The 144,179-nt window shown below is 43.1% G+C and overlaps 1 long non-coding RNA gene across 1 annotated transcript; it reads right to left on the bottom strand.

Annotated features, from left to right (window-relative positions):
- Positions 1-59,190: 59,190 nt before the first annotated feature.
- On the bottom strand, positions 59,191-143,948 carry LOC142071985 (uncharacterized). The gene is made up of 3 exons (XR_012668268.1): positions 143,737-143,948; positions 67,887-68,004; positions 59,191-59,843 (listed from the first exon to the last, which is right to left on the bottom strand). It is a non-coding gene; the product is annotated as an uncharacterized LOC142071985 (long non-coding RNA).
- Between the last annotated feature and the right edge of the window lie 231 nt (positions 143,949-144,179).

The following is a 144,179-nucleotide window of genomic DNA, read 5'->3' as shown; positions in this document are numbered from 1 at the left end:
GTACGCGTCTCTCACGAACAGAAGTTGGTCCAGTAAAAGATATGACCTCGCCCACCTTGTCTCTCTGATATCCTGAGATCAACATGGCTACAACAACACTGTGTACAATAATGAGGGGGAAATTGTGGTGTGGCCAGTTTCTGAGGGTTGAGATCCAGGAGAGATTGGTCAAGCATCAGGGAGTTGTTGGTGTAAGTGAGATTAAAATAGAACAAGGAAGGAGATAGGAGAGTTCCTGACCCTAAGAACAAGGTGTATGTGTAACAGAGAAAACAAACTGGTTAGAATTATAGGAGTCAGTGATAGAAAGGGAGACGGAGGAGAGAATGCCAAGGAGGCAGTCAGCACATCTGGTGAAATCCCTTGGGAAAATGAAACCAGACACAGGAAGTCAAAGAACTGAGTGAGGAAGGATGGGAGCACTAAACCACAAGGAATGCAAGAATTATTATGACGTCTCTTAATGAGCAGAATGCACTTATTCTTTTCTTACAGATGCCATTACAGGGGATGAATAATGAAGGACTTTAGCTGATGCAGGAACAGTATCCATCAGTGTCTCCAAACCCCTTTCGGCCTGATATATGTTCAGCTGTAGCCCACTCCCTCATACTCCATGGGCTTTCAAGCATCCTAATCCATATCTAAACCAGATAAAGAAAATATCTTCTGGCTTTGGATATGATCTAGAATCAGTACCACAGAGGCAGGTTTGGATATGAGGATTCAAAACCAATACACATACATATTCAAAACCGGGCTCTGTTTCACACACACACACACACACACACACCCATATATATATTAAAAGCACATTATTAAGGTTTCAAGTCAAGCACTCAAAAGTTAGGAAATGCCACAATGAAGGTTGCCTGTGAAACCATTCCAAGAGCACATCCAGTAGCTCCTTTTCCATGTAAGCATATGCCCTTTTTTGTCTTTCAGGGCTCTACTGACAAATACTGTGTGCTTTGCATCAGTGCTGCTCCCAGGCCTCCTTCTGAGACATCAAAGAGTAACTCTAGCAGCTCTGCACTGTTGTACTTTAGGACTGGAGTCTCGCTTATGATTTTCTTTATTCTTTCAAATGCCTGTTCTTGGGTCCCTGGCCCATCTCTGTCTGTTAACTGTTCACAGGCTTCTGCTAGGTATGTGCAGAATCTGGCCATCCCTATAAATCCCTGGGTTCCCTTCACATCTTTGCTCTAGGAATTTCTTTAATGGCTCTCACTTTCTCAGGGACAGTTTCCACCATCTGTCAAGTACTGCCCGCATGGGCAGATTTTCATACAAATAGCAAAAGGCACATCCCTGACAAATGCCGCCACCAGTTTCAAGTCCCTGCTCCAATGCATGTGGATACTAGATCGTCCCAAAGTGAAGCTTGCCAGAATTTTTTAGTATGGGCAAAACAACTTAATTTTCCCTGGCCTTATTCTTGAAAACTGCTGAACTGTTTGAAATTTTCCAAAAGCGAATTCAACCTGAGGCCGACACATGGCATGGAAAATTTCAGCTCAGACAGTTAAAGCATAGCAAAGTTATGAGCAGCTGGAAGCAGGATCTTATAATGGGAAGTATCTGGCTACCTTAATAGTAGGGGTGGCTACCCACCCTGTCTATAATGTATGTTTATGAGGGTATAGTAGTTCAAATTTGAGTTTCTGCTTCAGGCCCATCTCTGAAATCAATGGATAGTTAACCCCCAAAGTCTGACATTTTCACTGGGTCACTCATAAAACTATGCACTTTTCAGTTTGAGCCCATAATAGCCATATGATCTTTTCCCTCACAGGGAAGCTCTGCTTGATCTTGAAGAAGTCCCTTCTGATCCCAGATATTTTGTGTTAGAGTGAAAAGCACAGATATCCTGATGAGACTATCTCCATTATAGGCTAGAGGAATGTCTTTCTTCCATTTTCACGCTTTCCTATGTCAGTGGTTGCTATTTGTAATCTAGTGAATGGGTTTGCCTTTGTTTTTGTGGGTTTATATAAACATTTATGGGGCTGATGTTTGAAATGAACTCCCCGCCTTAATGAAAAAACAACTTTCTGCCTAAACCAGTCCCATCAATACCATTCCAAGAATTCCCCCATTTCCCCCCACCCCCTCCCCACAATTGTCCTCAACTCTCTGGATGAGAAATATATTGCTACAAAGGTGCTCATCGAAGGTGCTCCAGAGGAGGGATAGCTCAGTGGTTTGAGCATTGGCCTGCTAAACCCAGGATTGTGAGTTCAATCCTTGAGGGGGCCATTTAGGGATCTAGGGCAAACACTGGGCATTGGTCCTGCTTTGAGCAGGGGGTTGGACTAGATGACCTCCTGAGGTCCCTTCTTACACTGATAGTCGATGACAATACCTTTGCAAACTGGGTTTTCCTGCACAACCCAGTGCTTTACACTTTGACTCCAGCGCGGTAGATCTAAAGATTTACTACCAATCTGACAGAAAGCCGATATGCTACCATTTCTTTTTAGCCACCTTTCCAAACAATATAGCGCACGATGTAATCCACACCTGTTTGCCCTGCTTAGTTAAAAAGATTTGCAAAATGCAGAGACACATCTTTGCAAGCTATTGAATGAGGCAACAATGATGTATTGAGTTCACAGCAGTGAAGAGAACTCTATTGGAGTCAATACCCTGTGGCAAGTGGTTCAGAGAAGGGAGAATGAAAAGAGAGAGGATTTGAGAGCCAGATTAACCCATAATCATTGCAAAACTTTCTGTAATGGAAAACCCAGCTGCTGCTTTTCATGGTTCTATTCTATCTGACTTGTTCAGGCTGGCATTAAACAATATAAGATTAAGCACTTGTCAGGCGAACTAATGAGTTTTTGATTGATTTCTGTCTTCTGCAATGCTACCAGCATTTTTGACAGGTATGATTTATAGGGCATTCTTTGAATCTGTTCATGAGAGGAGCTGTTTATTTTGGTTGATGGACAGGGTTTCTAATGTTCCCAGGGGAGTGTGCAGATGGCAGGAAGGACAGTAATATTTGAGACCATCTCTCAGTGTCCAGCATATGTCTCTTATAAATTTGTAATCAAGATCTCAAGAAACTAATGTGGGCAGGCTGCCTCTGAAATTGTTTTTGCGACCTTTGGCCAATGTAATGCTTCCTGAAAAATGTATGTCTCCTACTTCTCCTGTTTAGTAAATGGAGCTTGTATAGGGCAATCAAGAAACTATACTTTTTGTTTTAACTGATGTGCCATGCATGCATGCGCGCACACCCACACCCAACCTCCCCCCCACCACACACACAGAATTTTATTTGTTTACAGATCTATTCCCTTCGGCTTTAGGAAGTTTTCTGTACATTTTATGTCCATGGATATTTAGTGAGCAAGTAGACTCGGAAAAGGAACCAGGAACGTTTGGAAACTTAATGGAATCTCCAAGGGAACATGCGACATCTAAATAACTGCCCCACTGAATAATTGTTTTTCTTGTCTGTGTTTGCTATTATCCTCAGTTGTGTCTTGTTTCTAATTAGATTGCATGATCTTCGGGGTAATGGGACTATGGTTTAGATCTAAAGCAGGTGCAAATCAGCAGAGCTCCACTGAAGGCAGAGAAGCCAGGTCAATTTAGTGGATTTGGCCGTATATATTTTATATTTTCTATGGACTGCCTAGAATACTTAGAGGGATATAAAATATATAGGATAATCATAAGAATACTACAAGTATGAATATTACCTGCAAAGTTAATACAAAGGATGGACAGATACATATAACTGAGTATTCTAATGGTTAAAACAGAGGACTGGGAATCAGAACGCTTGGATTCTATTTCCAGCTCGGCATCTTCTCATTGAAAGATCTTCAATAAATCACATAAAGCCATCATTTTCAAACTTGGGTTCCTAATGTTAGGCACCCAGATAGAAAACCCGATTGTCACAGATGCTGAGCACTCACATTGATTTGGATGTCTAACTTTAGGCATCCAAATTTGAAGATGTTGGACTACCCTGATACTTACGTCATGCCCGTTTTACTAGATTTAATGAGTAGGGTTCTGGTTTTGTTTTTTTGTAATATTTATTTGTTTAAACAAATCTCAGAGTCGTGGGTAAGACAAGAACGTGGCCATATAGATAGGTGCAATATATGGAATTATCCAGCATATGATTTTAAAGGCTTCTCCTTGAAAGAGATGGTGAATAGTGGTCCAAACACAGAAGCAGGTTCTATGAACTCCTAAGGCCTAAGTCTTTAAGGCCAAACAAATCTGTTAGTCTTTAAGGTGCCACCAGAATCGTCATTGTTTTTGTGGATACAGACTAACACGGCTACCCCCTGCTTCAGGTACTGACACACTTTGTGGCCATGGTCATAGCCTTTAACCTTCCTGCCTTAGTTTCCCTATCTAAAAATGGAGACATTAATACCTAACCACTTCAGGAAGTAGTAGTAAGGACCAAATTCTGCCCTTAAACATACACACATATTGCCATTGAAAATATGCACCAAATATACAGCATGGGGCCATAAGATTAGAAGCAGGATAGAAGCATATTCCTTGCTGGTGTAAACCAATGGAATTACCAATAGAGATGAGAACTTGCCCCTTGCTGCTAATGGTGGTAAGGCTGGAAATGGTGGTAAGGCTCTTGTCAAGGTTCCTCCCCCACTCTGAACTCTAGGGTACAGATGTGGGGACCTGCAAGAAAAACCTCCTAAGCTTATCTTTACCAGCTTAGGAGGTTTTTTTACCAGCTTATCTATTTGAGCATGAGCTTTCGTGAGCTACAGCTCACTTCATCGGATGCATACCGTGGAAACTGCAGCAGACTTTATATACACACAGAGAATATGAAACAATACCTCCTCCCACACCACTGTCCTGCTGGTAATAGCTTATCTAAAGTGATCATCAGGTTGGGCCATTTCCAGCACAAATCCAGGTTTTCTCACCCTCCACCCCCCGACACAAATTCACTCTCCTGCTGGTGATAGCCCATCCAAAGTGACAACTCTTTACACAATGTGCATGATAATCAAGTTGGGCCATTTCCTGCACAAATCCAGGTTCTCTCACCCCCTCACCCCCCTCCCAAAAACCACACACACAAACTCACTATCCTGCTGGTAATAGCTCATCCAAAGTGACCACTCTCCCTACAATGTGCATGATAATCAAGGTAGGCCATTTCCAGCACAAATCCAGGTTTTCTCACACGCCCCCCACCCCCATACACACACAAACTCACTCTCCTGCTGGTAATAGCTCATCCAAACTGACCACTCTCCAAGTTTAAATCCAAGTTAAACCGGAACTGGTTTAAAATCCATGAAAGTCAGTATGTACTGCTTTCCTCTGGGTGTCTTTTTCGGAAAAGGACCCAGAATATCCACAGCTACTCGCTGAAATAGAACTTCAATGATGGGGAGTGGCTGGAGAGGGGCTTTGACCTGGTCCTGGGGTTTTCCCACTCTTTGGCACACCTCACAAGACTGGACATAGGTAGAAACATCCTTGCCCATTCCCTCCCAGTGGAATGACCCCCCCCCCCCCCCCAAACGGTCTTTGGTCCTGTTCACCCCAGCATGGCCACTAGGGTGATTGTGGACTAAGCTCAAGAGCTTGGCCCGGTATTTAGTTGGAACTACCAACTGTCTCTGAGGATGCCAGTCTTCCTGGTGTCCCCCAGAAAGAGTTTCCTTGTATAAAAGTCCTCTTTCTACAACAAACCTGGATCGATTAGAAGAGCTGAGAGGCGGTGGGTTGCTCCGTGCCGCCGTCCAAGCTCTCTGGAGGCTTTCATCTGCTTCCTGTTTGGTCTGGAACTGTTCCCTTGATGCTGGAGACATCAGTTCCTCATTGGATTGGGGACCTAGGCTTGGTCCCTCGGGAAGCGATATAGGGGATGGAGCTGTTTCTGTTGACTGTGAACCGCTCTCCACTGGTGCACTATGTTGGGATTCAGGCTCCGGCTGAGCCTCTTGTGTAGGGTTATCGGCTGCTGCCAGTTCAGGGTCGGTGGGGCCCTCTGGTGTTGAGGTTGCAAGTACCGGATTCAGTGCTGACACGGGGTCTGGTGTTGGTTGTTCGGCTGGTTCCGGTTCTGGGACTGGTTCCGTCTGGGTCTCTGGGACTGGATCCACTACTGCTGTTGCAGACATTGGCCTGGGGTCCGGGTCCATCACCTCTGACCGGGTCCTGATAGAAGTTTCCGGAACAGAGCTAGGCCTCACGGCTTGTTTAGCCTGGCTGTGGGTGACCGTTCCCACCCTCTTGGCCTGCTTCACATGATTGGCCAAGTCTTCCCCCAACAGCATGGGGATAGGATAATCATCATAGACTGCAAAAGTCCACATTCCTGACCAGCCCTTGTACTGGACAGGCAACTTCGCTGTAGGCAAATTGAAAGAGTTGGACTTGAAGGGTTGAATCGTCACTTGGATCTCTGGGTTGATTAAATTGGGATTCACTAAGGAAGCATGGATAGCTGACACTTGTGCTCCGGTGTCCCTCCACGCGGTGACCTTCTTCCCGCCCACACTCACAGTTTCCCTCCGCTCCAAGGGTATCTGGGAGGTATCTGGGCCTGTGGACCTCTGGTGTGATTCCAATGCAATGAACTGTAATCTGTTGGGGTTCTTGGGGCAGTTGGCCTTTACATGCCCCAGCTCGTTACATTTAAAACATCGTCCAGCTGACGGGTCACTGGGGCGAGGAGGGTTGCTGGAGAACGGGGTGGTGGGACGATAAGGGGTCTGGAGGGTTCTTTAGGAGGTAGGTGGGGCTTTGGGCGGCCCCCGGTAATAGGGTGTGGTCTGGGGTGGTCCCTTCTGGTCTCCGCTCCAACTGCGACCAGTTTTCTTCTTCTCTGCCACCTCCACCCATCTGGCTCCAATCTCTCCTGCCTCGATTACAGTTTTGGGTTTCCCGTCTAGGATGTATCTTTCTATTTCCTCAGGAACACCCTCTAAGAATTGTTCCATTTGCATTAGGAAGGGCAAATTTTCTGGAGATTCAACACTTGCTCCTGATATCCAGGCATCCCAATGTTTCACAATGTGGTAGGCATGTCGGGTAAATGACATGTCTGGTTTCCACCTTAGGGCTCTGAACCTCCGATGAGACTGCTCGGGTGTTATCCCCATTCTGACTCTCTCCTTGGATTTAAACAGTTCATACTTGTTCATGTGTTCTTTAGGGATTTCAGCTGCCACCTCAGCTAAGGGTCCACTGAGCTGCGGCCTCAGCTCTACCATGTATTGGTCAGTAGAGATGTTGTACCCAAGGCAGGCCCTTTCGAAGTTTTCTAAGAAGGCCTCAGTATCATCACCTGCCTTGTAGGTGGGGAACTTTCTGGGCTGGGAAGTGGTACCTGGAGAAGGATTGATAGGGTTTGTTGGTATATTCTGCCGGGCCTTTATCCTCTCCACCTCCTCCACATGCTTCCTCTCTTTTTCCTTCTCCTCCTCCACATGCTTCCTTGCCTCCATTTCCCTCTTGTGGGCAGCCTCCTGTACCTCCTTCTCCAGCCGCATGAGTTCTATCTGTCTTTCATGTTCCCTTTGTTTTTCCTCAGCCTGAAATTTGGCTAATTCCAGCTGTAGTCGAGCTGCGGATTTGGTCATTCTAACCTCTCTGTTTTTAACTAACTTTACACCCGAGGTTTAGAAATAAACAAACAAAACTTGGCTGTAAAATTTTGCTGTGCTGGAATAGAATACCTATTCTCTGATAGTGATTGTCAGCCTACAGAAAAAGACAATTCCCTTGTCTCTGCTCTGGGCCCAAATTAAAGCAAAAAACCTCCAACTACTTGGAAACCTGCTTACCCAGCCCAAAGAAAAAGCAAATGGGTAGAACACACACACCCTATTTACTTTTAGGAAGAAAAGAAAAAAAAACTCTGGGTTGGAAGACTGTGAATTTCCCTGCAGGAGTTAAGTACCCTGCCTCCAGGCAAAGAAAACCTGCAATTCACAAAGATAATCCCCTTTTGTCTCTGCTTGGCCACAAAGCAGAGAAAAAACAAGCTGCTTTCAGGACTTCCTTTCCAAAGGAAAAAAAAATTCCTTTTTAAAATCTGTATTTCTAGTTCAAAAAATCTCAACTGGATCTCAAAATGATTTCAGGTTAATCCCACCACTATGCCACCATGTCAAGGTTCCTCCCCCACTCTGAACTCTAGGGTACAGATGTGGGGACCTGCATGAAAAACCTCCTAAGCTTATCTTTACCAGCTTAGGTCAAAACTTCCCCAAGGTACAAAATATTCCACCCTTTGTCCTTGGACTGGCCGCTACCACCACCAAACTAATACTGGTTACTGGTGAAGAGCTGTTTGGACGCGTCTTTCCCCCCAAAATACTTCCCAAAACCTTGCACCCCACTTCCTGGACAAGGTTTGGTAAAAAGCCTCACCAATTTGCCTAGGTGACTACAGACCCAGACCCTTGGATCTTAAGAACAATGAACAATCCTCCCAACACTTCCACCCCCCCTTTCCTGGGAAATGTTGGATAAAAAGCCTCACCAATTTGCATAGGTGACCACAGACCCAAACCCTTGGATCTGAGAACAATGAAAAAGCATTCAGTTTCTTACAAGAAGACTTTTAATAAAAATAAAAGTAAATAGAAATGAAGAAATCCCCCCTGTAAAATCAGGATGGTAGATATCTTACAGGGTAATTAGATTCAAAAACATAGAGAACCCCTCTAGGCAAAACCTTAAGTTACAAAAAAGATACACAGACAGAAATAGTTATTCTATTCAGCACAATTCTTTTCTCAGCCATTTAAAGAAATCATAATCTAACACATACCTAGCTAGATTACTTACTAAAAGTTCTAAGACTCCATTCCTGGTCTATCCCCAACAAAGACAGACTATAGACAGACACACAGACCCTTTGTTTCTCTCCCTGCTCCCAGCTTTTGAAAGTATCTTGTCTCCTCATTGGTCATTTTGGTCAGGTGCCAGCGAGGTTACCTTTAGCTTCTTAACCCTTTACAGGTGAGAGGAGCTTTCCCCTGGCCAGGAGGGATTTCAAAGGGGTTTACCCTTCCCTTTATATTTATGACAGCTCTTGACTGCAGAGAGTCCAGAGGATCCTCGGGCACTGGTTCCTTTTACTGTACCATCATCACCTTTGCTGGCTTATGCTGTAGTCACCATTCTTCATACTAAAGGGGACAGAATGCAAGTCACTGCAAATCTCTTCATTGCTTCTGCCCATTCATCCTTTGTATGACATGAGGGTCTCCTCTTTTTCTGTCACTTGTTGTCTCTACAGCCCTGACTGGCCCAGAGAGTGATGGCATGACACTGTATGGAATCCAGCGGACACTTTAGGATATTATGAATACTAATATTGTAAAATAGCAATGTGTTGTGCCAGATATGCCGTGTAAGGTATCTGCGGAAATGTTATAATTTGCTAAGTATGATAATCTTGTTTATATGTTTGTATCACCTTGTATTATGAGTTATAGATATGTATGGTATGTCTGTAGTTCAAAACGTGTGCTGTGATCTGGGTGACATCCCCAGACAGTTTGGCATCTGCACTGCCCAGCCTGCTTAATGGCCCATCAAGGGACATCAGCTGTACAACTGACCCATTAAGAGAAGGCAAGGGATACACCTTATGACACAGCAAGGCATGCAGGGACATGCCTATGGACAGAACTAAGGCTTCCAGGTCATGTGCTGGGCAGCTTGGGTTTGGAACAAAGAAAATACAAAATACTGCGTGGCAAAAGACTATAAAAGGCAGCTGCATCTTCTCCATTTTCTCTTCATTCCTGCTTTTTACGTCTGGAGTAACCTTTCTACAAATGAAGCTCTGAACAAAGCACTGAATGACCCATCCAAACTGTGGATGTGTTCTAAAGGGACTTTCAAGGCAGCAAACTCACCAATACTGCTAGGAACCTGATATATGGACTTTGAAGTCTTTGTATGTATGTGACTGTTTTACCATTTGACATCTCTATTCTTGTACTTTGTTTAAATAAACCTTTAGTTTTAGCCACTAAAGGACTGGCTGGCAGCATGGTATTTGGGGTAAGATCCAAACCTATACTGACCTGGTGATGTGGCTGACCCCTTTGGGGTCAGAAGAACATTTTGTCGATGTGAACAGAGTTTTTTCAATAACTTCTCACTGTACTGGACCTGTGTGCTGACTAGGAGCCAGAGAACTGGAATGCAATAAAGGAGGCCTTGTGATTTCTTTTCTTTCTTCTTGATAACCAGTGTGGCGGACCAGAAGCACAGTTTGTGACTGGTTGGGGAGCTTAACTTCAGTGATACTCACCAGTCTTTGGAGTATCTGCTCTCCCTTTTGCAGCCTGCCCTGACCTTGGCATTTCCAGTGGGGACTGCCTTAGGCACACCAGGTCACAGATGGATCCAGAGCTAGGAGTGCCTCCTCAATGCCAGGGCAAATGGTTCTGTCAAGATCAGTAGACAAGAAAGCATAGGGGGCGGGGCAAGGAAATCCAAGCCAGCCTGATTTGTTGACTCTGGGCCATAAATTGCCATTCCCAGTGTAAAGTAGACATGCAGGTAGTTTTGGTTTTACAGATCCAGAGTTCAGGGGCACAGGGGCATGGAGGCTTTGTATAAATTGTCCAGGCTTTTGACCTACCTCTGTTTTCAAAGGGAGGGTCTTCTTAAGATGCACTGCTTTGGGAAAGAATTCTAGCTCAGTCACCATTCCTTCCCTGCTCACCCCTGTTCCCAGGAGGAAATTATTTTTACCGCCCTTTACCAGGTGCTAATTACTTCCTCCACTCTGCTTCCCTCTAGCTCTGCTTGCTGGAGAATTGGAGAATGACACTCCACACCCTCCTACTCACAACAAGATGTATGAGCCACATGGAGTTTGCTTTTCCCCACACCTGGAACAATAACCCAGCAGGTTGCACATGTTGTGGGGTGTTTTTACACTGCTTACACCCTGGCATGGCTGTGTTGCATTTCAAGGCATACAAACAAAGAAGTTAAATAAACCATTAAAAACTCTTGCAGGAAGATTACAACACAACACTACTTTATTTCATAGAATTGAAAAGACTAAAACACAAGAACCACAAAACAGAGAGAGACAAAGCAGGCTGCTCCCTAAAACAGAGCAGCACAACTCACCACACTTACTCTAGGCTGGTTCTCTTCCGAACTGACTGCTCAAGGCCCAGGTCAGACTATTTCCTATAGCACCCCCAACCTTCAAGCAGGACCTGGAACCCCCTGTGTTTCATTGTGTGTCATTTTAACCCAGTTTTCAACAAGCCACAGACTGCATTAGGCTGGGTGATAATCTGCTCCTAAATCAGTGAACTGTAGTTAGTTTCTAACATGCATATTCAAAGTTCCTGATGACATTCACAGTTAGTTCAGAAGCCAGAATGACAGCTCAGCTTGTCCTACAGTTTCACTGACTCTGGCAGTCAAGGAATCTCCCCCTCCCACATGAGGAGTGAGCACAGCACATGCTCCATATCTCATTAGTGTTTTGCTTGTATTTGATCCATTAAGAACAAAAGCTATTTAGCCCCTGCGGGTTAAGAGGACAGACACATTTGGGTGAAACTGCGCAGTTGTCACCTATGACTGTGTGACCCAGGACCTTAGGTGGCAGCTGACTTGTGTGGACTTTTGTGGTACTGTATGCCAAAAGCTAAATGGGGGGTGGGGGGAGGGAAAGAGCTCCTGAGGAAGGAATAACAAGTCTGAAGGGATATTGTGGGTAGCCCAAGCTTTGCTATCAATTCAAACCCACTAATCACACCCACTAACTGAAATTAATCACCTGCTCTATGACCATGGGCAGGTCTCATCGCCTATCTGTGCTTCGGTTTCCCCATCTATGAAATGGGGATAATGATACAGACCTTCTTTTGCAAAGTACTTTGAGCTCTGTGGATAAATGATGCTATACAGGCCTGGTTCCAAATTCAGTGGGCATCTTGCCAATGATTTTAATGGGCTTTGGAATAGCCCCCATACAAGCTAAATATTACTATTCTGTAATAATGCTCATTATACATGTAGCACCCTTTGAGAGCAAATCATTTGGAAACCAATCCTCATTTGTGCCTCATAACGGCAGGTGTTACAGCCTGGGATACCAAGGCAGAGAGAGCATAAAGACGAGGTGTGAAATCCTGGTCATTGACTGGCAAAACTGTCATTGACTTCAGCTGGGCTAGGCTTTCACCCTAGGTTAACAAGCACTGGCTTCCATTTTTCTGTGGCTGAAATCTGCATAAGCCAATAACTTTGGGTGCCATTCTGCGAGCAGAGTTTTGGCTAGATAGAGGAGTAAGTACCTGATTATGTTTGAACATCAAATATTTAGACATCCAAGTATTGTAATCTGGGGAACAACCAAGAACTGTGGGTGCAAAAAACAAAAACAAACCCCAAAACCTACCTAATTGTTCTTGGCACAAAAATTAGGACCCTATTAACGAAGGGCTAAAAAAGTGTCCCTAGGCTGTTTGGGCCAGTATCACATAGCTAGTTTGTGACAGGGGAGAATAGAACCCTGACCTCTATGAGTCTCATGTTTTAACCACAAGACATGCTCCTCTCTCATTTGATTAATTCAGTAAAGTGTCACTACAGTCTATGCTCCCACCTTCCAATTTAAATTCTCTGCATTGCAATCTATTAAAACAATTACTTTTTTACCGGGATGAAATCTTTATTAGATTTTCAGTCTATCAGAGAAAGATCTAACACGAGCCAATGGCTGGAAGTAGAAGCTAGACAAATTCAGGCTGGAAGTAAGGTGTAAATTTTTAACAGAGAACTTAATTAACCACTGGAAAAAATTACGAAGGATTGTGGAGGATTCTTCATCACTGACATCAAGCTTGGATGCTTTTCTGAACGATTTGATCTAGGAATTAATTGGGGGAAGTTCTATGGCTGGTGTTATACAGGCGGTCAGACTAGATGATCATAGAATCATAGAATATTAGGGTTGGAAGAGACCTCAGGAGGTTATGTAGTCCAATCCTTTGCTCAAAGCAGGACAAACACCAACTAAATCATCCCAGTCAGCGCTTTGTCAAGCCGGGCCTTAAAAATCTCTCCTAAAAACCTCCCCATCACAATGGTCTCTTCTGGCCTTGGAATCTATGTTATTGGTTCTCAGGACATTGCTGAGTGCAACACAAACTGCCTTTCCGTGTCCTTCAAAAAACCACTTCAGAGAAAAGTTTGATAGGGTTTACCAGCTGCTCCACTAGCCGCCTGCGTACCAACTTCTGAGGCATTCAGAATATAATTTAGGTGCTGTGCATAGTTTTATCAGAAATTTAATCAACTCTCCTCTGTTAAATATTTATCCAATTACATGAGTAACAAGCAAAATATGAATTAATCCCTTTTAACATAACATAATATAGCACATAGCAGAAGGGAATTTTATCATTAAAGATATAATGAGATCACGAACACCTCCAAAGGGGCGAGTTAATCAAATAAGACCATAACATGACAAGCAGCCTGTCAGATGAAATTCTATTTGCTCCAGCACGTGAGTAGCATTTGAATTAATAATTGAACTGCGTAGCTATTCCACCAATCTTGTTAGAGGATGTCACATTTCACTACATTGATGAAGCAGGAGGAAAAGTAAAATGTATTAAGGGGAATTCCGAGCTCTGAAATTGACAATGGATGTAATTACAGGATTTACTGATGAGAGTTACAAAGGAGGGCCCTTCACCCCACACTTTACCTTCTCTTCCCCGTAAAAAGGCAAAAAAAAAAAAAAGCAAAAAAAGACAATGTCTTTTTGAAAAATATGGAAACATACCATAGCATATGGCAGAGGAAAATTAAGCTGTGCATTTTTGTAGCGAAGGAAGAACGTAAGACCGGATCCTCAGCTGGTGTAAATTGTCATAGCTCCATTGCCTTCAACTGAGCTATAATGATTTACACAGACTGAGGATCTGCCCCACAGAATATAATCTTTTCCCATTATGGTTTATCTGCTGTGCTGTAATGACTGCAAAACACTTGACAATAGTCAAACAGTGGGTGTACTGTGTCTGCCGCATATTACACTAATCATAATCATGCTGCTGTTACCTTGTGCTTCTCCTGTCTATTTTTCATACCCATCTGTTGTCCCTCCTACTTAGACTGTAAGCAAGGACTTTACAGTGCAGCTCCAAAACCAATACAGTGGGGTGCCAAGCCCTGCTTGGGTCCTCTAGACGATACTGTAATACAAACATATAAATGATAATAAACAGAAATCATAGTGTGGTCTTCACTTATCTCTAATAATAATAGTGTTTTCTCACTCCAAGACGTCAAAATGCTTTAAATGGAACGGTGGGTAAGTACAATTAGATGGAGAGAGGTCAAGAGATTATCTCAAGGTTACACATGATTCACTGGGCAATCCCAAGTCTTCTGACCATGAAGAGAAAGGGAAGGGCAGGTTCTTGTATGGCTAGTATTATCCTCAGGTGAAATTCATCCACTATAGAGCCCATCCAAATCCTTCTGTTCTACCTGATCTGCATTTAAGAAACAAAAAATGTTTGTGAGGTTTAGGGCCTCCTGTACGATGGTAAATTTCACCACACCTTAATATTGCTATCAGGAGAACTACATTTTGCCTTTGCAGGGGGAAGGACTCAAGACGGTGATAGGTCTTTTCCTTTTCTCACTTGCATGATTGGATATTGGTCATGATTCTTGGATGGAGACTAGCTAGAATGTGAAGAACAGCAGCAAATCATTAGACATACAGAGAAAAATAGTCAGTTAAGCCGACTTCAGAGCAGATCCTTCTGGAAAAGCTACTGGGAGGTTTCATTTTGCTCACCTGGCATTGCTCTGGCTAGTTCTCAGCTGCAATGACATGCAGAATGTGTCCATAGTCTCATCACAGTATAGGGAGAGTCCCAGGTTAACTTGATTTGTCTGACTGACCACCAGGTCGTGCTCATTTGCAATCATCAATTGTGACAGACATGGCTATTTCCTTCAATATCCTTAAAAAAAAAAAAAACAACCTTGTTGAATTAAGTTGAAGTATCTTTGGAGTGCATTTTACTGACTGCAAAGGTTATGTATTGTTGTGGGCTGGGGATGTATGTGATCTCCCGATGGGGGAGATGTGATGTGAACCCTGGAAAGTGTTATGGACTTCAAAGTACCACACTGAACAATGTGCCAGGAAAGAACGGACTTTGGGGACAGATACCATCAAGTGGTTGGTTTGTGGAATTTCTAGGGAGAGGTGAACGCAAATTCCGCACCTCTATTTATGCAAAACCCCAGCCTTTTGAAGCTACACCCTAAAGAGAAGACGCTACTTACTGATCAATCATCTTTGTCTGATGATTACCTGTTCCTGGAGTTTCAAGATCAAAAGAAAGACTGACCTATTCATGGGAGTGCCAGTTCTGAGCTAGATTATTATGAATTTGTGACTACAGGAAAACTCCTCGGGTGGGGTTTCAAGGACTGACTCTGACCAGAGTCTTTGTGGGAGTTGTGGGGGATGATCTCTAGTAAGTTTATTGATATGCATGTAAAGGCTTTCATTTTTAATATGATTTCTCTGTAATGCTTTCACCTTAAGAGTAAAAGTACTTCCGTAGAAAGAGCTGTGTGGTAACTTAGAACTGCTTTCAATTACAGCTGTTCCTACCCTTTGGAGAAAAAACAAAGTGCAGACACTGGCCTTTTTAGGAGGAAGTGAGGAACTTTGCAGTTCAGGAGACATGGGTCTCCATCCAATAGATGTGACAGCTGAGGAGTCGGAAGCCAACAGTGGGTGCATTAGGTGGACTATGAGGGGGAAATACAGGTGTGCTGTCTTGAACGGTGACACACATGACAGTGGAAAATATTAGCGTGCTACCTCTATATTCTGAACCTCATTTACCCCAAACCTCTGTTTATCTGAATCATGATCATGTCCCCCAGCATCTATAAATTACACTGAAAATTCCCTGGATATACTGTTTGATTCCCGTGTCTGAGTGGGCCTCTCAAACCCCCATAGGGGGAAGTGATGGGGCACATGACTTACCTGGTCTGTGGTCTTTAATATTCAAAAGGTCAACGGCCAGGGTCCAAGGCTCTTCTTTGGTCCTCTCCTGTCCTTCTACCAGGACAGTCTCCCACTGCCTGCTGTAGTGCAACCAAACTTTTCCCAGTGGGAACCTCCACAGCCTTTCAGCTGGGAGATCATCCCTCACTACCGCTGCTCTCCTGCCTGTTCTCCTCTCTGGGCCTTTGAAACAAGAAGTCAACTGCCTCTGCTGTTCTCTGGCCTTCAGCCCTCTCCTGCGCTTTGGCCCCCTGGTTCTCTGGCTTGGGACTATTAGCTAGAAGACCCCTCTTGCGGCTTTCCTACCTCCCTCCTTCCCCCCAGGAACCACCTACACTCTCCTGGCTACAGCTCCCCGCCTGCTGATTTCTCACTCCCTTTCAGCTCTCACCTGCCCTTTTCCTGATTGACTTTTTCAGGGACCTCTCCCGTTTAGGGCCCGGGTGCCCTCTTTTAAACCTAGTTGGGGTCAGCTGATGAGTCACAGATACACTGGCCTCTTCCTTCTTAAAGGGACAGTGCACTCTTTCACAGAGCCATAGTCCTCCCCAGGAGCTGGATGCCTGTACTCTCTCCAGTCTCTCCTTTTACATCCTCCTCCAAGACCTGATACATCTTGCAGGGGAGGCAGGGCAAAATGTTCCAGCCCAGAACAGTTCCTTGACCCTCGCCTGGCCCCATCAACACCCCCACATAATATTCAGGTAACTTAGTGTAAAAAATAATAAAAATGATGAAAGAGTAAGGAAAGAAAGTTCCCAGCATAGCATTGAAGATTTATGTTATTACATTTTTAAAAAATCAAGGATATGACTAATTAGTTCACACAACACAGGTTTTGTTCTTAAGATATGAACTGTACTGAGGATACCGAAAGATACCCAGACTAGAGCTGTACAAAGCTGTCATAATAGAGCCTGGATTCAGCTGAAAGTCACTTGATTTTGTGAGAACCCCAAAAGTTGGCTAAGCTCACCAAGAGAGGCTTATATCAGATTTGAACTGATCTATGGGTTGAGATGGAAACCATGTGATACCTGTCAGTTTCAATCTGAGAATCAGGCAAAGTAACTTGGTGTCTTTGGATGAGTTCGACTTCAAAGAAACCCATCAGCTCAAAGCACAACCGAGATCAAATGAACCCACATGGAATGAATATTTAAAAACAAACAAAAAATGTTCATGTTAACCTTGTAAATCCAAATCCATCAATCTTGCTCAGCTATCTCATAGACCTCAGAAAGGAAAGAGACTAGTTTAGAGACAGAGACACGATAGTGCCAATGTGAATACAAAGCATATCAAACATATCCACTACCTAGGGAAGTGGTGGAATCTCCATCCTTAGAGGTTTTTAAGGCCCGGCTTGACAAAGCCCTGGCTGGGATGATTTAGTTGGGGTTGGTCCTGCTTTGAGCAGGGGATTGGACTAGATGACCTCCTGAGGTTTCTTCCAACCCTGATATTCTATGATTCTAAAAGGATAGTCTTGTGGATAAGGTTCTGTCTTTGGTGCTCAGGAGATCCAGGTTTTAAGTCCTACCTCTGTTGCACACCTTCTGTGTGGCCTCAGGCAAGCCATTTGAGCCTCTTTGTGAATAAGTTCCCTATATGTAAGCAATAATGATTCCCCCCCCCCCCCCGATCCTTTATTTGTCTTGTTTACTTAGATTTGTAAGCTCTCCAACACAGGGACCATCTCTAAGTAAGGGTGCATCTCCATTTGATCTAGGAGGTGTGATTCCCAGCTTGCGTAGATATACCCTCACTAGCTCTGCTCAACTTAGCACCTAAAAATAGCAATGTGTCCACAGTGGCATGGGCAGCTGCTCATGCTAGCCGCTTTGCATACAATCCCACCTAACTCTCTGGATACATACTCATGTGGCTAGCCCAAGCCGCTACTTGTGGACACACTGATATTTTTAGGCACTTAACTGAGCACAGTTAGCACAGGTGTGTCTACACAAGCTGAAGAATCACTCTTCCCAGCTCAAGTGTAGACATATCCTACATGAATGTATAGCACCTAGCAGAATGCGGCCCTGATGTTGGTTCGAGCATCTAAGTGCTACTATAATTTCAATCAGAATTACCATCATCAAGGGCTGACCTTCCTCAGAAGGTTTTGATGGCTCAGTTATCAAAGTATTATGGGCTTTCTCTTGATAGATAAGATGTCATCTCCTAGTGCAAGACTAAATGTGGCGTATGATGTCTGTACAGGTGGCAATAAATTCCCAGAGGAATGCCCTCACTCTAAGGATGGGGACTAGCATCACTCAGCTGGAGCTAACAGCTATTTAGTATTTTTACTTCAATGCTTTGATAATTTTGTATCCAGCCACTTTGCTGATTTTATAGCATTAGTAAAATGTGCATTTATCCAACCTGGGGGTTGTGTAAGCAGCTGTTGTGTGCAAATAGGTCTCTTGTATCCTTCAGAAAAAACAGACAGCTTCACAGCAGAATATTAAACAGCATCCTGCAGACTCATGTAAATGATGAAGCGATGGACTTGAGGGAAAAGGAGATGCATTAAAATGCCACTTCTGTGGATTGGCATTCAAGACAACACAACACTAGACAGGCTTGAGCAGGCTCAGACTAGTAAGGAGCATGGCTTCATTCCCACTGAGACTGTAGTTTGTATCTTCTTATTAATTATTTGGATTATTCTAGTGCCCAGAAGCCCCACTGTACTAGGTGTGGTACAAATGCAGAGTGAGAGACAGTCTCAGCGCTGAAGAGCTTACAGTCTAAGACAGAGAATGGGTAGAAAAAGGGGAGCATTATTATCCCTGTTTTACAGACAGCAGGCAGAGGTGCAGAGAGATTACATGACTTGCCTGAGGTCACATGTGAAGAGCGTGGAAGAGCCAGGAACTGGACCCAGTTTGCCTAAGGCCTAGCTCAGTGCTTTAAAATCAGGACCCTCCAGTGATTTAGCATTCTTCTCTCCCAACCCCACTGTGATTACGACTACCACCACTTGGGCCTGTGTTACACAGGCAGTCAGACTAGATGATCACAGTGGTCCCTTCTGGCCTTGAAATGTCTGAATCCTTCCAAGGGTCTCATCAAACCATTTCTCAGGCCAAACCCAACTTTGCTTATGTCTGACAAAGTGGAGTGACTGCAAGCACAGACTCTCTCTGATTAGCCACATAGTGAGCATTATATTATTGAGGAAGCTGTCCAGGCAATCACACATTCTGGCAGACAGTGACAACTTCCACAGCCAGAGAAGTCTAAATAGCAGCAAGACCCTGCTCCCTGACACACACACATTCCTACACAGCTATCTATAATTTAACAGAGACCCTTAAACATCAAGCGGTGCAAAACATTGCAGGGGAGGAGTTTCAGAATCTGAGACAAGTTCTCCATTTGGCCCATCTCAAATTTGAGACAATCAGAAAGGTTCTCTTTCTAGTTCATTTCTAGCAATGGGCAGATTCCTAGGGAATGATTTTTATTTCCAAACCGGTTCATCCATCCCTAGCAAAAATATTCATGCATTCAGAGTTACCCCTGCATCTTTTCAGAATGCCCACATTATATAGAGGAGTGACTGCTGTGTGGCAAAACATGTTATGAGACTGGAATATCATCCAGTGACATTTTGGAACCGTGAAATGTTGCAAAGTGTCTAAAATGAAACATTTCCTGTGGGGAAATCAATACATTTTATGAAATGGGTATCAGAGTGTAACTACAGAATGGAAACCACACCAAGTTGATTTAGTTAATCACACACAATCATAGAATGTATCATGTTTACCGATCTCCTCTTTCTACAAAACCCAGGTGTCTGAGAACAGGAAGAGGGATAATTGGCATTCTTTGCTCTCTAATCTTGAAAGATGTGATAATGACTCTGGAGGGAAGGTAGCATTTGTGTAAAACTCAATGATAAATATTGTGCTGTTCTCCCAGTTGATTTACTGATTTGCCCACAGTTCATTCTGCTCTTTCAAAGCCCCGTCTGGCTCAGAAGCCCCAATGCTATCATTAATACACCCTCATTATGCATACAATTCAAGGAGATTTCTATTTCTTATGAAGCATTATATGTATAAAATACTTAGAAGGATCATCTAGAATTTTGCTATGTTGGGACCATTATGCTGGTCTGGTTCAGAGTTACCCATACCATGAGTTGCCAGAGGCATGCCCTGTCTGTTCTGGTCCCATTTAGTATACACACTGGAAGGGAACTCAATAAGTCACCAAGTTCAGTACCCTGCACTCAAGGCAGGACAAAGTAATAAGTAAAAGCTGTGTTATCTGGCCCTGAACCAACCAGAAAGTTCTATAAACCGACATTTCTAATCTTCATAGAAAGATTGGTTGCACAGGGCCGGCAGGCTCCCTACGTGGCTCCGCATGAGTCCCTGGAAGTGGCGACATGTCCCTGCTGCTCCTAGGCAGAGGAATGGCCACAAGTGGTTTGAAGTGCAGGAGGGAGTGCAGGGCTGGGGCGTGGGAGAGGGTGCAGAGCGCAGGCTCTGGGAGGGAATTTGGGTGCGGCAGGGGGCTTGAGGCAGGAGTTGGGGCATGGGAGGGCTTTCGGGGTGCCGTATCTGGGGAGCGCTCACCTCAGGCAGATCCCTGCAAGCGGCAACATGTCCCTGCTACTCCTAGGTGGAAGCATGGCAGGCAGCTCTGTGCGCTCTCTGCCTGCAGGTGCCATCCCTGCAGCTCCCATTGGCCACAGTTCCCAGCCAATGGGAGCTGCAGAGCCAGCGCTCAGGGCAGGGCAGAGGCAGAGTGCAGAGCTGCCTGCCGCACCTCTGCCAAGGAGCAGCAGGGACAGGTCGAATTGGATAATGGAGTGGAGAGCAGGTTTATAAAAATTGTGGATAACACCAAGCTGGCAGAGTTTGCCAGCACTTTGGAGGACAAGATTAGAATTAGAAATGACCTTGACAAATTAAAGAATTGGTTTAAAATCAACAATATGAAATTCAGTAAAGAGAAGGGCAAAGTACTATACTTTGGAAGGAGAAATCAAATGCATGACTACAGAATGCAGAATAACTGGTTAAGTGGTCATAAGGCTGAAGAGGATTTGGGGGTTGTAATGGATCACAAATTGAATATGAGTCAGCAGTGTGATACAGTTGCAAAAAAGGCTAATATGTATTAACAGGAATGTTGCATGTAAGACATAGAAGGTAACAGTCTTGCCCTACTTGGCACTGGTGCTGGAGTACTGTGCCCATTCTGGGTGCCACACTCTAGGAAAGATCTGGATAAACTGGAGAGAATCCAGAGGAGACCAACAAAATGACAAAAGAGTTAGAAAACCTGCCGTATGAGGAAAGGTTAAAAAAAAATGGGCATGTTTAGTCTTGAAAAAAGACTGAGGGGGGACCTGATAACAGTCTTCAAATACGTTAAGGGCCGTTCTAAACAGGACAGTAATCAATTGTTCTTCATGTGCATTGAAGGTAGGACAAGAAGTAATGGGCTTAATCTGCAGCAAGGGAGATTTAGGTTAGATCGAAGGAAATCTTTTTAACTATAAGGGTAGTTAAACTGTGGAACAGACTTCCAATAAAGGTTGTGGAATCCCCATCTTTGAAGCTTTTTAAAAGCAGGTTGGACCTGTCAGGGATGATGTAGGTTTTCTTGGTCTTGCCTCAGCATAGGGAGCTGATGACCTCGAGTGGTCCCTTCTATGAACAGGAAAAAAATCTAAACATTTCAATAATATTGAAACCAAATGTTTTGTTTCTATCCAACTAAAAAAAAATGTTTTGATTTTAAGGCATTTTGGCAAAAGGCAAGGAAAGGAGGATGAGTGCCACAAAATGGCTGGAAAAGGAAGCAGTGGCTCCTTTCAAGCATTATCCCAGTAGTGAGTGTGTTCTCCCAAGATGAGTATGAGCCAAGTTTAATTGTGTCTTCTGCATGATATGGAGAAAGGATTTTCACTCAGCTTTCCCTTATTGCAGGAGAGTGCTGAGGTCACTGGGCCATACTGCTATAGGGATTTCTTAATTTCTCCTATTGAAGCTGTTCCAGTCTGTGTAAATAATCATTAGAGTAGGCATTTGAACTTGATTCTTCCCCCATCCCATAGGAATGTCCTAATCACCAAGCTATAGAGTCATTTTCATGCATGTTCTTTGCCCCAATGACTATTCATTGTCATCATGAATTATTATGAATTACTCTATGAATGACAATTTATCTGTTGTGTATGTAAAAGCAGAGTTTGGCTGTACATGTATACCTTATATCTGCAGAATTAGCAGAGGTTTCCCATGCATAATTAGCCCAAATGCTGTTATGGTCATAGCACTTCCTTGAGATTCAGTTTTTGAAAATGTGATTGCCATAACAATGCCTCATCAAATTTTAATTCATCCCCCCAGACACTCATTACCAATACTATCTGGGGGAATCTTCTCTCTTGAACTCATATGCAGGTTAAAAAGTAGCAATAATAAAAAGCCAACTCCTTCAAGGACTGTTTGGATTCTGAAAAAAATTCCAGCTTCTCTTAAATATTTAATGTCACTGATATGGAGATTCTTAAACATCATTTTTATTGGAATGCCCTCTCTGCTGCTTTTCCCCACTCCCCCAAATTTTAAAGCCTCTTGGATATTTAAAATGAAAGCACACTGGATTTCTAAATCGTTATCAGATGAGACATTATGCTCACGGATTATTTTTTGCCATTTTTCATTTATTATTATATTGGGATGTAAGCGATTTTTCTCAATTTTAGAACAATTGTAGATCACAACTTGATTAATGGTAACTAGTACTTGTATAGCATCCCTTTGCTCTGTGGTCTAAAACATATTCTACACATTAATTAAGTGAGCTTCATGCTGTTGTGGGATAGACACTGTAAGGAGCCGTATGTCCATTTTACAAATGGTTACAATGAGGGCCAGAAACCATCTCTCTCACGCTGTAGAGATCAGATAGCACACAACATCTGAGCATCATATGCAGTGAACAATATTTCCATAGAGATAGCAGACTCTGCCCTTCACCTCTCCCAGATCTGGCAACTTTGGCTTCCTATGGTTTGTCTTGTGGCCGTTATTTTAATTCTCTGTTTTTGGTTATTGTGGCTTTTGCAGCAAAGTGACTCTTCCAGCATTCTCTGACCAGGGTGAGGCTCCAAAACTGTTTCCTTTCCTCATAAAAGTCATTCCACAGTCACGCATCCCCAGCAGAGAATCCCTTATCTTTGGCACATGAGATATGCCCCCTGAGCAGTGTTAGTTGCACCCTCCCAGAAGTGCATCTCTATTTCTATATATCTCTGAGTTTTGTAGTGCCTCCCATTACTGTAGTAGCTGTTTTCTTCCATGTAAAATCAATAGTAATAGTGGACTTCATGGATTCTCCAACGCTTCTCTCTTTTTGGCGTCAAAACTCTGCTTGGGATAGGGCTGGGGGTTTGATTATTTTTTTAAAACGTTTTAAATTCCCCCTTTTTTTTTTGATTGATTGGTTAGAGTTTATTGGGTAGAAGAGGGTGTTGGTGTTGACAAATCAGACATCAAGAATTATAACATTCAAAAACCAGTTGGAGAACACTTCAATCTCTTTGCTCACTCGATTACAGACCTAAAAGTCGCAACTCTTCAACAAAGAAACTTCAAAAACAGACTGCAATGAAAGACTGCTGAATTGGAATTAATTTGCAAACTGGATACAATTAACTTAGGCTTGAATAGAGACTGGGAGTGGATGGGTCATTACACAAAGTAAAACTATTTCCCCATGTTTATCACCCCTCCTCCACCCCCACCCCCACCCACACACACACTGTTCCTCAGATGTTCTTGTCAACTGCTGGAAATGGCCCACCTTGATTATCACTACAAAAGGTTCCCCCCCGCCCCCCAGCTCTCCTGCTGGTAATAGTTCACCTTACCTGATCACGCTCGTTACAGTGTGTATGGTAACACCCATTGTTTCATGTTTTCTGTGTATATAAATCTCCCCACTGTATTTTCCACTGAATGCATCCAATGAAGTGAGCTGTAGCTCACAAAAGCTTATGCTCAAATAAATTTGTTAGTCTCTAAGGTGCCGCAAGTACTCCTTTCCTTTTTGTGGATACAGACTAACATGGCTGCTACTCTGAAATTTGGTGTTGAGTGTCATTCTTATGGTGGAAAAGCCTTTTTGAAGAGGCCTTATGAAGTGTTTCCTTAAGATGGCTAGGCTCTATGTTCAACTGAGCTCCTCTGAAAGCTCATTCCACTACTGGATTCCCCCAGCTGAGAATGCTTTTCCCCTAACCCGCACATGCTTCATCCTAGGTTTTGATAGCTGCATTATCCCAGAGGAATGCAGCTGCTGTGGTAATTCATAGAAATTCAGTTTTTCATGTAGCTGGGGCTTGATCCATTAATTTCTTTGAAGATTAGGACCCAGGCCTTAAACTGTGCTCATGGTGACCTGAGCCATGGAGAAGGCTGCAGCCCCACATTCTGGAGCCTGAGCATTGTCTATACACTCAGCTCAGATACAGTGAATTACAATAATCCAAGCCTGAGGTGACATTAGTGGGTCTTTGGGTCATTAATAGAGATGTTGCCTCGAGTGTAGGTGAAGGCCCTAAAGAATAAGACCAGATCTTTGGACTGGCACTGGAAATCAACTAGGAGCTGGTGCAGGGGTGAAGGACATGGGTAAGTTATGTTCTTGGTGTTTTAAGGACACAGGCTACTGCCCTTTGCAGATTGCCGGAATTTCCCTGTTGCTTTCACCTTTAGTGCCAGATACAGTGTTACAATAGTCTTTCCTCAAGGCTAGGTCTACACTGTAGATGGCAGGTGTAATTACCAGCACTGGTAGATTACACATGCTGACTCTGCTTGAACTAGTGCACTAAAGATAGCTGCGTAGCCATGGTGTCAAGGGCAGCATCTCAGGCTAGCTGCTGAAGTATAATACCATCTGATATCCTATGTACATACTTGGGTCACAATGGCTAGATACATACCTAAGAGGAGAAGACATGATTTCTGGACAAGTTTGGGGAGAAAGAAGGCATTACTCAGACTCCTACTGCCTGCGTGTCCAGGATTAATTAGAAGCCCCCATGCTCCCTTGACAAACAGAGGTCTGCTGTCTTTGATAGAAGGACAAGCTACACAGACTGTTTCCCCTGTAGTAGCAACCTCATTTTGGCAGTGCCTGGGTTCAATTTGAATAAGGTGCTCTTCAGACAAGTATTTAATCTCTTGCAGGCATCGTTAGACCATTTGGCAGTATATGTGGCGTATTGCTGCTGCTGACAATGCTGCAATCCTATTTAACAGGGGTGGCCAAACTGTACAGCTTGAGGAGCCCCCCATTCTCCGCCTCCCAGACTGGGAGTAGTGGGAAGCTCGGGGCTTCTGCCTAGCGGCGGGGTGATGGAGCTAGGGGCTTGTCATAAACATACAGCTAAGGGCAGCATAAAATCCCCCCTTTACCTGTAAGGGGTTAAGAAGCTCAAATGACCTGGTTGGCACCTGACCAAAAGGACCAATAAGGGGAAAAGATCCTTTTACATCTGTGGGGGAAGGGATTTTTGTGTGTGTGCTCTCTTTGTTGTTCGCTCCGGGAAAGAGAGGGACCAGGGTAGGAAAAACCATCTCCTAAAACCCTACCTGAAATAAGCATCCAAGAGTACAAAAATTGTAAGAAATAGCAAGGAAATGCATTAGCTTATCTTTTGATTTAGCTTGTGAATTTTCCTCATGCTAAAAGGGAGGTTTATTCCTGGTGTTTTTTTGTTTTTGTTCTTGTTTTTTTTTTGTAACTTTAAAGTTTTACCTAGAGGGGAATTCTCTGTGTTTTAAATCTTTTTACCCTGTTAAATTACCTTCCATCCTGATTTTACAGAGGTGCTTCTTTTACTTTTTTCTTTATAATAAAGTTCTGTTTTTAAGAATCTGATTGGTTTTTAGTGTCCTAAAAACCCAAGGGTCTGGTCTGTGCTCACCTTGTTTACCTATTTGGTTGGTATATTATTCTCAAGACTCCCCAGGAAAGGGGGTGCAGGGGTTTGGGGGGATATTTGGGGGAAACAGGAACTCCAAGTGGTCCTTTTCCTGAATCTTTGTCTAACTCACTTGGTGGTGGCAGCGATACCGTCCAAGGACAAGGAAGAATTGATGCCTTGGGGAAGTTTTTAACCTAAGCTGGTAGAATTAAGTTTAGGGGGTCTTTCGTGCGGGTCCCCACATCTGTATCCCAGAGTTCAGAGTGGGGAGAGAACCCTGACAGGGCTTCTGCCAGATATGACTGGTACCTGCTGAGAATGGCGGGGGGGGCACAATTTAAAGGTCCACTGCCCCCAACAGCTTGAGTCACACATCCCTTCTTACCCTCAGTGGCCCCTCCCTGCAGCTCCCACGTGTTAGTTCTGTGTGGAAAGGCAGCCGCAAAGAGCTGGGAGCTGCAAGGAAGGGGCACTGCTTTTGCTCCGCTGGGAGCAAAGACAGCAGCAAAATCAGCCGCTCTCCCTGCAGCCCCAACTGTTTGCCACTGCCTCTCCCCACCGCCCACAGCTCCCAGCTAACTGTACAGGGAGGGGGGCCAGGCAGCACCATATGACTGAGCAGGGCCAGCAAACTGTGGCAAAAATCTGGGGGAGCACATGACCCCATGTGTCCCCCCCGCAAGCATTGCCTCTGGCTTCCGCCCAACAGGGAGGGATTTGCAGGGCTTCAGCCTTAGCAGGAGTGGGGCTGAAGCCCTAAGCCCCAGCAGGTGCCTTCCGTGTAGATGTGCTCTGGCTTTTGAACTTCTGAAGATTGTCTTACACAGCTTGGAGGGTCAGTAAATTTGGCCACCCCTGCTATATAACCTAATCCAGCATTTCCTAATCTAGGGAAGATTAGTTCAGAGGTGCAGAGAAGAGGATTGTTGGGATTAGGGGAAACTGCATGACTCTGGATCTACTCCAGAGGTCCCCAAATTGTCAGGCACTCCCCTCTAAGAGGGCACAGAGGAATGTTGGGGGAGGGCAGAGCGGGGCCGGGGCCAAGGCCAGCCCCCATGGGAGGTGGGGGGGAGCACCATCAAGCCCTGCTCCACTCCCATCTCTGGCCCTGCCCCCAGCCATAGCCCAGGCTCATGGCGCCACACCCGGTCCCACCCCCAGCCGCAGCCCCCAACCGTGGCCCGGCCACGGTTCGACATCTGGACCTGGACCCAGCTCTGGCCCTGAATGTAGCTCCCTTTCTGGCCCTACTCCTGGCCTCAGACCCACCCCATCTGTGGCCCCAGCCATGGCCCCCTTACCCCTGTCTGTGTCCCCCCACAGAAGTCGCAGACCGGCTCCCAGACCCAACTCTGGAGGGGCGGCGGGAGGTGGTGTGTAGACGGAGGCGGAGAGGGGGGCGCAACCCACACAAAGATGGACTACAAGCCGTCAGGAACACTATCCTCGATAATGTCACGGCTAACCTGGTGGCTGAACTTTGTGACTTTGTCCTCACTCATAACTATTTCACATTTGGGGACAATGTATACCTTCAAATCAGCGGTACTGCTATGGGTACCTGCATGGTCCGACGGTATGCCAACATCTTTATGGCTGACTTAGAACAACGCTTCCTCAGCTCTCGTCCCCTAATGCCCCTACTCTACTTGCGCTACATTGATGACATCATCATCTGGACCCATGGAAAAGAAGCCCTTGAGGAATTCCACCATGATTTCAACAATTTCCATCCCACCATCAACCTCAGCCTGGACCAGTCCACACAAGATATCCACTTCCTGGACACTACGGTGCTCATGAGCGATGGTCACATAAACACCACCCTATACCGGAAACCTACTGACCGCTATTCCTACCTACATGCCTCCAGCTTTCACCCAGACCACACCACACGATCCATTGTCTACAGCCAAGCTCTACAATACAACTGCATTTGCTCTAACCTCTCAGACAGAGACAAACGCCTACAGGATCTCTATCAAGCATTCTTACAACTATAATACCCACCTGCTGAAGTGAAGAAACAGATTGACAGAGCCAGAAGAGTACCCAGAAGTCACTTACTACAGGACAGGCCCAACAAAGAAAAGAACAGAACGCCACTAGCCATCACCTTCAGGCTCCAACTAAAACCTCTCCAATGCATCATCAAGGATCTACAACCTATCCTGAAGGATGACCCATCACTCACAGAACTTGGGAGACAGGACAGTCCTTGCTTACAGACAGCCCCCAAACCTGAAGCAAATACTCACCAGCAACCACACACCACACAACAGAACCACTAACCCAGGAACCTATCCTTGCAACAAAGCCCATTGCCAACTGTGTCCACATACCTATTCAGGGGACACCATCATAGGGCCTAATCACATCAGCCACACTATCAGAGGCTCGTTCACCTGCACATCTACCAATGTGATATATGCCATCATGTGCCAGGAATGCCCCTCTGCCATTGTCTTACAAACAGGCTGCCATGTACATTGGTCAAACTGGACAGTCTCTACATAAAAGAATAAATGGACGTAAATCAGACGTCAAGAATTATAACATTCAAAAACCAGTTGGAGAACACTTCAATCTCTTTGCTCACTCGATTACAGACCTAAAAGTTGCAATTCTTCAACAAAAAAACTTCAAAACCAGACTGCAATGAGAGACTGCTGAATTGGAATTAATTTGCAAACTGAATACAATTAACTTAGGCTTGAATAGAGACTGGGAGTGGATGGGTCATTACACAAAATAAAACTATTTCCCCATGTTTATTCCCCCCCTTCCCCCTCCCCCCCCCCCCCCGCACTGTTCCTCAGACGTTCTTGTCAACTGCTGGAAATGGCCCACCTTGATTATCACTACAAAAGGTTTTCTTTCCCCCCGCCCCCCTGCTGGTAATAGCTCATCTTAAGTGATCACTCCCCTTACAGTGTGTATGGTTACACCCATTGTTTCATTTCTCTATGTATATAAATCTCCCCACTGTATTTTCCACTGAATGCATCCAATGAAGTGAGCTGTAGCTCATGAAAGCTTATGCTCAAATAAATTTGTTAGTCTCTAAGATGCCACAAGTACTACTTTCCTTTTTGCGAATACAGACTAACACGGCTGCTACTCTGAAACCTGAAAAGTTCAGTGACCATTGATTTACTCTAATTCTCTGCTGCAAACATGGGGTTAAACAGTAGGAAGCTTCTTGTCACCCACCTTCCCTTACTGCTTCTGTGAGAGTAAACACACTCAACTAGATCCAGGCTCTCAGTGAAATTAATGTGTTCCTGTGTCTTTCCTTTCAGTATGTTTCACTGACACTGTGACAGGACACCTTGATTTTTGAAGTCCCAAAAAGATAGAGGCACAAATCCCTGTAGGTTGAAAATTCCAGTAGAGTGGGAAGCTGTCTAAATGTGGATAGATGAAGGACACAGCAGGAAACATGTCTCCCACCCCTGCACATGAATGTCTTGCTTGCCTTTCTATAAAGAGATGTTTTTTCTTATGTTGATGAGCTTTGCACCTAGAAGGGGGAACAAGGGGCAAACCCAAAGTCCATTGAAATCAATGGAAAGACATTCATGGACTTCAGTGGGCTTTGTTTGGAGTTCAAGTAGCATAGATGTTTTCCCAAGGCCATACTTGGATTGTTTTGGAAGAAAGCCACCTAGGGCAGACCTGTGGCCATGTTACTACAGTAAAAGCTTTTTTATCCAGCACGTTAGGGGAATGGGGGATTCCAGTAAGTGAAAAATGCCAGTTAACTAAGAGTGAGGGACTTTGGGTGTGGGAGATGTCCCTTTAGCATGCCACTCCCTTTTCCCTCCATTGCACCCCACTCACAGCTGGCTTTCCAAAGTCAGTGAAGTCCCATGGGTTCATTCTCACCCCTGAAGTGGGGCGGTCTCTGCTGCTGCTCACTGCTCCTGCTGTTGTCTCTGCCACTGCTTGCCACGGTCACTGCCATCTTTGCTGCTGCTCACCGCCACCTCTGCCCCTAGCTGCAAGGCTGTGTTCTGAGGCTCCAGAGCTCAGCTCCATTCTTAGTGAGTTCAAGCAATTTCATGGTGTAGTGGGGAACCTCATTTCTGCTGCAGCTTCAGCATTGTCTTTCACCATAACACTGGCCCCACACCAGGTCTACGGTTCAGCACCCCAACCACACACCCCGACCTGCTCATCAGTGATTTCAGCTCTGGCGAGCACTGAGCAGAAACAAGGACTCTCAATGGAGTCTGATCAACTCTGTCTTTAAACCGGGGAGGAGGAGGGTCAGCTGGTCCCAAGGACTCTTCGAACCAAATCCACACCACCAAGCAGGAACACTTACAGCCACCCACTCTGACTTTCACTTGTCTTTGGCATCACTAACTCCTGCTTAGCGAGTGAGGTTAAATAGGGTGATCCTCTCAATTTGGACATATTTAATACAGTTCTTCTGCCCTTCAGTCGTACAAGGATAATAATGTTTCATTACCCTGCATTCAAGAGTAATGTGTATTTTAAACCCAGATTAGCCCAAACTAATCACTTTGGAAAAGCAGGTCTGTCTGTGACCACCTAGGCAAAGCAGGTGTATCTATGCAAATACAGTCTGCTTCTGAGGACTTTTCCCTCAATTTATCAATAGATGGCAGGGGAGAGCTCATTCAGACCTTGGATTACACATGCAAAGCCCTGAAAAAAAAGATGAGGATTTGACTATAAAAGCTGCAAAAAAGGTAACAAAGTGGATGAATGCTGGTATTAAGTTTATCACACTTCAGGGGTTTGAGAGAGGCAACACAGATTGATTTCATCTTGGTACTTGGCCTGGATGCTTAGATGGATTTTTAAAATTACTTGGTTTCAGAGTGTTGATTCTTTTTCTTCTTCTTCTTTTAATGGTGATTCACTGCAGTCTGATCTGTTCTTAAACAGCCCTTGGATAGAATTTCTTCTAGTCTCAGTCCCAATATTCATAGAGTTTAGGAATCTGTTTTGTGAGACAATGTCATGTAAGTGACATCATGTAATCACCTTTTTTCTCTTTTCTATTCTTTATTATTTATTTGTATTTCTGTAGGAACACACTGAAACTAGGGTCTGTATTTTGGCTGCTGTATTGTTTTTGTTATATCATATAGTTTTTAATGTTATATTATAAAAATCCTCGTAATAATATTGAAATAATATTAAAAGTTGCAATTCTTCAACAAAAAAACTTCAAAAAGAGAGACTGCTGAATTGGAATTAATTTGCAAACTGGATACAATTAACTTGGGCTTGAATAGAGACTGGGAGCGGATGGGTCATTACACAAAGTACAACTATTTCCCCATGTTTATTTCCCCACCCCCTACTGTTCCTCAGATGTTCTTGTCAACTGCTGGAAATGGCCCACCTTGATTATCACTACAAAAGGTTCCGCCCCGCCCCGCAGCTCTCCTGCTGGTAATAGCTCACCTTACCTGATCACTCTTGTTACAGTGTGTATGGTAACACCCATTATTTCATGTTCTCTGTGAATATAAATCTCCCCACTGTATTTTCCACTGAATGCATCCGATGAAGTAAGCTGTAGCTCACGAAAGCTTATGCTCAAATAAACTTGTTAGTCTCTACAAGTCCTGCTTTTCTTCATACTGCAGGGAGTGCTTGTTCTTTGGAAGGTGAAAATTCTCAACCTCTGGTGTTCTTTGCACTATTGCAGGGAATTTGGTTTCCTTAGACCGGAATGATTAAGGGAATGCAAAAACTCTCATACATGGATGGATTGTTTATCTTAGAAAGGAGATGAATAAGAGGAGACATGATAAAAGCATATAAAATAATGGATGATGTACAGAAGGTACTTCTGTTCTCTGAATGTCATATCACAAAAAGCAAGAGACATTCAGTTAAATTGAAAGGCAGCAAATTCAAAATGGATAAAATGAAATATTTTTCCACACAAAGCTTAAGTGGATGTGACCCTTAGGCTCCAGTCTTATTTCCCTTGAAGTCAATAACAAAATACCCACTGACTTCAATGGAAGCAGCAGAAGGCTTTTAATGTGGAATGCGGACGTTGGTGTTTTGCATCTATCCTACCCAACTACCTCCTCTGGCACTATACTTCCTGTGGGTTTGACATACAGGCCTGGGTGCTTCTTGGTCCCGCCTCCAGCCTTAGTTGTGTGTTTTCTTCATCTTGTTCTGATACACAATCAGCTAGCACAACCTCCACCTCCCATGCTCCTTCCTGGCAAAAGTACTGGGGTTCTGCTTGGAAGGAAACAATTCTAGCTACCGTCTAACCCTTAACCAGCCATCTGATATATGGATACTCCCAAGGAATAACACAGAGACATAGGATATCAGACTGGGTAATTGTATTAAACAAAAGGTGAAGATTAATTAACAATGCAAACAGATACTCTTAGGGTTACCAGTGCCCAACTCCATGACTTACACTTGAGGGGAATAAGACTTTAATGTCCTGTTATTACATGTGCTATGTGGAGGCCCTGGCTGGATGGATAGGGTGGCAAATTTGGTAGTAGAGGAGAGCAAGCTCCCTCTGCTTTAGGAAACAGTCAGTGAATAAGTATCTTCCAGACAATGCCTCTGAATACCTAACTAAGTATTGATGCACTCACAAACTCCATGTCATGGATAATCCTCAGGTTCAGATCCTGGCCTGGTTCCCTCAGCAGTTATAGGAGGGGCCTAACGGTTTTGGTTCTTGGTCCTTGCTAGACTATGCTGGTCATGTAGAATTTTTCACGACCAAAAGTATGCTGCTGCTGCACCTGGGGCACCTCTCTCCATACAGAGACTCAGGGAATATGTGCTGACTATAAAAGCTAATGATTCCCCAAATTCTAAATCCTAAGTTTTATGCTATAAAACCCAATTGTAGGTTAAATCAGGCAGGAGCTGCTTATCTATCAACATGAAGGATTTCTTGCCACTTGATAACTGCTTTAGCTTGGGAGCTAAGGTTGTAATCTAGGCCTAAAGTCATTGGGAATTTTCCCAGCTGATACCTATAAACTGAGAGCACCCATGAACAGGGACCAGAACAAATTTAGGAATATTGCTGCCATGTACCCAAATTCCAGTTTCCTGCATGAAGGCCTGGGGCTCCTAACCTCTCCAAAAAACCATACTCTCCCTTCAATGGCTGGCTTCTTTCTCTCTCCCAACATGTATCCACTTTTCTCATCAGCTGCTTTGCATTGGATAGTTTAAGTCCATTTCCCCAGGCTTGCCAATCATTCTAGCTTTATTCCTTCTCTCTTTGTGCTTCCTCCTTTGACTAAGTAACTTCCCTGAGCTGGCAGAAGGCACTATTGCTCAAAACAGCATCTCCTCTCTCTCCCTCTCGGTTGTCAGGCAGCCAAGATGTTGACCTTGCCCTTGGAAGTGCTACTTCCTGGGAGCACTGTTCCTTTCTCTGGGGTTTCCTCGGCAACCCACAATGATCCTCACCAGAGCTACTGGCATGGAGACAGCAGAGAAGCCAAGGAAAATCCTGTGGGGTATGATGGGGAATACTAGGCCCAGAGGCCCTCTGCTGGAGGCCTCAGGGTCCTGCCACACCCATCCCAGGAAAGGAGCAGTAGAGAGATCCTCCAGGCTTCACAGAGAGGCTGCGTGGGATGCAGCCAATCGGGGGAGGCTGCAAGGGGCTAGCCAATCAGAGGGTAGCAGGCTAGTATAAAAGGAGCTGCAGCGCAGACCAGAGTCAGCTCCTTCTTGGAACCTGAGGAGTGAAGCTGGTGCTCCTAGCAGGCTGAAGGACTGCAGCACCATAGACAGCTTAGTGCTAGCAGATACCAGGGAAGTGAGCAAGTGATTCTGGCTGTCTGCTGGGCCTGAACATAGAAGAGCCCTGAGGTAAGGATGAAGCATTGGTGAAGGCTGGGTCTGTGGAGAAGTGGCCCAAGGAACTGAAAGCAGTTTAGTTAAAGGGACATGGAGACACATGGCTACTATTATTAGGGTCCCTGGGCTGGTACCTGGAGTAGTGGGTGGGCCAGAGTTGCCCACATAAGCCACTGGGGAAATGGCCTACAATTGAACAGTGATAAACCACCAGAAGGGGATCTGAACTATTAAGAGGCCCAGCTGGAGAACTGGTGCCAGAACAGACCAGAGTGGGTGAAGAGTCTCCAGGGAGGAAGCCCTAGGGGCATGGCCCCCCAACAAGGGCCAACAGGCCTTAAAGACTCTGTTGTACTGATACCTTGGAAGGGGTCTGTCTGAGCTGTGTTCTGTACAAACTGTGTGTGACTTGGCTGGAGGGCTAAGTAACTGAAACCACCAGAAAAACTGCTAGAATGGGTCACCACAGACTGAAATAGGTACGGATGGGTGTGATTTATACCTAGCTAAGACAACTGAGTGGAACAGTTGCACACTGGCTTATTTTGGGTGTCTAAAAGCAGAAGACTGGGTAACAGGCTGAAATATGCTTTTGTTTTTTTTTTTTCTTTGTGAGTATGACAACCCCAGGTGGATAGGTACTAAAGCTGGGCAAAAATTTTTGGACAAATAGCTTATTCAACAAAAAATGTGGTTTCTGTCCATCTGAAACTATTTGCAAATTTGACACAGGTAGTTTTTGGCATTCACAAAATGGTGAGAAGGAGGCGGTGCTACTCTTCCCTTTCCATTGTTAGGCTAGTGGTAAGAGCACTCATATGAGAGAGACAGATTCAAATCCTTTCTCTGGATCAGATCTGAAATGGACTCTTTTGATTCACCAAAAAATTGGATTTTGTTTGACTCAGTGTTTTGCATGTTTTGGAATCACTACCAAACTGAAAAATCAATTATTCACCTATCTCTAATTGACACTAATAATGGAGGGCGGGGAGGGGGGTTTGTTTGACATTTGGAACTAGAGGTAGTAGACATTTTCAATGTTTTTTTTAAATGAAACTTGTCATTTAAATTTCAGATTACAAAGTGCACTCCCCCCACCCACCCCCAAAAAAGCAGGGATGGGGAAACAGAAAAAATGTTGCAAACATTTTATCAACTGTACTAAGTTGCTAAGGTTATTTGCGAATAGCAATTTTTGCCCAGACACAAGAAGTTTTCAGTGTGTATTTGCAAGAGCTGAACACAGACACAGAAATCACCAGCACTCAGGACAATTAAAGAAGTTGTTGAGGACCAGTGCCATATTATGAAGAGTACTGAAATGGAACTGGCTGTGTGAGGCATTGCCTCTGTTTTCTTTGTCTCTGGTATATATTGGATGAAATTCACCACAGCACAGAGATTTCTCACGAAGCTCTATGCACAGTTTAAATCCCACATAAAACCTCAGTACATACTTTAAGCTGTTCATAAGCATTTAGCAGGTGCTCTACACTCAAGTGAATTTCACCCATTGTGAATGAAATAAACTAGGGGAAATAGCCTGTGTGCGCACCCTTTTTCATTTTGTTCCCAGTGAGGCATCAGCACAAGTTGCAGCCACTCGGAATATGGGCCATAAATGTGAGAGATCTGAGCCTGAACAAGAAACAAAGTATCTGCCATCTCTTAATTGGAAATTAAATTTAATTGAAATTGAGAGAAAAACACTCATCACCCTCTTAATGAAATGAAGGAGGCTTCAAAGTCATTATCGAGGGAAAGCAGCCTTTGTAGACTCTACTTATATATAAAAGTCTGTCTTAAAAGACTCCGCTGGAATCTTAATTCTTGACATTAGAATTAGATAACCACGTTTTTTTTGGTTAACTTTTACCCTGGAACCTTTTAGTGCTTTTATCTTAGTGCCAAATTTTTAAATTGGAAACCTACAGTTTGGCTGTATGAGGCACCTAGGGAAGATAGTTAGTGATTCCAGAAATTCTGGGTGAGGGCTCAAACTGGCGGTGATTCTTAATTTCAAGAGGGACCCCACCCTTTTAAAACCTGGCCCTTGGTGATGCTGACAACACTGGGCAGAAGGGTTACAGGTAGATAAATAATCAGTTAGGATGGCTTATGTCAAACGTCACTTGTGACATCCAGTGGACGTTTCCACCTGCCTTCGTAGGACAGCTTTGCTCTGATCAGTGCAATGCTGCCAAAAAACATAACTTAAGAGATGTATGTTCTATTCCTGGCTCTGACAGTCTTTTCTTTTCAAAAGATGTATGCTCTAGCTTAACCAGAAGTTATGGGCTTGATGCAGGAATCACTGGGTACAATCTTTGGTGTGTGTTATGCAGGAGATCAGTATCTTCTAGTGTTAAATCTATGGAAATGAGAGGGTGATGAGTTGGCCCCCTGTATTCACAGCCATACACAAGATGGGGTAGGGAAATGCTGAGCTGTGATTCCGACTTTTCTGCTAAACTCCATTTGAGTTATTGTGTCCTCATCCTCCCAGACCACCCCCCACCACCGTTTGTCTGTTTCAGCCTCCTGTTGTGCCTGTTCTTTGAGGAGTTTGAGTTCATTAGGGCACAACTATCTTCTCTGTTACGTCTTTCTAGTGCCTAGCACAATGACACTACGATTATGGTTCCTGGTAGTACCATAATAAATAGATTCATAAGGGACCATTTTGATAATCTAGTCTGACCTCCTGTATAACACAGGCCATACAATTTCACTCAGTAACTTCTTCATCAAGCCCCTCATATCTAGTTAATCTAGAGGACATGTTTTACAATCTTGATTTAAAGACTTCAAGTGATGGAGAATAAACCACATGTCTAGGTAAGTAGTTCAAATGGTTAATAACCCTTACTGCTAAAAATGTGTGACTAGCTGTAGTCCATATTTGTTTTGCTTCAAGTTCCAGCAATATGATCTCATTATGCCTTTATGTGTGTGTGTTTAAAGAGCCCTCTGCTGTCAGAAATCTTCTCCCCATGTCCATCACTGGCAATTTTAAAATCAAAACTGGATTTTTTTTTTCTGAAAGATCTGCTCTAATTCCAACAGGAATTGTTTTGGGGAAGTCCTCCTGTTATGGAGGAGGTCAGACTAGATGATCACAGCAGTTCCTTCTGGCCTTAGAATCTCTGGATGCCATGATCAAGTCATCTCTTAACCTCTTGGATGAACTAAATAGATCGAGCTTCTTTAGTCTCTATTTTTCACATATCAAGTCTTTGTAGCACTTCTGAACCCTGTCCAATTTGACCACATTTTTTTTTAATGTGGTCACCAGAACTTGACATGATATTCCAGCAATGGTCTCACTAATGCGGTAGGCAAAAGTAATACGAGGAGGTTTTATTGTGGTGTACACCATCCGTGACACCATTCCTCCTCCTTGATATTCCTCAACTTCAGTGGTTCTCAACCCGTGGCCTGCAGGCCACTTGCAGCCCAATTAGCACACAACTGCAGCACAGCTGTGTGCTAAAAAAAGTCAAAGTTTACTGCCACCGGGTCCTGGCAGGGATGGGGCCAGCTGAGGGGGAGACAGCACTACAGGGCACTGCTGGAACGCTCGTTTCCAGCAGGGAAGGCGAAGCAGCCCTCTGTGGTGGGGGAGGAGCACCCATGTTGCAGGGCCACACTGTAGGGTTGCCAGGGCAAGGGGAGGCACTGGGTGATCAACCCATGCCAGCTATGGGCGTAGTTTGGGGGGCATTGCCCCCCACTGTCTCCCCCACCCCCAATGTTTGTGAGCGCCAAGCAGGGGTTGCTCTGCTCAGCCTGTCGGGGTGGGGGAGAGGTTCTGTCCTTCCCAAGCTGCCAGCTTACTCGGCACCTCTTCCTGGCTCAGGGGGCAGTTCCGGGACACTTTCTCCTGGGTCCTTGTGCCCATCATTGTCCTCTTCTACGTGTGTTGGGTCCTGTTTCTGTACAATGATGAGTGCGTATGTGGGGGCAGGGTGAGGCAATGGGGAAGGAAGAGAGATGGGATGGGGGAATGGTGCAGGAGGGAGGGGTGCAGTCTGGAGAGGAAAGGGGACGGGGAGGGGGGCAAAAGGAAGAGAAGCGGATGACTGAGTGCCACCGCCAGGCGAGCGCTGCCTCCTCACTTTTGGGTGTCTGTGCCAGAGACATCCGGAGAAATGGGGCAGACACGTGTCCTCCCACAAGACACAGCTATGTCTCTCCTCTGAGGGTTGGGGGGGGGGGGTGAGCATGCTCCAGGATGCAGTGTGCCCTGGACTGCCTGCAGCAGATAGCACCCACCTACCTGTTCCCTGATGGACATGTCCACACCTGGAGCTCACAGCCAGAGCAGGAGGCTGCTTGTAAGTCCCGTCACTGGGGGATGAGCTGGTGCAGGGTGGAAATTTGTCCTGTGGGTGGCTTCCCAAGTAGGGTCCCCCATGGCTCGATGAGTGGGATCACCCCTGCCCCTGACTGTCTGGGAGCAGGTGCCGAGGAACATGTGCCTAACTGGGCAGCAACAGCAGGCAGTGTGGTATAGATATTGTGAACCACATCCACACAATCAATAGGTTGAGAACCACTGCTTTACTTATACATTTCAAGACCACTTTAGCTCTTAGCCACAGGATCACACTTGGAGTTGATGTTCAATTGCTTGTCCATTATGATCCCTAATGCTTTTTCAGAGTCTGTTTTCTAGAATATAGCCCCCCATCTGGTAAGAGTGACATAAATTCTTTGTTTGTACATGCATGACTTTGTATTTGTTCAAATGAGCTCAGTTTACCAAGCAACCCAGAAAAATTAGAAATAATATAATAGTGAGAGTGAAAATAGTGTTGTAGCTAAGGAATTGGCATAGGATTCAGCCACAGGTATCCTGTGTGACCTGTGGAAATTCACTTAATCTCTGTTTGCCTCAGTTCCTCATCTGTAAAATGGGGATAATAATTCTTCCTCTTCTTCCACCCTGTCAGGTTTCCCTCCCCACTCTGAACTCTCGGGTACAGATATGGGGACTTGCATGAAAGAACCCCCTAAGCTTATATTCTACTAGCTTAGGTTAAAAACTTCCCCAAGGCACAAATTTCTTTCCTTGGACGGTATTGCTGCCACCACCAAGTGATTTAAACAAAAATTCAGGGACGGGTCACTTGGAATCCCTATTCCCTCAAAATATCCCCCCAAGCCCCTTCACCTCCTTTCCTGGAGGCTTGAGAATAATATACCAACCTATTGCCTTTAATGTAAGTACAGACCAGACCCTTTATCTTTGGGACACTAAAATCAATCGGGTTCTTAAAAGAAGAACTTTATTATAAAGAAAAAAGTTAAAGAATCACACCTTCAAAATCAGGGTGGAAGGTAACTTTAAAAGGTAATAAAAAGATTTAAAACACAGAGGACTCCCCTCTCGACTCAGCTTCATGGTTACAAAAACAGGAATAAAACTACATCTTAGCATAGGGAAAATTCACATGCAAAAGATAACCTAATGCATTTCCTTGCCTTACTTGCAATTTTTGTAATCTTAACTGGATCATTTCAGGTATGTTTTTAGGAGACGTTGAACCTGCCTGGTCCCTCTCTCTCCATCCGGAGAGGGAACAAACAAACCCCCACTACACCCAGATTTAAAAGGTATCTTCTTTCCTTATTGGTCCTCCTGGTCAGGTGCCAACTAAGTTATTTGAGCTTCTTAACTCCTTACAGGTAAAGCAATTCAGTACAGCTGACAAGGAGGGATTTTATGCTACTCTTTCCTTTATATTGATGACACACCATTTGTCTGTTTTGTCTAAGCTTGTAGAGTGGAGGTAGGAAGGAGGGAAACTGGAATTCAAGCATGAAAAGTGGGTAAAAAATTAGGGGACTAGAAAGAGCATCAGGAATCTACTGTGTACAAGACGTGAGAGAAATCCATGACAAGTGCTGGAACACAAAAGGGGAGAAGAAATTTTTTAATTTAGTTCTAAATTGAGCACAAGATCTGGTCGGAGAAGTAAATATATAGCTGAATTGTTCAATAATAGCACCCATAATGTAATTAAATTTAACATCCTTGTAGGGGTAAAAATACCAAAGAGGCATACCACAGTGGCACTTAACTTCAAAAGGGGGAACTACACAATATGAGGAAGCTCGTTAAACGCAAATTAAAAGGAACAGTCACAAGAATGAAATGTCTGCAGGCTGCAAGGGAACTAAAATAAAATAAAAAAAAAACAACACAGTAAGACTACCAAACAATTGCCACCATGGCTAAACAACAAGTAAAAGAGGTAGTTAGAAGCAAAAGGCACCCTTTTAAAATTGTTAGTCAAATCTTAGAGGAAAATGCATAAACTCTGGCAACTGAAGTCTAAAAGTATAATTAGGGAGACCAGGGAGACCAGTGTGATATGTGCCAGCAAATGCCCCTCTGCCATGTATGTTGGCCAGTTTGGCCAATTTGAAGAGCAATTAACAAAAGAGGAAAACTAACACAATTTTTTTAAAAAGTACATAAGCCAGCCAAACAATCAATTGGGCCACTAAATCATCAAGCTGCTAAAGGAGCACTCAAAGACACAACTATTGCGGAGAATCTATATGAATTCTTTGCATCAGTGTTCAAGCAGAGGATGTGAGAGAGCTTCCCACACCTGATCCAGTCTTTTTAGGTGACAAATCTGGGGAACTGTCCCAGATTGAGGTGTCAAGAGAAGGTTTTGGAAAAAAATTGATTGATTAAACAGTACCAAGTCACCAAGATCAGATGATATTCACCCAAGAGTTGTGAAAGAACTCAAATATGAAATTGCAGAACTACTAACTGTGGTATGCAAAAAGAACAGGAGTACTAGTGGCACCTTAGAGACTTAACAAATTTATTTGAGCATAAGCTTTTGTGGGCTAAAACACACTTCATGGGATGCATGCAGTGGAAAATACAGTAGGAAGATATATATACACACACACTGAGAACATGAAACAATGGGTTTCTTCATACACACTATAACGAGAGTGATCAGTTAGGTGAGCTATTACCAGCAGGAGAGAAAAAAACCTTTTGTAGTGATAATCAAGGTGAACTATTTCCAGCAGTTGACAAGAACGTGTGAGGAACAGTAGGAGGGAAAAATAAACACGGGGAAATAGTTTTACTTTGTGTAATGACACATCCACTCCCAGTCTTTATTCAAGCCTAATTTAATGGTGTCCAGTTTTCAAATAAATTCCAATTCAGCAATCTCTTGTTAGAGTCTGTTTCTGAAGTTTTTTTGTTGTAATATTGCGACTTTTAGATCTGTAATCGAGTGACCAGGGCAATTGAAGTATTCTCTGACTGGTTTTTGAATGTTGTAATTCTTGACGTCTGATTTGTGTCCATTTATTCTTTTACATAGAGACTGTCCAGTTTGGCCAACGTACATGGCAGAGGGGCATTGCTGGCACATGATGGCATATATCACATTGGTAGATGTGCAGGTGAAGGAGCCTCTGATAGTGTGGCTGATGTGATTAGGTCCTATGATGGTGTCCCCTGAATAGATATGTGGACACAGTTGGCAACAGGCTTTGTTGCAAGGATAGGTTCCTGGGTTAGTGTTTCCATCCCACCATCAACCTCAGCCTGGACCAGTCCACACAAGAGATTCACTTCCTGGACACTACAGTGCTAATAAGCGATGGTCACATAAACACCACTCTATACTGGAAACCTACTGACCACTATACTTACCTACATGCCTTCAGCTTTCATCCAGACCACGCCACATGGTTCATTGTCTACAGCCAAGCTCTATGATGCAACCACATTTGCTCCAACCCCTCAGGGACAAACACCTACAAGATCATCAAGCATTCTTACAACAACAATACCCACCTGCTGAAGTGAAGAAACAGATTGACAGCCAGAAGAGTACCCAGAAGTCACCTACTACAGGACAGGCCCAACAAAGAAAAGAACAGAATGCCACTAGCCGTCACCTTCAGCCCCCAACTAAAACCTCTCCAACGCATCATCAAGGATCTACAACCTATCCTGAAGGACGACCCATCACTCTCACAGATCTTGGGAGACAGGCCAGTTCTTGTTTACAGACATCCCCCAACCTGAAGTAAATACTCACCAGCAACCACACAACAGAACACACCTCAGAAAGGCTGAGGGTCCGGGACTGTCCATAGCAGAAGGGGCATAAGCATTGATTCTTGCTTGGTTGCTGGAAAGCATATATTTAGTAATGCATGAAGGCTGGGAAGCTTATTATACTTTGGCAATAAAACTGGTTTTACTTATACACCTGGTGTGATGTCATTGAGTGTATCCGAGCCCCCCTTGGCCCAACAGAGATAAATAGCAAGGTTCCCCAAAGATCGGTACTGGGACTAGTGTAGTTCAACATATTCATGAATACTCTGGAAAAGGGGGTATAATGTAAGGTGGCCAAATTTGCAGGTGATATAAAATAGTTAATCCCAAAGCAGACTGTAGAATCATAAAATTGTAACCTTGGTGACAAAATGGCAACAACATAATCCCAACTGTACGTGCACAATGAAGGGATCTAGCTGTTACCACTCAAGAGATCTTGAAGTAATTATGAATAGTTCTCTGAAAACATCTGCTCAATGTGCAGCACTAGTCAAAAAAGCTAACAATGTTGGCAATCTTTAAGAAAGGAACACATAATCAGATAGAAAATGTCAGAATGACACAATATAAATTGGTGGTATGCCTACTACCCTGTCTCAAAAGAAGTTATATTAGAATTGAAAAAAATACAGAGAACTGCAACAAAATGATTCAGGATATGGAATATTTTTCATATGAGAAGAGGCTAAAAAGACTGGGACTCTTCTACTTGGAAAAGAGACGACTGAGGGGGTATATGATAGGTCTATAAAATCATAAATGGTGTGTAGAAAGCAAATAAGTAACTGTTATTTACCCCTTCACATAACATATGAACACTGGGTTCACACAATGAAATTAATAGGCAGCTGGTTAAAACAAAGATAAGCAAGTATTTCTTCACACAACACATGGTCAACCTGTGGAACTCATTGTCAGGGGATGTTGTGATGGCCAAAAATATAATTGGGTTAAAAATAATTAGGTAACTTCAAAGAGAATGGGTTCATCAATGGCTATTAGCCAAGATGGTCAGGGATGCAACCCCATGCCCAGGTATCCCTAAACTTCTGACTGTTAGAAGCTGGGACTGGATGAGGGGGGATGGATCAATCAATAAATTGCACTGTTCTGTTCATTCCCTCTGAAGCATCTGGCACTGGCCACCATTGAAAGACAGGATATTGGGCTAGATGCACCACTGGTCTGACCCATTATGGTCATTCTTATGTTCTGATTACATGGTGTGAAAAGCCAATTAGTGCCAGAGCAGAACAGAAACAGAAAGAGGAGCAAAATAGGTTGCAAACTTAAGGGAAAAAACACAACAAAGGTTGCAGGATCTCATCAACATGCCACTCTCCAAGGCCCTAGAGAACTTCAGCTTTCACAGACCTTCATAATGAACAGACTGGAAGCAGCTCTTTGCAAGATTCAGAATGGTTACAAAGCTCCACCAGGTAACTGGAAATATTCAGGTATTTTTCTTTAATTTTTGTTGTATAGAAGCAGGCAGAGCATATCTTTAAATCCTTTGACTCTACTGAAGACAGTCACAAAGACGACTATGAAAGGGTGCTGACTATGTTCGATGCAGACTTTATACCTCAAAGAAATTTGGTTTATGAGAGAGCATGTTTTTACCAGACAATTCAAGATCCAGGAGAAAGTGTTGAATTTTTTTATAAGAGTTCTTTATGCATTGGCTGCAAATTGTGACTTTGGAATTGCAAAATATGAAAATATCAGCCAGGCTGATTATTGGATTAACAGATAAAAATCTTTTACTGCAGCTACAATTAAAAACAGACCTATCCACGGCTATACACATAGCAAAGCAGTCTGAACTAGTCACACAGCAGAACAAAAATCAGGAGCAACTTGAAAAACCAGAAACAAGCTTAGATATAGTAAGCAGTATAAATTCTACAAGCCAATACCGTAAGACTTCCTAAGGCTAGGAGAGAGAACTCCCAGGCTAAGATGGACAAATTCCAGTCAAACACCAAAGCCTTACAGCTTAACTCCACAAGATGTGGAAGAATTCATAGCCTAATAGAAGTGTGTTGTGCCAAAGGTATAAGGTGTATTAAATGCACAAAATATGAACATTTTGTAATTATTTGCCACACCAAAATATTCAGGGAGTTCTCTCACATTACAGACAACCAAGAGTCATTGTTTCTGGTATCTATCAAATGTGATGAGACAGAACTGGAAAACGAAACTTAATATTCATGAAAAAGCTATTGACTTCAAAATTGACTCAGAAGCAGATATCATATTCATCTCACAATTTCCTTGAACCCCTCTAAGAGCTGAGGTCACCTGACACTACTCTGACTAGCCCTGGAGGTATTCTGAGCTGCATGGGCCAAACCACAGAAACAACCTACAAAGACAAAAGCTATGTGCTATGTGCAGACTGCTTTGCTATGTGTATAGCCATTTAGAGCATTTGTGATCAAAGGCCAACAGCCTTCTCCACCAGTGTGGCATCCATGATGCGCCTAGTGAGAAAGGAGGAAGAACTTGATGGAATATATTTGGTGCTACTGGACTTTTGAAAGGAGATGCAGTACAAATCATCTTGAGACAATTCTGAACCAAACAGTGTACATACATCTTGCAGTATTCTTATCCCATTAGTTCATAAAGTGGAAATTGAGTTAAAGAGAATGGAGCATATTTAAATAATCAAGAAAATCTCTGAGCCAACAGCATGGTGTGCAACAATGGTAACAATTATAAAGAAAAATGGACAAATACGAATCTGTGTGGATCTAAAAGTCTTAATGAAGCAGTTGTGAGAAAAATATGTCCTCCCAACACTGGATGACTTCCTCCCCAGTGTGAAAGGAGCTATAGTATTCTCCAGGCTAGATGCCTCAAGTGGATTCTGGCAAATTCCTTTAGCCAAATAAAGTGCTAAACTGGCTACACGTATCACAACCTTTGGGATATTTTGCTTTCAAAGATTACCTTTTAGGACCACCAGTGCACCTGAAATTTTCCAAAGAAAGATGGTAGAACTGTTAACAAACAACTGGAGTTGTCCTTTTCATGGAGGATATTATGATAGGTGGGTCTTTGATGGAAGAACACAACAAACACCACAACGAAGTTCTAAGTCTAATCAGTCAGTCCAGACTGAAGCTAAAGAGGGAAAAGTCTGTTTTCTGCCTACCCCAAAATTGAGTTTTTTGGGAAAGACAATAAACACAGGTGGAATCAATCCTGGTAGCCCTGGGAAAGTAAAAGCAATATGAGACTTGAATGCACCAACTGAGTCATGTACTTGGGTAGTAAATTACGTTGGTCAACACCTACAAGACCATTCTACAGTGACAAAATGACTGAATGAGCTATGAGGGCCAAATCAAGAAATTGCCTTCTAAAAGGTCAATAGCTTCAGTTCTCAAGTACTATGATGGGAACAAATCCACAATGGTCAGTGTAATTGCAGACTGCTATGGCCTCAGTGGTGTATTGTAGCAACAACATGGCTCTGAGGGGGAGTCAGTTGCATTTTGCTCTTTTATACTCACAGAAGCAGAAAATTGATATCCAGATTGAAAAGGAGTGCCTGGCAAGTGTAAGGAACACATGAAAACTTTTACAGATATCTGTGGGGATTGGATTTGTTTACACTGATAACAAATCATAAACCACTTGTAACCATCTGTTAGACGTTGGCTGCGAGTGTGTTCTCTCTGTGTGCCATCCCAACTCTGCATAGGTAGCTGGCCCAGCAGACCTTGATCGAATTGCCCATAATCACAAGATCTATTTAAGTTGCGAAAGCACTAGGCCAGGTTTATTGCTGACAAAGCACAGTATTTGTGCTCTATACTTGCTATATGTACGCTCAGTGCATGTATGTCCATGACAGTGGACCAGCTCAGTTGGTGTTGAGACTTTCCACTATCCTCTAGGCCAGCCAAAGGCACTCTCTCTGAGACTCCATTTGAGACACCAATACAAACAAGTTACATATTACCCCTCTGACATGACTAGCTGCCACCCATTACCTTGTACATGTTGGTTCGATCAAAACATCTCTATCCGTTGCACTGTCATCCTAACCTTATCTTTAAGCAAGGTCAGCGTGTTCCTGTTATCTTTGGGGAAAGTGTTTTTGTATTGAGGTATTCTGGTACCGTCCTTCAGGAATGTTTTTGCATGTGTGTCCTGCACCTAGCACTTCTCAGGAATGTGTGTTTTTGCAATACAGGACCTGTTCTTTCCAGGTTCTGTGAGCGTGCATGCAGGCAGAGCCTTTTTGGCTAACTTTTGCTTTATATCCTCAAGCTTGGCCACTACTTTAGTTTAGGCCTCAGGTCTCATATCGGGCTTCTGATACAAGGCCCTATGTCTCAGGTTCTCTTTCTACTACATCGTCATCAATGGAAAAGACTTGGATCAAGCTCTGCTGAGAGGCCAATGTTTAATTATAAGGTTAATGTGATGTAATTCAATTGTTAAAGATGTTCACAAGGAAAATCTGGTTTAACGTACACTTTGTCACAGAGCTGAACTTTACATCATTTTGAGCTCCTGGGGAGCTGAGTCCAAAGACATATGTGGAAGCAGTGTATGGATACAGACCAGTATCGGAAAAGACATAACACCAGCTACAAAAAGCAATCTCGACAGACATGCCACTTCAAGAAGTTCTAAGTTACATTAGGCTGACTGGCTCAAGTATCTAAGAGACTGTAAGGAAGTGAGAAGAGATTGCTTTGCAGTACCTGGATAATTAAGTGAGTCAAACTCACGGTTAAATGCAATTGCATTGTAATTTTAAACAAAATGAGAGGAGAAATCCTAAATCTCCTCCATGAAGGACATCAATGATCTGAACGGACCAACCAGTCAGTATGGTGGCTGGGCATCAGTGAGGGCATAAACAATAAAGTGACCATAGAGATCGAAGTGTTCTCCAACTGGTTTTTGAATGTGTTAATTCTTGACGTCTGATTTGTGTCCATTTATGCTTTTACGTAGAGACTGTCCAGTTTGACCAATGTACGTGGCAGAGGGGCATTGCTGGCACATGATGGCATATATCACATTGGTAGATGTGCATGTGAACGAGCCTCTGATAGTGTGGCTGATGTGATTATAACATTCAAAAACCAGTTGGAGAACACTTCAGTCTCTTTGGTCACTTGATTACAGACCTAAGAGTGGCAATTCTTCAACAAAAAAACTTCAAAAACAGACTCCAACGAGAGACTGCTGAATTGGAATTAATATGCAAATTGGATACAATTAACTTAGGCTTGAATAGAGACTGGGAGTGGATGGGTCATTACACAAAGTAAACCTATTTCCCCTTGTTTATTCCCCCCCCCCACACACACACACAATGTTCTTCAGACATTCTTGTCAACTGCTGGAAATGGCCCACCTTGATTATCACTACAAAAGGTTTCTCTTTCCCCCCCGCCCCCCTGCTGTCCTGCTGGTAATAGCTCACCTTACCTGATTGCTCTCGTTACAGTGTGTATGGTAACACCCGTTGTTTCATGTTCTCTATGTATATAAATCTCCCCTCTCTATTTTCCACTGAATGCATCCGATGAAGTGAGCTGTAGCTCACGAAAGCTTATGCTCAAATAAATTTGTTAGTCGCTAAGGTGCCACAGGTACTCCTTTTCTTTTTATAAATAGCTACTCGTCTGATTCAGTAGTATGTTACACTTACTTTACACTAGCTAAGACACAAGGCAGTGGAGAACCAGGCCTGATCTTTAGCTTTATTCACCAGCTCTACTTTTGCCCTGAAAAAAAGAACACAGGCAATAATGAAAATAACCCACTCCTCCCTCTTCCTCCTCTTTTTAAAACCAAAATAACATGTATGCGCTATTCCTCTCTCCGTGAAAATAATAAAAGCCTTTGGAATATATTGTTGAATCACTGTCAAAGTAATGATGGTGATTTTGTAAAATAAACTCCTACCCAAATGCTCCAATAATTAGAATCTTCCCACCCCCTCCAACCTTATGTTCCTTTGTACGCCACACTATTATTGTTCATTAATTCCAGATCAAAGCATTTGTTATAAACTCATCATCAGTGCCAACTCTACCAAAGAAACAAAAACAAAATCAAATTTAACAATGGGAACATGTGAAATGTTTACATGGAAAGTGAATAAAACCCGTGATAAGAAGAAAACCCTCAATTTCATCTAATTATACAAAGCTAGCACAAACTGCCACAGCTTGTCATTTTTTTTTCTTTTGTGCAAACTGAAGTTTAATTTTTAGCATCAATGAAAAGTTGGTCAAGTTAACAGCCCTGGAGTGTTATGTCCTGTGTTTAACTACAGCATAGGAGCAGTCTAGATAGCAGGCTAAGGTTAATTATAGTCTATCACCAATGTACCTCATCCATGACCTTGAGAGACAGCTCCACTAGTGAGACAGGAGTTTTGTGTCCATGGTGTATTCAAACTTTGGCTTCTCTTTAGAGTGCCAACTAAGGTGTCAATTGTGATGGTGTCTCTTTGGATGTGGCTATCTAGGCACTAGAAATTGGACAAACAAGCTCAATTTTTATTTATTTATTTATTTGCTCCTAGATTTCAACACCTAAAGCATTTTTACAGGAGGGGGCAGCCAGCATTCCTCTCATCCCTCCCTCCTCGGGAAAGAAGCCAACCCATTAACAACCAAAAATATGAGTTTAGAAAGCTAGATTTACAGAAGCCTTATACTAAATGGAGATTTGGCATTCAGAGATAGAGCCAAAACTAATAATTTGGAACAATATACTCAGCTAAAACACGTCTGTTGTTTTAATTGGTTTCTATAGATAAAAAATAGATATGAAGGAATTGTTTTAAAAATTGTGTAAGTCCCTAAAGATGCAATTCACCAATGTGCAGAGAGCCAGCACAATACCTGTGTACCATTTCAGCCCTCAAAGTATTGCTTAAGTAGGGCTTTAATGGGATATAGACTAGGTGATGCCTAATTGCACAGAGTGAATTTAATCCAGAGTGAAGAATATCAATTGTTTTCCCTTTTACGGATGCTATTCTGACTTTCTTTTGTTCAATATTATTACGAGGATTTTTATAATATAACATTAAAAACTATATGATATAACAAAAACAATACAGCAGCCAAAATACAGACCCTAGTTTCAGTGTGTTCCTACAGAAATACAAATAAATAATAAAGAATAGAAAAGAGAAAAAAGGTGATTACATGATGTCACTTACATGACATTGTCTCACAAAACAGATTCCTAAACTCTATGAATATTGGGACTGAGACTAGAAGAAATTCTATCCAAGGGCTGTTTAAGAACAGATCAGACTGCAGTGAATCACCATTAAAAGAAGAAGAAGAAAAAGAATCAACACTCTGAAACCAAGTAATTTTAAAAATCCATCTAAGCATCCAGGCCAAGTACCAAGATGAAATCAATCTGTGTTGCCTCTCTCAAACCCCTGAAGTGTGATAAACTTAATACCAGCATTCATCCACTTTGTTACCTTTTTTGCAGCTTTTATAGTCAAATCCTCATCTTTTTTTTCAGGGCTTTGCATGTGTAATCCAAGGTCTGAATGAGCTCTCCCCTGCCATCTATTGATAAATTGAGGGAAAAGTCCTCAGAAGCAGACTGTATTTGCATAGATACACCTGCTTTGCCTAGGTGGTCACAGACAGACCTGCTTTTCCAAAGTGATTAGTTTGGGCTAATCTGGGTTTAAAATACACATTACTCTTGAATGCAGGGTAATGAAACATTATTATCCTTGTACGACTGAAGGGCAGAAGAACTGTATTAAATATGTCCAAATTGAGAGGATCACCCTATTTAACCTCACTCGCTAAGCAGGAGTTAGTGATGCCAAAGACAAGTGAAAGTCAGAGTGGGTGGCTGTAAGTGTTCCTGCTTGGTGGTGTGGATTTGGTTCGAAGAGTCCTTGGGACCAGCTGACCCTCCTCCTCCCCGGTTTAAAGACAGAGTTGATCAGACTCCATTGAGAGTCCTTGTTTCTGCTCAGTGCTCGCCAGAGCTGAAATCACTGATGAGCAGGTCGGGGTGTGTGGTTGGGGTGCTGAACCGTAGACCTGGTGTGGGGCCAGTGTTATGGTGAAAGACAATGCTGAAGCTGCAGCAGAAATGAGGTTCCCCACTACACCATGAAATTGCTTGAACTCACTAAGAATGGAGCTGAGCTCTGGAGCCTCAGAACACAGCCTTGCAGCTAGGGGCAGAGGTGGCGGTGAGCAGCAGCAAAGATGGCAGTGACCGTGGCAAGCAGTGGCAGAGACAACAGCAGGAGCAGTGAGCAGCAGCAGAGACCGCCCCACTTCAGGGGTGAGAATGAACCCATGGGACTTCACTGACTTTGGAAAGCCAGCTGTGAGTGGGGTGCAATGGAGGGAAAAGGGAGTGGCATGCTAAAGGGACATCTCCCACACCCAAAGTCCCTCACTCTTAGTTAACTGGCATTTTTCACTTACTGGAATCCCCCATTCCCCTAACGTGCTGGATAAAAAAGCTTTTACTGTAGTAACATGGCCACAGGTCTGCCCTAGGTGGCTTTCTTCCAAAACAATCCAAGTATGGCCTTGGGAAAACATCTATGCTACTTGAACTCCAAACAAAGCCCACTGAAGTCCATGAATGTCTTTCCATTGATTTCAATGGACTTTGGGTTTGCCCCTTGTTCCCCCTTCTAGGTGCAAAGCTCATCAACATAAGAAAAAACATCTCTTTATAGAAAGGCAAGCAAGACATTCATGTGCAGGGGTGGGAGACATGTTTCCTGCTGTGTCCTTCATCTATCCACATTTAGACAGCTTCCCACTCTACTGGAATTTTCAACCTACAGGGATTTGTGCCTCTATCTTTTTGGGACTTCAAAAATCAAGGTGTCCTGTCACAGTGTCAGTGAAACATACTGAAAGGAAAGACACAGGAACACATTAATTTCACTGAGAGCCTGGATCTAGTTGAGTGTGTTTACTCTCACAGAAGCAGTAAGGGAAGGTGGGTGACAAGAAGCTTCCTACTGTTTAACCCCATGTTTGCAGCAGAGAATTAGAGTAAATCAATGGTCACTGAACTTTTCAGGTTTCAGAGTAGCAGCCGTGTTAGTCTGTATTCGCAAAAAGGAAAGTAGTACTTGTGGCATCTTAGAGACTAACAAATTTATTTGAGCATAAGCTTTCATGAGCTACAGCTCACTTCATTGGATGCATTCAGTGGAAAATACAGTGGGGAGATTTATATACATAGAGAAATGAAACAATGGGTGTAACCATACACACTGTAAGGGGAGTGATCACTTAAGATGAGCTATTACCAGCAGGGGGGTGGGGGGAAAGAAAACCTTTTGTAGTGATAATCAAGGTGGGCCATTTCCAGCAGTTGACAAGAACGTCTGAGGAACAGTGCGGGGGGGGGGGGAGGGGGAAGGGGGGGAATAAACATGGGGAAATAGTTTTATTTTGTGTAATGACCCATCCACTCCCAGTCTCTATTCAAGCCTAAGTTAATTGTATTCAGTTTGCAAATTAATTCCAATTCAGCAGTCTCTCATTGCAGTCTGGTTTTGAAGTTTTTTTGTTGAAGAATTGCAACTTTTAGGTCTGTAATCGAGTGAGCAAAGAGATTGAAGTGTTCTCCAACTGGTTTTTGAATGTTATAATTCTTGACGTCTGATTTACGTCCATTTATTCTTTTATGTAGAGACTGTCCAGTTTGACCAATGTACATGGCAGCCTGTTTGTAAGACAATGGCAGAGGGGCATTCCTGGCACATGATGGCATATATCACATTGGTAGATGTGCAGGTGAACGAGCCTCTGATAGTGTGGCTGATGTGATTAGGCCCTATGATGGTGTCCCCTGAATAGGTATGTGGACACAGTTGGCAACGGGCTTTGTTGCAAGGATAGGTTCCTGGGTTAGTGGTTCTGTTGTGTGGTGTGTGGTTGCTGGTGAGTATTTGCTTCAGGTTTGGGGGCTGTCTGTAAGCAAGGACTGTCCTGTCTCCCAAGTTCTGTGAGTGATGGGTCGTCCTTCAGGATAGAACTTTGATGATGCGTTGGAGAGGTTTTAGTTGGGGCCTGAAGGTGTTGGCTAGTGGCGTTCTGTTCCTTTCTTTGTTGGGCCTGTCCTGTAGTAGGTGACTTCTGGGTACTCTTCTGGCTCTGTCAATCTGTTTCTTCACTTCAGAAGATGGGTATTTGTAGTTGTAAGAATGCTTGATAGAGATCCTGTAGGTGTTTGTCTCTGTCTGAGGGGTTGGAGCAAATGTGGTTGTATCGTAGAGCTTGGCTGTAGACAATGGATCATGTGGTGTGGTCTGGGTGAAAGCTGGAGGCATGTAGGTAGGCATAGCGGTTAGAAGGTTTCTGGTATAGGGTGGTGTTTATGTGACCATCATTTATTAGCACTGTAGTGTCCAGGAAGTGGATCTCTTGTGTGGACTGGACCAGGCTGAGGTTGATGGTGGGATGGAAATTGTTGAAATCATGGTGGAATTCCTCAAGGGCTTCTTTGCCATGGTTCCAGATGGTGAAGATGTCATCAGTGTAGCGCAAGTAGAGTAGGGGCATTAGGGGACGAGAGCTGAGGAAGCGCTGTTCTAAATCAGCCATAAAAATGTTAGCATACTGTGGGGCCATGCGGGTACCCATAGCAGTGCCGCTGATCTGAAGGTATACATTGTCCCCAAATGTGAAATAGTTATGGGTGAGGACAAAGTCACAAAGTTCAGCCACCAGGTTTGCCATGACATTATCGGGGATACTGCTACTCTGATCCCTGCAGTACGTGAGCTGGTAGATTAATGAGGGATAATATACTTCCTCTCATAATTTTAATTTAAATTCAGTTTCCCCAGCACACCTTTAAAGTCTCAGACATAAACATCTCCACAACCAGGATTCCTTTAGTCTAAAAAATACTTGCAAATTAGTGAGATGTCAAATGTTTTTACGTAGTTTATTTTATTAATTTATTTGCCATTTTAAAGGCTATTAAAATAAAGAAATATCTCCTTTAATAAAGGGCAACTTTCATTTTTGACAGTTGCTTTGTTTTTATTGTCTTTATTGCAATTTAACTGGTAAAATTATAGTTTCACAAACAGAATGATAGAGATTCCCACCCTTGTTTTTTTTCTTCCACTCCTTCCCCGCTCCCCCATTGACCTTTAAAATCCATTTGATACAATGTTTTGCTTCAAATCCTTGGTAAAGATTTTAAATTTAGAGACAGGAGCAAAAGTTATATAATGCACCTCATAATATAGTCTATAATCTCCAAAACTGATATTAACCTTATGAATCTCTTTCAGTTTATCACATCTGAATTAGTGGTCTCTAATTATTGCCTTAATTACCTCATCATATTCATTTTGCCCTGGTTTCAAAGTTAGACAAAGTTAATTCCATTGCTTTCACACAGCAGGATAACTTTTAAATATTAATTCTAGCCAATATTTTGAGCACGTAAGTTGCCAGTACCTGGATGGAACATTGCTGTGAGCCTTTGAAAGCCTGCACATGTTCCTTTCCATCGACTTACTGTAAGGCTCAAAAATTGTTGGTCAAAAATTTCTCAGTGTTGATTTTTAAAACAAATCAAGAATCCAGTAAAAAACTTTTAAAACTGCCCATGATTTTTTAAACTATTCTTTTGACCAGCTCTAGCAATTATCAGGATAATGTGTAGTTGTATCTCTTTGAGAGCCAATTGGATTGAGTTAGTTTCATCTTCCTTGTAGCTGCAAGGGTACACGCCTAGAAGGAGAACCTAGGAGTTAGTTCTAATTAATTTAAAAGTCCAAACTGAAGTCAACGTATAGTATTCATGGGAAAGCTAATCTACAAATAACCATACAACAGTGATATTCCTTAATAGCAACAGTTGATACAGCAAGGAAAACAAGTGTGTGTGGAAAAAGTAGAAATAACGAAAGGTCAGAAGGGTTCTAGGATGACAAAGTTGCCTAGCAAATCCAGACAACTGAAATTGGAGATTTAAAAAGATATTTCTATAGAAGGGCAGGGAGAACCACATGCATGTTGAATCACTCAATAAAACTAACTTTAATTTTGAAAAAAAATGAGAAATGTTACTGTTAAGCCATTTCCCATGTCCAAAGAACAAACACTGATATACTAACCTGAGAGAACTAGTCAGAGAATGAAGAAAGTCCTTGGTGAAAAAAAAATCTGCCAGTTTTACCACCAGTGAAAAGCAGATGGCCAAGTATCTCAGCAATACAAAGTAGATTAATTTGGGCTGGTTACCTTGGTTGTAAAGAAAATAAATGAAGATGTCTAGCACGAAACACTGCCATGCACTCAGAATGCAAAATTTTGCTCCAGCCTCCTAGAGAAAAATAACCCTTAACAAGTTATGCTGGACAGACAATACATGAAATTAATTCTCAAGGTCAGAAGTTGAAATGGTGAACCAGGACTATTGGGTTCTATTCCTGGCTATGCTATGATACACTATGATACACTGTATGAACTTGGCTAAGTCACTTGGGGGAGGGGGCGGGGAATATAGTTTAAGATTAGACATCTAGGGCCAAAGATTTAAAGGCACTGGGGCACATTAAGATGCAGATAGGTGACTAATAGGGTTTTCAAAACACCTGGACACCTAGCTCCCCTTGATTGCAATAGAAGTTAGGAACGTAGGTGCCTATCTGCATCTTTAAGCACCTAAATACCTTTAAAAACCTGGCCTTTAAGCTTATACTCAGGCACCTATATAAATGGCTTGATTTTCCTGAGGTGCTGAGCAATTGCAACTTTCATTGCCTGCGTGAAGAAGGATTTCAGCATTTGGCCCCTTTGATCAGACATTCAGTGGGGTCCATCTTTGTTCCATTTAGCATATGAGTTGAGTGATATAACACATGGTTTTCATTTAGACTGGATTACCACAATCTATCATGCGGCGCTGTACTCCCTTGTCTGTCTGCATCCAGCTGTTGCCTCTTGTCTTATACTTCGATTGTAAGCTCTTTGAGCCAGGAACTGTCTTTTTATTCTGTGTTTGTACACCACTAACACAATGGGGTCCTGGAAATTCCATGATCTGACAAAAAGAAAATTACTTATTGTTTACATAAGAATATAAGAATGGTCATACTAGGTCAGACCAATGGTCTATCTAGCCAAGTATCTTGTCTTGTGACAGTGGCAAGTGCCAGATGCTTCAGAGTGAATGAACCAATCAGGGCCACTATTGAGTGATCCATCCCCTGTCATCCAGTCCCAGGTTCTGGCAGTCAGAATTTTAGGGACACTCAGAGCATGGGGTTGTAACCCTGACCATCTTGGCTAATAGCCACTGATGGACCTATCCTCCATGAACTTATCCAGTTATATTTTTGGCCTTCACAACATCCTCTGCCAATGAGTTCCACAGGTTGACTGTGTGTTGTGTGAAGTACTCGCTTATGTTTGTTTCAAATGCACTGCCTATTAATATCATTGAGTGAACCCAGGTTCATATGTATTGTGAAGGGGTAAATAATACTTCCTTATTCACTTTCTCCACACCATTCATGATTTAATATCCCCTCTATCATATCCCCCCTCAGTCATCTCTTTTCCAAATAGACCACTCCCAGTCTTTTTAACCCTTCCTCATATGGAAGTTGTTCCATAGCCCTAATCATTTTTGTTGCCCTTTTCTTTACCTTTTCCAATTCTGATATATCTTTTCTTGAAATACGACAACCCCAACTGCAGGCAGTATTCAAGGTGTGGGCATACTATGGATTTATAAAGTAACATTATCATTTTTTCTGTCTCATTATCTAACCCTTTTCTAATGATTCCTAACATTGGTAGCTGTTTTGACTGCCTCTATACACTGAGCAGATGTTTTCAGAGATCTATCTACAATGAGTCCACGATCTCATTCTTGAGTAGTAACATCTAATTTAGACCCCATCATTTTATACGCAGTTAGGATTATGTTTTATAATGTGCATTTTCCAATGTGCATTTTCCAAAGTGTTTAGTTCTTGGAATTGGGGATCCAGTCCTGAATTTTGGAGATGCAACACTGGAGTTTTGCCACTTTTGACTTTAATCTGAACAAGACTGGTCCCAGGGTGTGTTCATGTTTTTGACGTACATTTGCTTTGCTTCACAATTGACAAATTGTTGTTAGGCATTCAATTTCCATTACAGATCAATAGTAATTGCGTGCTTAACTTCAATATGTGCCTTTGTAAACCTCCCCTGTATCATTTCTCCCTCCCTGCCGCATAACTGTAGGAAATTATTAAAAACAAAAACCTTCAAGATTGCTATTCTCTTATCCCACCAAAATTGGATATTGAAAAATAAAAAAATCAGTGAATTTGCACCCAATTTAACACAGCTAAACATTTGCACATGCTTGAAATGATCAACTTTGGGAGCAAGTGTAGTCAAGGTCACCTCAAACTCAGCTACTTTCCTTTTTATGATGTAGATTAAGTGTTTTGTATCTCAGCCTCTATAGTAAATAAAAAATACCATTGTTAAATATATTGCTGTCATCTTTAACATTGAAGGTCACATAGGACTCTGAACTGAATATGGAAGAGCTGGAGGGCTGCATTATGCAGTACTGGAGTGAAATTAGGGATTCATCTTTAATGTTTCCTTGTTTGTGTTACTGCATTTGTTTCCCAGTTTCCTTGATCGTCACATATTTCCTCTGATGATGAATGTTTCAAAGCAGACTTTGCTTCACCACCAATCTGGATATTTGAGGTTTCAAAGTCAGGGAAATCAAAGGATCTACAGATTCAAATGTTATGCCATTTTACTAGCTATATATTTCCTGTGCATGATTTTCCTTGGAAATAAGAGCAATTAGGAAATAGCTCAATAAAAATTGTTAAGATCTGACTTCAGAGCAGCAAGAGAATGTTAAATATTCCATTAAATGGTCTGTGATGCTGACAGCACATAAAGCACGCTAACTTTTGGGTAAAATTATTGAGTTTTATTGGCTAGTGGAATAGCTTTGTGTGGAAGACTACAATGCAGTTTAATTTATGAGTAATACTTTGCACTTCTAGGTCACCTTTTGTGCAACCCTTGTCCAAGCATTTTACAAACAAATGTCTACACTATGAAATTAGGTCAAATTTATAGAAGTCAATTTTTAAGAAAGTGCTTTTATACAGTCGATTGTGTGTCCCCCCCACTAAGCGCATTAAGTCGGCGAAGTGCATCCACAGTACCAAGGCTAGCATAGACTTTTGGAGCGTTGCACTGTGGGTAGCTATCCCACAGTTCCCGCAGTCTCCGCCGCTCATTGGAATTCTAGGTTGAGCTCCCAATGCCTGATGGGGCAAAAACATTGTCGCGGGTGGTTTTGGGTACATGTCGTCAGTCGCCCCTCCCTCCGTGAAAGCAATGGCAGACAATCATTTTGCCCCTTTTTTCGTACGGGCACCATGCTGCTTTGAGCAGACAGTGCAGTAGGGCTGCAAACCGTCCTCATCGAACAACAGCTTCCACTGCCACTCTGCTCTCCTGCTCTACTGGTGGTCTCGCAGGTCCTCAGTATGACCATTGTCATCCGCCGCTTCCACTGCAACTCTGCTTGGCTGCTCTTGTCTCTTGCATACCACGGCAGGCATGCAGCCCACTCAGCTGTTGTGTCCTGGCAGCAGATGGTGCAGTAGGTCTGCAAAAATGGTCATCCAACCACCGCTTCCCCTACAACTCTGCTTTCCTGCTCTCCTACAGACACCATACCACGGCAAGCATGGAGCCCGCTCAGATCACTGTGGCAGTTATGAGCATTGTAAACACCAGGCGCATTATCATGCAGTATATGCAGAACCAGAACCTGCAAAAGCAGGCGAGGAGGTGACGGCAGCATGGTGATGAGAGTGATGAGGACATGGACACAGACTTCTCTCAAAGCATGGGCCCCGGAAATTTGGCCATCCTGGTAGTAATGGGGTAGGTTCCTGCCATGGAACACCGATTCTGGGCTCGGGAAACAAGCACAGACTGGTGTGACCTCATAGAGTTGCAGGTCTGGGATGATTCCCAGTGGCTGTGAAACTTTTGCATGCATAAGGGCACTTTCATGGTACTTTGTGACTTGCTTTCCCCTTCCCAGAATACCAAGATGAGAGCAGCCCTCACAGTTCACAAGCGAGTGACAATAGCCCTCTGGAAGCTTGCAACGCCAGATGGCTACTGGTCAGTCGGGAATCAATTTGGAGTGGGCAAATCTACTGTGAGGGCTGCTGTGATCCAAGTAGCCAACGCAATCACTGAGCTGCTGCTATTAAGGGTAGTGATTCTGGGAAAAGCGCAGGTCATAGTAGATGACTTTGCTGCAATTGGATTCCTTAACTGTGGTGGGGCGATAGACGGAACGCATATCCCTATCTTGGGACTGGAGCACTAAGGCAGCCAGTACATAAACTGAAAGGGGTACTTTTCAATGTTGCTGCAAGCACTGGTGGGTCACAAGGAATGTCTCACCAAAATCAGCGGTGGGTGGCTAGGAAAGGTACATGACTCTCGCATCTTCAGGAACTCTGGTCTATATGAACAGCTGCAGCAAGGGACTTACTTTCCAGACCAGAAAATAACAGTTGGGGATTTTGAAATGCCTATAGTTATCCTTGGGGACCCAGCCTACGCCTTAATGCCACGGCTCATGAAGCCATACACAGGCACCCTGGACAGTAGCCAAGAGCTATTCAACTACAGGCTGAGCAAGTGCAGAATGGTGGTAGAATGTGCATTTGGATGTTTAAAGGCGCGCTGGTGCAGTTTACTGACTCAGTTAGACCTCAGTGAAACCAATATTCCCATTGTTATTAGTGCTTGCTGTGCGCTCCACAATATCTGTGAGAGTAAGGGAGAGTTGTTTATGGTGGGGTGGGAAGTTGAGGCAAATTGCCTGGCCACTGATTACATGCAGCCAGATACCAGGGTGATTAGAAAAGCACAGTAGGGTGTGCTGCGCATCAGAGAAGCTTTGAAAACCAGTTTCATGTCTGACCAGGCTACGGTGTGACAGTTCTGTTTGTTTCTCCTTGATGAAAACCTGTCCCCTTGGTTCACTCTACTTCCCTGTAAGCCAACGGCCCTCCCCTCTCCCCTTTGATCACTGCTTGCAGAGGCAATAAAGTCATTGTTTTTTTTTTCAAATTCATGCATTCTTTATTAATTAATCACACAAATAGGGGGATAACTGCCAAGGTAGCCCAGGAGGGGTGGAGGAGGAGGGAAGTACCGGATGCGGTAGGGGAGGAAGGGAGGAGGGAACGACAAGGCCACGCTTCACTTCAAAACTTATTGAATGCCAGCCTTCTGTTGCTTGGGCAGTCCTCTGGGGTGCAGTGATTGGGTGCCCAGAGATCTCCCCCCTGCCTCCCCGTGTTCTTGGGTGTCTGGGTGAGGAGGATATGGAACTTGGGGAGGAGGGCAGTTGATTACACAGGGGCTGCAGTGGCGGTCTGTGCCTTTCCTGCACCTCAACCATACGCTGGAGCATATCAGTTTGATCCTCCAAAAGCCTCAGCATTGCATCCCACCTCCTCTCATCATGCTGCTGCCACCTCTCCTGTTGCCCCAGCCATCTATCCTCTTGCACATCCTTCCTGTCCTCACATTTATTTTGTGCTTTCCTGGACTCTGACATTGTTTGCCTCCATACATTCTTTTGGGCTCTTTCAGTGCAGGAGGACTTCATGAGCTCAGAGAACATTTCATCGTGAGTGAGTTTTTTTCACCTTCTTATCTGTGCTAGCCTCTGGGACGGAGATGCTAGTGGCAGTGTTGAAACATTTGCAGCTGTGGGAAGAAAAAAAAGGAGAGTAAAATTGAAAAAGACAAATTGGCCATTTAAAAGGAGGGGCTGATGTTTTCGGGTTAACGTGCAACACAAACCCAATTTACCCCCCCACACCCAATTCTCTGGAATGATTGTTTCACCCCTCCCCCCACTGCATGGCTAACAGCAGGGATGATTTCTTTTCAGCCTCAGGCAAACAGCCCAGCAGGAACGGCCACCTCTAAATATCCCCTTAATAAAATTCCCCTATTTCAACCAGGTGACCATGAATGATATCACTCTCCTGAGGATAACACAGAGAGATAAAGAACGGATGTTGCTTGAATGCCAGAAAACACCGGGACCACACGCTGCCATGCTTTCTTATGCAATGATTCCAGACTACGTGCTACTGGCCTGCCATGGTAAAGTGTCTTACCATGGAGGACGCAATACAGCTGCCCTTCCCAGAAACCTTTTGCAAAGGCTTTGGGAGTACCTCCAGGAGAGCTTCACTGAGATGTCCCTGGAGGATTTCTGCTCCATCCCCAGACATGTTAACAGACTTTTCCAGTAGCTATACTGGCCGCGAATGCATCCCAAGTCTTCAGGGCAAATTAGTCATTAAACACGTTTGCATTAAACCGTGTATTATATTTACAAAGGTACACTCACCAGAGGTGTCTTCTCAAGGTCTGGGAGCCTGGGTTGGGTGGGTATTGGCTCCAGGATGATAAACAGTTCCTGGCTGTCGGGGAGAATGGTTTCTCCTCTTGCCTGGTGTGCACTATCTTCACCCTCCCCCTCCTCATCATCTTCCTTGTCCCCAAAATCCTCATCCTTTTTGCATGAGACTCCCTTGCAGGAGTCCACGTACAGGTGTGGGGTAGTTGTAGGGGCACGCCCTAGAATTGCATGCAGCTCATCATAGAAGCTGCATGTCTGGGGCTCTGACCCCAAGCGGGCATTTGCCTCTTTGTTTTTTTGGTAGGCTTGCCTGAGCTCCTTAAGTTTTATGTGGCACTGCTACGGGTCCCTTTTATAGCCTCTGTCCTTCATGCCCTTGGAGATTTTTGTAAAGATTTTGACATTTCGTCTTTTGGAATGGAGTTCTGATAGCATGGATTTGTCTCCCCATACAGCGATCAGATCCATTACCTCCTGTTCGGTCCATGCTGGAGCTCTTTTGCGATTCTGGGACTCCATGGTCACTTCTGCTGATGAGATCTGCACTGTCACCTGTGCTGATCAGCTTGCCACAGTGGCCAAACAGGAAATGAAATTTAAAAGTTTGTGGGGCTTTTCCTGTCTACCTGGCCAGTGCATCCCAGTTGAGAGTGCTGTCCAGAGTAGTCACAATGGAGCACTCTGGGAGAGCTCCCGGAGCCCAATACCATTAAATTGTGTCCACACTACCCCAAATTCGAACCGGTGATGTCGATTTCAGCACTAATCCCCTCATCAGGGAGGAGTACAGAAATTGATTTTAAGAGCCCATTAAGTCGACAAAAATGGCTTCATTGTGTGGATGGGTGCAGGGTTAAATTGATCTAACGCTGCTAAATTTGACCTAAACTCGTAGTGTAGACCAGGGTGCAGTTGTCCCGTTAAAGAATAGCCCTCATTAAGGGACATTATGGAGTTGCATCCCATGGGAAATTCTAAGATATATTGCACTTCAGAAGGCACTATACCTCCTGGAACTTTTAGGACCAGAGAGGGAAATTCACAAACTTGCTGATGCTGAAGTGGGAGTAGAGGGCATCACCAAATCCTGCACTAACTACTAGAGAGCATGCCCTTCACATTTAAAATGCATAGGATGAAATCATGCTCCCATTGAAGTCAAAGGAAGTCTTGTCAGTGACTTCCCATGGGCCAGGATTTCACCTATTGATTTTAAGGCCAAAAGAGACAGCTCGGATCTAATCTGACCTCTTGCATAATATAAGCCATAGAATTCACCCAGTGACTCCTGCACTGAGATCAATAGCATATGACTGCAAGGGACCTATGGTGATTTACTTCAGCTGAGGATCTGGCTCTGTATCTTTATCTCCCCCCGCCCCACACACACTTGTAAACTGTGGCTTTATTTTTTTCTAACTTCAGGCCAGACAGGTCCACTGTGATCATCAGATAAGACATCCTGCATAACAAAGTCCAAAGAATGTTATCCAGTAATTCTTACATCAGGCCCAGTCTTCTGGCTGAATATGAGCAACTCTGTAGAGACGCATCTACTCTTGATTTAGACACTCCAAGCAATGGTGAATCCCTCATAAGATGTTCCAGTGGTTAATTACACTCACTGTTGACAACCTACACAACAATGGATCAGTATCTAATCTTCCATTCTTTGGTAAGATTTTGGAAGAGGTTGTGACAAATCAACTCTCTGAGTATCTGGATAGCCTTGACTTTCTTGACCCTTGTCAAACAAGGTTATGCCCGCGGTATGGCTCAGAGATTTTTCTTGATATATAGGCTGATGATCTTCTCCTGGCAAAGGATAAAGACCTGATTCTCCTCTTGCTTACACCAGAGTAAGTCAGAAGTAACTACCAAAATCTATATGAAAGTGTAATAGACAATAAAATATTGATAATATTGAAATTAATCACAGAATCCCCTCTTTTGAAATAATGGCAATGAGCTTTATTATCAGAGAGCAAAGTCCCCACTAGCTCATTGCCTTAAATGGGAACTGCAGGTGCTCAGTGTCTCAAAAGCAAAGCAGAACAACTCAGGTCAAGATGTACACCAGGCTGAAATGACCGGGAATCCTAATGGGCAACAATTTTTCACTGACAGGATCTTATTGATCAGCTGCAGGAGGAAGGGAAGACACATGAAAGGACGTGTTTATAGGCTCCAGACTCTGAAGTGATCACTATTTAATTTGTGCTGCTTCCCATTCTCATTATGTCATGAGAATGGATTTATGTGCCATTTTCTGCACTCATTACAATATTTGTCAAAATAATGACTAGTCAGGGGATCTGAATTTCCAATACAGAGGGGTCAATTATGATAGGCACACATGTATTAAAATAATTCTCCTCTTCCCCAAATTCTGCACCCCAGACTAACAAGCATTCCTTCCATTCAGTTCCCTCTCTGAGTTATGTGAGAATGGGCTGCAAGGAAGACCAATCAAACAGAAAAATTCTGAATAGTGGAACCTTTCCCCTCTGTAATTCACACTGTTATACGAGGCTTTAAAATTCTAGCACCTCATTCTCATGACAAATGAGGAAAGAAAATGGCATGAAATTACTGGGCAACTTTATTACAAGTGACAAATGGTTATTAATTTCTTTGGTATTCATTACAATAACATTAATCACGGTGAACCCTTTGGTATTAGCACAACTGTTAATATGCAATTTCAAAGGAATTCTGTTATAATTTAACATTAGTTGATGTCAGCTTGCAATAAAGGGTTACTATATTAATATAGTTCTGTGACACAGGAGAGGGAATCAAACAAGATTTAACCCCTGAGCGCCTAACGTTTTAATCGTAAAGCCCCTTCTTGTTGCATTACAGGCTAGGATGTATAAAGTAAAGCCACTCATTCTTTTAACTGTATGAGAGATCAAGGTGGAATTAATGAAGAGAGTAACAGGAGAATGGCAAAGGTAATGGGTACATGGGGCATTTGCCTACCAGGCCAATGTGTACATACAGCCTGGATATGTAGCAACAAAATCGGTAGTAGTCTGCATGAAATGACATCATGGCTTCAGTCTAGACTGTAGTAGCCAGACCATAAAAAAACATAGCACAATTGGCACAAGTTCGATTTCAGGTGCAAGGTCTTATTCACTCCATGTCACTATTACTGTTTGTATCAGAGGTCACAGGCAATAACTAAAAATACCTGTGATTAAATCTTGGGCAGGGGGCACTAAAGGGGCCACTGCTGGGGGGGGGGAGGAGGGAGCCTGTGCCAGCTGACTGCAGCTGCTCTGGCTGGCTGCCCAGGGACCACTGCCCAGGGCTGCAGACAGTGGCTGCTCCGGCTCACCACCCGGGGACTGCTGCCAGGGCCAGCGGAGCAGTGGCTGGTGGGGCTGTCCCTGGGGCCACCTGAGCAGGACCGGCTCTAGGCACCAGCAAAGCAAGCCCGTGCTGGGGCGGCACATTTCCAGGGGCCATTCACACCAATTTCCGTGTTGCATCAGTGCCAGTGGTTAGAGGGGTAAAATGCCGGGACAAAAACAAAAACGACTTTCCGGTGCTGCCTTCTGGCAACAGAGAGAGAAATGGCAAAAAGAATTAGAAAAAACATTGCAAAGTGCAAACGTGTAAAAGCCAAAACAAAAAGAGGGGGCGGCCAAATTTTTTTTTGCTTGGGGCGACAAAAAACCTAGAGCCGGCCCTGCACCTGAGCAACTGGCCACGGAGCCAGCTGCTTGGGCAGCCCTGAGGTCAGCCACACTTGCCCCTGCAGAAGTCACAGAGGTCGCAGAAAGTCACAGAGTCCGTGACTTCTGCCACCTCCACGACAGACACAGAGCCCTAGTGATAGGCAATATAAAAACACATAAAGAAGACCCAGTCCTTTCTCTTAGAAGCTTACAACATAAAAACACAAGACAGGAAAAGAAAGTATTATTATTATACTCGTTTTCTGCCTGGGGAACAGAGGCAAAGTGAAATTAAAGAGTGGGGTTTTCAGAAGCACTCTGCATTGGTTGATTTCTTTGGACAAATCTAACAGCAAGAGGCTTGCCCAAGGTTAAACAGGGTGTGTATGGCCACTGCTGGAATGGAGTTCTGCCCTCCTGAGCCTTAGCTCAATGTCTTAACGATAAGACCATCCTTTCTCTGCTTAGTGCTCTGATCGTACTTATAAGTTTTTTCTGTCAGTTCAATGCAAACCCAAGGGCAGTCATGAAATACTGTTCTATAGACTGTGTGTCACCTCAGTATGAGACGGCCTATCATAAGGCTACTACTAAGGTAATAAAAATCTGTTCATTGTCTTACAGCTACTAAATTCCTTCATGTTTATAAATACCCAAAAGTTACCCAGAATCTTTCCTATTACATGGTGTTCCCTAACAATTCCCTGCCAGTATTAAAGCACATAGCACTGCATGCAGTCATTTTGCAAGAAATTTAGCAGAGAGCACAGGGAGTGTAGTGAGAATAACAATATAACAGAGGGACAGCCAAGGGAGGTTTGGTTGGTTAGATGATGCAGCTGTGAAAAGCCAAGAGCCATCTTCTGATCCCGGGGACTTAATCCCGGTTTATCCCGGCAGTACTTAGATCAGAATATGGCCCTACTACACACGTTAGTCTTCTCTTGGCTTGGAGTTACTGCTTTCATCTCAGTCTGACATGGTCCAAGCAGTTCTCTTAGCACTTCCAACATGTTTCCCCCTCTGTCACAACCCGTAGGCTATCTCCCAATTAACTTCCCTCTGACCACTCCGTTCTCAAAAGGTACAAAAAGAATCAAATTTGAATCAACATTGTCAGAACACAAAGTACAGCTAGAAAGTCTGATGAGGTTATAAACTAAAAGGATGAAAGGATGTATTGTGAGGGAGAAGGAGTTAAGCCCAAGAAAACTCCAAGATGTAAACACAGAAAAAAGTGAGGAGGGGAATTGTCGTGTGGGGCATAAATACTAGTAGCAAGATGGAAAGGAGTAAAAGCTAATTGACATTCTTATTTATTTCAATTCTTTTGTATTTTAATTTAGGCTGAACATCAGGAATATTTTTCTCAAGACCTACCAGACTGTGGAAGAGTCTTCATTATTATTAATTATTATGATTAATTATCTGTATTAATATAGCATTTAGGAGCCTCATCATAGACTAGCATCCCATTGTGATAGACGCCAAACAAACAAAGGAAAAAAAGAACCTATCAAAGAACTTACAAGAAAAGAATAAGACAAGAGACAATAGATGGACACAGACAGAGGGACAGGGGAGTGCAAGAAAACAATGAGACTATACTGGTCATCATGATAGGCAGAGATCTCAGAACACCAGCAGCCTAACCATTGTCAAGTGTTTTGTAGATATCACACCCAGGAGAGAACTTATCACATGAGCCATTTAAAACCAGACGAAGAATTGAGGAATCCAGTGAATAGGCTAGATGACGTACTACTAGCATCTTCCCATTTCGATAACTGAGGAAGAGTCAAAGGGGAAGAATTATCCAAAAGCTTCACGTAGTTGTGGAGACTGGTCTCTGGTTGCATTTTACACGATGGAATAGTCCATTTTCAAAGAATATGCATCCTAGTCATGGATCCATCTCTGGAATTCCTGCTACCACAGGCACCTAGCATTAGAGAGTTGATATAAAAGAGTCTAATACTGCTTCTCATTTTAGAGGTGGGCTGAAGGAGCTCTCTCTCATTTGAGCATGTAAATTGCTTGCTAGTTGCTACCAAAGACACGAAGAGGTCTCCTATTCTATTCTGTTCTATTCTGTTCTATTCAGGTGTTTACACTAAGCCTGTTACTGTGCTAGATGAGTACTTTCTTGATTCCTCTCATCATGGGGGAATGGGAAGTTTCAGATGAACTTCTTATTTTTGCTATGAATGCCGATAAGGAAAATCTAATTTTAGAGCACTGGGACCAGTGGTACTGAAGAGGTATTTGGCAATTTAGAGAATGACTAGGTTTCTGCTTCCAATCCAAACATCCCAGAACTTCAGAAAAGTTTGGATCCAGAGACAGGCCTGAGTCACAGAATCTGGGTCCAGAATGAGACTTTCTCAAAGTTCAGAGTTGTTCATATCTTGAGATTTTGTTTTGTCCCATTGTAGAGATAGGGTTTCATCATAAAGTTAAAAATCCAGAACTATATCTCAAGAGATGGAATCCAGCGTTTGGGTTTATCATGACTGCTAGTAGTTTTAGGGGATTCATTTCTCAGCAAAGAAAAATGTTCTCACTTATTACACAACCTAAAGTAATACTAGCAAGTATAACATCCAGCAATTCTGGCTTTGTTTTGGGGGGAAAGGAAGAGGAAAAATTGGAACTGCATTTAATAAATAAAACAACCTTTTCAAAAAGAAAAAGAACTAATTTTTGAAAAACTCTGAAATGACTAAGCTTTAGCTACCCTGAGAAGAAAGTCACACTTTGAAGGGGGGAAATAGATACGTAGGCCAGATTCTCAGCCTCAGCTCATGTAAACTAGCATTGTTCCATTGAAGCCAAATAGGGTTACATCAAGATAAAACAACTCTGGCTATGACCTGTAGTTGTAAACCTAGAGTAACTCAGTTGAAAACTCTGGATTTGTATTTGATATAACTGAGAACTGAATTTTCCCTATCATCCCTTTTCACAGGGATAAACAAAGAGAAGACGCACATCCACAAGTGAATCATATTGAAGCCTTAGCGAGACATCTCTGGGACAAAAGACAAGAGGGCAGCTCGGCAAATCTTTCTCTTTTTTAATTTATTTATCATGCCCCAGGGTAGATCAGAATTCTAGGATTTTATATATATTATAAATTCCCACCAGATGGAAGAATTATGTTTTTTTTTCACTGAAAGAACTCCCTTGTTCTGTCAGTTTCAAAACTGCATTTACAGGTTTGAAATTGACAAGCTCTCTAAACCAGACCCCAGTGCTTAGAAATTGACAGAAGCCTCTCTCTTTAAGACATTCTCAAGGCAGATCTATTATGGGGAGACTTTTTTAATATGAAATACAATATTAATCCCAACTCCAAGGCTCTGTCATCACTCAAGAGCCTCATTGTCAACTGGTATATCCTGGATAAATTGAATAGCGCTATGTAACAATCTCAATAACCAACTCAATAAAAAATAAAGGATGAAAAACAATGTGGATGAGGCTAAGGCTAAGAGTGCACTTTTTCACCTCTGATGAAATCGTATTTCTGTGTATTGAAATGCTTTATACTTACATTTGTCAGTGGCTGCAGTCTTCATAATTATATCATTATTATATTTAGACAATTCACGGTCTATAAGAGATTCAGGCTTTGAACTTACCAGAAATGGGACTGAGATGTAGATACTGTGGTTGGTTACTTACATCTATCACCCTAATACTGTCATCACATCTTCTCCTTTCATTTCTCCAGTCCACACAACCCCATTATACTTTCAACAGATGAAAGCCTTCATTTTGTAGATCCATAGAAGCAGTAAGTCTGAAATAGAAAACTCTTGTTATATCTGTCTAAAGTAGTTCCTATGACCTGTGTGCCTCAAAATGTTAATGAATTTACCTTCACAACATCCCCACCCAGTAGGGCAGTATAATTAACCTCTTTTAACAGATGAGAAATTGAAGTAGAAAGAGATTAAGTGACTTTCCCAAGCTTACACAGGAAGTATGTGGTGGAGGATGGAATCTGAACCTAGGTCTTGTTTTATCTTAGTCCCAGTGGAGCAATATGCATTTCAATACAGGCAGTCCTCGGACTCACGACACAAGTGGTTCCTGAAAATTGCGTTGTTAAGTCAAAACATCGTAACTTGTACACTCCTTTGCGGGACTGAGCATTGTAAAGTCAAAACCAATTGTCATAAGTCGAATCGGTGTCAATTCAGAAATGTCGTAAGTGCCGTTCGAACGTCACAAAGTCGAGGACTGCCTGTACAGCTGTAAATGTATACATCTAGGAACAAAAAATGTAGGCCACACTTACATAATGGGGAGACTCTATCCTGGGAAGCAGGGATTCTGAAAAAGATTTGGGGGTTGTGTTGGATAATCAGCTGAACATGAGCTCCCAGTATGATGCTGTGGCCAAAAGAGCTATGCAATCCAGGGAAATCTCAAGAAGGAGTAAAGAGTTTATTTTACCTCTATATTTGGTACTTGTGTTACCACTGCTGGAATACTGTGTCCAGTTCTGCTACCCATGATTCAAGAAAGATGTAGATAAATTGGAGAGGGTTCAGAGAAAAGCCACACAATTAACCAGTGGAACAATTTACCAAGGGTTGTGGTGGATTCTCCATCACTGACCATTTTTAAATCAAGAGTGGATGGTTTTCTAAAATATATGCTCTAGGAATTGTTTTGGAGAAGTTCTACGGTCTCTGTAATATAAGAGGAGGTCAGACTAGGTGATCACAGCAATCCCTTCTGGCTTTGGAATCTATGATCCTGACTCTCCCAGGTAAGCAACTTCTTCTCTATGTCAGCTAAAAGAAAAGGAGTACTTGTGGCACCTATGCATCCGATGAAGTGAGCTGTAGCTCACGAAAGCTCATGCTCAAATAAATTGGTTAGTCTCTAAGGTGCCACAAGTACTCCTTTTCTTTTTGCGAATACAGACTAACACGGCTGTTACTCTGAAACCTGTCTATGTCAGCTAGTTCACTGTGATAATGTAAGCTTATTCTCCATGGCAATATATAAGTGCACCCACTTCACAGTCACACAAAAGCATTCACAACCAGGTTTTAAGCATTGACTTGTCATGAACATTTGACACTTTTTTACTTGCAAAAATGTTTGTGGAATGTGATTTTTTGAAGTTTAGCCCAAAGTGGAACCTTGTATCCAATGTATCCCCTATCATAGTGAACTGAATAAAATAAAGATAAGATCAAGCAAGACCTCAATTTGAACCATCCATGAGATTCTGACTCTTTAAAAACCAAAACCTAATGCAGGAAGAGATTTTGCAAAAGTTGAACCAAACTTAGTTTTGTGACTTAACAATCTTCAGTGCAAAACTGGGTGACAAAAATTGATAGACGTCTCAAAACAGCACTGGGACACTGTTTTACAGATAGGGAGGTGACTGAGGCTTAATGAATTTAAGGCCCTTGAACAGTGAACAGTGTAAAGCCTAGATCATCAAATACAAGTAGATGGATGTCCAACTAGTTTCCCACAAATTCCCATTCTCACATTGATTGGTCAGATACATTTATTTATTTCCCAGAATAAAATAATCTGTGTGTTCTGATAAAACTGTGGTAAATCATGTTGATGCTATTACTGACCATTGTGTCTACTGAAAGAAAGTTATTTAATTTTTGAGAGAAATGTAAGCAAGATAGTTATTGATCTGCTTCCAGCCAGAGGAAACATGAGTTAGAAAATTTTTAAAACTATTTCACTAATGCAATAAGGTGATGCTTGAGAGAGAAAGCTGTCAGCTCAGTAGTTGTGTGATTATTGCATATTACAGTTCCAGTTTCCAGACCTTTAAAAAATATTAGTGCCAATGAGATAATGCACTGATGCTCTCCCAGCCTATATAAGGAAGCCTGCACATTTCCTTAGACTTCTGGGAACACATTGATAGAGAAAAAAGATCAAAATTACAGTTCAGGCTAAAGGAGGAAATTTAATTCTCTTCTTTTTTTATTGAAACACCATTATGCTGAAGCTAGCTGTCTGAAGAGAGGGAGCTAATTTAATACCTTGACTCCCGTGAACCTTTTCAGACAAAGATAGGATTTTAACACATACCAATGACACACACCTTGGACCAAATTTTAATGTGTAGTCACACAGTGTCAAATCCTGGTCTTTCTCATCAGCTGATGTTTTGCCATTGATGACAATGGGATCAAGATTTGGCCCATATCAACAAAGGCAAGGAAATATAGAAAATTAATGGAAAATCATAGCATAGCATCTTGCAATGCATAGATACAAGACACCTTGCTAACTGCTTTGGTTATGTGCTCTCGTTTTGCCTAGGTGTTAGGGGACATGCTGTAGGCTCATTAGATCTGAATTGGCAGAATCAAGTTTGGTCAGTACCTAGCACAGGTTGTTCTATTCCTCTTATCTTCTTTCCTTCTGCATTTTCATACTGATTGTGGTATTGTTCTTCACTTCCTGTCCTCAAGTCTTGGGTAGCACTGCAGTCCGCCGCTGAACAGCCGTGGCATCTCAGCTCATGAGGTGATGATGAGTGAAGTGATCCTTTCTCTATCAGTAGGGGTTTCCCATTACTATCTAATATGGAAAGGGTTTGGCTCTGACTCTAAAGCATCTGGTACAGTATAGATAGAATCTGGTAGAGCAGTTGTTACATTCAAACTGGCTATGCATATATTCTCAGCAAGTGTTAATGCTATAGGACCTTTGGATAAACAAATTGCAGCATAATGTAGCAGTCTCACTCATCCTTTTATTCCAAGGTTGACATCCATAACTCTCATCCCATGCTCCCCTTTTCTCAAGGAAGCAGAGGACATTTATACCTGTGGATCAGACTGGGGCAGTTCTGACACTGCAGTACGGACATACCCTAAGTTTTTCTGTGGCTCAGTTTCCCAGCTGTAAAATAAAGAGACCAATTTTTTCATACCTCGTAAGGGTGTGGTGAGGATTAATACAGTGAAGGTTCTGAGATGCTCAGACATTGTGGTAATATAAGTACCTTAGTTAAAGTCTGTTTCATCCATCAGTGAATATTGGGGCAAATTGATCCCAGGTATAACCTCAACAAAAATGAAATTACAACTGAGATGAATACATGCCCCTAGTTTTGGTAAAGTAAATTAAAAAATAAAACCCAAATGGCTGGATTCAAACTCACTAACACTGGCTTTAAGCAGCTAGCCTTCAAAGCACAGCTAATCCCTGGCAGAAATGAGAACGATATCCCTGCAGATTCTCTTTTTGGGGGGAAATAAACCTCTGCAGATTTCCATTGAGTTTTGTTATTAATGTTCCTGCTTACACTCCCTGACTGGGACAGTCACACATCTAATCTAAGCTGTATTGCTCAAGCATTAGGCATCTTAGTAGCTGCATATCACATTGACAGACTATTGCCCTGCTGACTCAGAAAGATTAAAATATTTGCCAATGTGTTTTATCTCTTACATTTTGCTGTTGAGATCTGACAAATAGGAGCCAGTGATAACTTTGCATCAGTTCACACACAAAAATAGCATGTGGGAAAGGTCCAGCTGTTGATTGTCTGATGATGGGGTCAGTGCTCTCCACGGAGTATTTCTTCTATTCTATTCTTTTTACTGTGTTCCTGACTGTAGTATCTGAGCGCCTTCTAGTCGTGCGTTAAGCCACGGGACTACACAACGGACACTTGTTGTTTGTTTGACACATGTTCTCCAGAGGGAGAAGCGTGTGGAGTGGAGTGTCTTGTTTTGGCAAGGTTGTTTTTTTGTTTGCTTCTTTTGTTAAATATTCCCTTGGCTGTGCACTTTTAGGAAAGAAGGCAAGGTCACAGAAATGCACCTTGCACTTGGAACAGAAAGTGGGGAGGTTTGTGATCATCTTGAATTGCTGGGGAAATTCCTTTTTCAGTCGTGCACCACCCTAGAAAAGGTTCTATAATCTGCACAGATAAACTTTACTCTTACTGTTGAGAGTCCTTTTGCCCAGTGGCACTAAGGGGGGACAGATAGCTCAGTGATTTGAGCATTGGCCTGCTAAACCCAGGGTTGTGAGTTCAATCCTTGAGCAGACCACTTAGGGATCTAGGGCAAAAAAATGGGGGTTGGTCCTGCTTTGAGCAGGGAGTTGGACTAGATGACCTCCTGAGGTCCCTTCCAACCCTGATATTCTAGGATTCTCTTGACCAATCTTCATCCTAAAGCTTGTCAGTATCTCATTCATTTTCTTATACCTAGGTGCCCATAGGATAACTACTACAAATGGATGCCAGTCTCTGCTGTAGACCTGTGCAAACTATTGACAGCAGGGCCATCCCTAGGGTGGTGCAGGGCCCAGGACATTGACACCAAGTTTCTAATCTGCCAGGGGGTGCTCCTCCCCCAGCTCCACCCATGCCCCACCTTCACCCCTTCCCCAAGACCCCAGCCCCGCCTCTTCCTGTCCCCGCCCAGTTCCGCCCCCTCCCCCGAGCACGCTGCGCCCTCGCTCCTCTCCTCTCCTCTCCCCCCTTGCACCTCCTGATGTCATGAAATATCTGACCTGCGGCAGGCAGTAGGCACTGAGAGGGAGGGGGAGGCACTGACGGGGGGGGCTGCAGGCAGGCAGGAGGCACTGGGGGGGGAGGGGGAAGTTCTGGTAGGGTGGCTCCTCCTCATCCCATCCCCCCCACACCCGCCTGCCGCTCGCCTCCTCACTCTGCTCACCCCCCACCTCCCCTCCCCTCCCACAGGGCCTCCCAAAGTGTGGGGTCTGGGGCAGTTGCCCCGATTCACCTTACCCAAGGGACAGTTCTGATTGACAGCCAACAATTTTATTCATGAAGGGTCAGATTCTGCTCCTGTTGAAGTCAAAGCAAAACTGCTATTGACTCCAATGGGACAGGATTAAGCCCTAAATTTAGCCCACTCCCTGTTAGCAAGCTGTTTGCAAGCCTGTCATAATTTCCACCAATTTTCTCTTTGAACCAGTGGTTTGGGCCTGATTCTTCACTGCCACTTATCTCATGTCATCACTGAAACCAATGCAAAGTGGGGCCAAAACACAATACCATTACAAGTTTGTTGTGTTGCACACTCACATTCCACAAGCCCATGAGTACCCATGGTGCAGTGATGAAGCAGGCCCTTCCTCTGAACATAAACTGTTTGCGTCAAGTGTTGCCTCCAGGACTCTTTTTGCAGTCTGAAACAGTTTGGGTTGGACAAACAGTTTCTGCACATAGATATTTGTGCATTTCAGGAGTGCTGAGTTTCTGGTGTTAAATCTCCCAATCTCTAAGAACAAGAGGCAGCTGGAATAATCTGCTCAAATGAGGCACATTTTGAATGCATTATTTATAACACAGCTTCAGGGAGGAAATTGTTTTTCTTTTCAGACAGTTAAACACCATTTGGCTATGCAGGGCACCTCCCATTACCTGATGAGTTAAGTTAGTGTGTTGCAAAATTTAAAATAAAACTTAATTTATTATGATTAATCATCACGTGATGAGGAAGCAGTCCCAGCATTGCGGCTTCCACCCCTAGTTTCTCATTGCAATTATTTCTTTTCCCTGTAGAACAGTAAGATTTGTATAGCTCCATGGTTTTTTTTTCCTTCCTTTTTTATTGTTTGATTGTGTGGAAGGATGGGAGTATTAATATATTTTTCTCCCACTTGGCATTTATTTTCCTGTGGTCTACCCTTTACACATTTAAGTATTGAACATATTTGGCTGTTTGAAAAATAGTGAGAAATAACTTAAAATAAAATAAATAAATGAAAAAAATCCCTCCCTTAGTTTACTACAAAGGTAAAGGAACTTCCCTTCATGAGGATATAATGAAGGCTCAGCCACTAAAGGCTCTGTCGACTGCTGCAGAGTTATAGAGGATTCCTATTCTCTAAACAAGACACTTGTATTGCTGTGGTCAAGCCATACTCTGACTCCAGTTGGTGGTGCAGCCGTATCAACTTGCTCGTCCTATGATACTTTTACTGCCTTCCTACTGATCTTCCCAGGGTGAAATTCTGGAAGACCACAGAAAGCCAGAGTTATCAGCCTTTCTATGGATGTTCTGCCTGTGCCTTAAGTGGAGATACAAAATCCATCCCAACCCCACGCTACAGGTCATAGGTAGGAATAGCTGCCGTTAACCCTTTGTGACCACTGTGTGGTGGTATCATGCTACTGGGTTCACAGACTGCAGATACAGTGGCCCCTCCCAAGTAAGGTGACCAGATAGCAAGTGTAAAAAAGCGGGATGGGGTGGGGGGTAATAGGTGCCTATATAAGAAAAAGCCCCCAAAATCAGGACTGTCAGTATAAAATTGGGACATCTGGTCACCCTACTCCCAAGGCTTCCCCCGCACCCAGTGTTCCCCTCCAAGTCCACCTCCTTGGTGTTCAGGAGAAGGGGAGTGCCCCCACCTCTGCAGATAGCTTTGCATGGATTGCCACAAAGGGATTAATTTCACCTTCAACACAATGCAGTTGTCACCCTACTTCACCTTTCAGAACTCTTCTCAGCAAACTCCACCCCATCTCCCATATGTCACTTATTGCCCCCTCCTTTCTGATTGCCCTGTTCTAATCTTGTCTTCTTCTCTGATCCTCCTTCTCCTCCCCACACATAACACACTACAGTTAGCGGTCGCTGTCATGTGTGACCTGCCCCAAACTCTCTTTTCCTTGCTCCCATGACACCCAACCCTTTCCCTCCCCTTAACTCCTTTTGCACGGTCCCTGGTTTATGACTCAATCCCAGAACCCAAATATGAAAAGACATTTCAAGTCCTCTTGTCCAGTGGCTCTCAACCTTTCCAGACTATGGTACCCCTTTCAGGAGTCTGATTTATCTTACGTACCCCCAAGTTTCACCTCACTTAAAAACTACTTGCTTACAAAATCAGACACAGAAATAGAAAAGTGTCCCAGCACACTCTTTACTGAAAAATTGTTTACTTTCTCATTTTTACCATATAATTATAAAATAAATCAATTGGAATATAAATATTTCACTTATGTTGCGGTGTATAGTACATAGAGCAGTATAAACAAATCATTGTCTGTATGAAACTTTAGTTTGTACTGACTTCACTAGTGCTTTTTATGTAGCCTGTTGTAAAACTAGGCAAATATCTATATGAGTTGATGTACCCCCTGGAAGACCTCTGCGTATCCCCAGGTGTATGCTCCTGTGCTCAGCTCATTCCAGTTCTAAATGTCTCAAGTATTTCTTCACCTATAAGACCCTTCACAACTCAGTCACTCCCTGCTTTTCCACCATTGTCTGTTATTATATCCCCTGCACACACACACACACGCACACACACTGCTCCATCAGTGATGCCTACTAGTCCTACAAACATCTCCCGGCTTTCTTCCCCACTGCTCCTTAGATAGGGAACACCCTCCTTGAACTAAGCCATGAGGCCAAAATACTTCCTTCAAAATCCATGTCTACTGTGATGCTCACAAAAGCAGGCTTGGGCAACAGCTGAAGAGAGCTGATATTGTTGTAGTTATTTAAAAGCCAGAATTAGTTTCAGATGATTCAGAACCATCAAGCTGTGTGCACAGTTCACCTACGTAACCTTAGGGTCCTCTTAGCACCATCTTTGCTCTCCCTGTCCCCATCCTGCCTATTTATTGTTATATTTACAGGTTGTACCATGTCTGAAATTAGATCAAAAATTCTTTGGGAGAGTGACTGTTTCTTCTTTGCTTTTTCAGGAGATAATACAGGGTCTGAGCCAAAACGCAGAAACATCAACAGAAAGACTTCCGTTGATTCCAGTGACCTGCAGATTCAGGGACATAATGCAGCTCTGATCCACACTGGACTTTGGGCATTAGTGACATACAAAATAATAGCAAAATACTAGTAATAATAATTTCCTTTCAGAGACCATGGTCTCAGCCTACTACAAACGCAACCAACTCAGATACTACCATGATGAGTGGGGTATTGGCATCTGAACAAGAGAGATTAATATTGCATTATAATATTTAAAATGTTGCATATATGACCCTTATGCATCAGCCACTAAAATTACACATTGTGTCAGACCAAAATCATTACACATACCAAAACTGGAGAGTGTCTCTTCGTATTTTAATCTACTTTAAACTCGGGGCATATAGAGGGTATAGTTATGCAGTACGTGTTTGTGATGTTGAGATTTTGTCGCTGGCCTAGAGAAATATACCATACCTCTCAAACATCCCTCATCTCAGTCCCTGGGTTACCTACACAGCACACAAATTTGGTGTCTTCATTTTGTTGGGATTCCCTCCAAGCCCTCTTTCCACACGGCTTCCCAAGAACTGAGTTTGACTCCAGACTTTGTCACTCAGGTATCTCTGTTGGCATACGGTAATGCTACACTGCATTGATCAGACTCAAATGCAGGCAGTGGATGCAGGGTACGTCACCGATCCAAAGATGCACAGACACTCTCTCTCTTTACATACATTTACACATTCCACTGCATTTACTATACATTGCATCAGACATTTTGGGACTGGCTTAGTTATTGTAGGAACCAATCCCTGTCCATGCACTGTCCATGTTCGAACTACTCTTTACCCCATCTTTACATTGCTGACTTTTCTTGTCCATTGTTATCTTGTTCTTTGTACATGGTTTCTTAGGCGTTCCCTCCCCTTACCTTAGCTCCTTCAGACATTCTGGCTCTTAGCCTACTTACCTATTTACCTATCTTAGTTAGCACAAACATTCTGTTTTCAGCACACTGTTCTACCTCCCTAATCCTGCCTACCAAGAAATGAGGCTTCCCCCTATGTTTGTTAACTCATATCAGGGTAGGCCTACACATTCTAGTGTCAAAATTTGTTTACATCAGAAATAAAGAAGCTGAGAACGAAGCTGAGATTATAGAAAAAGTTATTACAACAGAAGAAGGAATCCTACAACTTTTTAAGGTTCCTGCAATAATACTTTTTTTGTATTCCTTATCACTGGGGGTCCTTGACTCAGACCACATCCACGTTGGCAAGTGGAGAGCTTTGTGATGTAAGACAGCCTTTAGCAATGCCAGTTGAGGTGATTAAGGCTGGTATTTTAGGGGGCTATATGGTCAGGATTGTGGGGGGCAGGGATGAGCGAGAAAGAGAGATTTATATATTATCAATAACTGTCTATCGCCTAAAGCATAAAAACTCTTTATAATAGGGAGTATAAATATTCCCCCTACCCAGCATTAAAAATAAGTCAACCTCCTTCCGAGACAGATTGAGGAGAGACCAGAAAGGAAGACAAAATACCATGTTAAAAGTTCACCATTCAAGCCCTCTGACCAAGTTTCATCTTTCAAGTCATTCTGGTTTCCAGTTGAGCAAGGTCTTGTTTTGCTGCCGTGCTATTATTCATTCAAAGTGCACAGGGGAAAATATATTTATCTTTCTGCTTGTAACACACTAAATTGGGCAAAGGGGAGGAACTTTTTCATTTATGACCCCCCTTCATATCAATCAAACACAAAAGGAAACGATCCCAATATCTTATTTTAATGTATTCGTTTATCTTGGAGTTTAGTTGTCATAAAAAGCATATGTTTAAAATGTCCTTTGGGGGCTACAGTCCCATAAACTCTTTTAACTCCGTGACATGCAGTAATGGAACTACATCGACAAAGTACAGCAAAATGAGATTTTTTTTTTAGTGTAATCATCAAAGAGTTTGCCTCCCAGGTATTGATTGAATTATACATAAACCTGATGTGGTGCCATAAAAAAGATGATCGTGTGCTGGTTCAAAGCAAACGATGGCTTGTGAAGATTAGTCTTAAAGAAAGAAACCTTAATTCTAACAGCATTTTGTACAACAGCAGTGGAACAAGTGGCTTATATGTAACTGAAGGAAATGTTAATGTAAGCCCTGCTAGGAAAATAATTGCTTCATGCATATGGTGTTGTGTTTACTATAGAGATGCAACAGCTGAGAGATTCTAAACAAGAAGATTAAAAATAAGAATAAAAAGAGATTTAGCTTGAACAGACTATTTCTGGTCTTTTTGGTAGTTCAGCCAAGTAGAAAAGTCAATCCTATCAACTAAGTAGGCTGAATAGCTTTTGGAGCAAGAATTGTCATGTCTAGGGAAAGTGTCTTGCATAATGGGGCCCTGATTTAATTGCTTCTGTTTTATTCAGATTCTGAATTTTGGTTCAGCCTGTTTGAAATTCAGGTTGATTTTTGAAAGACCCGAAGATATTTGAATCTGGGAGTTGGAGTTAGGCCCAAGTACTTAAACTGAAGTATAAAACCTTGGGATTGGTTATGATGTTTATTGGGAGTGCAGTTGAACACCTAATTTCCCATGCAACTACTATGAGTGCTCATGCAAATCCAACACTTCTGCATATGATTGGCCAGTTTGACATATGTAAATACTCTGCATGTGCAGCCGTGGCACCTGGACAGAGGCTTCCATGTTTAAACCTGTGCCAAGGAGATGGATAGGATCTAATTTAAACAGATAAAATCCAGAATTCACAGTTGGGATCATTCTGCTGCTATTATAATGGTCTAAAAACCAGCACTGGGTAATCTTATTTATCACAGAGCTGTGCAACTCTCTCCGAATAAGGCCAAAACCACACAAAACTGGTTACTGGATTGGTTACAAATGTTATAGATTCATAAATTTTAAGGCCATATAGGATCATTAGATCACCTACTCTGACTTCATGTGTAATATAGGGCATAGTAGATAATCCAGTTATTTCTGTATTGAGCCTAATAACGTGCATGTCAGTAAAAGTGTATCTTCCAGAAAGGCATCCAGTCTCAATCTGAAGGCTTGAGTTGAAGACCTCAAGAGATAAAGAACCCACCACTTCCCTCATAGTTTGTTCCACTAGTTAATCAGTCTCACTTAATTTTTTGTTGTTGTTACTTAGATGGACCTTTGGTCTGACCCAGTGCGGCCACTCTTATGTTCTCTCTCTGCTAGGGTAAAGAGCCCTTTAGTAACTGGTATTTTCTCCACAAAACTTGAAACTCAGCCAAGCTTTGCAGGACATTATGGGCCTTCCAGGGAAACCTAGAAGTTTTGTGCAAATTCCTCCCTATTTATCTAAGGTAAAAATGAAACTACCAGTCAGCTACCAGTGCAATGGAAACTGTACAAAAATGTAGATACTTGACAGCATCCTTTGACCTGAGAAAATTATCCCCTGCCAACCATCCCAAAACAGAGATATGTATATTTTCTCACAAACTCTGTGCACAGCCTAGTCCAGAGTCTGACTGGCGCAAACAAGTCAAAGACACCTGCTGAAAGAAGTTTTTTGTATTATTATTATTTTTGGTCTAGTCGTGACATTTAGCAGGATTTTACTATTCACTCCAGGAATCTAAGGCTTGGGAAAGTGACAATTTGCCTCAGGCAGTCAGATCCTGTCACCAATGCCCAGGATGATCAATATTTCACTTGCCCTTCACGTCAGGGAGTTTTCACAATCAAGTGTAAAACTTTCCATATTTTTGAAAGCACTTAGTCCTACAATGGGGATTAAAAGAAATACCAGATGACATGGAAAGAATGGAACAGCAGCATCACTCAACAAACCAGCCAGAAAGGGAGGTGGGGGGGGGGAATAAACAACCCCCCTCACACACAAGAAGGTCACTTGTGGCCATTATCCACTGATCCACAATAAGGAGCAATATAGCATTGTGCTGTCCACTAGACCCTCCTACATCTCCATAGCAGGCAGGGAGCGTGTGAGCAGTGCAGCTGTCTGTTGGAGGGTACCAGTATGCATCTGGCTGTGGAACCAAGGCATAGGAAGTAGAGCTGTGCCAATAACTGGTTTTCCCTTTTGGTGGCCAAATTGAAAAATCCAGGGTGGGGGTGGGGGTGGGGGGGAGGCGTAGCGGATCAATTCATTTCAGACCAAAACTGTTTTTGTTTGTTTGTTTTTCTACCAAAACACAAAATCAAACCAACCAACCAAAATTCTTGGTATCATTTTGGATCAACATTTTTGTTTGGAAAATGGCACTTCAAAAAACAAAACAAAAACATTGAAATGATTCATTTGGATATTTTCAAAACAAAACATTAAGATATTTCCAAGATTTTTGTTGTGGAGGAATGGGGGATGGGGAAGAGGGGTTGGTTGAAACTATTCACCAAATTTGACCCAAATGCCTTTTTTCAACAATTTCTTTTTCTTTCTTTCTTTCTTTCTTTCTCCCAGCTCTAGTAGGGAGACAGCAGGGCTATATGATCACACCCCACATCTACCCTTTTCCCACTACTGAAAGTGAGCAATAGCAAGCTATGAACAAAAGCAAAATGACCTGTTTGTTTTCATTGTCACAGTGAATGTCAATGTAAAGGCAAACAGCAAGAACAGGAATGAAAAGACTGCCCTTTGGTACAAGGTCAATGTCTTTATATGTGTTTGTATAACAATTAGCACAATGGGTCTCTAATGCAGATTAGGGCCTCTGGGAAATACTGTGATATTAAAAAAAGATACTTTAAATTTTGGCAACTTTAATCATCTAAGGGGTTATTAACACAGCTGAGCAAATAGTTCACAATGGATTTTATTGAATTTAGACTTCTTTTGCTGGTGAAATATCTGTTCACTGATTGAAAAATCCTTAAATATATTCAGCGTTCGACATTATTTGACAGTTTCTTTTGCAATTATTTTTTTAAGCTTGGTGGGAAAGACTTTTGAAAAGATGAATTTTGACCTTTAAATAGTGATTTCTGCCATTTAAAAGCCTGAATGTAATTATATAGGAACAGATCCTGAGCTGGTGTAAATAGGCATACATCTATGGACTTCTTTAGAACTATGTTTGTTTTAAAAAAAAACAAAAACAAAAAAACAGCAGTGAATCTGGCTCACAATATTGGATAATGCTGGTTGAAATGTTTCAAATTTTGAAAAAAAATATATGGAAGGGAAAATGATATTTTTTTCCTGGGCCATTCCATTATTGAATTATAAAGGAACTAGCATTTGGTGTTCAAAAGATGGAGGATGCAAAGTAAATGTAACTTTTCTTACAACAGATTTGTGATTATAAACCTTAGATTGTTAAATAACCCTGTGCTTCACAGATTCCCACTGACTTCAGTGTGTATGGTCCTCAGTGCCCTGTTTTCTCCTCCTAGTGGGTGCTGCTGCAGAGCTGAGAGGGCCATGCCTTCAGTTACTCCCTAACATTTTTCCAGGTGATTTGCTTCTGGAGGGAGCAAGGACTGAGCAGTTCCTATTCACAGAGACTGTTACTATGCTTCTCTACTGCACGTGCCATGGAAGTAGCTCTCTGCACATGCCTCCTCACACATGATATCGCAGTCCGAAGCATTACACAGCATCCTATCATCATTACTCATTTGACATCTATATACAAACAAGAGCATCCATTCAGTCTAAAAATCAGGGGTCCTGTTCTGCATAAACTTCTGATGAAGTTCAGGAAGATAGGAAGGATGGTCTAAATAGTAAAGAACTGGACTGGGTTCAAATCCTGACTCAGCCTCAGACTTCTTGTGTAAGTTCAAAAAAGTAAATCATTCACTCGACCCTGTGCCTCAGTTCCCTATATGTAAAATGGCAGGGATGGCACTTTCTTACCTTACGGGAGTGCTGGGAGGGTAAAATCCAGTTGTGATTGTGAGGTGTGCAGATATTCCAATGATGAGGGTCAGATAAGTACCTACATAGATAGAAGTGTAATTTTTCCTGGATGACCACAGTACCTCTCCCCCCAAACCCGTTTTTAAAAAATACACAGAGCTGGAAGGGAGGCAGAGAAATCTGTTTGATAACAGATACCAACTCACCACTGTGGTCTCAGAAGTTCAGTCTAACAACAACAAACTTCAATTAAAAGAAAAGGAGTACTTGTGGCACCTTAGAGACTAATAAATTTATCTGATCATAAGCTTTTGTGAGCTACAGCTCACTTCATCGGATGCATGCCGTGGAAAATACAGTGGGGAGATTTTATATACACAGAGAACATGAAACAATGGGTGTTACCATACACACTGTAACGAGGGTGATCAGGTAAGGTGAGCTATTACCAGCAGGAGAGGGGGAAAAAAAACAAAAACCCTTTTGTAGTGATAATCAAAGTGGGCCATTTCCAGCAGTTGACAAGAACTTGTGAGGAACAGTGAAGGTGGGGGAAATAAACATGAGAAAATAGTTTTACTTTGTGTAATGACACATCCACTCCCAGTCTTTATTCAAGCCTAATGTAATGGTGTCCAGTTTGCAAATTAATTCCAATTCAGCAGTCTCTCGTTGGAGTCTGTTTTTGAAGATTTTTTGTTGAAGAATTGCAACTTTTAGGTCTGTAATCGAGTGACCAAAGAGATTGAAGTGTTCTCTGACTGGTTTTTGAATGTTATAATTCAAAATTAAAGACTGCTGAATTGGAATTAATTTGCAAACTGGACACCATTACATTAGGCTTGAATAAAGACTGGGAGTGGATGTGTCATTACACAAAGTAAAACTATTTCCCCATGTTTATTCCCCCCCACCATTGTTCCTCACACGTTCTTGTCAACTGCTGGAAATGGCCCACCTTGATTATCACTACAAAAGGTTTTTTTGCTCTCCTGCTGGTAATAGCTCACCTTACCTGATCACTCTCGTTACAGTGTGCATGGTAACACCCATTGTTTCATGTTCTCTGTGTATATAAAATCTCCCCACTGTATTTTCCACGGCATGCATCCGATGAAGTGAGCTGTAGCTCACGAAAGCTTATGATCAAATAAATTTGTTAGTCTCTAAGGTGCCACAAGTCCTCCTTTTCTTTTTGCGGATACAGACTAACACGGCTGCTACTCTGAAACTTCAATTACTTTCTTTTTCTCAGTGAAAAAAAAAATGTTCAAATTGCATCCAATATGGCATTTTCCTTTATCAGTCACAAGTGACAGTCCTAGGAACATAAAAGACTGTAAAACAGGTAGTTATCTGCTTTTCCCAGAGGGGGTAAAGAAAATGTCTTACTTCGTGCATGACTCTCTGAAGGCAGGAATGTTCTCGCTTGCCAAAAGACCATAAGTTAAAGATTCTTAAGAGATTTTATTTCTGCTCTTTAATGGCTTGTATTTAACCCATGGAGTTCAATGCAAAATAAATAAATAAAAAGTGCTGAGCTGTGGTGTGAAACCCAGTAGCATTTCCGTCTTTTAAAAAGTGAATTTAGAGGCTGCACCAAACAAATAGATTTCATTCTCCAGGGCTGCTTTTCCCAGGGTGAAATTCATCCCAGTCCATATAGCCCTGGTGCATCATTTATGCCCTTCACACAGAGCATAATATAGAGCATATGGCCTTTTGCAGCCTCTCTGTACTGTGGGCCAGGCAAAAAGAGTTTTACCCTCACAGAATATGAGCAGTGGATGCCTGCCTGTCTCTATGCATCAGACCAAACAGGGAGGAGCTATCTCCATTGGTGAAGCGGTAGTTTAGTTTACAGGATCATTTATTGGTCTCTCAGAGACCTAATCGAGAGTTCCAATAAGTGCCATTTCTGGTAAGGGTACCTGTGATGTGGATGTCCAACTAGAAGTTGGCCCAAGAGAAATCCATTTCCCATTGGCCACCAAACTAGCACCCAAAGATGCTATCTGCAGGGCACTAACTCCATGGATTGTATTTGAACCAGAGATAGGTCTCTTCTTTCTTATTACACCCTCTCGGATCTAGCCAGCTACCCATAACTTTCCTCTCCCCCATACAGTCTCATTTATGTAAGTGAAAGATTAGCAGGCAAATATAATTGTCATTAATAAAGAGGATTCCAGCTGAAACATCCATGTTCTGGTTTGGGTAAGCACTGCCCAACACACACACTGGCAGAATATTTTTCGCTACAATGCTAAGGTATTGACATATGGAGTTCAGGCAGGCTTTTACCCAGAACGGCATTTCAACTTTCAACCTTCAAGCAGAGACTCCAGGCTGCATCTAATTTAGCTTCCTACTTCTCTAATTTGTAACCAATACTTGATTTACTAAATGCCAGCGTTCAGTCGGAGGATGGCTGAAAAAAAAAAAAACCACGTAACTACTGACCTTCTTAATATAGGAAGAAGATAACTTTATTTGATTTAACATTCAGACATCTATAAAGATTGGATTTTAAAGATCTTTGTCTGTGAAAGAGAGGGGAAAATAAAATATCCGGACCAAACTGTGGTAAGCCGTTTTATATGAAGTGATAGAAAAAAGAAATGATTGCCTCTTCCTTTCCTGGTCAGAAATAGGGAGGTGTCACAAAGATCACTCTTGAAATATCTTTCCTGTAGAGTGTGATGACTGTTTGCTTCTAAGAAGGAAGCTTATTCTCCAAAAAGACCTGAGAATTTTAAAATCAAAGTAGAGTAACTATTACATGCATTCTCTTTACTGTGTGATGCCGGCTTGCAGGTTCTGCCTGTAAACTGTGTAAGAGGATTACTAATTACAGCTACATTCTTTAATCATTTGTCATTAAGTATGCATTATTACATACTGCACAACAAAAGGGCCCAGCTGTGCTCTGTTTCACCTGTGTAAACCAGTTGTAAGTCCATTGAAGTCACTGGTGATACACAGGCATAAAACCAATTCAAGATCACTTGATTGGTTAAATATTCTATAACTGGAGTCTTTTGAGGTATGTCTACCCTGTAAAAAGAACCACACACATCATGACAGCAAGTCTACCAACTTGGGCTTGTGCTATTGTGGTAAAAATTGCTGTGTAGACATTCCTGCTTGGGCTGGAACTCAGATTCTGAAATCCAGGGAGGAACATGCATTTCAGAGCCCAAGTGAGAATGTAGACATGGCTATTTTTAGTCCTCTTGCACATACCTGAGTCTCTAGACTCAGGCTCAGATGTGCTGCTGTGACACTGGTAAACCAAGTGCCCGCTCCGGCCAAGGCCATAGACGTTAGCTACAAACTGACAAACTAAGGGAACTGTCTGTGCTTCCATGGTAAGACTGTTATAGTGATCCAGGAGTTTGCATATGTTACTGTGGTGGTGAAAACAAAGTATAGAACATACCACTAGTTTGGGGTGTCTGCCTTGTTTTTTACAGTCTGCCCTGAGGTAGGCACTCATGGTCGTGAACCACTCCAGACAGCGTGACCGCCGCTGTGGGTGATTTTTTGCAGTGTAGACGTAGCCATAGGGACCCAAACGGAGATTACAGGAACACTCTGAAATAAAAGGATCTCAGTATCTTTTTATGAAAGGGTGAAAATGAGGTGTGTGCCTGAGCTCCTATCAGGTCCCCCCTCAGTCTTCGTTTCTCAAGACTGAACAAGCCCAGGTTTTTTTAACCTTTCATCATCGGTCTGGTTTTTGTTGCTCGCCTCTGGACTCTCCAATTTGCCCACTTCTTTCCTACAGTGCAGCACTCAGAACTGGACACATCAATCCAGCTGAGGCCTCACCAGTGCTTAGCAGAGTGGCACAATTACCTCTCATCTCTTACATTTGACACTCCTGTTAATACACCCCAGAATATTATTAGCCGTTTTCAAAACTGCAACACATTGTTGGTTGATAGTCCATTTGTGATCCATCAGAACCCCCAGATCCTTTTCAGCAGTACTACTGCCTAGCCATTTAGTCCCCATTTCGTAGTTATGCATTTGATTTTTTTCCTTCCTAAGTGATGTACTTGGCACTTCTCTTTATTGAATTTCATCTGGTTGATTTAAGATCAATCCTTCGATTTGTGAAGATTGCTTTGAATTCTAACCCTGTACTCCAAAGTGCTAGCAATCCCTCCCAGCTTGGCGTCTTCTGCCAATTTTATAAGCATACTCTCTACTCTATTATCCAAGTCAATAATGAAAATATTGACTAGTACCAGCCCCAGAACTGATCCCTGAGGGACCCCATTAAATATGCCCTCCCAGTTTGACAGTGAGCCATTGATAATTACTCTGAGTACAGTCTTTCAACCAGCTACACACTCACCTTCTAGTAATTTTATCTAGACCATATTTTCGATTGTACAGAGGTGAAACTGAGGCACAGAGAAGGAAAGTGGCTTGCCCAGAGTTACCCAACAGGTCAGGGACAGAGCCAGAAATGGAACCAAGGTCTCCTGATTCTCAGTGAGATCCTGGTACATACCAGGAGCTCCTAGGCACTACCATAATACAAATAATAATCCAATCATTCTGATTTATTTTAACTATTATAAAAGGCATAACTATCAAAGAGCAATTATGGGGAAAAAACTACTACAATGCCTCAAATGTCACTGCCATTGATGATAATCCCCATACATCACCCCACAACTCTAACCCCGAAACACTGTTTCAAAACAAAACTATCACATTTTGAGAACTGCTGAAATAAGATAGATGGTGTATTGAGCTATGTAACTGTCATGATTTTGTTCTGTGTTGACTGTATCTTTAAAGTTCTAAAGAAGTTTCTCTTTAAATGTCATAGTCATAGAATCATAGAACCATAGAATATCAGGGTTGGAAGGGACCTCAGGAGGTCATCTAGTCCAAGCCCCTGCTCAAAGCAGGACCTAATCCCCAACTAAATCATCCCAGCCAGGGCTTTGTCAAGCCTGACCTTAAAAACCTCAAAGGAAGGAGATTTCACCACCTCCCTAGGTAACACATTTCAGTGCTTCACCACCCTCCTAATGAAAATGTTTTTCCTAATATCCAACCTAAACCTCCCGCACTGTAACTTGAGGCCATTACTCCTTGTTCTATCATCTGGTACCACTGAGAACAGTCTAGATTCATCCTTTTTGGAACCCCCTGTTAGGTAGTTGAAAACAGCTATGAAATCCCCCCTCATTCTTCTCTTCTGCAGACTAAATAATCCCAGTTCCCTCAGCCTATCCTCATAAATTATGTGCTCCAGCCCCCTAAATCTTCTTATCTGAGGGACAAAGGACTAGCTGGGGCACAAACAGGCCTCTCAGTTTCACTCTAGTTCCAGCTTTCATTAAAAAAATGAAGAATTCTCTAGTTGTCAAGGAAACTTTCTAAAAATGAAGTGAGTGTATGCAGGGATTATTCCAGAATATATATTCTGCATTAACTGTTCCTGATCAATTGAATGTGTGGATGCTTTTACAGTTTCTCAAAAGAGTTAATTCACTTGAATTCCACACTGTACCATATTCTGGATTCATTTTCCTGTGTAGGTAAGTGCTAAACTGTACAGAGATGTCTGCCTGAATTTGCAGAAAGCCAGAAACAATAGCTCTGAGAGTGAGTGGCTCCATTCATTTCAGTGGGTGCTAACTGAGAAGTGAATATTGATACTTTAAATATCAGCATTGCTAACTCTTTCACTGCTGATCAAAACACATAAGAACGTAGAAGTACCACCATATTATGGAGACTAACACAAACTGGGGCACAGAACAATAAACAGTGCTGGGGAGAGGAGAGTGCATGGAAGATGTATATATTAAGAAGGATAGGTCTTTCACATTATATGACAAGGTTGCATGGATGGCACAAATGATTTTATTTTCCTGAAGGAGGGGCTTAGTTTTTGAAAATTTGATAAAACACTGCTCTAAGGACTTCCTGAAATCAGGAGCCATTTTATTCTGGGACAGACTGCCAGACACACATGCACCATCCTACTATCTTTTGTGGCAATCTTGGTTGTCAAACATCATTTTTAGTTAAAACAAATTAGCATCCAAAACCATAAAACGTTTGCCAATCCTCTCTCATCCAAAAAATGTTAAATTTTCAATTTACAGTTTTTTTTATTAAAACATCAGAAAATTTAGACAAAAATGAAACTGCCCAGTAAAAGTTTTCATTTTAGTCAAAAAGCTATTTTTCATCAAAAAACTATTTAAGTGAAAAAATGTTGACCAGTTTAAGAATATAAGAACGGCCATACTGGGTCAGATCAATGATCCATTTAGTCCAGTATCCTGTCTTCTGACAGTAGCCAGTGCCAGATGCTTCAGAGGGAATGAACAGAACAAGGCAATTTTGAGTGCTCCATCCCATCATCCAGTCCTAGTTTCTGGCAGTCAGAAGTTTAGGGATACCCAGAGCATGGGGTTGCATCCTTGACCATCTTGGCTAATAGCCATTGATGGACCTAACCTCTCTGGACTTATCTAATTCTTTTTTGAACCCTGTTATACTTTTGGCCTTCACAGCATCCCCTGGAAATGAGTTCCACAGGATGACTGTGTGTTGTGTGAAGTTCTTCCTTATGTTTGTTTTAAACCTGCTGCCTCTTAATTTCATTGGGTGACCCCTGGTTCTTGTATTATGTGAAGGGGTAAATAACACTTCCTTAGTCACTTTCTCCCCACCAGCCATGATTTTATAGACCTCCCTCAGATCCTACCTTAGCCATCTCTTTGTAAGGTGAACAGTCCCCAGTATTTTTCTCTCTGCGTACGGAAACTGTTCCACACCCGTAATCGTTTTTGTTGCCCTTCTCTGTACTTTTTTCCAATCTTATATCTATTTTTGAGATGAAGCAATCAGAACTGCATATTGTATTCAAGGTGTGGGCGTACCATGGATTTATATTGTGGCATCTTGGCATTATTTTGCTCTGGAGCACCTGGGGCTATATTCCCAGGTGGTTCCTTCTTCTGGGAGAGCTATTTTGATTACTTATTGTAATTAATAATAAATCATTTGCTTTACTGTACTGCCCAAAGGTGTAAATGGCACACACAATTAGGATGACTAGTATAGAATCCCTAATGTGCTTTGTCCCTTACCTGAATGGATGTCTAAGGGATCAGAGTGCATTCAATCTCAATACCCATTCAGCTTGGCCTTTCTACTGATGTACGTAGACAGGAGCTAGACAAAGGCTATCCAGCTGTGCCGTGGAGTGAGTGCACCTCATTCCCTGTTGGAGCAGAGTAAGGGTGTTGTAGTCCCATGGCTGAGTCTGCCTGGCTACTCTTTTCTTCAGGGCAGTAGTGCCTAATGGCCAGAGTCAATAAGGCTGCACTACTCTGCAGGGCTGTGCGGCCTAATGGCCAGAGTCAATAAGGCTGTCACTTTCCACAGGGTTGTGCAGCCTGCTAGCCATAGTTAATGAGGCTGCCCTTCTCCACAGGGCTGTGCAGCCTAATGTCCAGTTGGGGAAGTGGGCCACCAGCTGAGGCATGGGGGGTAGCTGGGGTAGGGGAACCCAGGCCCTCCCTACTCCACTGGGTCTTAGGCAGGGCCTGGCAGTGGCAAGTGTTTTTGCCACTGAATCAGCTGGGATTTGACCAAAACATGCTGACTTAATGTCCGGTTCTATAACCAGTCCCACGTCTGTTTCCCCTGAGCCACTTCCTAGGTGTCTCCCAATGCAGCGGGTGTCTCCGGGTTCTCTAGGTTCCTCAGCCTATGCTGCTTCCAGTGACTCCAATCTTCCTTGGGTGCCCACAGGGATCTGGATGTCCTCCTGGGTCTCAGAGTCTCTGGTTTCCGCAGCTGGGGACTGGCACCTGCAAGGTGCATCCTCCCTCCTCAGTGGTCAGCCTCAACTGAGCTGCTCTGCTCCCTTTTATACCAGTTCCCCAGTTGCAGCATGCCCACCAGAGTTGAGGGGGTGTGGTTTCCACTGCCAAGAGTGCAGGTTAACCCCTTCGTCTCCAATGTGGGGCAAGTGCACCCCATCACAAGCTCCTTTCACATTTGGGAATAACAATGCCATAATTCCATGTATTAGTGTGTTTTTCACTTGGCTTGCTTTGCTCTTATAAATGACTCAGTAAACATGACAGTTCTGGTAAGAGTTCATGATCAGATATTGCTAGCTTTCCCCAACACTCAGACACCAACTTGTCTACTGAATCTACATAGTGTATACACAAACTCATAGCTCTGACCAAATATTGTCGGGGTAGAGTGAGGGAATCTTAAATTTCCATTGCTATCCCACACAACTATTTCCCACAGAAGCAATATAGCCTAGTGGTTAGAGCAGCAAACTAGGCGTCTTGGGTTCTATTCCTTGCTCTGCTACTGACTCATTATGTGTTTTGTTGGTGGACGACTTATATAAACTCCCCATGTGTAAACTAGGGATCATAGTTGTGGAGAGGAAGGCTGGCTAGGGCACTGGACTGGGACTCAAAAGATGTGAATTCAGTTTCTGGCTCTGCCACACTCATTCACGGTGTGTGACATTGGGCGAGTTACTTAGGGCTTGTGTTCACGACAACATTCAGTTGAGTTGACGTACAGCCCCCGCAGTAATGAAAGTGGTGGTTCACATCCGCACTATGCTCCTTCTGTTGGCAGTGCACGTCCACCTCAGAAGCGCTTCCACTGACTGAAGCAGGGCATTGTGGGACACTGACAACTGGAGCCCAGCAGCCCAAGCTAGGGTTGGGGCCCAGCTGTGAGCCCAGTACCTGGCTTTTATCACCATGGCTGGGGGAACCCACCTGTGAGCCTGGCACCTGGCTGAAGCTTGGGCTGTCGGTGTCAAGGCAGGGGGCAGGGTCCAGCTGTCAGCCCATGTAAGTAATACAGTGTCCACACAGCCCTAACTACATCGACATTGTGAAGGTGGAGTTATTATGCTGGCATAGCAGGCCATTTACTTTGGCAGAAGCAGCATTGCAGCGTAGACACTGACATAATTAGGTTGACTTAAGCCATCTTGCGTCGACCTATGTCATAAATATAAAGGGAAGGGTAAACCCCTTTGAAATCCCTCCTGGCCAGGGGAAAGCTCCTCTCACCTGTAAAGGGTTAAGAAGCTAAAGGTAACCTCGCTGGCACCTGACCAAAATGACCAATGAGGAGACAAGATACTTTCAAAAGCTGGGAGGAGGGAGAGGAACAAAGGGTCTGTGTCTGTCTGTTGCTGCTTCTTGCCAGGGACAGAACAGGAATGGAGTCTTAGAACTTTTAGTAAGTAATCTAGCTAGGTATGTGTTAGATTATGATTTCTTTAAATGGCTGAGAAAAGCATTGTGCTGAATAGAATAACTATTTCTGTCTGTGTATCTTTTTTGTAACTTAAGGTTTTGCCTAGAGGGGTTCTCTATGTTTTTGAATCTAATTACCCTGTAAGATATCTACCATCCTGATTTTACAGGGGGGATTTCTTTATTTCTATTTACTTCTATTTTTTTATTAAAAGTCTTCTTGTAAAAACTGAATGCTTTTTCATTGTTCTCAGATCCAAGGGTTTGGGTCTGTGGTCACCTATGCAAATTGGTGAGGCTTTTTATCCAACATTTCCCAGGAAAGGGGGGGTGCAAGTGTTGGGAGGATTGTTCATTGTTCTTAAGATCCAAGGGTCTGGGTCTGTAGTCACCTAGGCAAATTGGTGAGGCTTTTTACCAAACCTTGTCCAGGAAGTGGGGTGCAAGGTTTTGGGAAGTATTTTGGGGGGAAAGACGCGTCCAAACAGCTCTTCCCCAGTAACCAGTATTAGTTTGGTGGTGGTAGCGGCCATTCCAAGGATAACGGGTGTAATATTTTGTACCTTGGGGAAGTTTTGACCTAAGCTGGTAAAGATAAGCTTAGGAGGTTTTTCATGCAGGTCCCCACATCTGTACCCTAGAGTTCAGAGTGGGGGAGGAACCTTGACATGGTGGCACAGTGGTGGGATTAACCTGAAATCATTTGAGATCCAGTTGAGATTTTTTGAACTAGAAATACAGATTTTAAAAAGGAAATTTTTTTTTCTTTGGAAAGAAAGTCCAGAAAGCAGCTTTGAAACTGAAAGCAGCTTGGTTTCTCTCTGCTTTGTGGCCAAGCAGAGACAAAAGGGGATTATCTTGTGAATTGCAGGTTTTCTTTGCCTGGAGGCAGGGTACTTAACTCCTGCAGGGAAATTCACAGTCTTCCAACCCAGAGGTTTTTTTTTTCTTTTCTTCCTAAAAGTAAATAGGGGGGGTGTGCTCTACCCATTTGCCTGGAGACAAAAGTGGCAGGGGGTTTTTTTTAGGATTTTGATTTTTTTGTTTTGTTTTGTTTTACAAGGAGCACAGGTTTGAAAAGAAATTTTTTTTTTTTCCTTTGGGCTGGGTAAGCAGGTTTCCAAGTAGTTGGAGGTTTTTTGCTTTAATTTGGGCCCAGAGCAGAGACAAGGGAATTGTCTTTTTCTGTAGGCTGACAATCACAATCAGAGAATAGGTATTCTATTCCAGCACAGCAAAATTTTACAGCCAAGTTTTGTTTGTTTATTTCTAAACCTCGGGTGTAAAGTTAGTAAAAACAGAGAGGTTAGAATGACAAAATCTGCGGCTCGACTACAGCTCGAATTAGCCAAATTTCAGGCTGAGGAAAGACAAAGGGAACATGAAAGACAGATAGAACTCATGCAGCTGAAGAAGGAACAAGAAAGGGAGGCAGAACAACACCAAGAGGCTGCCCACAAGAGGGAAATGGAGGCAAGGAAGCATGTGGAGGAGGAGAGGGAAAAAGAGAGGAAGCATGTGGAGGAGGAGAAGGAAAAAGAGAGGAAGCATGTGGAGGAGATGGAGAGGATAAAGGCCCAGCAGAATATACCAACAAACCCTAGCAATCCTTCTCCAGGTACCACTTCCCATCCCAGAAAGTTCCCCACCTACAAGGCAGGTGATGATACTGAGGCCTTCTTAGAAAACTTCGAAAGGGCCTGCCTTGGGTACAACCTCTCTACTGACCAATACATGGTAGAGCTGAGGCCGCAGCTCAGTGGACCCTTAGCTGAGGTGGCAGCTGAAATGCCTAAAGAACACATGAACAAGTATGAACTGTTTAAATCCAAGGCGAGAGTCAGAATGGGGATAACACCCGAGCAGTCTCGTCGGAGGTTCAGAGCCCTAAGGTGGAAACCAGACATGTCATTTACCCGACATGCCTACCACATTGTAAAACATTGGGATGCCTGGATATCAGGAGCAAGTGTTGAATCTCCAGTAAATTTGCCCTTCCTAATGCAAATGGAACAATTCTTAGAGGGTGTTCCTGAGGAAATAGAAAGATACATCCTAGATGGGAAACCCAAAACTGTAATTGAGGCAGGAGAGATTGGAGCCAGATGGGTGGAGGTGGCAGAGAAGAAGAAAACTGGTCGCAGTTGGAGCGGAGACCAGAAGGGACCACCCCAGACCACACCCTATTACCGGGGGCCGCCCAAAGCCCCACCTACCTCCCAAAGAACCCTCCAGACCCCTTATCGTCCCACCACCCCGTTCTCCAGCAACCCTCCTCGCCCCAGTGACCCGTCAGCTGGACGATGTTTTAAGTGTAACGAGCTGGGGCATGTAAAGGCCAACTGCCCCAAGAACCCCAACAGATTACAGCTCATTGCACCGGAATCACACCAGAGGTCCACAGGCCCAGATACCTCCCAGATACCCTTGGAGCGGAGGGAAACTGTGAGTGTGGGCGGGAAGAAGGTCACCGCGTGGAGGGACACCGGAGCACAAGTGTCAGCTATCCATGCTTCCTTAGTGGACCCCAATTTAATCAACCCAGAGATCCAAGTGACGATTCAACCCTTCAAGTCCAACTCTTTCAATTTGCCTACAGCCAAGTTGCCTGTCCAGTACAAGGGCTGGTCAGGAATGTGGACTTTCGCAGTCTATGATGATTATCCCATCCCCATGCTGTTGGGGGAAGACTTGGCCAATCATGTGAAACAGGCCAAGAGGGTGGGAATGGTCACCCGCAGCCAGGCTAAACAAGCCGTGAGGCCTAGCTCTGTTCCGGAAACTTCTATCAGGACCCAGTCAGAGGTGATGGACCTGGACCCCAGGCCAATGTCTGCAACAGCAGTAGTGGATCCAGTCCCAGAGACCCAGACGGAACCAGTCCCAGAACCGGAACCAGCCGAACAACCAACACCAGACCCCGTGTCAGCACTGAATCCAGTACTTGCAACCTCAACACCAGAGGGCCCCACCGAACCTGAACTGGCAGCAGCCGATAACCTGACCCAAGAGGCTCAGCCGGAGCCTGAATCCCAACATAGTGCACCAGCGGAGAGCGGTTCACAGTCAACAGAAACAGCTCCATCCCCTATATCGCTTCCAGAGGGACCAAGCCTAGGTCCACAATCCCATGAAGAACTGATGTCTCCAGCATCAAGGGAACAGTTCCAGACCGAACAGGAAGCAGATGAAAGCCTCCAGAGAGCTTGGACGGCGGCACGGAGCAACCCACCGCCTCTCAGCTCTTCTAATCGATCCAGGTTTGTTATAGAAAGAGGACTTTTATACAAGGAAACTCTTTCTGGTGGACACCAGGAAGACTGGCATCCTCAGAACCAGTTGGTAGTTCCAACTAAATACCGGGCCTAGCTCTTGAGCTTAGCCCATGATCACCCTAGTGGCCATGCTGGGGTGAACAGGACCAAAGACCGTTTGGGGGGATCATTCCACTGGGAGGGAATGGGCAAGGATGTTTCTACCTATGTCCAGTCTTGTGAGGTGTGCCAAAGAGTGGGAAAACCCCAAGACCAGGTCAAAGCCCCTCTCCAGCCACTCCCCATCATTGAAGTTCCATTTCAGCGAGTAGCTGTGGATATTCTGGGTCCTTTTCCGAAAAAGACACCCAGAGGAAAGCAGTACATACTGACTTTCATGGATTTTGCCACCCGATGGCCGGAAGCAGTAGCTCTAAGCAACACCAGGGCTAAAAGTGTGTGTCAGGCAATAGCAGACATTTTTGCCAGGGTAGGTTGGCCCTCCGACATCCTCACAGATGCAGGGACTAATTTCCTGGCAGGAACTATGAAAAACCTTTGGGAAGCTCATGGGGTAAATCACTTGGTTGCCACTCCTTACCACCATCAAACAAATGGCATGGTAGAGAAGTTTAATGGAACTTTGGGGGCCATGATACGTAAATTCGTAAATGAGCACTCCAATGATTGGGACCTAGTATTGCAGCAGTTGCTCTTTGCCTACAGAGCTGTACCACATCCCAGTTTAGGGTTTTCCCCATTTGAACTTGTATATGGCCGTAAGGTTAAGGGGCCATTGCAGTTGGTGAAGCAGCAATGGGAGGGATTTACACCTTCTCCAGGAACTAACATTCTGGACTTCGTAACCAACCTACAAAACACCCTCCGAACCTCTTTAGCCCTTGCTAGAGAAAACTTACAGGATGCTCAAAAAGAGCAAAAAGCCTGGTATGATAAACATGCCAGAGAGCGTTCCTTCAAAGTAGGAGACCAGGTCATGGTGTTAAAGGCGCTCCAGGCCCATAAAATGGAAGCATCGTGGGAAGGGCCATTCACGGTCCAGGAGCGCCTGGGAGCTGTTAATTATCTCATAGCATTCCCCACCTCCAACCGAAAGCCTAAGGTGTACCATATTAATTCTCTAAAGCCCTTTTATTCCAGAGAATTAAAGGTTTGTCAGTTTACAGCCCAGGGAGGAGACGACGCTGAGTGGCCTGAAGGTGTCTATTACGAAGGGAAATGTGGTGGTGGTGTGGAAGAGGTGAACCTCTCCATGACCCTTGGGCGTATGCAGCGACAGCAGATCCAGGAGCTGTGCACTAGCTACGCGCCAACGTTCTCAGCCACCCCAGGACTGACTGAACGGGCATACCACTCCATTGACACAGGTAATGCTCACCCAATTAGGGTCCAACCTTACCGGGTGTCTCCTCAAGCTAAAACTGCTATAGAACGGGAGATCCAGGATATGTTACAGATGGGGGTAATCCGCCCCTCTGAAAGTGCATGGGCATCTCCAGTGGTTCTAGTTCCCAAACCAGATGGGGAAATACGTTTTTGCGTGGACTACCGTAAGCTAAATGCTGTAACTCGCCCAGACAACTATCCAATGCCACGCACAGATGAACTATTAGAGAAACTGGGACGGGCCCAGTTCATCTCTACCTTGGACTTAACCAAGGGGTACTGGCAGGTCCCGCTATATGAATCTGCCAAGGAAAGGTCAGCCTTCATCACACATCTCGGGCTGTATGAATTTAATGTACTCCCTTTCAGGCTGCGAAATGCACCCGCCACTTTCCAAAGACTTGTAGATGGTCTCCTAGCGGGATTAGGAGAATATGCAGTCGCCTACCTCGACGATGTGGCCATATTTTCGGATTCCTGGGCAGACCACCTGGAACATCTACAAAAAGTCCTTGAGCGCATAAGGGAGGCAGGACTAACTGTTAAGGCTAAGAAGTGTCAAATAGGCCTAAACAGAGTGACTTACCTTGGACACCAGGTGGGTCAAGGAACTATCAGCCCCCTACAGGCCAAAGTGGATGCTATCCAAAAGTGGCCTGTCCCAAAGTCAAAGAAACAGGTTCAATCCTTCTTAGGCTTGGCCGGTTATTACAGACGATTTGTACCGCACTACAGCCAAATCGCTGCCCCACTGACAGACCTAACCAAAAAGAAACAGCCAAATGCTGTTCAGTGGACCGGAAAGTGTCAGAAGGCCTTTAACAAGCTTAAAGCGACACTCATGTCTGACCCTGTACTAAGGGCCCCAGACTTTGACAAACCGTTCCTAGTAACCACAGATGCATCTGAGCGTGGTGTGGGAGCAGTTTTAATGCAGAAAGGACCTGATCAAGAATTCCACCCTGTAGTGTTTCTCAGAAAAAAACTGTCTGAGAGGGAAAGCAACTGGTCAGTCACTGAAAAAGAATGTTACGCCATTGTCTACGCTCTGGAAAAGCTACGCCCATATGTTTGGGGACGGCATTTCCACCTGCAAACCGACCATGTTGCACTGAAGTGGCTTCACACCGTCAAGGAAACTAACAAAAAACTTCTTCGGTGGAGTTTAGCTCTCCAAGATTTTGATTTCGACATCCAACACATCTCAGGAGCTTCTAACAAAGTGGCTGATGCACTCTCCCGTGAAAGTTTCCCAGAATCAACTGGTTAAAATCGTCCTTGAGATGTGGAAAATATTGTTAGTCTTTATGTACTTGGTAGTATATTTACAGATGCATGTGTCTTATTAACTCTGTTTTTCCTAGAGCTCCAGGAAGAAATCCCAGCCAGTGTTTCACCCTAGCTGAGATTTGGGGGGCGTGTCATAAATATAAAGGGAAGGGTAAACCCCTTTGAAATCCCTCCTGGCCAGGGGAAAGCTCCTCTCACCTGTAAAGGGTTATGAAGCTAAAGGTAACCTCGCTGGCACCTGACCAAAATGACCAATGAGGAGACAAGATACTTTCAAAAGCTGGGAGGAGGGAGAGGAACAAAGGGTCTGTGTCTGTCTGTTGCTGCTTCTTGCCAGGGACAGAACAGGAATGGAGTCTTAGAACTTTTAGTAAGTAATCTAGCTAGGTATGTGTTAGATTATGATTTCTTTAAATGGCTGAGAAAATAATTGTGCTGAATAGAATAACTATTTCTGTCTGTGTATCTTTTTTGTAACTTAAGGTTTTGCCTAGAGGGGTTCTCTATGTTTTTGAATCTAATTACCCTGTAAGATATCTACCATCCTGATTTTACAGGGGGGATTTCTTTATTTCTATTTACTTCTATTTTTTATTAAAAGTCTTCTTGTAAAAACTGAATGCTTTTTCATTGTTCTCAGATCCAAGGGTCTGGGTCTGTAGTCACCTAGGCAAATTGGTGAGGCTTTTTACCAAACCTTGTCCAGGAAGTGGGGTGCAAGGTTTTGGGAAGTATTTTGGAGGGAAAGACGCGTCCAAACAGCTCTTCCCCAGTAACCAGTATTAGTTTGGTGGTGGTAGCGGCCATTCCAAGGATAACGGGTGTAATATTTTGTACCTTGGGGAAGTTTTGACCTAAGCTGGTAAAGATAAGCTTAGGAGGTTTTTCATGCAGGTCCCCACATCTGTACCCTAGAGTTCAGAGTGGGGGAGGAACCTTGACAACCTAATTCTGTAGTGTAGACCAGGCCTCAGTGTCTCTGCATCAGCTACCCCTCTGTGAAACAGGGACAGTAACATTGCCATTCTCCCACCCTTTGTCTGTTACCTATTCACATTGTAACTTCTTCGGGTAAGAATCATGCCTTACTTCTACAGTGCTTAACACATAGATTCCCCAGTATCAGCTGGGCCTCTGGGTACTGCAAAACTCCCAGCAACAGCTACCTCTGTTGTAGCTGTTCTCTAACTATAGGCCGGGCTGTCAATGCAGCATGAGTCCCCTATACAGAGAGAGAGAGAGAGCACAAAGTAACTAAGTGAAAGCATGACAGAGCCTGGCAAAATCCCAGTTAGGATGCTGATGCAAAAACACAAGTTAATTTTCAAATTGTGCTAATGCGTTAAACCCTGTCCCTGGCTTTTCCTTCTATTTTATCATTCACAGTATGTGTCCACAGAGCAGACAAGCTGGTGAGTCAGAAGAGAAGACTGAAAGAGGCTGGAGAGCCTTCACTTTGCAGGGGGACTGCTGTTCCTGCTGACGACAGGATAGACTACTAAGGCATGAGTCACAGTAAGCTGTGATGTCCAAGCACAGGGTGTTTAAGGACTTTGACATGCTCTTCCCCATGCAGGTGAACATTCTGCCAGCTCTCATTATTTTATGGCATCGTCAGTTAAAATCTCATCATTATACAACATCAACAAGCAGGCGACTTCTTTGCTTTCGGAATAATGGATTTATTGTAAAGACTCAGAACACTGATCCATCAAGTCCTGGATCCTGCCTCCTGGAATTGCTATTACCCACCCATATAGAAAAGTCCTATAGAATATATAAGTATTATATATTATGGTGCCTAGAGGCCACATTCAACCAAAAGCTGTACAAAGGATTAATCCCTGCACTGAAGAGTGTACAGTCTAAATAGATATGACAGAAAGGAAGCATCATTGTGTCCATTTCATGGATGGGGAACTGAGGCACAGAGATTAAGTGATTTGCCCAAGGTCTGTGAGAGAGCCAAAATTCAAACCCAGGTGTTCTGAGTCTCATACCATTGTTTTAGTCACAAGACCTCCTTCCCCTCAGAGATGAAACCAATAGGGTTCTCTTGAAGTGACTCAAGAACAAGAGACTCCAATAGAAAATGATCTCTTTTCTAAGTTATTTTTAATGCCCTCTAAAATTCCCACACAGTTATCTACTTAGCTCAAAAAAAGTCTTATGAAAAGGTTATTATTTTCTATCCCGTTCTATCGGGCTTTTCAGTAAGGATGGTATGGAGACAGGAAGGACAGTGGACAGAACACACGACAGAGAGGTAGGAGGCCTAAGTCTACTCCCGGTTCTGCCACTGATTGGGTAGGTGACCTTGATTAAGTCACTTCATCTTTTTCCCTATCTGTTGAATGGCAATCAACTAGTTTCCTTTCTGAAGGGCTTTGAAATCTACAGATGAAGATAACTATATAAGAGCTATGAACAGAGGAAGTCAAAGAAACTGGTCCTGCTCTAAAAGTATTTTTCAGTGCTCTCCTTGAGAGCGAAATAGCCTTCCTTGACCCCTGTTGTGATCCGTTCCGACCTGATCCAAAGAGCCCTGAAGTCAATGTAAAGACCCTCAATAACTTAAACAGGAGTTGGATTGGCTCCTTAATGCCCTGTAGCATGAAAATCTGATTTACCTTGATTTTATGAGGTAGATTGTTATTAGTCGTAAAATTATCAGTTGATTATTGCTGGCCATAAAAATCAACCAGCTGCTTTAAAAATCCAGCTGCAACACTTGACTCTTACCTCCTACTGCAGTGAATTCCACAATGCGTGGGGCCAATTTCTCTTTCACTCTTTCTACATTTACCTGCCATTAATTCCAATGAATGACCCCCCTTGTTCTCGTAAAGCCACTTGAGAGAATGTGGGCCAGATTCTCCTCATTTGAACCAGTGTAACTCCACTGACTGCACTCCTCATTTACACAAGCTCAAAAGGAGAGTCAGCCCCTTTGTGCACAACATGGGAAATATTTTTTCTGAGAATCTCCATGTCTCCGGTAACAAATGGGCTATCCCAACAGTGCTGCTTTTCTTTTAGTAATGAACTGTGGTGTCAGCATAAGTGTTGGGTGAATCTAAAATACAGACCTGGGGAAAGCCTTCAGGAAAAGTGGTGTTTAAGACAGGGCTCAAGACACCCATACATCTGTTAATTGTGAATGCTGCTAAATAATAGCAATGCTGCCTGTTCCTACTCTCGAACATCTTCCCTCCCTGCTGTAGAATTTGGTTCTATACATCAACATCTCTATGGCATATAAATGCTACATATTGATACCTATAGATGCTACAGACAAAAAAGACATCTGGCCATTCCTCCTGTTGCCACAGTAACCTTATAGGGAAAAAAAAGCGGTCAATAAAGAAAATGAAAGGCACAGATAAATCACAATGGTTAGGAAGGAACAGGCCTGGAATACTGAATAACTGATACAGCATAATACAATTCAGGGTGGCTATTACAGAAATCCAGGTCTGCATCGCAGAGATATATGATGTGGCAGTTACACCACATATTTGCTGCTTGTTAAGCGGGAGTGGCTCTGAGATAACAAGCAGAGTGTTCTTTATGCTGTCAGACCCTCGATTGACTTCAGCCCTGCTAAACTGAGCTGAGCTCTCCCTGGTGTATAACACCACACATGCCATTCCAAGAAGCAACGCTGGGATAAGATGTATACATAAACAAGCAGTGACTAGTGTTTGACTTCCGGAGACTGTGAGTGTGGTTAAAGAGAAGACGGCAGCAAACATTGCAAGATTTTTAAATGTTGCCTTAGGTTCCCAGTTCTGCAGTGACACACTACACGAATGTCTATCTGACAAATGTGGGTATGCGCATTGGTGACTATTACAGTATTGCCAACTTCAAGAGATCAATAATCATGGGATTGGCCCAAAAATCATGACATTTTAAAAATATATTATATTGTGGTTTTCATAGGTTCATAGATATTTAGGTCAGAAGGGACCATTATGATCACCTAGACTGACCTCTTGCACAACGCAGGCCACAGAATTTCACCCACCACTCCTGCGAAAAACCTCTTACCTATGTCTGAGCTATTCAAGTCCTCAGATCGTGGTTTAAAGACTTCAAGGAGCAGAGAATCCTCCAGCAAGTGAGCCGTGCCCCATGCTACAGAGGAAGGTGAAAAACCTCCAGGGCCTCTTCCAATCTGCCCTGGAGGAAAATTCCTTCCCAACCCCAAATATGGCGATCAGCTAAACCCTGAGCATATGGGCAAGATTCACCAGCCAGATACTACAGAAAATTCTTTCCTGGGTAACTCAGATCCCACTCCATCTAATATCCCATCACAGGCCATTGGGCCTATTTACCATGAATATTTAATTACCAAAACCATGTTATCCCATCATACCATCTCCTCCATAAACGTATTGAGTTTAATCTTAAAGCCAGATAGATCTTTTGCCCCCACTGCTTCCCTTGGAAGGCTATTCCAAAACTTCACTCGTCTGATGGTTAGAAACCTTCGTCTAATTTCAAGTCTAAACTTCCTGGAGGCCAGTTTATATCCATTCGTTCTTGCGTCTACATTGGTACTGAGCTTAAATAATTCCTCTCCCTCTCCGGTATTTATCCCTCTGATATATTTATAGAGAGCAATCATATCTCCCCTGTTTTAGGTCGGTATCTTGGCTTTTGAACTCCCCCTCCCATCCCCAGGCTGTGTGCATGTGACAATTAGTGTTGCTCACTCTCCCACATGTACTGGATAAGGTGATTTTTGTCCTCTGCTGCAGGAGCTCTCCCCCATACATCTGCCCGCCTTTTGCCAGCAATTAATCCTGTCCCCCGCCAGTTATCTCCCCACTCAACCCCCTCAGTTCAGCCCCCATCATCGCTACCGCACCAGTTCAGCCCCCTACCCATCTGCCCCCTACCATCCTCATTTCACCCTCCCAGAACTCACGCCATCTGCTCAGAACCCACCATCAATGCAGCCCCCCAACCCCATCAACCCTCACTTTCCTCAATTCAGACCCCCTGCAGCCCCCAGCCTCACCTCTGCCCCTTCGGGTTCTTCACCCTCCCCAGTCCTGTGGGGATTGCAGTGGGGTCCCCTCTCCTTCTTCCCAGGCTGGCAGGGGAGAAACCACCCAGGGCTTATAGGTGGGGTGGCTGACAGGATTTCTAAAGCCATGTCTACACTACCACTTATGGTGGCAAAACTTGTGTCACTCAGGGGTGTGAAAAACACACCCAGTTTCACTGGTATAAGTGGTAGTGTGCACAGCACTATGTTGCGGGGGTGAGCTTCTCCCACTGAAACAGCTACTGCTGCTCGTTAGCTAAACGAGGTGGTTTTATGATGTTGACGGGAGAGCTCTCTCCCATCGACAGAGTGGCTACTCAAGTGATCGTACAGCGGAACAGCTGAAATGATGCAGCTATTCTGCAGTAAGCTCACTAGTGTAGACATGGCCTATGTAAAATGAAGCCTCACTTTTAAAATGCTCAAATGTCAGATTTTTTTTCCAGTTGATTCAATTGCTTATTTGAGGGTTGTCCCTCCCCTTCTTTAGATCTCAAATGAACTTTCTCTTCCCTGCTGGGGTGTAGCCAGGCTGTTTCTTCCTTCCACTTATTAGCTTGATAGCTTTGTTTATCTGATATCTAAATGAATTCTCATTGGCTTTCAAAGTCCTTTGGATTTAAAGGCCTGGTGGAGAAACCATATTCCTTTGTTTAGGTTGAGGTAACTCCTGTTCGACTGGAAACACATTTGTGCCATGGCTGAAAAAATATCCTGACATCTGAGTGTTCTATCGCAAGATCACGAGTGAGGCTTAATTTTACTCAGAAATCACAACTCTTGCAATCAATTCACCAGAGTTGGCATGTCTGCTATTAATATGGTGTCTGGATCTGTCATTACTGTGGTGTTTGTCACATAAATAGGGATGGGTACTTCAGCCAAGTCAAGGTGAGCAGTGCAAATTTATGAGTTGGTTCACCACTTCATCAATGGAAAGTGGACATACACCAGCCTTTGCAAAACCTGAGCACATTTGCCACACACTTCATACAAACTCACTGGTAAAGATAGGATACAGAGTGACCTAGACAAATTGGAGGATTGGGCCAAAAGAAATCTGATGAGGTTCAACAAGGACAAGTGCAGAGTCCTGCACTTAGAATGGAAGAATCCAATGCACCGCTACAGACTAGGGACCGAATGGCTAGGCAGCAGTTCTGCAGAAAAGGACCTAGGGGTTACAGTGGATGAGAAGTTGGATATGAGTCAACAGTGTGCCCTTGTTGCCAAGAAGGCCAATGGCATTTTGGGATGTATAAGTAGGGGCATTGTCAGCAGATCGAGGGACGTGATCATTCCCCTCTATTCAACATTGGTGAGGCCTCATCTGGAGTACTGTGTCCAGTTTTGGGCCCCACACTACAAGAAGGATGTGGAAAAATTGGAAAGAGTCCAGCAGAGGGCAACAAAAATGATTAGGGGACTGGAACACATGACTTATGAGGAGAGGCTGAGGGAACTGGGGATGTTTAGTCTGAAGAAGAGAAGAATGAGGGGGGATTTGATAGCTGCTTTCAACTACCTGAAAGGGGGTTCCAAAGAGGATGGCTCTAGACTGTTTTTAGTGGTAGCAGATGACAGAACAAGGAGTAATGGTCTCAAGTTGCAGTGGGGGAGATTTAGGTTGGATATTAGGAAAAACTTTTTCACTAGGAGGGTGGTGAAACACTGAAATGCGTTACCTAGGGAGGTGGTGGAATCTCCTTCCCTAGAAGTTTTTAAGGTCAGGCTTGACAAAGCCCTGGCTGGGATGATTTAGTTGGGGATTGGTCCTGCTTTGACAGGGGGTTGGACTAGATGACCTCCTGAGGTCCCTTCCAACCCTGATATTCTATGATTCTATGAAAGAGAAACAGTTAAACAAATTTATTGACTGCAAAAGATAGATTTTAAGTTATATTAAGTGATAGGCAAAAAGTCAGAGTTAGTTACCAAAAGAAATAAAATATAAGCACACAGTCTAAACTCTCAACCCTATTAGACTGGGCAACAACTAGACTAAGCAGTTTTCTCATTTTTCTCACCGAACATTGCAGTTCATAGTACACAGATTTCACCCTTGAAATCTGGGCCAGTCCCCTCAGCTGGAGTCTTCAGAGTGTCCTTGTTGCTTGCAGTGTAGGTGGGTGAAGGAGAAAGCCCAGCACGGGGCCACTGTATCTGTTTTATACCCTCAGTCCTATTTGCTTGGGGAGCACAAGTCCAGGCACGTCTGGGGGCATTGCTGAGTCTCCAGGCAAGGTTGAGCAATTCCCCTGGTGTGGCCTCATGCAGGTGAGTCACTGCATTGTGCTCCCTGCTGGACAATGGTTGTTGATGGGTTGTTTGACACCCCGCCCAGGTGTTGGTTACTTTCCTTGCTGTTGCCTCTGGGAAGCTAATATCTGGCTGATTCCTCAACTTACAGCATGTTTTAGTGACAACCATACAACACAATTCTCATAACTTCATATGCATTAATGATATACACATACGGATCGAGAAATGACTTTCAGCAGATCATAACCTTTCCCCTAATCCCTACCAAGGCCTGCTTTATATGTAGGATCACAATCATACATAAATGAGGAATATGGGGGTTACAGGGTGTTTCCCCAAGGTACAAAATGTCTCAGTCAGCTTAATTACTTCCACACCCCTGAGCAACGTAGGTGGGGAGATCTAATTTTCTAGTGTTGACCCATCCCTGGCTACCGCCTCTGAGACAGGTAGATTATCTACGTCGACAGGAAACCTCTTGCCATCAATGTAGGAAGCACCTACACACTGGTGCTACAGCAGCACGGTTGAAACGCTGTAGCTGTGCTGTGGTAGAAGCTCTAGCATAGGCATAACCTAAGGCTGTGTCTGTACTTGGAAGTTAGACCAGCTACACCCGTCAGGGGCGTGGGAAAGAAAACAACACAGCTAGGGTGACAAAGCTGTGTCTACACTGGGGGTTCTATTCATGGAAGAACACCTCTGCCAACATAGCAAATGTCGGTCAGGGACATGGTATTCCCGCACCAGCCTGGTCTACACTAAAAAATTAGGTCAACCCAGCTACATGACTCAGGGGTATGAAAAATCCACACTTCTGAGCAATATAGTTAAGCCGATCTAAACATCAGTGTAGACAGCATTTGGCCGATAGAAGAATTCTTATGATGACATAAGCTACTGCTTCTTGGGGAGATGAATTAACTACAGTGACAGGAGAACTCCACCAATCACTATAGTGATTGCATCCGATGAAGTGAGCTGTAGCTCACGAAAGCTTATGCTCAAATAAATTGGTGAGTCTTTAAGGTACCACAAGTACTCCTTTTCTTTTTGCGAATACAGACTAACACGGCTGTTACTCTGAAACTAGTCCCTATATTGTAAACCTGCGTTGCATGTCTGAGTCAACGACTCGAGATTGTTGAAATAACAGGATCAACTGAAATAATCTAATCTAAGATTATTAATCGGAGATTAGTACAGCACTATACAGAATACAGAAATAAATAGATACATTACCACCCTTTGTTGTCAGACTAAGAGCTGGAAATGTGTCTGTCCTGCATCTGGAAGGGAAGCGCCATTTTCATTCGCCCAACCTAAATTTTCATATCACTATCATTATATACGGTTTCAGACAAAGGAAACCTAGTTGCCAAGAATATTCTCCCAAAAACGTATGTTGTGATGTAATTTCTACACAGTCTCAGTTTACGGACTCATGTGAAAAGGCATGATTATTTACAGCTGAGAGCACTAACAATTCTTCAAGTTAATATCTCTCACTGGGTCTTTCTTGCCCCACAATCATTCTTCCATGTTGATTTCCCCAACAGAAAACATCACCTGTAACAATAATCTCTTATTAGTTTCCCAAGTTTAGATATGCTTATGTCATAAATATAAAGGGAAGGGTAAACCCCTTTGAAATCCCTCCTGGCCAGGGGAAAGCTCCTCTCACCTGTAAAGGGTTAAGAAGCTAAAGGTAACCTCGCTGGCACCTGACCAAAATGACCAATGAGGAGACAAGATACTTTCAAAAGCTGGGAGGAGGGAGAGAAACAAAGGGTCTGTGTCTGTCTGTATGCTGGGTCTTTGCCGGGGATAGACCAGGAATGGAGTCTTAGAACTTTTAGTAAGTAATCTAGCTAGGTATGTGTTAGATTATGATTTCTTTAAATGGCTGAGAAAAGAATTGTGCTGAATAGAATAACTATTTCTGTCTGTGTATCTTTTTTGTAACTTAAGGTTTTGCCTAGAGGGGTTCTCTATGTTTTTGAATCTAATTACCCTGTAAGATATCTACCATCCTGATTTTACAGGGGGGATTTCTTTATTTCTATTTACTTCTATTTTTTATTAAAAGTCTTCTTGTAAAAACTGAATGCTTTTTCATTGTTCTCAGATCCAAGGGTTTGGGTCTGTGGTCACCTATGCAAATTGGTGAGGCTTTTTATCCAACATTTCCCAGGAAAGGGGGGGTGCAAGTGTTGGGAGGATTGTTCATTGTTCTTAAGATCCAAGGGTCTGGGTCTGTAGTCACCTAGGCAAATTGGTGAGGCTTTTTACCAAACCTTGTCCAGGAAGTGGGGTGCAAGGTTTTGGGAAGTATTTTGGGGGGAAAGACGCGTCCAAACAGCTCTTCCCCAGTAACCAGTATTAGTTTGGTGGTGGTAGTGGCCAGTCCAAGGATAACGGATGTAATATTTTGTACCTTGGGGAAGTTTTGACCTAAGCTGGTAAAGATAAGCTTAGGAGGTTTTTCATGCAGGTCCCCACATCTGTACCCTAGAGTTCAGAGTGGGGGAGGAACCTTGACAGCTTATGTCTGCATTTTATTTATATATGTTAAGGAGATGGTCTCCAAGAATATTTGGAGTCCTCTAGACATGAAGGCACCCTAGAGTTATTAAATACAGCAGAATGAATAAATTCCTGAATAGGGTTACTTTTATTGGTCAAGACCAGTGTTCTAGGCCTTAAAATTCAGACATACTCTTTGTTGAAGATAAAGATTCTAAAGAATAGTTAATATATATAAATCAAACATACAGAAAGAAATAACTAAAGGTATTACTATTTACTAACACATGGTCACCAACAGAAAAGCCCATTCTGTTGACATAGGCTGAGACTACACTATGGGCAGCTGGTAGTCACTATCTCACAGGTTCCCTTTGGGATGAAACGCAGGTACCTGAAAGGCAGTAGGAACTGCACGATAATAAGCAATTGGTACATAAGGGACAGTGTACCTGGATCCCAAGTGGAAGAGTTATGAGATTGAGATTCCACCACAAGACAGCTAAAGTCAAAGGGCTAACACCTGAGGTGTGTACATTCAGAGAGACCAGAAAGGAGAGGAGCAGCTATCCCTATAACCATATGCATAAAGAAATACATTTGCAGTAAATCAGCCAATGGTTCCGCTTACCACCTAAAATCCTCCTTTTCAGCTGAAAAGAGAGATTCCGCCACCAAAAGTGGTGCAGCAAAACTGATACACAGAAGTATTTTCAGAGTTAGTTTACAACAACAGGCACGTCTGTGCCATGTCTGTTTCAAAGTAGAGTGGGCACTGCCTACACTACACTATGGCCAGTCAGCCTCACTTCAGTCCCTGGAAAAATCATGGAGCAGGTCCTCAAAGAATCAATCCTGAAGCACTTGCATGAGAGGAAAGTGATCAGGAACAGCCAGCATGGATTCACCAAGGGAAGGTCATGCCTGACTAATCTAATCGCCTTCTATGATGAGATTACTGGTTCTGTGGATGAAGGGAAAGCAGTGGATGTATTGTTTCTTGACTTTAGCAAAGCTTTTGACACGGTCTCCCACAGTATTCTTGTCAGCAAGTTAAGGAAGTATGGGCTGGATGAATGCACTACAAGGTGGGTAGAAAGCTGGCTAGATTGTCGGGCGCAACGGGTAGTGATCAATGGCTCCATGTCTAGTTGGCAGCCGGTATCAAGTGGAGTGCCCCAAGGGTCGGTCCTGGGGCCGGTTTTGTTCAATATCTTCATAAATGATCTGGAGGATGGTGTGGATTGCACTCTCAGCAAATTTGCGGATGATACTAAACTGGGAGGAGTGGTAGATACGCTGGAGGGGAGGGATAGGATACAGAAGGACCTAGACAAATTGGAGGATTGGGCCAAAAGAAATCTGATGAGGTTCAATAAGGATAAGTGCAGGGTCCTGCACTTAGGACGGAAGAACCCAATGCACAGCTACAGACTAGGGACCGAATGGCTAGGCAGCAGTTCTGCGGAAAAGGACCTAGGGGTGACAGTGGACGAGAAGCTGGATATGAGTCAGCAGTGTGCCCTTGTTGCCAAGAAGGCCAATGGCATTTTGGGATGTATAAGTAGGGGCATAGCGAGCAGATCGAGGGACGTGATCGTTCCCCTCTATTCAACATTGGTGAGGCCTCATCTGGAGTACTGTGTCCAGTTTTGGGCCCCACACTTCAAGAAGGATGTGGATAAATTGGAGAGAGTCCAGCGAAGGGCAACAAAAATGATTAGGGGTCTGGAACACATGAGTTATGAGGAGAGGCTGAGGGAGCTGGGATTGTTTAGCCTGCAGAAGAGAAGAATGAGGGGGGATTTGATAGCTGTTTTCAACTACCTGAAAGGGGGTTCCAAAGAGGATGGCTCTAGACTGTTCTCAATGGTATCAGATGACAGAACGAGGAGTAATGGTCTCAAGCTGCAGTGGGGGAGGTTTAGATTGGATATTAGGAAAAACTTTTTCACTATGAGGGTGGTGAAACACTGGAATGCGTTACCTAGGGAGGTGGTAGAATCTCCTTCCTTAGAGGTTTTTAAGGTCAGGCTTGACAAAGCCCTGGCTGGGATGATTTAACTGGGAATTGGTCCTGCTTTGAGCAGGGGGTTGGACTAGATGACCTTCTGGGGTCCCTTCCAACCCTTATATTCTATGATTCTATGATTCATACCTTAATAAACCACAAATACTTTATGCAGTGTTACAGCAAATGATATGCTTTCTATTCTTGTAAAAGCCTGGTAAAAGAAATCAGTTAGAGTTGTAAAAATCTTTTGGAGAAACCCAGACTCGGAGAATCTCTCTTGGTTTTCATATATACTCAGAACCCTGCCCAGATTAATTAATCTTCCATCAGAAGGCTACCCCCAATCTACTACACCATTTTATACCTCTGCAACTACACTGAGAGCATTTTGTAACCTCCAAGAAGCTTGCCTGGGTTCCTGGGTCTCTGAGTGCTAGTAAGTCAGGGAGAGGAACACTCTCCCTGGAAGGAAGGTGGCCAAAGGCCAATTCAGTCTTCTAGGCAACCAAGAGGGAATGAGGAGAGACCCTGTTTAGAGTGATAGGGGTCCTGTTGGCTCAGGGAAGCAACAGCTGGTGCATCCGAATGGCCACTAACATGCCTGCTGAGACTTGGAGCAGTGCCTGAGAGAAAGGAGGGGGGTAGAGTCAAATGACAGACAAGTAAAAGCCCAGGATGATGTGCCAGCCTGACCAATAAGGAAAGTCTTCAGGGAGATGCCTGCCTCTCGGAGCACTATGACTGGGGAGAAGCCACTTTGGAGGCACCTGGAGCCAGGCACTGTAAAGGTAGGACTGACTGAGCTCATGAGTCCCAGGCCTGCATGCAGGGTTCCCCTGAGAACTGCCCTCTGGGTGCCTGAAAGCAAGATCCCCTAGCGTAGGCCTTTCCCTATTCAAGGGAACTCCTAATTTATAGAGGTCAGTTAGGAAAACTCCCAACCCCATCAGCCCTTCCGCTCCCCCTAGATGAATCAGTCACCACCTGGCAAGTACTGCTTTCAGGGCTGCCCACCTGCTCTGATTGAATCTGAGTTCTAGGGTAGGAGATCAGGCGTTAGGAGTTTTGGGAAAGTTACTGTAATTTTCACCTGATCCCTGTATCCCTTTATGATGAGGGGAAATCTTAGGGAGAGAAGCAGCTCGATCCTTGCAGCTGGCACCTGCCCGCTACGATTGTCAGCCTCTCTGCAGTTGCTGAGGAGTTGAGTTTCAGCTCTGAATCTGCGGATCCTTCGCGGAGTGGTGTGCGCACCGTCTGATAGGTAGACAGTCAGGGAAATTGTTTGGGAGACCCCCTATTCCCCGAACTGTATCCTGAAACCAGGGGAAAGGGTTTGCGGATTTTATTACCTATTAAACCTATTTATTACCCGTGGAGGGACTTACCATCTTATCCCATGTGAGAGTTTTTTAGGCTGTACTAAACTAAGTTGGCCAAGTGGTTTTATTGCTGCTGCAGATGATATCATTGCCACAGGTAAACAAGGGCCCCTATAAAATATGCGTGCCAATCGGGCACCAAATTTTACTCTTACTATATCAGGTTACATGACTGGGGAAATTAATGAATACCTAGCATTGTGGGGAGGGCACTGGTGGCCTAGTGTTTTACCTGATTATGTTAAATTTACTTCCTGTTTAACACAATTGTTCTGTTGAATATATTGTGTGTGTTTATGTTATTCCTTGGGAGTCTCCAACTATCCAGCAAGTAACTGGGGGTTACCCCGTAGGCAGAATTTTCCTTCCAAGCTGCCCAGGTGGCTCTGCCAGGAAGGAGCGAGAGGGGTGGAGGTACAACTAAGTCAATTCATATGGAAAGAGAATAAAGACATTACACCCTGCGGAGCTGGGATCCAGATGAACCCAGGCCCGTCCATCAAAACCTGTAAGGAGACTGGCGCTAAAGCAAATAACCAGGTGGATGGGACGCTGCAATTTCTTTCAATGGGGTTACACCAGATTTACGTCAAGGCAGCAGCAGAAACTCAAGCACCAAACTTTGAAAGCCTCCAGGGTGGTGAACGCCCTCGGTTCCCATTAGCTTCTCAACCGATGGCCCAGAAATAGCTCAGGACCGGCAACTCAGAAGCTTGCTGGATCAAACTGTTTAATTTTGGATGTGTTTGCAATTTAGAGCAAACCCCAGGGGAAGAGGGACAGGGCTTGCAGAGCCACCTATACTGAAACCAAATACATGGCTCTCCAACCACCAAGTGAAAAGAAACAGCTGAGCTGCACAAAACTCATAGAATATAGAATCATAGAATATAAGGGTTGGAAGGGACCCCAGAAGGTCATCTAGTCCAACCCCCTGCTCGAAGCAGGACCAATTCCCAGTTAAATCATCCCAGCCAGGGCTTTGTCAAGCCTGACCTTAAAAACCTCTAAGGAAGGAGATTCTACCACCTCCCTAGGTAACACATTCCAGTGTTTCACCACCCTCTTAGTGAAAAAGTTTTTCCTAATATCCAATCTAAACCTCCCCCACTGCAGCTTGAGACCATTACTCCTCGTTCTGTCATCTGCTACCATTGAGAACAGTCTAGAGCCATCCTCTTTGGAACCCCCTTTCAGGTAGTTGAAAGCAGCTATCAAATCCCCCCTCATTCTTCTCTTCTGCAGGCTAAACAATCCCAGCTCCCTCAGCCACTCCTCATAACTCATGTGTTCCAGACCCCTAATCATTTTTGTTGCCCTTCGCTGGACTCTCTCCAATTTATCCACATCCTTCTTGAAGTGTGGGGCCCAAAACTGGACACAGTACTCCAGATGAGGCCTCACCAATGTCGAATAGAGGGGAACGATCACGTCCCTCGATCTGCTCGCAATGCCCCTACTTATACATCCCAAAATGCCATTGGCCTTCTTGACAACAAGGGCACACTGTTGACTCATATCCAGCTTCTCGTCCACTGTCACCCCTAGGTCTTTTTCCGCAGAACTGCTGCCTAGCCATTCGGTCCCTAGTCTGTAGCTGTGCATTGGGTTCTTCCGTCCTAAGTGCAGGACCCTGCACTTATCCTTATTGAACCTCATCAGATTTCTTTTGGCCCAATCCTCCAATTTGTCTAGGTCCTTCTGTATTCTATCCCTCCCCTCCAGCGTATCTACCACTCTGCCCAGTTTAGTATCATCCGCAAATTTGCTGAGAGTGCAATCCACACCATCCTCCAGATCATTTATGAAGATATTGAACAAAACCGGCCCCAGGACCGACCCTTGGGGCACTCCACTTGATACCGGCTGCCAACTAGACATGGAGCCATTGATAACTACCCGTTGAGCCCGACAATCTAGCCAGCTTTCTACCCACCTTGTAGTGCATTCATCCAGCCCATACTTCCTTAACTTGCTGACAAGAATACTGTGGGAGACCGTGTCAAAAGCTTTGCTAAAGTCAAGAAACAATACATCCACTGCTTTCCCTTCATCCACAGAACCAGTAATCTCATCATAGAAGGCGATTAGATTAGTCAGGCATGACCTTCCCTTGGTGAATCCATGCTGGCTGTTCCTGATCACTTTCCTCTCATGCAAGTGCTTCAGGATTGATTCTTTGAGGACCTGCTCCATGATTTTTCCAGGGACTGAGGTGAGGCTGACTGGCCTGTAGTTCCCAGGATCCTCCTTCTTCCCTTTTTTAAAGATTGGCACTACATTAGCCTTTTTCCAATCATCCGGGACTTCCCCCGTTCGCCACGAGTTTTCAAAGATAATGGCCAATGGCTCTGCAATCACAGCCGCCAATTCCTTCAGCACTCTCGGACGCAACTCGTCCGGCCCCATGGACTTGTGCACGTCCAGCTTTTCTAAATAGTCCCTAACCACCTCTATCTCCACAGAGGGCTGGCCATCTCTTCCCCATTTTGCGATGCCCAGCGCAGCAGTCTGGGAGCTGACCTTGTTAGTGAAAACAGAGGCAAAAAAAGCATTGAGTACATTAGCTTTTTCCACATCCTCTGTCACTCCTATGCAAACGCCATACCATCAATGGCCATGGAGGAAAAGAAGAATGGTCCAGTGGTTAAGGCACTGGCAGGCTACCCAGGTGCAAAGTCCTGGACCATCAGAGACTCCTCGTGAGATTTTGGGCAAGTCACTTACTCTTTCTGTACCTCAGTTCCACCTCTGTAAAATGGGGATAATAGCCACTGCCCTACCTCACAGAGGTGAGGTGAAGGCGAATACAGTAAAGATGGTGAGGCACTCAGATATTATAGGGGGTCAGATAAGTACCTCACTAGTTTGGTCCCAAAGCACTGAAGCCCATGCTTAAGCACTCTACTGAATGAGGACCTAAGCAAATGTTATCTTTTCTATTCACTGGGTGGACAGATGGGATTCAAACAACATCATTCGCCCAGGAAAATAGAACTAGCCATAATTTTCGCAACATTTTGCAAGGCTCCCCCTGCCTGCCCAGGTAGCCACATGAAGGAGGAACTTTGCAACAGAAGGACACGGTCCAGTAGACTGTGACATTTAGTGCTGTTGCAAAGTTAACGATGGCACTTCTGCTCTTTGCAGCATAGATAAGCAGGGGAAGCCATTAAAATTGCATCCATTTTGCAGTAAAAAGAATCGAATGGGCTTTCACCATTTCAATCAATCCCAGGCTGCTTTTCATGATGGAAAAGACATCCATTCCCTCTTTGACCTTTTTAAAGGCAGGGAGGTTATTGTGTAAAGATGAAAATTAATTTGTAGCTTTAAAAATATATATCTAGAAAGAGCCCAAAGAGCACAACAAACATTAAAGTAATAAAATATTGGCCATAATTTTTTCCCCTTATCTATTCTTTCCCAGTCCCAACATCTGGAGCAATAATGAGGCTTCACAATCAATGGGTTCCTAATGAGACTGGCTTGCAGAGCAGCTACAATAATCAGCTTTTGAAAAAAAAATCAATACAGAAGGAAATGTGAAAACAATTTGATGTGAGGTGTGACTTCCTTTATTTCCATCTATTCTCATAGTCCACATCTCCTTCCCCACATCCTTTCCCCTCCTTCGAGACAGGAAGTATATCTACATCTTGGAAGATAATCAGATAATTAAGATGTATGAAATGTGTCTGCCTAAGACACGTGAAATACAAATATAATGAAAGAAACAACACAGGCATGTATTAGGGGCCTTCTTGACCTGAGTAAATGCATTTGCTGCCATGCATAATATATATAATCATAAAAAATAGACCTTCATAATAAATGGGCTGCATAAAATGATATTTGCCATGGCACTAAGGTAGTATGATAGAATGGATACCAAAAGGCAAAATATAATTGTGCAATAAAATGTATAGAATAGATGGAGAAAGCACAAACCAAGATAATCCTGGGCTTCATTCTGTTGTCTTATGCCAACAGATAAACCCACTGCGACTGGTTCACCACTACGTGTTGCTCCCATTACAAGCTAGTGTAATTTAGTTATGCTATTGTGACTAGTCCTTAGGACATGGCTAGGTTATCCCTGTATCCCAGAGATCCCCAGCTTCTAGAGTGGCCCCTTGTGGCCACACTGGCACCTGTGTAAAATAGAGCAGCCCTGAGTCTGTTGTGGACCACCACAGCAAATGACCAGCTCCGAGGGCAAGGGGCCAAAAATGTGTCTTAAAGCCACCTGTGCACGCCCATCCCCCCAAGCTGCCCTAAGCACTCCTCAAGCTTCAAGAGCTTTAAAAGAGACAATGGGAGCGCTCACTGGAGTAAATGCCCATAAGACAGGCTAAAATAAAGGCTGTGACCGATCACGAACACTCTCTCTTGACAGAACAGCCCCACTTTCCACAGTGGCAAAGTGAGGGATTGTTCTCCGCTGTGCCATTTGTGAACTTTTCCCAAGTTTTAAATGAAACCTCTGGGTACGAGTCAATGAGCCCATGTCAATGAACACCCTACTAACTGCGTAAGTCATCCCAGTTCCAGTGCAGCCTCCAAAATAGCCCCTTTAACATTGCCAGGTGGAAAATAATTTTGGAAAAGTGTCATTTCAATAGAGCGCTAGCTCAGTAATTTTCAGGGGATGGACTAGTCGGGGGGGATGGATTAGAACTTGTCTGTCACCCTACCAGGTAAGATAGGAATAGAAACATCTGTTCTGTCAAATTGAGTCCCCTCCTGCTTTAGCACTCATACTTCTCTTTAGCACCAAGATGTCTTGGGCTTTAAATCAAATGTCAAATATAATTTGACTCTGGATACAGAAGATACATGGCTGCCCGTGGAGAAACTTGATAACTCAGCGCACTGTGAGCCAAATGTGTGTCTACCTGAGAGCTCACTCCATAAAACCCCTACCTTGCTCTCCTAGGATTGCAAAAAATAGTCAGACTCCAAATGGGCTGCTTGCAATTTACGCAAATAGGCCCAGTTGAAAAGAAAACTTTCACATCGGAAAGGCAAAACTGATGATTGAAAGTTGACTTTGAGTTAAACTCTCAAATGGCATTGCTGCATATTGCATTAGTATGCCACAAGTAGACATCGGTTGTCACATTAGCCCTGGATGGCTCAGCACAGGGTGAGATGTTATGCTGAGTTACACATTCCGTTTCCCTCTGGGATTTAGCTTTGGAAGCCAATGTGTTTCAGACGTCTTAGGTGCAGAAAGTCTCCTGAGATGAGCCTGGGAGAAAACAGCTACATAAATGTATTTGTGAACCTGCTAGCTTCTTGAGGCTCCATCACTATATTTGCAGAGCACTTCACAATCACGAATGCATTTATCCTCACATGCAAGGAATTACTATTGTACCCATTTCACTGATGACAACCCCATGCACAGAGAGACTGTGGGTATGTCCACACAGCAAAAACAATGCACAGCTAGCTTGAATATACCTGAGCTAGCTTGAATCCAGTTATCAGAGTTAACAATAGCAGTGAAGACAATGCAACACAGGCTTCAGCGTGGGCTAATTAGCCAAGTATGTACCTAGGACCTGCACCAGGCTTGGACTACCCATGCTGAAGCCCTTATTGCACTGTCTTCGGTATTGTTATTACTATTGTTGCCCATGCTCGCCGGGTTTCGGCCAGCTTGGGGAGGTTAGTCCAGGCACGGATTTGGCTGTGTAGATATACCCAAAGTCTCTTGACCAATGTCACACAAAGTTTGCAGCAGAGTTGGGAGCTAATCTAGAGCCGGTTGGAAATGCCAATAAATCCAACCCAAACATGTGTCACAGAAACATCCCAGGTTTGACAAACTTCTGATGAACCACAGGAAGGGTTCTGACATAAATCAGTCTGGTTTGCTGCTGGCCTGCTATGCAGACAACTGTAGGCCAGGGATCCCAGGGCCTTACATGATGTATCATCAGAGTCTACTGAGATGGGCATGGTAGGAAAGAGCTAAATAGCTGCATTTGTGAACCTGCTAGTCACTTGTAGCCCCAACATCTGCTTCTTGCATGGGGGAGGAGGAGAACATGTATTTGTCTTCTCTGCTTTGGATGAGTGTGTTTATAAAATTATTTATGCACAGAGCAAACTAAAGGGCGTAATTTAAAAAACTTAAAAAAAAAAAAAAAAGACAAGAGATAGACTGACCTGATTTAGCTCTGTTCTGAACTGTTCCATAATTTATAGACATGAACACACAAATATATGAAAACACACCCCTGGTACGCACTACAGAATTATATCGGTATTATTACATTGCTCAGGGGTGTGAATAATCCACAGCCCAAGTGATGTAGCTATGTCCCTGAAGGAAATGGAGTGTGTTACTCAACAAAACATCTCAGTCTGTGCTGAGCCATCCAGTGCTGATGTGACAGCCAGCATCTACTTGCTGCATACTAACTGCGTGAATAATCCACACCCCAGACCTACGTGCTGGGGTAGATAGTGCTATGTCAGCAGGAGAGCTTCTCCCGCCAACATAGCTACTGCCTCTCCTGGAGGTGGAGTTAGTAAGTTGATGAGAGTGCTCTCTGCCGTCGGCTTAGAGCATCTTCACCAGAAGCACTACAATGGCACAGTTGTGCCTCGGCAAGTTTGTAATGTAGACTTCAGTACAGTCAGGGAACCCTCTCACCTCTTTTACAGGTTGGGTGCAAATTAGCTGTAAGAGTTGCTACTAAATTATTCCTGTGTTATTATTTTCTATCCTGTTTGACTCATGTTCTTATATTGCATCCATTACCATGATTAGACTGAACCACACTCATTCCACTATTAGCCTGTGCAAGATGTTGGAAGAAGAGCTCAATTCATTTAAAGTTGCAGTTTTATTCTTCAGACTTTGCTGTTTTTGAAAACCCTGCAACAGTAACATTCTAGGAAGAGTGGCAGACATTGCACAGAAGGATAGAAATAAATATGCAATATCCCTGTCAGTTACACAAAATGACAAGTAATTCATAAGCCCAAATAAAGCTCATAAGTCGACTTGACCTTATCTCTGAAATGGTCACATCTGTGAAATTTTTGTATTCTTGTTCCAAGAGCAGCGGGTAATAAGTTTGACTCCTGTATCTAAACAATCTCTGCCCTTCGTTACCTCCCTGGCATGAGAATATTGTTTGCAGTCACTTAGGACAGGAAAACGGTTCTGTTAAAACAACCCACCTTGATTTTCACCTATTCCTCAAACCAAGAGATAAAGCCGATGCTGGACCTACATACCATCCCTGTAAGTTTCCAATGGGGTCATCAAAAAGCCTGGAGGTATTTGTCTAAAATTCACGTATATAAATTTAAAGTCTCAAAATAGTCACTACACAACTCCACCAATTCCATCGATTTCTCCAACCATGCAACTTTTCTCCCCTTCTCTGATCCATTTCCCCCCTCCCCAGTCCAGTGTTTCTCTCTCCCTCATCAATTCTATCACACTCTCAGTTCATTAATCTTCCTCCCCTTCTCCTAGTACCCAGTATCCTTCCAGCTCCTCAGTTCTCTTCTCCAGGTTCCCATGTTCCCCCCGTTCTCTCATTCTACCTTCCTTAGCCAAAAATACCACACACAGGCTGTTCTGGGTTCCAGGCTATTTATTATAGGCTCAGAGGAAGAAAGAATGCACTTGAAGAAGGAAAAGGATGTTTGCGTTGTAACTAATACTCTCAACATTGTTGACAAAATTATGAGCAAATACAAAAGTTAAAACACTAGCAGGCGGTTAGGGAAGGAGTCAGGAGAATAAAATAGGATGAATGTACAAGTAATCCCCACTTACATATCTGCAGATTCCTGCTGAAAGCATGACATTTCATCCGCCATGCAACAGGAGGATGCATTAAAGAAGCCTCTAATTTTCCTCCATCCTTAAAGTTCTCTGCATCTGTGGAAATGCACACAAAAAATGAACCCAAAGCTTTCAAATTCAGAGCCAGCAGTCCAAGGTCAGACCCATAAAACTCAGCCGATGTGAAAATGCAGGGGCAATCCATTCCACTCAGGATCCATGACCAGCAGACATGCAAACAAGAGAACAGTCCAACAAGGTTAAGTATTGGTATAAATTAAACAGAAAGCACATGAGCGCTAGCATTGGCCTTTCAAGTCAAGAGCACAGGCATGATTAAATAATTGAACTCCCTCACCTTGCACAGTCAGATGGAATTCCGGCAGGAATAATTCCTCCATAAATGACTGCTAAGAGAAGGGAGAACATACTCAGCGACTGGGTAGGGCAAGTTTAGAACTTGCTTCCTTAATGGGTTTTGGACCCTTGTGATCAGGATCAATAGGTTGCCTTGTTTTTTAACTTAGTAAGCATGTCAGTTCCTTCATCAGGCCTGATTTGGCATCAGCTCCTTCCCTCGCTAACCTGAGATTCAGCTGTTACTCATGTCAAATGGTGTTGCAAATTATGGGTCATTAAGTTGCCCTTTGAACACTGATTCATGCTCCAGTGCAGCCAGAGTGTCATTTGAAACCTGAGCTGCAGGACTAATGCAGAGTTTGATCAAGGTCTTAAGGACTTTTGTGTATATTTCTAGGGCCTTCTGCAAGTACCCAAACAAACAAGTGCCGCTTAAAAACAACATAAAATTCAGTAGACCCAGGCTGTTCTGCTGTCGTTATCAATGAGGGAAGATAGCTTTTTGCAGTTCCTTTTGGGGGATAAAACCACACCTAGCTCAGCTCACACCTATGATTTAAGTTACAAAAGAGTTTCCCATCATTCTCCCTGTCATGCTGCCTGCAGTGGTTCAAGACCATGAGCAGCCTGAGATCAGACTATCGAAAAAGTAGGGCAGGCACCCCAAACTGGCGGTGTGTTCTATTGCATTTTATCAACCCAGTAACACAGGTGAACACCTGACGCACAATAACAGTCTTATCCATGGAGTCCCAGATAGGCCCCTTGGGCACCCCAGTCTATCTTGCCACTCAGACAAACTGGACTTAGTGATAGCTGATTGCCATACACCAAAGATCACACAAGATTCAGGTTGCTCCCAGTCCTGAGACCAGTCACTTACCTCAGATCAATGTGTACCTCAGATCTCGCACCAAAGACAACACATGTAGCTAATCCTATAGTAAACTAACTAAGGATTTGTTAACTAGGAAAACAAAACGAGAGAGTTATTTACAGGTTAAAGCAGGCAACATATATACACAAATGAGTTACAGTCTATGGTTTTAAAAGTTGTAGCAATCGGACAGCTCTGAATGTCTTTTAGGGCTAACCCAGGTTGACCCTGGGGATCTTTGCTTCTGTTTCCTAGCTCCAGCCCTGTGAAAGACCAAACAGCAAAAGAGAGAGAGAGAGAATTTTTTTTCTTGTGTTCCTGTTTTATCCCCTTCTTCCAGCATTCAAGTTGATGAGATGGGTTTTCTTGCACACAGCACCTTCATAGGTGTGAGATGGCCATTAACCAAATCTTTGTATTGTGATGTTCCACAATGGCCCATTTCGTTTTGACAGTCTTTCTTGATGGGTGGTGGATTATTCCTCACGACTGGGTTCACAGGCATAGAGCAAGCATTTTCACAGTTATAAAGCAACACTTACATATCACCTGATAGCATGGGATAATGCATGCAGCAACTTACAAGCCTTCCATAGAGTCTAAACACTAAACATATTCTTACAGGTCTAACAATCTTGAACAATACTAACATGCTGGTGAGATGGTCTGGTTTCCAGCTATGAATTTGTCAGTGCTCAGCTGAAGTTTACAGCTTTGGCAAAAGCTGGAACCTGATTTGCCAGCCTCAGACTCCCATTTCCAACATCAATGTTTCTTGCCTTTGACTGGCCCAATATCTATTTTATATAGATTTTTATACCACACATCATCCAGTGACCCCCATCTCCCGAACTTGATTGCCAACAGAGTCTCAAGTCTTCTCCTGAGTTTTGTACCCCGAAACAGCAAGGCAAGTAAAAGTATATTCTGATATCCCCTACCCAAGATCCTTTCTCCTTCTGCAGCTGCCACCCCGTTCTCCTTTGAAACTCATTGAACAAAGTATTTTCCACCACTGCCTCAAGCTCCTCTCTTCTATCTCCATCCAGCATCTCCTCCAACCTTACTTCTATACTGTCCACTCCACTGAAACTGCTCTCAGCAATGTCTCTAATGAGTGGTTTCTGGATAAATAAGAGGGCCAGTACTCCATGCTCATTCTTTCACCTCTCTATTGCCTTAACACTGCTGTTCATAATTCCTCAAAATCTCAAAGATTTCTCAAAATCTTTCCCTGCCTCTGTGCTTTCATCATTGTTCTCTTTCTGAGCATCTTTAACCATTACTTGAGTCTCTCATTTTGAGTTTCCTCCCACCCTCTCCCACTCTCTTTTGGGTGCTCTCAGAGGGTCCTGTCCTCATTCCTTTCCTGTTCTCATTCTACACCTTTCTTACAGCCATGTCATCTACTCTCACATCTTTATGTCAATGACTCACTAATCTACACATACAAGAAGGTATAATTTGTGCATCAGTAGCAGATGTAAGCAGGTGTAAACAGCCCTGATCCTGCTGAAAAACTCCCAGAGAAACCAAAAAGGATGTAACTTACCTGATGAAAGCATAAGTAGATGTTGTCCTATTTTAACTAACACATACAAGTGCTGAAGTCAGAGGCAAAAACTCCTTTGGGGGAGCTCAAAGTAAGAGGTAATGTGTAAGGAAGGTGGCGGGAGGGGAGGAGATGGCTTGTTGCAATGCAGGAGTAACAGAGTCTAAATTACTGCAATGCACTCACCGAGGGGCTGGAAAATGGTGTAAATTACATCATCTTAATACAACTCTGAATTTGACCTAAATAGTTCAGTGTGTTATGGAGGTATAACCAAGAGTACTACGATGGAGTATGAACCTTTCATTAGTTACATTTCTTCCACCATCCATAACAATGGAGCAAGAAAGCTACATTCAAGCTGAAACAGGAAGGCAGCTTCTTAATACTCATGTCTCATGGACTGAGCATTAGTTTTCTCTAGGGAAGAGGTGGAAACCCCACGATCATGTCTTTTATGAAAAGATTAGAGAAGGGGCTGCAAAATATACGGGAGGCAACAAACCAGCACTGGCAAAGGTATGGACTAGATAATCTAATGGGCCTTTTCCATCTCTATCACCTAGGATTTTGGGTGCATTGTGTGTTCTTTCTTTCATTGTGATAACTATGCTGCTCCCTGGGTGAGAAAGCTGTTTACAGACTAACTGTTTAACATTGCCAAGCCAAAATGTCTCCTGCATTGGGAATACCGTGGCAACATATCCATGAGAACAAAGATTTAGTTTATTGGAGCAATGGGCATACATTGCCAATATGTAGTCTGTCAAAAAAACGTTATTTAATCTCCATAGAGATAGCCATTCTTGACCCTGGAATCACTCAGGCAGCCACAGGTGCATAGCCTTCTTCTTATAAATGTCAATTATTTTTGATCTTTGACACGACAGTGAAAAAGCTTTTAACATTTTGATCAGAATGGTTGTTAAACACAGAATCATATCTGCTTGGCGGCATTTATTATAGACATAACCGATCCACACACTCATTCGCGGCTGTCACAGAGATGACCAATAGTCAGCAGCAATAAATGCAGGGTACAGTAAGTTATTTTACTTGCCTTATAATTCTATTAGGAACTCATTGTGAGGTGGTGTTACCTGGTAATTCTCTAACTGAGATGGGACTTGGGAGACCCACAGTCAAATCCCTGTTCTGTCACAGATTTCCTGTGCAACCTCTGGCAAGCCATTAAATCTCTATGCCTCGATTCCCCATCTTCTAAAATGGGAATCACAGCACTTTCCTACCTCACAAGGGTGTTGGGAGAAAAACTGTGATGGGCTCAAATATTACAGTAATGGGGGCCATATAAGTAGCTAATAATATTTCTAAACATAATTTTCAAAACAATATTTTACATGTCAGTCCAGAAAACAGGGAAGGAGAGAAGACAACATGTACAGTTAACTGGCTGACTGTTCTGGTACTAATGCGTGTTTATTGGATTTTGCTTATTACATAGTCATGTCCTAAGTTGTTTTGCTCAGTAGTCATATCCTAAATTATTTCACTATGGCAGAAGTGAAAGGTCAGTCAGTTAAGAACGACTCAGCGGGTTTATTGTGCCTCCCAGTTGTATTTGAGATCACAGAAGTTGCTGTCTTTTAGGTTGTGCTAATGCAGTAATGAGTTTGCAGTTCATTTCAGACTGACATTGGAATTAGTTGTTGGTCATTATATGCTGGGATTATCTATATTTATCTCACATTATTAATATGCATTATTCACATTACATATATTAATACACATTAAGCACACTATATCAACATAACATTATATTGTGTGTGTGTATATATTTCTAGCAGTTATGTGGCCTATGTTTTTTCTATAATCCTGTTAATTTATGCTACGTATCCCATAACACATTGCAAACCTGCATTGGCATTAGAAAATAAGAAACTGGTCAAAGGCCAAATACTTTAATATTCTGCCATAGTACAAACAGGAGAGGTACCGTTCTGTACGGGGAAACTTTGGCAAACCAGTAAAGTGCCTGAAACCACTATGGATTATTGCTAAAAGCAGCCAAGTCAGCAGGCTGTAAATTGGCCATTCAGCACTCTCAGTTTGACCAAGGCAGGAGGGGAGGGGATTTTGGGTGCCACAGAAAGGGCAGCTTGACCCCGCGTCCCACCTGATAAGAATTGTGTTGAAGTTGCTGATACAGGCATTTTAGAAGAGCAGGATGTGCCCCAGGAATGTCTATTGAGGCCTCAAGGCTGCAAACTCTGGAAAAACCCACACCTGGTTAATCAGTAATCAGAAGGAACCTCTTTCTTGACCATTGAAACTGCTTACTTAACAAGTTTTCTTTAAGGGACATGTCATTCTATTACTAACGTATAAATAAGGGGAGAAAGTTTGAGGTAGTTGGACCCTTTTTGGACTCTCCCTCTGGATATATCTTGCAGTCCCCACTGGGAGACGGAAGATTTGGTCACCGGAAGCCTGCTGCTGTGTCACTCGAGAGCCACACTCAGCTTCAATAATTATCAAGGGTTGGGGGTGTTTTACTAACCTGCTGCGGACGTGTGTAAGTGCTTGAGACTAAGTAAAGTTTAGCTTTAAGTGAAAGTACTCTTGTGTTGTCCTGTTTGTGCCAGCCATCCATCGGTTGGACGGCCGTGTCTCCCCTGAGTTATTTCCTGACACCACCTCTCACAGAGAAAAAGTTACCAAGAGCATTGGGTTGAAAGAACCCCGGGTAACAGTTCCAGTACCTGGAATGCTAGTATCCAAAACAAAGATAAGAAAAGTACAGTACAACAAGTTAAAGAATTGGTATGAACTGGTGGGTTGGATTGTAGTGATGTGCAAATAATTTTGTAAGCTGTAAAATCATGCTATAAATACCACTAGCTGAAATGTGCAACTTGGAAGCAACCCTTCTTTATTAGGGGAATTCAGCAATGACACACAAGACAGCTTCCTAGAAATCGATAGCATATTGAACTTTTTTTCCTGTACTATACTATTACTGACTTTTAGTAATAAACCTAACTGGTATTGGTTATTTGATCTCTTGAGTATATTTGATAACAAATCAAAGTGTGGTCAAGCAATTGACTATACACTTTACCAACATTATTAGCCATTAAAAGGGTAAATGGAAAGTGACCATGTGTCCTGCTAAAACAAGGAATAATCAGAGTTGTCAATTGTGCAATTCTTACTGTACATACATGGAGAAAATTAAATAGCTGCCCTCATTTTGGTCACATATCTTATTACAAGCAACAATAATATCTTGTACTGAAAAAATTACCCCAAGCACAGTCTACCATTTGTTTCAGCTGAAGCATATGTGCGAATAAACCATAATTAGTGTTGCCAGCCCCAAGCATTCAAAAATCATGAGTTACACTGATTTGCACCAGCTGAGGATCTGGCCCTAGGCATTTTGAAAATTCCTCTATGCATCTAGCTGTGCCTTTACATGCCTAAATAGCTTTACAAATCTGGTCCGAGTTTCTTAAATACACTTTGCCTTCTCAGAGAAACTGATTATTCAGTCATATCCACACCTCCAGCTTTTTTTCTGTGCATACCCAGTGAGCAAAAATTGGCAGAAAGTCTGAATTTCACATTTTGCAAGGAGATTTTCTGCATGAGATCATTCAGAAGGGCTCAATGTTGACTTAATTGAAGTCACTGAAGTCAATGAGAGCTTTACCTTTGATTTTAATTGGAGCAGAGTTAGGCCAGTGCTGGAGCACTTGTGAAAACTCCTATGTTTCCAAGACAAGCAGTCCAACTTGCATTTCCCCGATGGCTGGGACAATAATATGGCTATACTGGCAATAGCATAGCTATAATCACTCCTTGGAAGTTTTTCAAACACGTGTGGCATTGTGTAGCACACATCCCATTAAACTGTGTAGGAGTTAAGTCACTGAAACTTGACAGAACATTACCGCTTATTTTATACAGAAATCCAAAAGATGCTGCAGCTTGTTAAATCAGTTGTCTCTAACATGCTGAGAATATTTAAATAGCAGTTAGTGGAAAGCCTGATGGCAAGCAGTGAGAAGATTAACATCAGGTGTGTCTGTGTATATTACTTTGTCAGTGCCAGAATCCTATTCTACTGATACTCTTAAAATTGGAAATCATTACTTTCCTTAATATCACCTTGCAGCTTAACACCGCACAGGAGGATGGGGGACTCACTAAGTCAAATTCCTCCCATCTAGGCTGAATATGATAACATGCTAAGTAGCGCTGATCAGGGAAAGAGGTTTGGATTTCAGCTAGCGTGGTTCTGATAAATTGTAGTTACTGGAATTCTTGCCAGTGGGCTTGGGAAGAATGCGTCTTCTCTAAGGAAAACAATCAAAGATCATCTAATTTTTGTAATTAAGAGTCTGGGGTCAGTACCCTTCTCATTTAGCCTGCATCCTGCTAACAGAACTGACCCCTGCTGCAGAAAGTTATTGACTTCTTTGGAAGACTGGGGCTGTGGTTCTTAGTATTAGCATCGAGCAGCAGACCCATGGTCCATCTAATCTAGTATCCTGTCTCTGACTGTACCTAGTGTGATGGGTTTGGTCACAGAGACCCCCTTGGGACTGTCACCTGATGTGCTGAAATTACCTCTGAGCCCATTTTCCCTGCCATCTTGGGACTTCCAGAACCCTGCCTTGTTAAGCCAGACACGCTAGCCTGCTGCAACACAGACTCAGGTCTGGTCCATGCCCCCAAAGCTGAAGACTTTAACTAAAAACTGCTCAGCAGGTTACTTGCCTCCAGCACCCAGACACCAAGCTCCCAATGGGATCCAAACCCCAAATAAATCCGTTTTACTCTGTATAAAGCTTATACAGCGTAAACTCATAAATTGTCCGCCCTCTATAACACAGATAGAGAGATATGCACAGCTGTTTGCTCCCCCAGGTATTAATCACTTCCTCTGGGTTTACTAATAAACAAAAGTGATTTTACTAAGTATAAAAAGTAGGATTTAAGTGGTTTCAAGTAATAACAGACAGAACAAAGTAAGTCATCAAGCAAAATAAAGCAAAAACACGCAAGTCTAAGCCTATTACATTAAGAATCTGTTTACAGGTAAAATCTCACCCTCAGAGATGTTCCAATAAGCTTCTTTAACAGACCAGACTCCTTCTTAGTCTGGGCCCAATCCTTTCCCCTGGTACAGTCCTTGTTAGTCCCAGCAGACAACTTAGGTGAAAATCAGGGGTGTTCTCATGACTGGCAGCCCCCTTTGCTCTGTTCCACCCCCTTTTATAGATTTGGCCCAAGACAGGAACCTTTTGTCTCTGTGGGTCCCCATGCCTCCTTCTAAATGGAAAAGTACCAGATTTAAGATGGATTCCAGTATCATGTGACATGGTCACATGTCCTCTGAGACCTCATTCTTCATTACCTAGGGGCTGGCCCACATATACACAGGAAGGCTTACAGGTAAATAAACCTATTCACAACCAATTGTCCTAGTCAATGGGAGACATCAAGATTCTAAGCCACCATTAATGGCCCACACTTTGCATAATTACAATAGGACCTCAGAGTTATACTTCATATTTCTAGCTTCAGATACAAGAATGATACATACATACAAATAGGAGGAATATATCCAGTAGGTTAATGATACATACATACAAATAGGAGGAATATATTCAGTAGGTTAATGATACCTTACAAGAGACCTTTTCCAGAAAGCATATTCCAGTTACATTATATTCACATTTATAAGCCTAGTTTCATAAAACACATGGAGTGCAACGTCACACGTAGCAAAGCTGGTCTGAAAATTTTCATCAAAACAGTTTTACACTGAAAAAATGACCTTCTGACTAAACCAAAATGTATTGTGAAATCATATTGAGTCTGATTAAATTTAATTTAAAAAATTGGAAGACACATTTCAACACTTTTGAAATGAAAAGTGCTGGTTTCTGTTTTGTTTTGAAAATTTACTTCATTTTATATTCAAAATTAAAAAATAAAAATATTCAAATTTATTCCAATGAAATATTTTGATTGACCTGAAATTATTCTTTTTCCAGAATTTCATTTCACAAAAAAAATTCAAATGACTGGCTTTACAATCTGATTTTAGATGTTATATATGTTTTGAAACCTTGACTTTTTTTTGCAGGATAAAACATCCATATTCTGATCAGCTCTCGTGTCCAGTACCAGATGTTTCAGAGAAAGGTGAAAAAGCCTGTAATAGGCAGTTTTGGGATAATCTCCCTTCCCCCTCCAAAAAAAAAAGAAAAAGAGATCAGAATGAGTCCTAATAGTTAGAGACTGTATTAAACCCTGCAGTCCAAAATTTTTACTGTTATTAGTTGTAGTAACTCAGCATATTCTTGTTATCCATATAAATGTCCACTCCCTTTTTGAATCTCATTAAGTTCTTGGCCTCAGTGACCTTCTGTGGCAGTGAATTCCACAGTTCAATCACATGTGTGAAAAAGTATTTCTTTTTATTGGTTCTGAATTTTCCACCTTTTAACTTAATCTATTGCCCCCTCGTTTTTGTCTTATGAGAAAAAAAGAACAGAGATATCAGATCTATGACCCCTAGATCAGTTATTATTTTATTTTATTTATCATGTCTCCTTTTATTCATTTCCTTTTTAAGATAATCTCTTCAATCTCTCACTGTATGAGCACTTTTCCAGGCCCTTCATCATTGTTGCTCTTCTCTGAACTTGTCCTAGTTCTCATATGCATAGTCTGACTGGCTTCCAAGGACTGCATGCTTGAGTAAGGATTGCAGGGTACAGTGTGAAAAGGGAAATATGCTAGAATTATAGATCCTGATTCTGATCTGATTTACCAATAAATCAGGGGAACTCCACTTACATCACTGCAATTACAATTAGGGCTAGACAACAAATTGGAATTATTTTCCATGAACATTTTTTAATTAAATGACTTTGCATTTGCTTTATATTTGCCACTGATTTTTCAGTGACATTATTTATAATGAAAATTGATTTTGAATTAATTCAAATACAAACACATTCATTTGGACTATTTAGTGAAGTGGAGTGGCCTCCCTCTGAACTGGAGAGAGAGGAACTGCTATACTCCCCCTGATGGCTGGAGCTAAATCCCCCCCACCTCCCTCACCAGAAGTCCTGAGGCGTGATGTGAAGTATAAAAGGAGAGCTCTGGAGCTCAGTTGGGGCTGGGCCACAGCAGGGAGCAGACATCTCTTCAAGGGAGCTAGGACTTCTGCAAGAACCTGGACTAGCTGCCGAGACGAGCTGTGCCCTGCTGTCACAGGAGACAGAAGACCCCCAAGGAGGGACTAAAGTGGCTGCCACCCAACTGTGCGCGATGAGACAAAGCCCCTGCTCGACGGAGAACCAACAACTAAGTGGTGTACAAAGTAGCCCAAGAGATCCATACCTTGACGCAGTTGGGCTGCCGGAAAGCAAGGCAGTGTGGTTCAGTGGTTTCCCCGCTGACCCAGTGTTGGGACCACCTGCCAGTAACGGGGCCATGGGCTGGGACCTGGTAGAGTAGGGTGGGCTCAGGTCCCCCTTCCCTCCCCTGCTGCCATCCCACACCTGGGGTGGCTGCAAACTCATTCTAGGCCAAGAGGCCTGCCCAGAGTTCCAGAACCCCCTATAGACTATTACTTGCTGTCTGCTCCAGTCAAGAGGCTGTGGGCTAAAGACTGTGCTCTGCCCCACACAGAGGACCAGAGCTCCCCTAAAGACTGGCTGCCTGTTGTGAGGCAGAGTGTCCTCCCTCACCACATGAGAGTGAGGGACCACTACACTCTCAAATAGAATCAAAATTAACATGGGGGGGGGGTTGTTAAACCTTCTCTCTACTTTTTTTTCTGTCTAAAAGACAGAGGGGAGGAGAGGAAGAGGAGCAAAATTGAAGGGGAAGGGGGCAAAAAATGACATTTTTCACTGAAAAACCTTAGATGCAAAATTTTTAACCAGCTCCAATTACAATAATATTAAACTAGTTGAAGAGAAATCAAAATATTTTCCCCATTCAATCTGAGACTTTTGAGTTCAGAGGAGACATTCCACTTCTTGAAATCAGAACTTGTCAAAATTCTAAAGGGGTATGATTTTTTCCCCAAAAATTATATTTTTGTCAAATAAGAGGGAAATGCCTGAAAATATCACCATTTCCATCTCCATTTTAAACCAGATCTATTTGCAATATTCTCCTGCATAAAATATATAAAATTGCTCCATCCAAGCTATAAATATAAAGGGAAGGGTAAACACCTTTAAAATCCTTCCTGGCCAGAGGAAAAACCCTTTCACCTGTAAAGGGTTAAGAAGCTAGGATAACCTCCCTGGCACCTGGCCAAAATGACCAGTGAGGAGACAAGATACTTTCAGAAGCTGGGAGGAGGGAGAAACAAAGGCTCTCTCTCTGTCTGTGTGATGCTTTTGCCAGGGACAGAACAGGAATGGAGTCTTAGAACTTAGTAAGTAATCTAGCTAGACATGCGTTAGATTATGATTTCTTTAAATGGCTGAGAAAATAAGCTGTGCTGAATGGAATGTAGATTCCTGTTTTTGTGTCTTTTTGTAACTTAAGGTTTTGTCTAGAAAACTATGATTCTGTGTTTTGAATCTAATTACCCTGTAAGGTATTTACCATCCTGATTTTTCAGAGGTGATTCTTTTTACTTTTTCTTCTATTAAAATTCTTCTTTTAAGAATCTGATTGCTTTTTCATTGTTCTTAAGATCCAAGGGTTTAGGTCTGTGTTCACCTATGCAAATTGGTGAGAATTTTTATCAAGCCTTCCCCAGGAAAGGGGGTGTAGGGTTTGGGGAGGATTTTGGGGGGAAAGAGGTTTCCAAATGGACTCTTTCCCAGTAACATACCGGTTAGACCTTTGGTGGTGGCAGCGATAAAGTACAAGGGCAAACGATAAAACAGTCTGTACCTTGGGGAAGTTTTAACCTAAGCTGGTAAAAGTAAGCTTAGGAGGTTTTCATGCAGGTCCCCACATCTGTACCCTAGAGTTCAGAGTGGGGAAGGAACCTTGACACAAGCATTGGCTAGTTAAAATTATTTAAGCATTTTGGAAGAATCTTTTTTAATGTTTGTTGTAACCTTTTGTTAAAGGGACATTTTTAGGATTAAAAAAAACTGTTAAAAATATTATTTTGACCCAGGATCAAAAGGTGACTTGATTATGAAGTATAACTATCTTCACAGGGAGAAAATGCCACATAACTAAAGAGCTGTTTAATCTAGTGGGAAAAGACATTAGAAGAACCAAAGTCTGAAAGTTAAAGCCAAAAAACTTCATATTAGAAATATGGCACAAATTTTAACATAGTGAGGGTGATTAACCCAGGGAAGTTGGTGGATGGATTCTCCACCTTTTGAAGTTTTCAGATCAAAATCGGATGCCTTTCTGGAAGATATGCTTTAGTCTAGCTCAGTAGTGCCGCTAGTGCGGATGATGTAAGCCGATAGGAGAGAGGTCTCCTGTCAACTTAATTACTCCAGCCCCCGCTAGCAGTGTAGCTATGTTGTGCGAAAAGTGGCTTAAGCCATGAGGAAGGGAGTTCAGAAGGCCTAGAGAAGGAGTTGAATATTGAACTGTCAAACACCCCCGGAAGGAGATTGGACAGTTTAGTGGCCCAACTGGAGAGCTGGAACCCAGAAAGGACCAGAGCAGGCAAAGACCGGGTCTCCAGGGAGGAAGCCCTGGGGATATGGCCCCATACCAAAGCCAGGACTATTTAGTCTGCAGAAGAGAAGAGTGAGGCGGGATTTGATAGAAGCCTTCAACTACCTGAAGGGGGGTTCCAAAGAGGATGGAGCTAGGCTGTTCTCAGTGGTGGCAGATGACAAAACAAGAAGCAACGGTCTTAAGTTGCAGTGTGGGGTGGAGGGTTGGGGTCTAGGTTGGATATTAGGAAAAACTATTTCACTAGGAGGGTAGTGAAACACTGGAATGGGTTACCTAGGGAGGTGGTGGAATCTCCATCCTTACAGGTTTTTAAGGCCCGGCTTGACAAAGCCTTGGCTGGGATGATTTAGTTGGTGTTGGTCCTGCTTTGAGCAGGGGATTGGACTAGATGACCTCCTGAGGTCTCTTCCAAACCTAATATTCTATGATTCTAAGTAAGCTGGAGAAACATGGACTCGGTGGAACTCCCATTAAGCGGATATATAATTGGTGAAACAACTGCAAACAACATGTAACAGTTAATGAAATGATGTTAGATTGGAAGGAGGTCTCAAGTGGGGTTCCATATGGATCTCCTCTGGGTTCTGTGTAATTTAACATGTTTATTAATGACCTGGATGTAGGAATAGAGAGTATACTGATCAAATTTGCAGATGACACAAAGCTACAGGAGCTGCAAACACTTTGGAGGATACAGCTAAAAGGCAAAAGGATCTTGATAAATTGGAGAATTGAGCAATAGAGAACAAAATGAAATTCAACAAAGACAAATGGAAGGTGCTAAACTTCGTGAAGAAAACCCAAATGCACAAATACACAATGAGAGATAATTGAGGTGGCAGCAGCACTGCTGAGAAGGGTCTGGGAGTTGTGATGGATCACAGCCTCAACGTGAGTCAACAGCGTGATGCTGTTGCAAAAAAAGGAAATATAATTATCGGTTGCATTAACAGAGTCATAGCATGCAAATCACCAGAGGTGATAGTACAGCTCTATTCAGCACTGGTTAGGCCTTGGCTGGAGTACTGTGACCAATTTTGGTCACCAATGTATCGGAAGAATGTAGAAAAATGAAAAAGGATACAGGGGTGAGGAACAAAGATGATGAAAGCGATGGAATGCCAGCCATATGAGCAAAGGCTGAAGGAAATGGGTATGCTCAGTTTGGAAAAGAGGTGATTAAAGGGGGACATGATAGCAGTCTTCAAATACTTGGAAGGTTGCCATAAAAAACATGGAGAAAAGTTGTTCTTTCTTGCCACAATGGGCAGGGCAAGGGACAATGGATCCAAACTACAGCATAGCAAATTTAGATTAAATCTCAGGAAAAACTTCCTAACTGTAAGAACAGGAGGATAATGGAACAAACTGCCTAGAGAGATTGTGGAAGATCCTTCGCCGGAGCTTTTCAGAAGGAAGCTGGATAATCATGTCTTGCATGGTTTAGCATCATAGAATCATAGGGCTGGAAGGGACCTCGAGAGGTCATCTAGTCCAGTCCCCGGCACTCATGGCAGGACTAAATCTTATCTAGACTTTATTTAGACACAACAAATCCGGCATCTTGGCAGGGGGTTAGACTAGATAACCCTTTTGCGGACCCTTCTAGCCCATGGTTCTATGATCTCTGCTAACTTTTTCTCTTTCCCCCCAAAAAGGACAGTTACTACCATATTTGATACTATCTAAAAGACTATCAGAACAGGGGTGGGGTCTCCTTATAAACTTCTCTACAGCTAAAAGGAAAGGGAATAACAGATATTGTTAAAATTATAGCTTTTCCTAATACTTCATATTTCAAATGCTTTAACTGTTTTTCCTTCTTTTATGTATCTTTAATAAAAGGTCAAAAACTGGTGTATTTGCCATAGCACTCAGCAGGCTGAGGTCTCTCTATTCCCAAACTCCAAATCAGGTACAACGTTGTAATAGTCTGTAGTGATAAAGTCACTTTTGACTCTTGGGGCTCATTTATTCCACCAAAATTAATACAATCACTATAATGATGAAAAATTTCAGCCCTTCTAACTATAGAAGTCATTTCCAAAAAGCAACAGCTGAAATCAATATGTGATTTCTCAAGTGGAAACTTAGGGTCTATTCAAGAAAATATCATTATTTGGGAAACCACTTAAGCACACGCTTATTTCCCATTGAAGTCAACGAGACGTAAACATGTACATAAATTAGTTTCCTGAAGAGGGGCCCTGCTGAGCTTCATGGGTCAGAGGGTATAGAACCTTTCACATATGGGTTGCTCCTTCAAATCCAATAAAGGTTGTTAGTGACTGAAAAATGTTACCATCTTGTTACCAATTGTTGCCGCCTGTGAAATTAGTTTGGTCTCTCAATCTAGCTCTTCATGCATGGACATGTGCCCGTATTCCTACAACCACGGACACACCAGGCTCTAAGCGGCAACCTGTTGGTAGTCTCAGCAGAACGGGCTATGGAAACAGCACTTCCCTTATGAGGTGTTCCCCACAAGGCATATAGGTGGGGGAGCACAAAGAAACAATCACAACTGCTACTCATGAAGCATCCATTCTGTGGAGAAGAGATTTTAGTCTCCAGGGCTGTCAGCTTTGCTCCTTGCATATAGCCCTGAGCTTATTAATAAATCCTAACAAGCCATAGTCCTCAAGGAAGGAAAACAGACCTGAATAGCTTAGCCCTTTATTATCCGTGTAGTGGCACATAATGTTAAAGTAGAATGAAAGCATTCTAGCATTCAGGACTGTTGGAGTTGTCTGCTTTTGCTCCTGTCAAAACAACAACAACAACAAAAAAGCTTCAGAAAAATCCATGCACAAGGGGCAGATTTTTTTTCAAATCAAAGGATAAACAAGCATGTTGTTCGTCAACTTCACACCATCGTTTGGCTCTCTACACTCTCACACTGAGGTCTAGCTTTATCATGATTTCTACTTTGCCACTAAGCAAAACTAGCCCACTGCTGCTGGTCCAGACAAAACAATTCCAGCACAATAACCGCTCGGTCTGCTGTTGCAAGGAGTCTACAACTCACTGAGCAGACATTTCTGGGATGACTGTAGTTCTGTGTTTCTTGCTGCTCCTTAACGCACAGTGCTTTACATCTGTCACCCTTAAATTTTGCTGGTTAGGAGTAATGGTTGTCAAACAGTAGGTTGTCTAAAGCAAACTTGCTAAAACTACCGATACTGGAAGGCTGTCACAGAATGACTGGCCCTTTATGAAGGAGTGGGGTCCAGTGCACCTGGACTAATTACCTGCTGTCTAACTAGGCTTAAGGGAAGGCACCTGGGCTTTATAAAGGAAGAATCAGCAGCAGGAACCCGGAGTGGAAGTTGCAGTATGGTGATGCTACAGAGAGTTAAAAGGCTCCTGCAGCTTCACTCTATCACAGCTTCCTCTCCTGGTTCCCCGTTTTGAAGGCTCAGGTGCTGTCCCTTAAGCTCAGCTGGGCAGCAGGGAGTCAGTCACAGGTGCATTGGAGCCCATTCCCTTCTAAAGGGCCGGTCACTTTGTGCCACAACATTTTAATTTCCAACAAATTTCAAAGGGAAGATATCAATTCACAGAGGTTAAGTGAGTCCCAGCATACACATCCTTCTCTGGGGACTGGCTTTTTATCAAAAAAATAGAAGCCTGCCTTTTTCAATTACATCAGTGCACGTGGAGACAAATTCCTTTCAAGAGCAACAGCCAGTGGAAAGAGCTAGATGTCAACAAGAGATCATATGGAAAGTCAGCAAGGCATTTTCATGTTGGCAAAAAGCGCCCTGCAAGGGAAGGCCAATTGGCACCCATACAAAAAGAAATTCCTCTGAATGATGAGCTAGATCACATAGGTGAGATGCGATCACCTTTTCTATATACACTCGATAGATCTGAAGTATTAATCAGATGTGTTTCGCTATACACAGATGCTTTGCCATTAAAGCAGTTGGCAATGTATAGACAGTCTGTATTTCTTCCTTCCCAGTTTCCTTTTCCCATTAAAAATGTTTTTTTAAAAGTTAAATGGGTAAATGGAAAGCTTGAGCAAATGCACTCCTGTAAAAGCCAAGGTCTTTGCACTGGGCTTTGTATACCTTGTGTGTAGATATTCAGTGGGTGTAAATTGTCATAACTCCGATAAAATCAAATGGGCTATAACAACTCACATCAGTATGATTATCTGCCCCATTATGTCAGCGTGTGAAGAGAAAGGTAATTTGCTATAGTAATTTTACTTTGCACTTACAGCATCTTTCAAATGAGGATATCAAGAATATTTTATACATGCCTGTAAGCATTGTTATCCCCATTTCAGAGATAGCCGAAGAGGGGCAACGGGAGGTTAATTGACTTGGCCAAGATTGGCTCTATTCCCAGCCCTACACAAAGGCCCCGGTCCTTCAATGGGTTCCACACAAGCAGACCCCTTGCTCAGAGACCAACTGATTTCATTGAGGATCTGCATGAGCTCAGGGGTCAACCCACACCAAGTTCATAGCGGGAGCAGGGCCAAAATCTCCAGTCCTCTCCTCCAATAAACTGAACACATTGCCTCTCCCATTGCATCCTCTCACATACTCCCCATTCAATATAGGCCCACTGGTGCTCAGTACTGTTTTAACACTCTGATTGATAATGGAACATTGATGCTTATATGTTATTTTTGAGAGAGAGGGATTGCTACCTGCCAAACCTTAATTTTAAAATAAGTAAATAAACAAATAACCTATAAACAAGTGCTTCCATAGTTCTTGGAGAGAGACTGCCCCTTTAACGATCCTGCTGCTGGAACAAATGATTGCTCACTGATAACATACACATTGCAGTTGTCATAGAAACACACCTAGCAACGAAGAATCCCTGACCTTTTCCCCATCTGTTTTGAATTTTCACAGTGGCACATATATACATGTAATCAAAGGCCACATTTTATGTGGCTCCCAGAGGCCAGTGGGGGCTTAAAAGCAGAGGTCCAGGTCATTCTCAGCTGGTGTAAGTGGTTGACTTCAATGGAGCTATTTCAGTTTAGACCAGCCAAAGATCTGGCCTGCTATGCTGCTTAATAAGATCAAATTAATTTAAGCTCCATCTCTGAAAACTCATACTGAGGTTATTACAGAGCCTGAAAACTTGATTCAAAACGGAAAAGCTGAGAAATTAACACTGGTTTATTTATGAGATGTTTTAGTTGGGAAAGAGCTATGCAGCCAGGGTAGAATCAGAACATTCTCTGTGAACAGATGGAGCCCATGGAAGACAGGTTGTGTTATTACATGTGTATATAACAGCACCCCCTACGTAATGGAGTCAGTCCTGCTCAGAGGACATAACTAACGTCCCAAAAGAGAGAAACTGATGACTTTAATCCAAACTATGAATAATGATGTAAAAAATACAGTTGTTGCAGACACACAATTATTAGATAAATCACACTCATGCAGGAAGGTAGGGTTAGATCCCTGTCTTTTCAGTCATTACATCACAAGCATTTGCCATTTGAGATAAATGGGATTAAATTAATCACAGGATAATTTAGAGCTTGTCAAAAAAAGGAAAAGCAGTTTTGCAAAATACTTCAAAGTTAGTTTTATTCTGCATTGGAATGAATTTTTGTTTTTTTAAAGAAACATTAAGCTTTTTTTCCCCAAAAAAAATCCTTCCCCCCTTTTCCCTCCAGAATGCACTAGAATGAATTATATCCAGTGTGGAGTTTTTTCTCCACCTTTTTCCAAAGGTCATCTAGTCCAGACTCTGCATTCATGGCAGGTCTAAGTATTATTGACTAAATCATTCTGTTGTGTTCAGTGGTAAAATCAGGACGGGGGACAGATCAGAATGGGGAAAAGGAAAATGGGGATAAACAAAAAGCAATTTTCAAAAATTTTATTTTAAAAAGTTTTAAAATTCCAGTTTTATGGAAAATCAGGAATTTTTTTTTAAAGGAAGATTTTTGTGAAAATTTCCAGTTTCGAAATACAATTATTTTTCCTCAGGAAAAGTTTCAAATAAAACATTTCAGCCAGTTCTAATTTAATGTGAATACCAGAAAAAACAAAACCAAACAATCTAACTGGGAGATGGGTTAGGTTGTAGGGCAGTCATATAAAGGAAAACCTTCCATTAAAGTAATATAAACCTGAACTGGACAAAGCACTGGTCAATATAGTGTAGAGAACAACTTTGCATTTACTGGAGGGATGGATCACTATAGGTTGTTTTTAATTTCTAGTTGCTACGACTGTACACCTACCACTTTAGTGTGAAATAAAGAGGATAATTGCTGAATATTACTAACACCTATAGAAGACGGTGTTAATGGAGCAGAAGCCTGTGTTTTCAGAACAGAAAATCATGAGTTCTAATCTTGATGCCATTTGTTTGCAATTTAGCTGCCAGCTCTGGTATTTGTGTATGTTCTGTCTACAGATCTTCTGTGTCCCATCACTGCTGTTTATTGTTTAGCCATCCTGGCTAATAGCGATTGAGAGACCTATCCTCCATGAATTTATGTATTTCTTTTTTTAACCCTTTTATAGTCTTGGACTTCACAACATCTTTTTGCAAAGAGTTCCACGGGTTGTCAATTAGCAAAAATATTGGCCCTGTGAGGACAATTATTGTCACCATATTTTAATGAAATATTATTGCAGCTAGCTGATCCCTTGATATTTCTGAGGCAATGGACAGGAAAGTCACTCTGCCTGATACACAGAGGAATGAAAGGTAAATTTGGAGGAGTACTCAGCCAGAAAAAAATGGACAAAGAACCAACTAGGAGAGAGAAAGACATGGAGAAGCAAAAGTGAGCAACAGAAAGTAAAAGAGAAAAAATAGTCCAAGAAGGATCATAGAATTATAGAAGATTGGGGTTGGAAAAGACCTCAGGAGGTCATCTAGTTCAACCCCTGCTCAGACCAGGACCAACCCCAACTAAATCATCCCAGCCAGGGCTTTGTCTAGCCAGGCCTTAAAAACCTCCAAGGATGGAGATTCCACCACCTCTCTAGGGAACCCATTCCAGTGCTTCACCACCCTCCTAGTGAAACAGTGTTTCCTAATATCCAACCTAGACCTCCCCCACTGCAACTTGAGACCATTGCTCCTTGTTTGGTCATCTGCCACCACTGAGAACAGCCTAGCTCCATCCTCCTTGGAACCCCCTTCAGGTAGTTGAAGGCTGCTATCAAATCCCCCCTCACTCTTTTCTTCTGCTGACTAAACAAGCCCAGTTCCCTCAGCCTGTCCTCATAAGTCATGTGCCCCAGCCTCCTAATAATTTTTCTTGCCCTCTGGTGGACTCTCTCCAATTTGTCCACATCCTTTCTGTAGCAGGGAACCCAAAACTGGACGCTATACTCCAGATGTGGCCTCACCAGTGACGAATACAGGGGAATAATCACTTCCCTCTATCTGCTGGCAATGCTCCTGCTAATGCAGTCCAATATGCCATTAGCCTTCTTGGAAACAAGGGTACACTGTTGACTCATATCCAGCTTCTTGTCCACTGTAATCCCCAGGTCCTTTTCTGCAGAACTGCTGCTTAGCGAGTCAGTCCCCAGCCTGTAGCAATGCATGGGATTCTTCCATCCTAAGTGCAGGACTCTGCACTTGTCTTTGTTGAACCTCATCAGATTTCTTTTGGCCCAATTGTCCAATTTGGCTAGGTCACTCTGGACCCTATCCCTACCCTCCAGCTTATCTACCTCTTCCCCCCAGCTTAGTGTCACCCAGATCATTAATTAAGATGTTGAACAAAACCGGCCCCAGGACAGACCCCTGGGGCACTCCGCTTGATACTGGCTGCCAACTAGACATTGAGTCCATTGATCACTACCTGTTCAGCCCGACAATCTAGCCAGCTTTCTATCCACCTTATAGTCCATTCATCCAATCCATACTTCTTTAACTTGCTGGCAAGAATACTGTGGGAGACTGTAACAAAAGCTTTGCTAAACTCAAGGTATATCACATCCACCACTTTCCTCATGTCCAGAGAGCCAGTTATCTCATCATAGAAGGCAATCAGGTTGGTGAGGCATGAGTTGCCCTTGGTGAATCCATGTTGACTGTTCCTGATCACCTTCCTCTCCTCCAAGTGCTTTAAAATGGATTCCTTGAGGACCTGCTCCATGATTTTTCTGGAGACTGAGGTGAGGCTGACTGCTCTGTAGTTCCCTGGGTCTCTTTCTTCCCTATTGCCAGCAGTACAGTTGAGTTGAAGAGATTGCACATATTGCCTTGTTGATTCTTCGTTGGAGGACATCCTTGATAGACCTGAGCATGTGCCAGCCAGCTTGCTTTCTTCATAAGAGCTTGCCTTCCTTATAATGGCGCATGTTAATTTGTTGGCCCAAACAGATGTATTCATCTTCTTCTATTTGTTCTCCCTTGACTATTATTTGGGCTATTGGCAAAGCATCAGACTGCATCAATTTCATTTTAGAGAGGTTAATTCAGTCCAATGTGGCTGCTTTTTGTGTTAACTTCTCACAGCATTTTCTGTAGTGTGATAGTGTTTTCAGCCATCAACATGATATCATCCATGAATCTGAGGTGGTTTAACTGCTCTCCGTCGATGTTGATGCCACCCTTCCAGTTCATCCACCTCGTTACAATTTCGAGGCAGGCTATGAAGAGTTTTGGTGAAACCGTATCTCCTTGCTTCTTACTTTTTATTACTTGGATATGCTAAGGGGAGAGTTGAACAGAGTTATATCCGTAATGCAGTCAGAGTTTGTGCCAATACCCTGCTCCACAAGAGCTTTCAGCATTGCATTGATCTCTACACTATTGAATGCTTTTTCACAGTGGACGAAGGCAATGCATAAAGGGAATTTGTATTCCCTTAAGTACTCCAATAGCTGATTTATAGTGAAGATATGGTCAAATGTACTGAAATTCCTTTGAAAACCTGCCTGCTCTCTGGGCTGCTGTTCATCCAGACTCTGAGAGTGTTGGTTTGTTATTATTTTGGTAAGTAGCTTGTAAACATGTGAGAGCAGGCATATTGAACAATAGATCTTTAGGTCGTCACGATTGCCCATCTTGTACAGAAAAATGATGTTGGACTCCTTCCAGCTGGATGGTACCTTCTGCATTTCCAAGTTATGACTAAACCTCTGAGCAAGGGTTTTCCAGAGGTCATGGCCTCCAGCTATTATCATTTCAGTTTCCAGTCCATCTTTTCCTGGAGCTTTTCCTTCCTTCATTTGGTAAATTGCATGTTGACCATCACTGACGAGGACCAGGAGTACTCGTCAGGAGACCACTTCATTGGTCTGTTGAAGTGTTGATAGTGAGACATTTATCTGCGATGTTAACAGTTCAGTGTAGAAATCTTTGCAGACCGCTTCCATCCCTGTTCTGTCAATTACTGCTTTTCCATCCTTGTTCTTCAGTGCTGTTATTGTCAACCTGTACAGCTTCAGTTCATGTTTGAATTTTTTGAGGCTTCTGAGATCTTCAGATGTCTTTAAGAGCCTTTCATTTCAGTACTTCTCGAAGTTCTCCTTTAGTCTTCTTATCAGCTCGCAGAGGACAGAGTACTCGAGCTTATTGCCATCATTTCACTTCATATTTCTCCACTTCTCTAGTTCCTCGTTTCCTCCAAGATTCTTTCCTTCGCTCTTTTCAGTCTTTCTTTCTCAGCAAATTTCACACATTGCCTCAACTTATCAGCAAAGTTTTTATAGTCCTTGTCACTGTTATCTATGAGATTCCAGACTTCCTTGGAAATGTTCACTTTCAGGATTGCCTCGTCGAATATTTTTGGCTGCTGTTTCTGCTTTGCCATCTGTAGTGCTTTTTTCTCCACCTTTAGGTTGAAGTTGAGCCTCACTCTGAGCAAACGATGGTCACTACCGGTGTTGAATGATGGCACTACTGAGATGTCTTGTACGATGCACTGCTTATCGATCAGAATATAATCGATTTGGAGTATTAAAGTATAAATATAAAGTATAAAAAACTACCAGCTCAAATCAGGGTCAACTAATGAGTCTTCAGAAGGATGCTGCTTCTACTCAGGGCTTGACTTCATGCAGCCAGACATTTGGTCAGGCTCCCTGGGCCCATCCACTTGCAGGGTTGTCCAAGAAGCAAGCTGTTTCAGACTTTGGCTATAACCAGCCTTCTCTCACCAAGGGCGAGGTAGAGCTCTGCTCTCTCCTTCATGGTCAGCCCTGAATTGAACTAAGGCTTCTCCTTTCAACTTCCCTCCCCACCACTTGTCAGTTTGGGGCCTGTCTGCCCCATCACACACACTCTTCATGCCTAAAATGGGTATTTTATGTGTGCCTCACTTTCAGTTTTTCAGTTAATATTAGACCCTTAGGCCTAACTCTTCATGGCCTTATCATCACTTACATATGTGCACAACGAGTAACACACCAGCATAAAATGCTACCTTTCTGATCCAGTGAACTTTGACACTCCCTTTGCATAGGTGTAAATGATTATACAAGTTTAAAGCACGGGAGTACTGGACCCTGCATTTGTAATAGAGCTGGTCGGGCTATTTTTCACCAGGAAGTTTTAACAATAATAACAAAAAATAATTTTTGTTTAAGTTTTCCTCCTGAAAATTCACATATTCCAGCAAAATTTGAATATTGAAATATTTCAGCCACAACCCAGAGTATTTTGCTTTGGAAATGCTTCTGTGATGCCTGAAGTGAGCTGTAGCTCACGAAAGCTTATGCTCAAATAAATTTGTTAGTCTCTAAGGTGCCACAAGTACTTTTCTTCTTGCGAATACAGACTAACAGGCCTGCTACTCTGAAACCTTTCATGGAATTTGTAATTCAGGTGTCTCATATTCCCATTCTCCCCCATGGGGAAAACTCCCTGTTTGGACTACATCAAGTATCATGGGAGATGTAGTCCAGACAGGGAGACTGGCCCATAGAGGAGAATGGGGACATAGGGCACCTGAACTATCCCTTCCGTGAAACACTGCAGCAGCATTTCCAAAGCAAAATACTTTGGTTTTCAGCTAAAAATAGTTTGGTTTTGGGGTATTTGTTTTTTATACACACCCACTTCTGAAGAAAGCAGACACAGTACATGAAAAGAACCGTGTAGTCAAATATCAAATTTTCCCCTGAAAAACAGTTTCAAAAGGTTTTTTTTAAAAAAAAAAAAAACCCTCTCCCTCCCCAATTTTTTTAGCTATAGATTCTACTCCAGTGGATTCAACATTGAAGTGCTAGCGAACTCTTTGGATAGAGTCAAAATAACACACTAAATAATTGTGACGTGACATTCTGACACAGCCTTGTATTTGCAGCTCAGTGTTCTTACATATTTTTGCAATGCCAGAAGGCTAGATATCTATGGTACTCATATGGCACCCATTACCATAGAATCTGAACACTTCATAATCTTTAATGTCTTTGTCCTACAATGCCCCTGTGAGATATGCCAGTGCTGTTATTCCCATTTTACAGATGGGAACTGAGGCACTGAAAGGCTGAGTGATTTGCCCAGGGTCACACAAGAAGTCTGTGGCAGAGCGGGGAACTCAACCCAAGTCTCCAAAGTCCTAAGATATCACCATAACCACTGGATTATCCTTCCTTTCTCATGAATTGGGACAAGAGCAGTCATGCCTAGTGGTTGGAGCAGGAGCCAGGAGTCAGGATCTGAAGCCAGTGACCAGTACCAGATTCAGGAACCAGAAGGAAAGCAGGGCAGGACAGAATTGGGGTTTGGATCAAGACCAGGAGTAGGGGAGGCACAGGAGAGATCACAGCTGCGGGCAGGTGCATGGGGCAGACAGAGATCAGTTATTGCTGTTGGGCTTAAGGGTAGGTTTGCTGACTTCCTCAGCCAATCATGTGGACTAGTCAACCAGGCAGCCCGACCGTGGCTCAGATATGCTCACACACTGCCAGGAGACTGAGCAGGGGCAGCTGCAAGTTCTCATTCCTGATACTTTCTTTTCCAAGACATGGCACAATGGAAAAGCAGGAGCAAGGCTCCATCTGCAGAGGAAAGAGTAATTAACTAAACAGATCTTCTCTTTCTCCATTTCTATAATCCTACTATTCTGGTTGATGTTTAAGATGAAGATGAGGAAGAAGGCTATGAATATTGCATGTAGTGCTCTTTAGAGAGATTTCCCAAAAATCCCGAGCATAAAAATCACAGAGCAGTGTCCTGATGTTGGTACAGCTGTATTTCAAATATCATTAAACTTTGCTGAAATCATAATGTGCATCTTCATATAAACCTCTCAGTGGATGGATTTTAAAAGTGAGGTAGATGCCTCTTAAGTATGGGAGGAAGAGTGCAGCATGGTTTTCAGAGGCAGAATCTGCAGCCTACTCATGGTCAAGAAAGCCATTCAGCCTGAAGAAGCAATATTTCAGGGAATAATTGTCCTATGACATCCTCTTTCCCTAACTTAAATCAGGGATGTGACAAGTGCTGGAAGAAAAGAAATAAGCCAAAAAAACTCACAACCTTTCTTCTGCATGGATAGGGGAGGGAAAACATTTTACACAGGGCTAAACAGAGTAGGGCAAGTAATTTTACTTCAAGGAAACTATTACAAACAATGGAGAATAATGTATTTTTAACAGTACTGTAGATAGTCTGTGACCACGTGGGACTTCAATGACAATGACAATGTACTACACCCATTTATGATTTCATGATGGCAGAGGACATTAAATCATGATATTTCTTCTCCAAAAGCACAGGCCAATACTACTTGAGCTAAAGGACAAACTTAACCATCTGTTAAGAGTGTATGGGGTTTATGACATAGAGCTGAACAACTCTAAACCAATCCAGCAGAATGCATTGGCACACAGTCACATGACAGTTCATTGCAATATTTAAAAAAGCATTTGTGGGTGTCCACTGCTTTTAAAGACAACAAGAAGCAGTCTGAATAATCATATAGTATAGTCTCACTAATTGACCTCTCAGCAGCTAGCATGTATATTCCCTACTTTTGCATTGCATTCACTAATTTAAGTCACACATTAAAAACAAAAACAAGAACAATCCTGCCCCCGCCGCCCCACACACACAATCTCTGAACCTAAATACAATAGCATAGGGGCAGCAGGGCATGAGAACCATTGTCAGAGACACGGGAAATGAAGAGACAATTGACAGCAGGCTAAATCCTCTGGGGCCATTCACTGAAGGTGCAAATGTAGGAAGAACATACCATTCCTGATAATGTGGCAAGTGGGAGAAGCAGCAGGAAGCATCTTCTGTACATCACAGAGGGAATATCTGGCTATATTCCTCCAGCCTGCAGTATGTTTGGGGAGGGGGAAGTTGCCATGTAGGGTTAAAGAGTCCCAGAAAGTCACTTTCTTCCAAAACTGAAAAAGAAACGTTATTAGAGTAAGGAAATGTATACAGCCACACGCTCCACTGTCGTTTCTGCCTAATGTTTTCTCCTGGCTGCCTGCTGCAGATTTAAGGAATAAATATAAAAGGCAGAGAGAGAGGAGTAGGAATGTTGCCAGCATGGCCAGGATGCAAATATGAAAGAGCCAACCCTTGTCTTGGAAGACAGCAGTGAACCATGTCTGCTGTTCCCTTACACACTGGAATAGCCAGCTATTCAGTTTGATGGCCCTGTAGCCAAAACACTCCTATTGT

Source organism: Caretta caretta, chromosome 5 (genome assembly GCF_965140235.1).
Source record: "Caretta caretta isolate rCarCar2 chromosome 5, rCarCar1.hap1, whole genome shotgun sequence".
NCBI lineage: Eukaryota > Metazoa > Chordata > Testudines > Cheloniidae > Caretta > Caretta caretta.
The sequence above is the reverse complement of the archived record's forward strand: the minus strand, read 5'-3'. Positions and strand labels throughout refer to the sequence as shown.